Source organism: Paroedura picta, chromosome 4, assembly GCF_049243985.1.
Source record: "Paroedura picta isolate Pp20150507F chromosome 4, Ppicta_v3.0, whole genome shotgun sequence".
Taxonomy (NCBI): domain Eukaryota; kingdom Metazoa; phylum Chordata; class Lepidosauria; order Squamata; family Gekkonidae; genus Paroedura; species Paroedura picta.
This window is the reverse complement of record NC_135372.1, coordinates 60,406,929-60,551,107: the sequence shown is the minus strand read 5'-3', so window position 1 is coordinate 60,551,107 and position 144,179 is coordinate 60,406,929. Positions and strand designations below refer to the sequence as shown.

The following is a 144,179-nucleotide window of genomic DNA, read 5'->3' as shown; positions in this document are numbered from 1 at the left end:
CTAATATGATTTTTAGGAAAAAGAAAGAAAATGTTAAATTAATGATGCCTATGGACTATGTACTAGAATGCAAAACTGCATAAACTATGTCAGTTCGAGTGCAAGTTCGAATTAGGCAGCCTTAATTCAAAGGTAATAAAAAAAGATGGCACTGGAAAAATAACCGGATAGCTGTGGAAACGGAGACAACTTTATAAAATCATCTTGCTGGATTATGGTTCATTGTTCTCTTATTGTTTGGGCTGTTAGCCAAAAACTGTTAGCCGAAAACCACATCTAAGAGCAGTCAACATTGTCCCCATGGAATAAAATTATTTTTTAAAAGAGTCATCTGTGTTGAAATGCTAGATCACAGACTAGTTGCAAACAGCTGCTGAAACATTAATTAACTACTTTGTTTGCAAATAAAGCAAGGATATGTATTCACTGGAATTCTTGATCAACATGAGCTTGGGTATAGATCCTCAGTTGTTTGTGTTTCAGGAGAGAACATTCCCTATGGCAGTTCACCCATCATAAGTGAAGCACTAGAGTAGCTGTTAGTTCCAGAATCCACACACCCCTCCCCTCATTATTATTTTCCTGTAGACAGTCTGATGCACTCAAATGCAAATGCATTTCTAATCAGCAGCAACATCACCAGCACATGTGCATTTTGAATTTTAAGTAGCTCTGAACCTCATTTGAGACAGGAATTAGACAGAAGATTGTGGGTTCAAGTTATCACAGGTTTTGCCAAGTGCAGTAGATAGGGGTTGCTGTTGGAAAGCTCAGGTAGACATTTAAGATATATAAATAAAAAGGAGTCTGCAGGTGGTTGAAATTTAAGACCATCCTGCAAAAGGTTACAAGCCTGTTCAAGTTGTCTCAGTCCACAGCTATGTTAATCCTTCCTGGTATATGGATCACCTGAAAGAAGACAAGAGCCGACATTTGCAAATAAGAACAATTGGCCATTGGTGCATAGATAACCAGCTGTTTACAAATGCGAGCTTTCAAGTTTCACTGAAGAAGGAAAACTGGAAAAACTGTAACTTTGCAGGAAGCTCAACAGACACATGCACAGAGTTCAAAATGTTCACATTTCATAATAGCACGATAATAAGACAGGAAGGCCTGGAGGATCATTGTCCATGGGGTCGTGATAGGTCGGATACGACTTCGCACATAACAACAACAACAATAGCAGGTTTCTTAAGAGCTAGTTTATGCTCTGTCCAAAAAGACCCATGCCTTAACTCATGTCATTTTGCTGCCATATACATGAGTCCTGTTCATTATTTTCTGTCTAAAATATGGAATTTATACTATTGCACATATATATCTCAATTAAGACTTCCTTCTCCCTTGAGGATACTTCCTCTCTTCATTCCTTCCACAACAGTTAGTCAGTTAGACCAGTGGTCCCCAACCCCCGGTCCGGAGACCGGTCTTGGTCCGTGGATCAGTTGGTACTGGGCCACGGGTCCTCCTCGTCCTCCTCCCTGGCTGCTGCCTTGGGGGCTGCCCTGCCACTCTGCCACCGGCTCACCTTTGGTGCTCTGCAACGGCCACCATGGCTGGGGCTCCCCCTTGACATGGCACTGAGCAGCTGCTGCTGGTAGTGCCCCCCAGCAGGTGGCGGGAAGTCAGGGGCACCGATGGGAAAGCAAGTGGAGCAGGGGCTCAGGCAGCGATGTCCCTCGGCAAAAGACTACCTCCCCGGGCCTTGGTAAAATTGTCAAGCGTTGACCGGTCCCCGGTGATAAAAAGGTCGGGGACCACTGAGTTAGACTGTTGGCACTATATCCTCTTACTTATATAGTTGTTTCTTTTTGTAAAAATTCTTTTTTAATTCTTTAAGCAGCCAGCACTTCACCTTTCTTTTAAATATTTAAACTCTTCCAACAGAAAGTAGATATGTTATGAGATAAGGAATTGGCCACACTTAGGTTGTGTTAGACAGGGTAATTGGTACTGTATTTTAGATTACTCCTGTTTCAGAGAACCAATTTTCTGAGCTCCACGAGCATGTTCCAATCTTCTACAAATACATGCAAGTCTCTTTAAATTGCTGTCTTTTTTTAAAAAATGAAAGCTTAATTTCCTAGCAAATTTGATGTCGTTCATGTCAAAGTGTGCTGATCCTGACTGTTCCTCCTTGATAACACAACTCTCCTTTACTTTATAAAGATCTGATTGTGTTACTAGTTTCTCGGATGAATGACAGTAGCAAAAAACAAACCTCCTGGATATGTTGGATAGGTTTATGCTAAAAATATAAATTAATGATGGGGAATGATTCTCAGGGCGAGGGCTCTCGGAGCAAAACTGGTGTGCTGGTTCTTATCCTAGTCTCACTACAACACAAATTCAAGCTTTCTAAGGAGAGTAGAAAGCAGTGTTTGATCTGGTTGTCATTAAAAATGGAAAGCTGAACATTATAGCTGGCAGGAATAAATGGTCTAAAATGCTCTCACTCATACTTTACAATGTGTACACATCATGATAGCCCACATAAAACTATATATGGAACAATCAAAGCAGATTAAAATATAAAAGATGCCTGTCTTGCTCTCTCTTTAGAATTCTTAAATACATTTGCTAAAATGCTCAAAACTGGGAGGATAAATGTCCATCCTCCAAACAACATGTTGAACTGCTGCTGGCGCTTAGGCTGGTGCGACTGACCTATACCGAGTTCTGTAGTCCATACAAGAGTCCAGAGTTTTGAATACCATTGACTAGGCAACCTGTTCAATGTCGCTCTGCAGGTCAGTCTGGTGCAGAGATTTGACTTGTAGGACCAGGCCTCAGTCCATTACAGAGATGCGTGTTAGTGATATTGTCAAGGTTTAAAAATAATGGGCTAAAAAAGGTCTTACCTCTCTCAGTTCTTGCTCATACTGCAAGTTAAGTCCCCTTGATATAAAGTTTGTAGTTACAATCAAGATATACTATGAGTATATAGAGAGCTTTTTGCAGCCCTGCTTACCAGTAAGGAGTACTGGCACCAATGGGATAAACATCTAAAAATAAATAAAAATAAATAAATGTAATCTTAACACCCCCCCTCCAAATATTTGTAGAATAATTTAAAAAACCTTGACCACTGAAATTCACAATATAAGAATATATCTGCCCCCAAATACATAAGCCAGTTTAGAATTCTTGAAAAGCACAATGTTTTTCCCAATCATATATCAATGACCTTGAAGACATCTCTGTCATATATATGATATCTTTTGTTCTATCCTTTAAAGGTAAAGGTAAAGGTATCCCCTGTGCAAGCACCGAGTCATGTCTGACCCTTGGGGTGACGCCCTCCAGCGTTTTCATGGCAGACTCAATACGGGGTGGTTTGCCAGTGCCTTCCCCAGTCATTACTGTTTACCCCCCAGCAAGCTGGGTACTCATTTTACCGACCTCGGAAGGATGGAAGGCTGAGTCAACCTTGAGCCGGCTGCTGGGATCGAACTCCCAGCCTCATGGGCAAAGCTTTCAGACGGCTGCCTTACCACTCTGCGCCACAAGAGGCTCTTACAATGGTGTTTTTAAAGAATTACTCTTTTAAATTCACCTTTGTAATTTAAGTTGATGGAGAGCTGGGCTAAGGATTTTTATTTATATTGTTTTGCTTTTCCTTTTCCTCCATTAAAGAAATAGTCACTTACCAACTGACTGACTGTTTCCACATGAAGAATCTGCCCCTGGACAGCCTCTAGTTGCTGGTGGGTTTTAGAACCCCCTCCACATGACGTTGCCTGAATCCCAAGACTGTCCAGGGGCTGGCTCAAGTTTTGCCCAGATTTGCCTCGGGATGAGGGAAATCACAAAAAGTAGATTTGCCACCTTTTATCTCACATTCTATTGGTGAGCAACTAGGGACAAGCATGTATGGAGGAGGAAAGGCGAGAGTAGTATTGTCCCACCTTCACATCTGCCCTCAACCTCTCCATTTTCTGCTCCAGTTTTTTTTTAAATGGCATGGTCTGCATTGTAGCACGACTGCAAAGCTACATTGTCAAAGGTAAAATAAAAATCTTCTTTAAAGTGTCCATGGTCTTTTGGAGATCAGGCAGGCCAAACATAGTCCCATTTATGTTTTTTTGAAGTGGGGAATAAAAGGGGAAAGGGGGGGGGGTGATCAAGCAGCCTTTCCTCAATCATCCAGACAGGCCATGCTACTTGTTTTAAAGCCTACCATTCATACGCAAGCACTCTTTGAGCTCCAGTTATTTCCAACATCTCACAAATCCACCCAGACATAGAGTCCAAAACACCATGAATCCAAAAAAGTGAGGGGAATGCTGTATTATTCTGGGGTTTCTCCATAACAATGTGGAAGTGTTACTTTTTAATTAAAAATGCATCCATATCATGTCATTACTGCATAGCAATGCGGAAGTGCCTTTTAAAAAATTGGGGGGCTTGGGAGGTGGGAATTAAAGTTTCAGACTGCAAAAGAACAGCTGTGTTGTAATTGGTGGCATGCTGTGACTGACAAGCCAAGGAGCAGGAGGAGAAGTTCATTTTGCTTTCCCTTACAGCCTCGTTGGGAGGCAAAAGGATCTGCCAAGAGGAGGTCTGCAAATGTTAGGTTTACCATCCAGTATTTGCAAGCAGGAGGCCACTTGTGTTTTAGCCCTTTGTGTAGATATTGTTAGTCCTCCCTCTGGTGATCCTTTTAAAACTGCATGTCCAACATGGTGGAGGTCTGTTTAGCACATCACCAGACCGAACAAGAGATTCAAAAGCAATGGGTAAAACTTTCTATAGCAATTCCTCTGTCCCCCCTCCCCTCTATATATGCCCTATGATATGTTAAAATATAGGACAGGCTCCTTAGCTTAGGATGTTATAGATCTCTACAGAGTTGCTATTACCTTGTAGTTTCCTCCAGCTCTTCAGGCCACCACATGGTTAATGGCCACCTCCTCCAAATCTCAGTTAGGACTGTTCTGATGGACTTAGCAGCTTCCTCCTTGCTTCACTGAGTTTTTTTAATCTCTCTTTTTTTCTACCTAGTGACCAGGTCAGGTTGGGTCAAAGTCTTTTCCTGGAGATCTCTAGTTTCTTCCTTCCTGAAGTTTCTCTAGTATTTAATTCCTCCAAATTTCTATCCCCTGCGTGGAAGGGAGAATGCTTGACCATCTTGTGGTCTAGACCAATTAGCATTTATATGAAGGTGGCTGAGGTAAGTCTGGAAAGAAACTGAAGAGAATTCTCCCATCCCTGCCTGTTCTCTGTCCAGAAAAGGAGTGAAAAAACAAAACAAAACTTAGAGTAAAGATTTTGCTGATTTCAAACTTTCCAAGAAAAATAATATATTTCTTGTTCTTACTGAATAATAACAAATCCAATGAAATACTGCATCTTTTGGAAGAGTCTCTAGTACAGCAAGATTACTGTTTATTTTTCCTATTTTAAGGCAAAGGATAGGATAGTAAAGGAGCTGTTTTGGGTAAAAATGTCTCTATTATTACGGCCAAATAGAGAAAAATATCAAAACCTGATACTTGCTGTTGCCATAAGGGGAAAAACCATTAAAATCATACAATTTCAGGGTCTTAGATGAAGAAGAGTTGGTTTTTGTCTCAAAGCGGCCTGCAATCACACCTTCCCTTCCTCTCCCCATAACAGACACCATGTGAGCTTAATAAGGCTGAGAGAGCTCTGAGAGAAATTGCTCTGTGAGAACAGCTCTATCAGGACTATGACTAGCCCAAGGTCACCCAGCTGGCTGCAAGTGAAGGAGTGGGGAATCAAGCCTAGCTTGCTAGATTGGAAGCCACTGTTCTTAACCATGACACCATGCTGGCTCCACTTAGCCAAATAAATCTGGATCCTTTCAGAAGTTTTCTCCTTTCCATCACATTTTTTCTGTATATGCTTTTATTCTCTCCCCATAAAACAAACTTTGACACTGTTACTAAGAAGAATTATAGGTTTTTACAGAGGTTACTTTTTAATAATGCTAGAATTAATTTAGTAGAAAAGGGAACCCAAACTAACTGTGAAATAATCCTACCAAATCCTGTCAGGTGAAATGGCTCTTTCTGTACTTCTCACAATGGTGTTATGAGTCCGATTCCTCCCCTGTAGCAGATTCCTGCCACACATACAGTAGGGTTCTTTCATCACCATCTTGTTCACAGTAGGAATCTTTTTAAAACAGAGCTGAGCTCATCTATGACTAGAATAAGATCTTGGAATTTCTCCCCACCTTTGTGGTCCCAGATTGCTGTCAGCTTCAGTTATTTTAAGTAGAATTCAGTTGAACTGGCAGGAAAATAACCACTGAAAGACATTTGCAATTCAGTATCCACAGGATCAGTAACTTGAGGAACTTATTGTAAAGTCTGCTTTTTCTCTTCACCTTCAAATGGTCTTGATTTTTCAGCAACCTCTTCTAACACAGCCAGTGTTACTTTTGCTTTGCTTTTCCCTCTTGGTGTGCTATTCAATTCTATTTTCACCTTCTGTCTGGTTGAGATGCAGCAATCCACCCATTCTATGCAGAACCACTGTGGGATAGGGAGAATTTGCCCAGCTCTGTTCTCTCCATTTCTATAGAACTTGTCCAAAATCCATTGAGTTAGTATGCCCTTTAAAAGGTTCCCTATTAATCTGGAAATCTTTGGGCCCCTTCTGACATTTCATCAACATCTATTAGACCAGGGCTGCTCCAGGGACATCAAAAGTCTGGAACTACATGAGAAATCCAACATGTCAGATGTTTCCCAACATCCTGGCTATTTGCAGTGCTAGCCTTACCTAGCGATAGACTCTAGAATCTTCCAAAGTGACCTGAAAAATTCTGATCTCAAGTAACAATTGTGGGAATACTGGCATACTGCACAAATAATGCCTCAAAGACAGAGCTTGGGCCTGTGTTTGTCAGGACTGGGCCTTGGGGCCAGGTCATACTTATGAAGTCCTTATGTCTCCCATATGGCTGCCACTGGACCAGCAGCTTTATTCCCAGATGTGTACAGGTCTGATATGGATCAGGACAACAAGGGGAAGATCTTAAGACTTCCCTCATTTTCTGGAATGGTCCCTGGAAGCCATTAGTTTTCTCCTTTGGAAACTTACATATAGCTATCAGCACATGTACATTTTCCCTTGGGGAACCTTTTGCAGAACCTTTTCAGTTTGGGAAAATGGTGCCTTACAGTCCCAATCTGAAACCCGCTTATCATCTGCATGTTCTGAATTGGGCTTGTGTATCTGTGTTTGATTTACAGCACCCACAGTGACCATGTAGAGGGCATGTGAATACCTTACATCAGTGGTCCCCAACCCCCGGTCTGGCGACCGGTACCGGTCCGTGGATCAGTTGGTACCGGGCCGCGGTTCCTCCTCATCCTCCTCCCCAGCTGCTGCTTCGGGGCTGCCCTGCCACTCTGCCGCTGGCTCACCTTTGGTGCTCTCTGGCGGCCGCCATGGCTGGGACTCCTCCTTATCGTGGCACTGCGCAGCTTCTGCTGGCAGCGCCCCCCAGCAGGTGGTGGGAAGTCAGGGGCACTGGTGGGAAAGCAAGTGGAGCAGGGGCTCAGGCGGCAGTGACGTCCCTTGGCAAAAGACTACCCCTCCCCTGGGCCTTAGTAAAATTGTCAAGCGTTGACCTGTCCCCGGTGATAAAAAGGTTGGGGACCACTGCCTTACACGGCAAACATCAGAGAAGGATATTTTTAGGAGCAGGGAAACATACCACATGAAGACAAGGTGACCAGATTGTCCCACTTTTGGAGGGACATCTGGGGGCACCTGGCAAATTGTACTTATGTTGAAATTAAAAAAAAAATATTACAATACTATTTTTGCATTCTATGCATTCTATGAAAATTTTTGTTCCTCCATATAGACCAAATTTTTAATCAAGAACCCTCTTGGTCAATGGTGACCTGCTTTACCAATGTTAAAATCTGGTCACCTTACACGAAGAAAGCCACATGCTTCTCTGTGTTATAGTGGAGCTGGACACAAAGCTGGGATGCACCAACCCCAGAGGTGCTCAAAATCGGTGATTCTGTTCTGAATCTCTTCCGGATGTGGTGAAACCTTTCAAAAACTTGTTCGTTGGTAGGTCAAAGAGTAGGATGCTGTGAATTTTAATATTTAAGGATTTTATGTTTTAGCATGTTGCTACCTACCCAAAGTTGCTGGCATGAGGTAGGTTATAAATCAAATCAAATAATTACATAAAATCAATGCCCGATAAATACATAAATAAATATAGTATCGCTCCTGGGGAATAAAGGGCTGCTTAGAACCTGAACTAGGCTGTCCCTGTGGGCTTGGCAGCAGACAGTTCATTGTAATTGTAAATTTGTCCTTTTCATCTAATTCTGTGTAAAGACCAACTTTGCCCCGAGGGCAGCCTTGTAAAAGAAAAATACTTATCCAAAAAGCTGTTTATTTGGCTTATGATTTTCTCTAAGCCCTTTGTTATTATTTAAAGTATTTGTATAGGGATAAAAACAGCCGTCTCCATCAATTCTGACTCTACCTTCTCTGTATTTGATCATGAGAAGAAGAGAGAATATTCAATTCACTTTCAGTTTGTTCTTGGTGGGCACGGGAATTGGGCTTGTTTTCGGATACATTGAGTTCAGGACAATTACAATAGTTACAGTGCAGTCCTCTGCATGTCTGTAGTCTGACAGTGCAATTTCAAACAGAGTTATACCTATTTAAGTTCTTCAATGTGTTTAGAAGGCTGAAATATAGTTGAAATCAGTGGAACCCATTGGATAATTCACTTTCAATGCACTTTAGAACTTAATAAAAGACTAGTATCTTCCTGAATTGTTCAGATGTTGGTCTCAAAGGTCCTACTGGCCTTGAATCTAGTGGTTTCACTGCAGCCCAGCATGGCTACTCTGAAACAATTAAGTTTGGCGCTTTCTTCACTGACCGACCGTGGCTCTCCAGGGCATCAGGCAAAATAAGGTTTTCCCAGCACTCTAGATTGAGATTGGACATGCAAATCATGATCTCTGCCACCGAACCATGGCCCATCCCTACATTAAGGTGATGACCTGTTTATCTAGGTCGGCCCAACTGTGATGAATACGTGTTAAAGGAAATATAGGGTGAGAGCCAGACAACATTTTCTTCTAGTAAAAGATACAAGGTAATTTCCACCGATCTGCCTTCCTGTTGCAAACTTCTGATTTGTCTCTTATACAGTCCCCGAGAGTCCCCTGTCCTCTGAGAGCAACATTTCAGGATGCAGTGGAAGGGGTGGAAAGCAGGGATATTCTATGCCATGGATGACAGTACTGGGATCATATAGCAGTCATAGAAGCATGATAAATCTCCTAAGAAGTATATTGCAAAAAGCAAAACTTACATATATTCATGTAGATCCAGTTCACATTCAGGGTGAAATCAAAATGAGAGTGAGAAACCTAATTTAAACTTTTCATATCACAAATATCCAGCTAATCTGGCACCAAGCATATAGGAGTATAAAGGCATTGTTTCTACAGGGGAGACCTGCAGAGACATGTGTCTCCATGAAGATCATGTGATGAGTGAGTGACAAATGGAAAGAAAGTGACTGTTTCTGCACTAGCAATATCATTCAGTTTTGCATTTTTAAAGGTTCGACTTTTTTGTCTTTTTTTGTCTGTTTCCACACTGAAATTGGCTGCTTCAGGTGCAATCCCAAATTGCCCCCTCACTTGCCCTGCAGCAAAGGAATCCCCAGAAAACCAGATTACATCTTTTCAAGCGGGGTCTAACAGGGTCTAATTCGGGGCTGCCTAATGTGGAAATGCATGCAATCAGAGTTTTCCCAGCAACTGATTTTGGATCATTTGAAAATGCCCCTTCCCTTGTCACAACCCTCCCTCCCCCTCTCCTCCTCCCCATCCCTCTGTTCTGAAAAATCTGCCTTTTAAAAAAAATAGAAGAGTGATTGCATTACGTGGTTTCAAAGGTTTCTTTTTTTTTTAAAGCAGTCTTGCAGACTTATACAGCTGTGTTATACTGTTATAACTCAGGTTTAAAAAAACATTCAGGACACTTGGAGGAAAGGGGTGGAGGCAATCAAGGGTGCAAAATGGTGAGATTAAAAGACATAATGGAAATAAAGGTGCAACCAGGAACCATGGTGCAAAAAATACATTTTTTGAAAAGGGAAAGGGTGCCAAGCATGATGGGGTGCTGCCTCCATTGGACTCAGTGCAGAAATCGTGTTGCAGATTGCAGCCTGGGAAATAAGGGAAAACCCAAATGCGGAAATGATAGAGTCAACTCACAGCATTCAAAGGAAATCCAGAATGAGGCTAAAATAAAGTATATCTCCTAATGCAGACACAGGCAGAGAGGAGCTCCCAGTGTGAGTGGGAAAATTAGTTGGACCTAATCTAAACTTTACACATACTCCAAGGCACTATCCTTCATTGTGTAAATGAGCTGTAGTATTAACAACGCATTCATGTTCCAAACCCTGGTGCCTTGGTATACTAGAATGCTTTAGGGGAAGGTCAAAATATGGTTATATACTATGTCCTGTAATTTGATAGGATGATTCTCTTATTGACAATTGATATTGACATCTGATAGAAATTCTGGTTTCTGTTTATAAAACAATTCATAGATATTAATTTATCAAGGCCAAATTTGTAGGTTCAGTTATACTAAGTCTAGGGATACACTATTTACAAATGTTGTTTTTTAATGAGTTAGTTAGTTGTGTGTACTGACTCGAGATCTATGTGATAAGAAATGAAGCAAAGTTTTTTTGCCCTAAAACAAAAATATAATCAAATGAATATTCTTGTCATGGAGATAAAGACAGGCAGGAGACTATTTAAGGGCAAAACTAAACAATGTCCATAAATTACAACCTAAATAGCCAACAATATTACTGAAGCAAAACTAATTTTTGTTCCCTTGTAACATTCTAGCCAGCACAGTGGAACAGTGAAGGACACCACAAATCCATTCATTTATTTCAAAATTTGCAAAACAAATCCCTTCTTACATATACTATTTGTACAACATGAAATTATTATTCAATAAGTTGACATTTTAAACCTATTACTGCCTAAACCCATCTATTACGAAGCTATTCAGAGCACTAAGTTAACATTTACCGGAACATACATCCACACATCATGGGGAGATCAAGCGCAAATCCTTTATTTCATATTCAGATCTTGTTGGGTCAGGATTGAAAACTGCTACCTTTCTGATACTTTGCGGAAAAGCCACTGTGAAATCCACAAAAGAATTATTATCAAGTAACTACAGTTATTCAGCTAGATGTTGACTTTGATATGTCAACTCTCTGATCTTTAATAGAAAATTGATGGTCTTGCCCCGAGGGTCAGTCATACGTACGACCAGGCTGGGGCAAGGTTTGCATTAAATTACAGCGAGTTTCACATTCACATTCTCTGGCAAAGTCAAACAAAGCCAAATGGATCCCTTGTTAGTTTTGTTTTCTTCATTCTGTTTGGGCATATGGATTTAATTCCATAATGGGGGACTGCTGGGCACAATCTGATTTATTGATTTTAGGGCGGGGTGGGAGCTTTTTTACATTAGGATGCCCGGAAGAGTAATAAAACAAAAGCAAACTGGTGCAGCATTTTCCACCTTCTGAGTTAGGTTTTAATGACTACAAGATGATTTGCACCAAGAAATCATGCAACTGTACTCAGGTTAGATCTCCAGTTCTTTTGTCCCTTGTAAACTCTGTTAATCATTAGAAAGGGCTGAAATTGTCAAGGATTTTCCTTATATGTTTTACATAGGCTATAATCCTTTGCACATTATCTGGGAACTAAAACACATTAACCTCTGGATAAAACTATGTATTATAAGAAACACAGGTCTGCTGTTGAAAAATGGCAGCCTTGTGCTGAGTTTTCTTTTCCTTTTGGTAATGTCAAGGATAGTTTATGGGTCCTGTGCTTCTAGAGGCCCTGCAGAATGCTTCTTTCCAATGGGCCAGGGCCATAGCCCCCCTCTTCCCCTCCTTTCCCCTCTTTATGGACACTTGGAGTGGCACCCCTTTCCACTGTATAGGGTTCCTCTGCCCCCAGTCTGGCTTCTCCTGCCGCAGTTGTACTTGGCTAGGGCTCCACAAATCCTTAAACTGGCTCTGGTGCTACAGGCCCAGCTAATCCTTAAACCACTCCTGGGTAATGCACAGTACAAGTGAGCTTGCATTCTGGCATCCATTATATATTTCCTGCCTTTAGTAGTTTTTACTGGCACAAATGGGGACAGGGAAATCCTCAGTGTAATGACCTCAAGATTAGGGGTCTGTTGTCCTACATATTACAGAGGCCAGCATGGTGCAGTGCTTAAGTGTCAGATGAGAATCTGGGAGATGCTCAGATATGAACCTCCACTTTGCCATGTATGATCTCGATCCAATCTCTCTCTCTCTCTCTCTCCCCCACCCCTTTCAACCTAACTCTCCAGTGTGTGGTGTGATAAAATGGAGGAGGGGAGAATGATGTAGGCTGCTTTGGTTCCCCATTGGGGTGGGAAATGAGGTATACACTTCTAAATAAATGAGCAATGAAGGGGACTTGACACAGTACGGCTGTTTTAGTGACAGCTTGTGTTTCTTTAAGCAGGTAGCTCTATGCCTGATGGGATTTCTTGTGCATGTTTACACAGAGGCATCAGATTAAATGTCATGCTACTGATGTCTCTCTCTCTCTCTCTCTCTCTCTCTCTTGTTTTGAGCATTGTGTTACTTCCCAAAAAGTTACATTTAACTTTACCGAGGTAGGAGCACAATATGGAAAAACTAGGGCACCCATGTTTTGGGACTGCAATCGGAATCGAGCTTCTAAGTGTCAGCACAAGCCACTGGGGGTTGGGTGAGGGGTACCATTTTATGCATAATTTCTTTGATGGCTATAGATAGATATGTGGTGTGGCAGGAACTAAAGGAAATGGAGGGGAGGGAATACACTTTAAACAAAAAAGAAAAAAAAACTATTCTTCAACTTCTGTTTCCTACAATCACTATTACATAAACATTGCATCAAACATGCCTAGGGAGCCTTGGATGGCATAAAGACTTTTCTGCTCTCCTTCATAGTTTCCCATCAGGTACTTGCATTTACTGGTTTTAATTCTCGCAGTCCCTAATAAAGAAAGAAGAGCAGGTAAAAAAAACTAGCACATATTTCAAGATTCAGTGACATTTTCATAGCAAGTCATCTTAGGAAACCCTGGTCTATTTTGAACGTCTGTTTCTGTGGATCAGTGTCCTATAGTGCTTGGGAAATTCCTTAGTGGGTCCTCTGTCAAATCCTTGTCTGTCTTTGTGATGGAATTATGAAATAAGTGTACTGCAAGAACTGGAAAACATATTTTCAAAGACTAATGACTGCCTCATGGGAGAGTCATATGAGATTTGAGAGTGATGTGCACAATCTAGGGAAGTTGCTGGGCAATTAAAGGGTCCAACAATGTTAATGGATGGTCCATTGTTTGCCTAGTTTTTGATTATGGTCAGATATATCATGAGGTCGCTAATTCCACGATACCACCAATATCACAGCATCGGTCACAGCTTACTTTTAATTTCATTATGATGTCTCTTAGCAAGGCAGATGTGAGGGCAGCTTGACTTCTCACTTCTCAACTGGATGCAAGCCTAGTACTGTAGCAAAGTTTCTCCTCCCGGGCACTTGCTACCATGGTGGTTGATAGTAATATGTCCATTTTGAGAAAGTTAGTTAGTCACTTTCTCCAAATGGACATATCAACTACCATTATTGTTCAATTCTAAGAACACTCTCCTAAGAGGAAGCCTAATGGTAGAAAATAGATCTGACTTTTAAGTAAACTTGCTTAGGATTGCTCTTTAATAAAGACATTAAATAACTACATAATTTGCTTCAGTTTTAATTTCACTTGTTGTTATAGGCTCACCATTCTGCTCCAAAAGACCAGAACTTATTGATGCATGATTCACGTTTGAAGAAATGTTATCTAATATTGATTAAAAATGTTATAATTCATTGCAATTTTTAAAACTTCACTTTATTCATTCACAACAAATGTTGCAATCTCATGGGATTCTGAGGAAGAAGCAGTGTGGAGAGCCTTACCAGGATTAGTGCCAGAACCACAAGCACCACCAGCAGACTCAGAATTGGCCAAGAAGCCAAGAAGTACCTGAACCAGGTACAAGCACCCAGTTTCTGGACTACCCAACTTGAGACAGAAGCACCAGCTGACGCCCCAACCTTATTCTCTGAGTCCAGAGAATAATGGCATAGAAAGCAACACTTTGCTTTACTGGAGAGACACTGGTTCGCTAGATTAGCAGCCCAACACTGGGCTGGTGTCCATGAGTGCTTGCAGAGGCTTGACTAATTAGGCAGTTGTTTGTGTTTAGCTGAACATCAAGTTTAAAACTGGTGTGAAGGTAAAAGTTATCTGTGCTGCTAATGTCATTTAATCCTAAAATTGTACTTCTCAACCCTGCTATCTTGCCTTGGTTGGATTCTGTGTGCTTTACTGAACCTTGGCTAGTGACCAGGATTACAGACCCTCTTCAGCGGTTTGTGTGAGTGACTATTTTGCTTGTGTTATGACTTCACATGTCCTCCTCTCTTGGAACTGTCTTTCTGGGAGCATGCCACTCCCAGGCTGTGTATGGAAATCTGACAAGTTGTTTTTTTAATTCTACCCAATGGATTACAGTATAGATTAAATGCTGCACCTAAATACACACCTAGGCTTGCCAGCTCCTAATTGGGAAATTCCTGGAAATTTGAGTGTGGAGCCTGAGAAGGGCAGGTTGTGGAAGGGAAAGATATCAGCAAGGTTTAATGCCAAAGAGCCCACCCTCCAATGTGGCACCCAGATTCTCTCCCAAGAGTTAATGTGAATTCACTTGCACGTGTCCATTATTGGGCCTTCCTTCCTATACCAGTGTTACCTATTTCAAGGCTAGATTTATTAATTGGCTAATTTAAACCATAGACATGAAAGAAGCCTTGCTAACTTTGGGATTCAACAGGACAGTGGCTCTAACTATGATAGACTCCATTGCAATTGAATGATGTATAGAAAATGCTTCAAGCTGCTGCTTGGACATTGATGTTTAAGCTTGGGTCCTTGACATACATACAACCTTGTTAGTAGATGTCAGTCACAACCAGTACTTCTAAAACCAGAGGTTAGACAAGAATCTCTCCTTTATTTTACAATGTTTACCAAGAAGTAAAAAACCAGAATAGGGAAATAAAAGTCCTGCTCTATGTAGATGACATCTTGCTTTGAATACAAGAATCCTATCCGACTTTTAATATACAATTACCTGTTGGTAATGATTCAAAGGATGCACAGCAAATTTACTTGGGGGATACAATCAGTCTACAGAAAGATATTTTGTAAGTTTTATAAGAGAGCAAATACGCAAATATGTATGTCACAATGGGAACAACCAGGGGAGAAACAAATGTTAAGAGAAAACTGGTATAAAATTTACTGGTATAAAATATATTTTAGATGGTTGTTGTTGTTGTTATGTGCGAAGTCGTGTCCGACCCATCGCGACCCCATGGACAATGATCCTCCAGGCCTTCCTGTCCTCTACCATTCCCCGGAGTCCATTTAAGTTTTCACCTACTGCTTCAGTGACTCCATCCAGCCACCTCATTCTCTGTCGTCCCCTTCTTCTTTTGCCCTCGATCGCTCCCAGCATTAGGCTCTTCTCCAGGGAGTCCTTCCTTCTCATGAGGTGGCCAAAATATTTGAGTTTCATCTTCAGGATCTGGCCTTCTAAGGAGCAGTCAGGGCTGATCTCCTCTAGGACTGACCGGTTTGTTCGCCTTGCAGTCCAAGGGACTCGCAAGAGTCTTCTCCAGCACCAGAGTTCAAAAGCCTCAATTCTTTGACGCTCGGCCTTCCTTATGGTCCAACTTTCGCAGCCATACATTGCAACTGGGAAGACCATAGCCTTGACTAAACGCACTTTTGTTGGCAGGGTGATGTCTCTGCTTTTTAGGATGCTGTCTAGATTTGCCATAGCTTTCCTCCCCAGGAGCAAGCGTCTTTTAATTTCTTTGCTGCAGTCCCCATCTGCAGTGATCTTGGAGCCCAGGAAAATAAAATCTGTCACTATCTCCATTTCTTCCCCTTCTATTTGCCAGGAATTGAGAGGGCCGGATGCCATGATCTTTGTTTTCTTGATGTTGAGTTTCAAGCCAACTTTTGCACTCTCCTCCTTCACCCGCATCAACAGGCTCTTTAGTTCCTCTTCACTTTCTGCCATTAGAGTGGTATCATCTGCATATCTGAGGTTGTTGATATTTCTCCCTGCAATCTTGATCCCAATTTGTGACTCCTCTAATCCCGCATTTCTCATGATGTGCTCTGCATACAAGTTAAATAGGCAAGGCGACAGTATACAGCCTTGCCGAACTCCTTTCTCAATTTTGAACCAGTCAGTGATTCCATGTTCAGTTCTCACTGTTGCTTCTTGACCTGCATATAAATTTCTCAAGAGACAAATAAGATGCTCTGGTATTCCCATCTCTTTAAGCACTTGCCACAATTTGTTGTGCTCCACACAATCAAAGGCTTTAGCATAGTCAATGAAGCAGAAGTAGACGTTCTTCTGGTACTCCCTAGCTTTCTCCATGATCCAGCGTATGTTGGCAATTTGATCTCTAGTTCCTCTGCCTCTTCTAAATCCTGCCTGTACTTCTGGAAGTTCTCGGTCCACATATTGCTGGAGCCTAGCTTGTAGGATTTTGAGCATAACTTTGCTAGCATGAGAAATTAGTGCAATGGTGCGGTAGTTTGAACATTCTTTGGCATTGCCCTTCTTTGGGATTGGAATGTAAACTGACCTTTTCCAATCCTGTGGCCATTGTTGAGTTTTCCAAATTTGCTGGCATATTGAGTGTAGCACTTTTACTGCATCGTCCTTTAAGATTTTGAATAGTTCAACTGGAATGCTGTCACCACCACTAGCTTTATTGTTGCTCAGACTTCCTAAGGCCCATTTGACTTCACATTCCAGGATGTCTGGCTCCAGGTCAGTAACTACCCCATTGTGGTCATCAGGGATGTTAAGCTCGCTCTTGTATAGTTCCTCTGTATAATTGTGCCACCTTTGTTTAATCTCTTCTGCTTCTGTGAGGTCCCTACCATTTTGGTCCCTTATCATACCCATCTTTGCATGAAACGTTCTCTTCATATCTCCAATTTTCTTGAAAAGATCTCTGGTCCTCCCCATTCTATTGTTTTCTTCTATTTGTTTGCACTGTTCATTTAAGAAGGCATTCTTATCTCTTCTAGCTTTTCTCTGGAATATTAAGCCTAATGATATTGAGAAAATTGCAGAAAAGATCACTTGTATGCACAAGCTGCAAAGTCCTGTGTTATTCTTTTCTGAAATCCTTTTTAAAGCTGATTTCTTCTCTGGGTTCAGTTTAGGTAACATTGTTTGGATAAAATGGAGGACAAGAGAATGATAACATCATTGGGTCCCCATTGTGGAAAAGGTGGGGTGCAAATGAAGTAAATAAAAATATAGCTGAGAATGCAAAGATAGCTAAAATGTGGGTGGATTAGTGGGAAAAAGAAGAAAGAAAAGCAAGGTGTTGATGTGGGGCTTACTGGGAGAAAGGAAAGAGAAAATAGTATGGTGAAGGATACAGAGGAGAATAAGATGCCCGTGCAAGTCATTGCAAGATGCTCACAGTTCAACAGTGTTTGGCCACCAACATCATGGAACTAGGCCATAGTTTTCCCAGGTAGAGTCTGCTAGGGGAAGGAAAAGGAGGAAATTGAAGTCAGGGCAGATAAAGGCAGGTTTGCCGGTGGGGGGCTTTCCAGAAAGGGAAAGATGAAATAATGAGGGAGGTGGAAATGAGATGTCCTCTGCAAGTCCTTGTAGGTCCTCCACTTGTACATCTGTTATGCTGCAGTGACACAACTGATAATAAGCCAAGAGCAGTTGGCTGTCAACCTGGTGTACATCGCAGGTGATGGTGTACTTCAGGTATATATGTGGTTTTTTGCTTGGAGCACTTGCCCATGTAGAAAATCTATCGGGTATGAAATCTTACAGAATAAATACATTCCCATACAATGTGCAGAGCATCTGAAAACCGGAGATGGGAATACGACAAAAGCCACTTAATTATAATCCCTCTTCTCTGTATGTTACAAAACCTTTTGATTCTATTCAAAGCAGTAGGGAGAGTCGGTAAGGCTTATTTGCCTTTCAGGGCAAGATCCTTAATTGCCTCCTGGAAAAGGGCCTTTTGCCATGGGAGCAAATATTAAAGATTTCAAATATGAATAATTAATCATATTTCCTGTTTGTACAGGATGCATTCCCTATTAATTGCAAAGCATTTGGTGAGGTTAAAGACATATCTTTTGTCCCTTTCTCCCTTTGTTGTATTTAATTTTAGCAATTGCTTTCTCTTTCATTAACCATATGTTGAACTTAGAAATGTAGTCTATAATTTTAGAAAGGCAAGTAATGGGATGGTGTTGGCATGATCATCCCACATTCTTAGCTTCTGGAAATTGTGAAACAGCAGAGGTTCAAGTGCTTGTTCACACATAAATGTGTATCAATTGCTCTCTCATCTTTAATTACTCAGCATGTAATGACTCACAGCTAGATGTGTGAACTGCCTTAATTGAAAAGCATTGTGTTTGAAGTGCTATGCAACTTTTATCTGTGGTATTTCATCTGTGAATGCCTTTTCACATTGTTGTTTGAGCTGATTACATTATGAAATTACCAAGGGCAGCAGAACCCTAGCCTCCTATAAAACCAGTTCTTAAGTTCGCCATTGATCTGCACATTTTTCATCACTGCTGACTTAACTGCTGTGTCAAGCTTGTTGGCATACAAATATCATGTGACATCAGAATCATGTAATAGGAAGACCACATGCTTAAAGAAGGAAGCACTGTGGTGGAGGTGGAGGATAGTGGAAAGTACATATTGGGGACAAACAACTCAATTTGGGCTCTAGAGGAGTTGCCTTAACCTCTGAGGGCAGGAAAAGGGTATGTGTGGGGAAATAGGAGACAATCTTTATGCTTTTCAATTACCTTCAGCTTCAGAGTGAAGAAAGGGGAAAAACTGAGGCAAAACCAGTCTAAAATCCCACAGAAATACAGCAACCAGAAAGCAAACTGAGTGCTGAAGGGAGGAAAATGAATGTAGAAGAAGAAGAGTTGGTTCTTATATGCAGATTTTCTCTACAGACACCCTGCAAAGTAGGTAAGGTGGAGAGAGCCCTGATATTACTGCTCATTCAGATCAGCTTTATCAGTGGGCAGCGAGCCCATGGTCACCCAGCTGGCTGCATGTGGGGGAGTGCAGAATCGAACCCGGCTTGCCCAATCAGAAGTCCGCACTCCTAACGACTCCTAACGACTACACCAACTGATGTGCGCAGTGAGGTCAAGAGGAAATGAAGACTCCCCCCCCCCCCAAAGGACATGCAGGGCAAAAGTGTGAGCAAACACCAGAACATAAAAGGTCATAGTTAGAATTGCCAGCTTGCACATGGGAAATTCGTGGAGAAGAGAGGTGGTATTGATTTAGAACATGGAGTTTAGCGAGTGGATGGAATGCCATAGATTCCAGTCATAGATTCCAAAGCTTCCATTTCCAAAGTTGTCACTTCCTCAAGAGGAGCTGACACCTGGAGATGAGTTGTAATACCAGGGGTGCTTCAGGTCACCCCTGGAGGTTGGTAACTGTTGGAATGTGAAAGATCTGTATTGTGCATGATTCAGAAGCATATAAAGAATATCCAGGGGACATTGGAGGAGATGTGCATTTAGCATATTGAATTAAGAATTTCCTGATATTTTTCAAATAATCTTCTCCTATGTCCTGATTGGCTCATTTAGAGACTTCCTGCTCCTTTGAACACATTTCCTCCCAGCTTGTTTGCTGAGATGGAAAGAAGACTCCATACAATATAGTTTGGAAAGAAATCCAGCCATAGCTTTATTGTTATCCAAATGAGCATAGGCACAGCATGGGGAGATCCAGCCATCTTGTGGCCAGCTGGCTACAAGGAAGCCCTACATCAGCAGCCGATTCAGAAAGCACCATGCACACACATGCATGACCATGCTTGCATAAAGCTTGCTAGGCACACAGGAGGTGGCAGGCAGAATGGGGAGCCTACGGACATCAGCCTCTACTAGGTCTGTGCCTGCCACCTGGAAATGTGAGCCAGGTGGCCTTCCCCTTGTGATGGAATGAGCTGTCAGCAGAGACCTGGGCCCTTTTGGAGCCGTCAAAGTTCCCAGGGGCCTGTAAAATGGCACTCTTCCACTAGGCGTACAGTTGAGGCCAATGCCATCACTTGGTGAATATCAGTAATGGGCCTCCATCTGAATTTTGGGGAATAATTTAATTTGAACCTACTTAACCCCAGGTTTGTAAGGAGCTTGTAATGGAGTGGTCTTATCTCAGGAATTTTTAGGTAATTTTCTAAATGATTTAAAAATAATTTTAGGAAACTTTGTATATGATTTTAATGATGTTAGACACCCCAAGACTGTTGTTGGACAGGAGCGGCCTAAAAATTGCATAAAATAAATAATTTCCAGGAGGTTTGGAGGTGGAACCTTGGAAGGGCAAAGTTTAGGGATAGAAGAGACCTCAATGAGGTATGATGGCATATAGTCCATCCTCCAAAGCAGCTATTTTCTCCTTGGGAATCAATCTCTGCAGTGTAATTCAGGGTCCACCTACAGAGTGACCACGCTAGAATCTTTTACTATTGTGACAAACAACAGATTTCCATTGGGTTCAGCCATGAGTAATGTTTTCTGCAGGCACAAGGACTTCTAACTATGAAGCATGGTTTTTCTGCCTCCCACTGCAGCCTGAAATCCTGTTTTGTGAGAGAAGTTTTCCGATGGAACAGGATTTGGGGAGCAATTTAGGCGGCTGAAGGATGGGGAGGATAGAATTCCTTGTGTCCATGGAAGCATCAGCCTGGATTTAAGCCATTGTGTCTGAACAACATATGGTCTTTTCTCTGTTACTTTGCCTTCTTTGTTTTTCAAACCATGGTTTAATCCTTGTTTCCAGAGAAAAGAGCAAACTACCAGTTGTGACTCAGAGATAATGGCAAACTAAGCTTTGTTGGAGATCTTGCTGTACATGAGAGGTGGAGAGGAGAGTATGGGTTTTCCTGTGCTTCTTATTTTCATTGCTTGAGTGCCTGTACTGCATTCCTCCCCTCCCCTTTCTGTATGTGTTTTGCTTCCTCTAGTGATGGCTTCAATATTTCATTGCTGTTTCTCTAGTTTATTTCCCTGCCCTTTTAAAGAGCTCAGGAATAAACTAGTGATATAGCGATGAAATATTGAAGCCATCACTAGAGGGAGCAAAAACTTGTAGAAGGGGGGTGGGGGTGGGAGGCCCTACACAATACAGGAATACAAATGACAAAATAACAGGTGTGGAAAACCTCTATGAGAATCCGAAGATCCTAATTTATAGATCAACTGTCATTTGTTGTGATGTCACAATCACCAGGAATGCTTGAAGGCTACCCCAGCAAATATGAATAGGAGGCTATTATTACTGCATAGCCTGGGGCCCTGGCACATTTCATTAAAAATGTTAAAAGTTTATTAAATAGCCACCTGTTTAATAACACTTTCCCCATTGCTGGAAGCAAAGCCTCTTTTTGGGCAAATCCTTGGTCCTTCTTTATTTCAAAAACCCCTTTCCAAAAATGCCGATGGCAAATGGGGGAAAGAAGGGGGTAGTGGATAACCTGGACTCTACTTAGAAGGTTTATATAGTTTGTCTCTTGAGAGATTTTTAATTCGGCCTCAAAAAGGGAGGAGGGGAAAGCTCTCCTTGCTTAATACTTTGCTCACATTTTCTATGTAATTAGGAAATGACATTCATCTGACAATGTAAACTCATTAAATCCTCTCAACGGAAGCCACGGGCATTGTCGGGAAAACCTAGTGTCAACATAAACTGCTTAAAATATTTTTTTTTCTCCTCTCTTCCACCCCTCCTTTTTTGCAGGCTGGCTCTGTCGTAGCCAATCAGTGTGTGTTAATAGAAGGGGAGTGCTAAATGCTTCCCCCCCCCTGCATTTGGAAAGCATTGAACTCTCTCTTACTGCCGGTTCTGCCTCACAGCCAGATCTGGCCCCATCTTCACCCAGGCCCTTTCATCTCCCTTTGTTCCGCCTCTGTGCTGAGGCAGAGACTTTCCCACCTCTCTCTGTCTTACTGTGGCTCTGAAAGATGATTGCCTTCTGGTGGAGCCCTTTCCCCCTTCTTCTGTACCCAAGCTCCATGTTCAATGAACATCAAAAAGCCTTCTCATACCCTGATGGTTTAAATCTTTAAACAGAGAGTAACAGCCTGAGTACATCCAGACCCCCTCACATCCCACATAGTCTTGTCACTATATGTTCCTGCAACAATTACCAGGAGAGGGAGGCTGCCGAGCGAAATCAAGTAGTGTGTGTTGTCTCCCTGGACTCCATGCTGGTGCTCTGATCAGGACTTCAGCAAAATTCTGTTTGAAATGAGAATAGACTAATTTTCATCAGCCTCTTCTCGCAGGAGTCCCATGTGGGCCAGCATGCCAAGGGTCATCATTAGAAAACTGCCTTCAAAAGAATCGAGAAGGGCGTGTGTGCAAAGGTTCCTGTGGCAAAGCTTTTTCTCCCTCCCCCTTTGTTAAATTTATAAACATTTATGTAAAATGTATACCTTAATTGTTACATTTCTCTCTGTTTCTTTAGAAAGCGTGCAAAGTAACGCTCCCCAAAATGCACTGGGAGGCAAAGGATCATAAAAATAGCGGACGGAAGGCTGAGGGAGGGAAGAAGAAGAAGAAGAAGAAGGGGAAAAAAGAATCTGTCTTTGGAGTGAAAAATTCACAAGAATCCCATGATCAAAGGACGATCCAACTCCCAGCTGTTCAAAGGGACTTATATTAAAAAATATCATATGTGACCAAGAATAGGAAAAAAACTCATTAAAATCTTAACTAGGCAATGACAGGTGAAACTATTGGTTGCTTAAATGCTGCAGCATTTTTTTTTTCTTGAGCTCATTTGTTTCCCGGATTGATTATTTGGATCACGTCACGTTTGTCCAGTATGGATAATAAACATGCAGGCAGAGTCCAGAACCACAGTGTTCTTAAGTCGTCATGCTGAAGTCCTCCCTCCCCATCGTATTCCTCTTTTAGATAATTGTCAGATACGTTAGAGGAATTAGCGCACTTTATGTTCCATTTCTCAGTTTCCTCCTGAAGTGGTGTCAGTTCTTAAAAGGCAAACCAAGGGCACTGCAGAGTGCATAGGCAACCAAATGAATCTCCAGAAGTTTAACTCTAAGCCTTGAGACATAAGGAAGAGGTTAGTTTTCTGTGTCTTTTGAGACTCGCTAGGATGATCGCTGGATGGCTATGACTCCCGCTTCATTTTTATAGCTATTGTTTAGCTACTACAGTGTTTGTAAAGCACAGGGGAAAAAATCTTTATAATTCTCTTAAGCACCTTAAATCCCTTTTCGCTTTCCCCAGGCAGGGCCTTGATTCTCTTGTATGTTTGTGGGCTCTGACCTTCACACTGCACATCCCTCCCAACAGTAGTAGCCAGTTTCTTATTCTTTAAGTGCTGGAGGAGTCATGAAAAATTCAGGCACCGGGTTTCCCTGAGACCAATCTGGTGGCTTTGTCTTTGTGCTAACTGCTGCTTTCTATGCATCATTCAGAAGGTACATACTGTTGTCGGCCCCTGAACTGCTACTTGGTGTTAAACATGAATATTTGTAGCTTAGCAAGGGACCAAATTTAAAAAAAATTAATATTTGACAACCTTTGAGAGAAAGGCCTGGCACAAATCTCTGCACATAAAAGATCAGATTTGTGAAAAGTCCGAACTTTTGTGGGGGTGGAGGAAGAGATTAAAAGAAACCCCTCTTCACTGGGGCAATTTGAACTGCCGTGTAAGTCTCACGTTGAAAGTCTTCTGATTACAGATATGTCATCTGATAAACACATTAAAATCGTACCGCTGAAAACAATAGGCAGTGGTGGTGGATTTGGCTGGCATCTTCTCCTTGATCCTGCAGGGGAAATTCATTCTGTGCATGGACCACTAATCCTATCTGACCCAGGCAGTGGGGCACGTTGATTTACAGCTTATTCTGGTTACCCATCAGAGCTATATCCAGTGGCAAGATTGCCTTTTCCCCACATTTCTTAATTAGAATTGGAGTCAGCTTAGAACTAATAGATTCTCTTATTAGTAATAAGGAGAATTGTTAGCTCTGTAGTTCAAGTGGCATATCTGTATAACTTATAGCCTTAAGAGCTTAGCCAGTCACACTCCTGGCAGAATGCCTTTGACTCTCCCATATTAATGAGTTCTTCTAAATATAGTCCACTGTGACAAACTAATATTAATACAGTATTTTATGACCCAAGGCTTTGTTAATGCATACGAATGAAACACTGAATCAAAGAGAAAGGGTGGAAGAAGCCAGCTTCCATTGTGTGTGATTGTCAAGATCGAAGCTAATCCAAGTATGTAGATATTAAGACTTAAAATCTAATGCACTGCTTATGGATTTCTATTATGTGAAACATTTTCTATTATTTTAAATCCATGCTGTCTTAGTTTCCTATTTTCAGGGGTTTATAACTCGACCATAAAGATTCGCTCTGAGCTGTAACTTGGCATACAGGGTCTTAACCTGGGAGCAATTGTTTTTAGAAAGTAAATTTTCAAACAAATTGATGCTGTCAATTTTTTTTTGTTAAAAAAAGCACAGATGCCAATAGAAGAGTACAGTTGCTTATGGATAAATATCTCAATACTGAACAAAAGTTTAAATGTGATGAAGTAGTCTTGGTGGCTAATTAGTGCCTTTTGCATAACGTACTAACAAAATTTCATAAGCTGAAAGCATCTCATGTTCAAAAATTTAGCCTGTGAAATCTAGGCCCTGAAAACAGATTTGGATCCTGTAAACATGAGTTGTGTTGTCTATTCCTCTTCCTGAAGTCAGGGGGCAGATGTCAACAGAGGAGAATATAAAAAATCAACTGACAAGGATTCTCATCCCTTATGTGGAACATCTACATAAAGGGTGAGAATCCTTGTCCCCCACCCACTCCCTCCTCCCCTCCACCCCCACTCTCTTTCATAGAATCATAGAGTTGGAAGGGGCCATACAGGCCATCTAGTCCAACCCCCTGCTCAACACAGGATCAGCCCAAAGCATCTTAAAGCATCCAAGAAAAGGGTGTATCCAACCTTTGCTTGAAAACTGCCAGTGAGGGGGAGCTCACCACCTCCTTAGGCAGCCTATTCCACTGCTGAACTACTCTGACTGTGAAATTTTTTTTCCTGATATCTAGCCTATATCGTTGTACTTGTAGTTTAAACCCATTACTGCGTGTTCTCTCCTCTGCAGCCAATGGAAACAGCATCCTGTCCTCCTCCAAATGACAACCTTTCAAATACTTAAAGAGGGCTATCATGTCCCCTCTCAACCTCCTTTTCTCCAGGCTGAACATTCCCAAGTCCCTCAACCTATCTTCATAGGGCTTGGTCCCTTGGCCCCAGATCATCTTGGTCACTCTCCTCTGTACCCTTTCAATTTTATCTACGTCCTTCTTGAAGTGAGGCCTCCAGAACTGCACACAGTACTCCAGGTGTGGTCTGACCAGTGCCGTATACAAAGGGACTATGACATCTTGTGATTTTGATGTGATGCCCCTGTTGACACAGCCCAAAATGGCATTCACCTTTTTTACCGCTGCATCACACTGCCTGCTCATGTTTAGTTTACAATCCACAAGTATCCCAAGGTCTCGTTCACATATAGTGTTACCTAGAAGCATATCCCCCATCCAGTAGGCATGCTTTACATTTTTCTGACCCAGATGCAGAACTTTACACTTAACTTTATTAAACTGCATTCCCTACCTGTGTGCATGGCTCCTGGGCATGGTGGCTGGCACAGCTTTGGTGGCTGGGGCTCGCGCTGAGGCATGCTTGCCACTGTTGTCCCCACCAGTCTCCTGAGGCTTCTTCCTGTCTCCAGAGAGGTGGGAACAGCCTCAAAAGTCCAGCGGAGGCAATGCCAGTCCGGTCAGCCAGGGTGTTGAGGCGTGCTTGCTGCTGCTGGCCCCACAAATCTTCTGAGGCTGCTCCTGCTCCCTGGATGGGGGGAGCAGCCTTGGAAGACTGGCAGCAGCAGTGGTGTTACCATAGCAACAAGCATACCTCTGTGCTAGGACTCACTGCTCTGGTGCCACTGCTGCTACTGGTGTGCTCCTGAAGGCGGGACCACGGACATCCCGTCTGTCTACATTTCCATTTGAGGGAGTGTGCCAGTAGATGTTCCACATCAAAAACAAAATGCACATTGCCATAAGTGTTCTTAGCTCTTAGTTATGATTCTTACTAAAAAGAAAAGTCTTTCAGTTTAGATATTCCACTTGAAGGTATGGAAAACGTCCAGGAGACAAGAGTTATATAATTATAACTATATAATTATAGTACTGAGCACAGCTGGTGAGAACGTGTTGCAAAGAGATGACAGTAGAGTGGTTTCTCTTTCCACACTGCCAGTGCAATAACTGATGGAAGGGTGCATATGCTTCTGTCCATGGTGATGCCTGCATCCTCGCTTAGGTTACAAATAGTGGATATTTCTGTTCTTTCTCCTACTATACATCATCAATCAATACTCTTTTCTCTGCTCGAAAGGCCCCTGAGATGGCTTCCACACAATGACGTACTGTTGAAGGATTCCTTTTTCATATTCATCTGCAGATAGAGTTGAAATGAAGGTCATAGCCAACACTTAAAAAGTTGTCTGAACCCTATAGCCTACACATCTCCACAGAAATAAGTTTCCTTCGGTGAAGGTCCTACTTCTCCTTGAATTTCCCTTGTATATGTATGTTTCAAATCTGGGCCATTATGACATAGAGATTTGCCCTGACCATTTGGGTTTCTCCCCCCCCCCCCCCCATAGCATTGTGGTGTTTCCTTGGTTCTGTCCAGGATTTCCTTGATTTTTCTAAGGTCTAAAATTGCATTGCTGTGATGTTTTGGGCAAACATAGAAAATCTGGGCCAGATCCCACATGGGTGAAAAAGCATGGATTTCCCCAGTTCTGCAGGCATATCAGCTGCTTGTCCTACCACAATGCCCCAAATGTTTGTTTCCCTCCTCTGCATGAAAGAAGGAAAGGGCTATGCCAAGTCTAACAAAGAAAATAGAAAACAAATTGGTGCTTGTAGGGAAATCTTTAATATTTGTGAAACTTTTAATGTCTACAGAGGGGAAAGTAACATTCTACTGAGAATCTGAAGTGATAGCCCCCTGAAGTGGCTTCACACAAAACATGCTGGGGTTTCACAAATATTAAAGTTTCTTTCCCTACAAGCACCAATTGTTTTTTTTTCTATCCCCCTCCTCTGCATGCCACTAGGGGGCTCTTAAAGGCTTTTAAAAACAACAATTGGTGTATTGATTTACTGCTATAGCAGTACTCTTGTTGACTTGCAGGCAGGCATTTTGTTGGGAAGAAGGACACGGACATTTAAATGGATTCAACATGGCAACAGCTTTATTAGGACATGAATTGTTGGCCCCAAACTAGACACGGGATAGGAGAGGCTGCACCTGGGGAGTTAACAACATCCCGTGACCACAGCAGTACCAGGAAGCCACCAACCTGCACCCCTGAGAACGCAGGTCTCCCCTGCCACTGGGTCACCCTCTCAGGAGGTGTTCCAACCTAGCGTGCCAGGAAGAGGCACAGACCCTCTTATGAACACACATTCCACCTGGATCCGCAAACTTCCAGCCTTCCTGTCTGGGTCGGCCTAGCTTGCTCCAAGCCACCTCTTTAAGGAAGCCCCAATCATGGTGGGTTCAATACCCCTGATCAAACTCCCCACCAGCTCTTTGCCCACGCAATAACTATCATTACCAGTGCCTCATTCCCACCAACATTGTGTCGGTCTCCAACCATGCCTTGAGTGTAAGGTTGACCAGATTTTAACATTGGTAAAGAGGGACACCACTGATCAGGGGGGTTCTTGATTAAAGATTTGGTCTATATGGAGCAACAAAAAGTTTCATAGAACACATAGAACACAAAACTTGTATTGTAATATATATATAGCGCCCGGGCTCTCTCTCTCTCTCTCACTCTCTCTCTCCTGTAAAGGTATCCCCTGTGCAAGCACCGAGTCATGTCTGACCCTTGGGGTGACGCCCTCCAGCGTTTTCATGGCAGACTCAATATGGGGTGGTTTGCCAGTGCCTTCCCCAGTCATGACCGTTTACCCCCCAGCAAGCTGGGTACTCATTTTACCGACCTCGGAAGGATGGAAGGCTGAGTCAAGCTTGAGCCGGCTACTGGGATCAAACTCCCAGCCTCATGGGCAAAGCTTTCAGACGGCTGCATTACCACTCTGCACCACAAGAGGCTCTCTCTCTCTCTCTCTCTCTCTCTCTCTCTCTCTCTCTCTCTATCTATCTATCTATCTATCTATCTATCTATCTATATATATATATATATATATATATATATATATTTAATTTCAACATAAGTACAATTTGCCATGTGTCCCCAAATGTCCCTCCAAAAGTGGGACAATCTGGTCACCTTATGGCCCAGATACCATGAAGCTAAATGTCCAGACCCCAATTAGAGAGGTGCACTCCACCTGTCTTGTATCATGCAGGGAAAAAACCCCACATCCAAACTGCCCTGGATACTGTACAGTCAGGTTAATCCTGTGTGTGGGATTGGGCCCCCATCACACCAGCCTTTCTACTATCCCAGACCACATAATTTGAGCCCAAGGAAGTCATAGCCACACAGCATCCAGGTCCTGAGTAATCATTTTTATCCATTGCACATCATTTGTGTCTGGTAAGTCATTGCCACCCAAATGCATGACTACTGCTGCTGGGGACCCAAAATAATAAACTGCACTGGACACGATCCTCCAGAGTGCAGGACATCGCAGTCCACAGTATCCCAACCAAAGAACAGCAATGCGGTCCCCCAGGCCCAGATGGGTAGTCCAGCCAGAAAGTGAGGTGTAGCAGAATGCCCAGAAAACAAAACTGTGGTCCACGATCAGCACATGATGTACTGGTGACAGCAGCCCTGAAACAAGTCATGTGTTACTCTCCAGCAAAGGACGCACATATCCCTTATAAGCATGTGAACACCATCTGCCCAAACTCGTAATTTGTTGTGGGGATGAACCCAGTTGAAACGCCTGGGATCGGCAGCCCCAGTTCTGAATGAATGGATGCTATAAAACCCTGCTCCCATGCCTAGCTTGCGTAGACATGCCTGCAAAATTGCTGTAAATTGGAAATGAGATAAACATGTCCTGTCTTTGTAAAACAACAAATGGCCAGGCAAGCTGGGTCATAAGGCCAAGTAACTTTGCACTGGGCCTAACATAAGGCCTAACACTTTGCACTGGACACAACAAAAATAACACACATGCCCTGCCCCATCTGGTCTGTCTTGGAGTGGTGTAGCATGATGCATAGCCGCTCCTTGGATTCCTGCACATCCCTAATTGTACAGTGCTGGGCCACTTTTAGCTGACCCGGTAGGTGTGAGAAGTTCACTGCTTCTGAAAGCCCCCCAAAAGGCAAGAGTAAACGCTGCCTTAGTGAGGGCGGCCTCAAATTTATCAAAACACACCCGTGAAAGCTGGTTCACTAATTGTTATAACAACCGATATATAATGGGGCACTTGTCTCCTTTTTGAGGGCCCATTATCCTCTAACCTATCATTGCCCTATGGGCCAGAATGGAAGAATTAGGGTCCCACCTTCCTAGGGCTTCACTATAAAAGGAAAGGCTAGTCAAGTGGACCCACATACTACCAGGGGAGATGCCCTTCCCCTGCAGGTGTGCTAAATATTACAAGAGAACAGGTTCCTTCATTGGCCATGAAGAGCCAAGCTCGCTTGCCCTGTCCCCTTCCAAGGACTGACTTGTGCTGCTGCCTTTGTAAGATTGCAAAGCTGCAGTGAAGGCTTGCTTTCCTTTTTTTCTTTTTTGTTGAACCCCAGCGGAGACATTGGCCCAGCTCCCTCTGTGACCCCCTTTCAAGAAAAACTCCAGCTGGTGGACCCTGCCAAGGCCCTGGCTCCTGGACTCCTCCACAGGGAATGCCCAATCTGCTCTAGCCTGTGCCCGGGCTCCAGCTCCACCCCCCTCACTGAAGGTAGAGCTGATTGTGCTGGAAACCCTCAAAAGCCTTGCCTTGGCTCTCTGGGCCCTCACTCTGCCCCTGCTCCTCTCCTCCTCCCAGGTAAAACCAGGTAAAACCAGCCTCGGAGCAGCTCTTGGGAATGTGAAGGCCCACCTTGCCCATGTCTGTTTGGTGCTGGCTTGGGTGGTCTGCGGCCTCCCACCCCTTTAGGACTGACCTTCACCAATTGCTCCCTCCCCAGTTCCTTCCCGCCCGAGGGGACACTGCGCCACCTCTTGCCTGGAGCCATCATCCCACAAGCTCCTCCATGCAATGCCTCCCCTGCTGTAGTGCTCTGACAGGCCATGAGGCAGGTTGAGCTGCTGTGCCCCAGCTTCCTGTTCACCACATGTGCTCCAGGCATGAGCTGTTCAGCTCATTGGCTCCTGGAAGGGGAAGATCGATGACAGTGCATCCTCTTCCTGCTGGCCCTGCTGCTTTGTCAACAGCAGTTTAGCGGGAGGTAAGTCCCCAGCCTCTCTCTCCTGTATTGTGTGGTGTTGGTGGCTACTATTGGGACTTGGACAGGGAAAGCTGCCATCTGGAAATCCCATTGCTGCTGTGCTGGACTGGCAGCTGCAGTTACCCCAGAAATTCCGCAAGGAAGCATTGCTGTGCGGAAGACGCCTTAGGTTAATTATTTCAAGTTCTGTCCCAGGTGATTGGTTCCCTCGAGGTACTGGTGAAAGAATGGTCAACTATCATCTTAAATTTTATTGGGTTGTCCTGCTTTTACTTGGTTGTGAATCAAAGTCATTGCTCATAATTCTTTTATTATTGCAATAGCATGATTTGCTGTCAGTTAAAATTCATGATCAATGTTTTGGGATGGCTAAAAACCATTTCTTAAATCCATGCATCCCAACTGATTTATGGAAATGCTTCGTAACTGCCTTGCAAGAACCAGCTGAATGGGATATAGAACAGGAAGAAATTAATCAAGCTGGAAGGAGGGAGAGATTAAATTTTTAAAAGACAGCAGTCCTGAGAAACCTCAATAATGTTTTGAGTGTCTACATGAGACAGTCAGGCACAGCAACTGGGTTCTGCGTTTAAACAACTGCCTCAAATGAGATCTGGGAAAAAAGTGCGGGGAAACAGAGGAATGCTTAGAGTCATCTTGTTGATTTCTGAGACCAGGACCCATCCTGCATACATTGGATAATGCACTTTCAGTGAGCTTTTGCAGCTGGCTTGTCCTGTGCAGAACAGGAAAATCTACTTCTGAAGTGTACTGAAAATGCTTCAACTTACATGTGCAGAACAAGCCCTAGGTGAATGGATCAGGGCGATTCCCCGCTAAATAGCTAGGGGGTAGAGGTATTCACACACATGAAAGAATGCACTTTCAATCCCCTTTAGCAATTATTTGCATGTGTATTTTGACATTTCACATAGCAAATGCCGGTTGCAAAGTGTATTGAATGTGTATTGAAAGTGTATTATGCAGTGTGCATGAAAGTATCTTGGTTCCAGAATGGAGCTTTCTTTATGGAATTCCCTGCCTAGAGATATAGAGTAGACTCCTCTTGCCTCCAATGTCTCCTTCTTAAAGGCAGGCTAAGATTGTTTTATTCTAGGTCACCTTTGAGGGAGTGGGCTAGACAATGTTTTGCCATTCCTGTTTCTGCTTTGATAGTTATTTAATACTTTGTGTTGTTGTTGTTGTTATTTCAATGTATTACCTGCACTCCTAGATGACTCATGGCGGGTTACAAGTGTTTGTATAAAATCCCAGTAAAACCTCATTAAACCTCATTCCATCTTGTAGGGGCCAGGACCAAAAAGGCCCTGGACCTGGTCGAGGCCAGGTGGACTTTCCTGGGGCTGGGAATGACCAACAAATTAGTGCCTGCGGAGCGTAAAGCCCTACGGGGGGCATAGGGTGACAGGTGGTCCTTCAGATATGCGGGTCCCAGACTGCGTAGGGCCTTAAAGGTTAAAACCAAAACCTTGAACTGGATCCGGGCAGTGAGTGGCAACCAATGCAGCTGCCTCAGAACTGCCTGGATATGGGCCCTTGAACGTGTTTCCGTGAAGACCTTAGCAGCTGCATTTTGAACCAGCTGCAATTTCCGGATCAAGCCCAAGGGCAGGCCCACGTAAAGCGAGTTACAGAAATCTATTCTGGAGGTGACCATTGCATAGATCACTGTGGCCAGGTGTTCAGAGGACAGGTAGGGTGCTAGTAGCTGAGCCTGGCAAAGATGGAAAAATGCCTGGCTAGCCATCCTCTTGACCTGTTCCTCCAGAGTTAGTGAGGCATCAATGGTCACCGTCAAATTCCTGGCCTGGGGCACGATTGTAAGTTGAATCCCTGCCAGGGTTGGTAAACGTACTTCCTGATCTGCCCCTCCCCCCCAGCCATTGTGGATGTGAGTTATCTTGAGTGCTGTGACATACATAATCAGTCAATAAAATATGCACATCATTTACATTTTGTGGCCACGGCTGGGGGCCGCTTTTTCTATTATTATCCTGCCTTTCCTATTCATTCAAGCTTCACTCAAAAACATTGGTAAAATGTAAGCCTAACAAGCAAAATGCAGACAATCAAACACTCCCCAATGTACAGTCCTGTATTGTGTGTGCCATATTTTTTCTACCTCTTGACTATGGAGTAACCCCTGAAAATTTTTACAGGCCTTGAGGTAACCCTGAAGTGATGTCAGTTGGCCATGCCTCCCTGCTATGCCCCCAGAAGTGACATGTCACCTCCTCTCTCTCCCTCAAAATGAAACAACCCTTCCAACCAACTCCATGAGGACTCATTGTGCTGGACCCCTCCCTCACCAACAGGCTGATCATGACAGAGGAGCCTCCACCAGCAAAGGTTTATATGGCCCCTTCCCTTCCTACCCTCTCGAGGACCATCATTGACCATTTTGGGAAGGGGGGAGTTGACCTGCCCAAATAAGGTTAAAACCACCCCAAGTCCTTTTAAATATATATATTTAAATTCCTTCCCATCAGTTTGAACAAAGTTTGAAGTTTGAACAAAGTAAACACTTTTTTGATTGAAGATGCTCGTTTTCATCAAGCCTCCCTACCATCTACATGGAGAATCTGCTTATCTCTGCAGACTCAGGACTAGATGCTCCCTATGAGAATAATTTCCGACTATAACAGCTCTTTATGAAGCACCTCCATGCACAAGTGTTTTTCTGTTGTGCTCTGTATTGTGGTGATAAAATTTGAATTGACCAACTTGTCAAGGTATTTCTAGGATTCCCAGGAGCATTGGATGAAACAGACCTTTTAAGAAAGTAATGAGATAAACTTTAACATGTCTAGTAACTCTCATGATCCCAAGGACAGTGAGGGCATCTGAGGGCGCATTGTAGTCCTGTGTTCTATTGGGGATCAAATACAATCCGACCTTGAGTAAATTTCTTTGACAAAACAAGACTACATGCTGGAGAAAACAGGGATGCATGCCCAACTCATATGACAATATTTTCAGAGTTTTATAACTTTTGATGATGAGTAGTAATAGCTTTAGAGAATCCCTAAAATTTTGGAAGGAGCTAAGACGTTATTACTTGACTGGTTATCCTGTATGCTTCTGCTGATTTTGAAAAATTCAACCACTTTTTAGCCCACACTTCATTGACTACTTCTTTAGTAAACTATTATATGGATGCATTCTTTTCAGCATTTGGAGCCACCATAGGCTGGCCACAGTGTGCCATCATGTCAAGAACTGCTTAATTTGTTCATTAATGAAAATCCATATGCCACCTGTCCAGAGACCAGCCAAAGTATCTAATAAGGTAAAAAAAGATATAGAAATCATAAATCAGCAGCCATAAAAATAAGCCATAAGCCCACCAGTGGCATGAAAATCACACATGGCAGCGTAAAATGGGTATCCATAAAACACCCCTCAGGCTAGAAGCAGAACATAAAAACTGCTAGAGATGGAACCCTTTAGTTAAAGGCATACACGAAAAGCAATGTTTCGGTTTGGTGCCTAAAGGAAAATTTAGCCAGGAAAGGCTGAAAGGGGTAGCGATTCCAAAGGTGAGGGATCATTGCTGTGATAGCCTCATTTCTACTCACTACACCTCTGCAGGTGGGTGCATAGAGAGCAGGATTTTGGAAGGGAATTATAACTGGTGAGCTGGACAGTACGGGAGGTGGTAGTCCTTTTAGTATCCTAGCCTTAAACATAAGAACCATGACACTGAATTGTGGCCTGAAACAGATGAGCAGCCAGTGTAGGGCTTTCAGCACAGTGGAACAGGCTTCCTTGGGAAGTGGTGAGTTCTCCTTCTTTGGAAGTTTGTAAGCAGAGACTAGATAGCGATTTGACAGAAATGCTGATTCCGTGAACTTAGGCAGATTGTGAGTGGGTGAGCAGGAAGGGATTGTGTCAGTGTTTGGCTCTTGCGGCCCTTTCATGCATACCCAGGGAAATACCAATTTGGAGTTGGGAGGTAAATTTCTTCCACACCAGACTGGCCATAGATTCTGTTGTTGTTGTTGTTGTTGTTGAAAGGGTATCACCTGGGCATGGAATTGGTTCCACTGTGGATGGGCAGGTAGTTGTGAGTTTTCTGCATTAGCCTACATGACCCTGGAGGCCCCTTCCAAATCTATGATTCTGTTATATGAACCAGGACTTTGAATTGCGGGCAGAAACAGATGGTCTTTCAGGTATAATGCAATTCAGGTACCCAGCCCTCAACAATAGCCAGGCTACTGCACTTTAATAAAAGTGAAATAAATAATAAAGACTTAGCCATCTTAGCAACCACATTTTTGAAAGAATTAAACTTGCATTAGCATTTTCTTAAACCAAAAGATTCCTAGTTTTCATGGATAACTTTGTTCTATGGAATTTTCTTCCCTAAATTTCCACTCAGTGAGGTAACTGCCTTCAACACATCTTTTCCCTTCCAAGAGACAGAGAAAGCTTTCCTTACTTGAAAACATTCTCACAACCCAGGGAATCCTGACTTTTCGCTCTTGGCCAATCGTGAGGTATACCTGTTAGCTCACCCAGCTTCTTTTTGAAATTGCCCCTACAGCTCCCGCCCTTCCTCCCTGGATGCTAGGCTAGCCACGTTCCTCTCAGAGGCACCAGAGACAGAGAGACACACAGAGCCTGGCCAGACTGAACACGAGCCCTCATTCCCTCCTATCGCCTCCTATCGCCCCTGCTGCGACGGAGGGAGAGAGAGACATAGAGAGCTGCCCCAAACTGCACACCAGCCCTGCTTCCCTCCTAAGAAGGAGCCCGGCACACTGAGAGACACACAGCTAGAGAGAGAGAGAGAGAGAGAGAGAGAGAGAGAGAGAGAGAGATCTGCACCTCTCAGATGCCCTCTCCACAGAACCCATTTCCATAGTTGTATACATTCTGTTGCTTCAATGCCACATAATACAGCTGGCCTTGAGCTTGACTATTCTTCCAGTTTTTGCCCTCTTGGAAATGCAGCAGATTCTGGATCAGCTAAATTAGGGATCACTCATGGTTGGCATTTGGCTTGTTGGGTCCGAAATGACATGTGCCTTTATTTGTGAAAATGGTCCCATTTTATCTGCCATAAGCCCTCATCCCCATTCCCAGGATGGCATCCATGTTTAGCTACTGGCTTTCAATAGCGATGCAACTGACAACACTGTCCCTTTTCAGAGGAAACTGTAAAATATTCCCCTCAACAATAATCAAATGTGTTGATGCATTCAAGACCATCTTCTCTCCCCCCCCCCCCAACCCTGGCTTTTAAAAACACCTCTGTTTGCTATTGGGATGCTCCTTGTGCATTATCATTTGGGTTAACTTGGTGCAAGTACTTGATATTACTTTTTGCAAGAAGACAATCTAGATACGTAATGGCAATGTGTCCCTAGGAGAATAAAAACGTATCAGCGAAATTATAGCAAAGGCAACCGCACACAACCCGCTTGTAGATTTATAAAAGCAAGCAAGTTGCTAGCGAATGCACGGGCTTCAAATCATCATAATCAATCACCTGCATTTTATTATTTTTGTTAGACTGTATTAGGAAATATAGTAGCAACAAGGGTGATACAAAAAAGCAAATGCAGGAATTATTTTAGCGGGTTTGTTTTTATGGCACAGACTTATACCTTCCTTTGACAGTCTCTCTCTCCCCCCAGCATCTACTTTTATTATTTTTATTAAAATCTTTCATTTAAACCTCAAGGTAGTGCTGTGTTCAATAATTCCAGATTTTTGAAAATACTTTTCTCACTAGAGGGCAGCATTTGATTAAAGGTATGAAATAAAAGCTTTTGGTTACCCCCCCACTCCCCTTCAGATACCAAAGGAAATTGTAGATCATTTTAAAAACAGTTTTTAGCAGCCTTTTCTGACATGGGTCTCTAAATTCTATTTGTTAGGCTGGGACACAATTTGGTTTTGATAAGCCTTTTGGAATGAAATTTAATGCTGCTAATAAATGTACATTTGTTTGTAGGTTTGTGGAAATCGGACTTCAAATTATGGCTTTCACCCAAGCATTTTAGCCTATTAAATGCACACAAATTAATATCTGAAATCCCTTTTTATTAACTGCCCTGTTGATTGTAACTGGTATTTGCCTGGTCCTGTCTGATTCCTTATTCCAGCCTCAGGTTTTCTGCCCTGTTCTTCAAAACACTAGATATTTTTTCTTCTGTGGCTGACCATGTACTGAGTTCATTTGTTCCTATTTCTGTTTCTTGTTATAATGCTCTCATGGTAACTGGATTCTAAACCTCTTTGTAACAAGACTGACCAAGAGTATGGAGATATCACTAGAACAATGTACTGAAGTCTCAGCTGTGTTTTATTGAGAAAAATATTAGGCTGTGAGAAGGTTCATTGATGCTAAGTAGGACAAAGAATAACTGTGGACAAAAGCACTCAAAGTCAGTCACAGCTCTATCACTCTGATTTGGTAAGCAGGTTTTTTTGGATTCTCTCTACAGTGAGGCATTGTTATTTTCTTGTGGTAGCTGATACTCACTTCAATGCTAACAATGTTTTCAAGGGAAAGCCTACGTATCTCATAACATATAAGCCTTTCAAAATAGACAAAATACCTGTATGTGGCTCAATCCATTTAGGGAACATAGGCACATGAAAGTAAGTTCATGACCATGTATCCCTTTCTAGATAAGAAATGGCATGTGCAAATAATGCAGTTCCTTCCCTGAACCAGCTGCCAAGAATGCATGCATGTCATTCAGTCTGAAACATCATTGATTGGGCTGACTAGGTGTTCACAAAAGGCAGGGGGCTGGATTTATCAAATTTTTATCAGACCTTCCTTCTAATAGCTAAGGGCAGCATGAGTTTTTCTCCATTTTGCTTCCACAGCAGTCCTGTGATGGCAGTTAGGGTGAGAGCAAGCGATTAGCCCGTGGTCATCCAATGAGTTCCAGGGCTGAGTGGGAATGTAAACCGAGGTCTTTCAAGGTGCCCTCTGACAATCAGACCATTACAGTTCACAGGCTGCCAAGAGTCCACCTTCCTCACTCCCCGATTAGCACAATACTTTCTTACAAATATATACTGGCGGGACTGTGGCTATGGGCTTATATCCTATGGATAGTCTGATTAAGGAAGAAGGAGGGAGGACAATGTTGCCCAATTCCTCTCCTCACTGTAGTCCCTTAAATGGGAGAGGCGGGGAGGCAAAGGCAATCGGGGAAAATCCAGTTGGGATCCAACCTATTAATATTAAGTTACTAGTATCAAGGCCTGTTGCAACAATGGACTGGAGAAAGCTGAGGCCATGTCCCCTCCTGGGGAGTCTGGCAGGCAGAAGATGAGGCAGTGGGTGGACATGTGGAGCCAGCCAGCCATAGGGGTGCCCTCATACTGGCTGAGATTTGGGTTTTTTTGGGGAGGGGGGAGTCCATAGCTGGGATGGTAAAGAAGATGGTGGGTCCCTGTGCTGTTGGCTGCATTGGAATAGGTTCAGCCATGACATGTCAAGACTCCTGCTAAGGAGCTCTGCTGCCCATGGCCTGTCTCTGGAGTGGCTGGCTGGGGTCCATCTGGGAGGGTGCCACTGCCTCAGCCGGCCTCCTTGATGCGGCGGTAGTGGCTTCAGGGGCAGTCAACTTCCCCCTCAGATCTCAAAAAGGAGGCTTGCTTTGCTGCTGCAATCTCAGGTGGGCCATTGTCTGCTGCTCTTGGGACAGGCCACAGACAGATGGTATCACATCTGTTCTTATGGCTCCTGTACTTCAGGCTCCTTGATACCCCCACTGAGGGCCAATCAGGTTGATTTTACCTAGTGCAGCGTTGCAGACACAAACCAGGAATTATTGGGGGGGGGATATTCTTTCTGGGGAAAGGAAAACCACAAAAAACAAAGTCATGTAACACAGAATTCCAGGTCCTGCTTCTTCCTGTCCCTTCCCAAATTGTTAACTCAAGTGTAAGTCTCAAACCCCTTCACCCTTACATTAGTCTTAGAGTTAAAGAGAATGTAGACTAGTCTGTAACTATTGATCACTTTGCCTCATGCCCTTCCTCCAAGGAGCTCTATGCAGTATAAGAGAAGATTTCTTGTCTTCCAGTTTATCCCCAGATTTCACAGCTTCTAGTCTGACATTTTAATCATTACATCATGCTGGCACTCCAGCCTTGTTCACAGATAGCCTACATGTGCATGTACACTCAGGTTGGTATGAAACAGACAACACTTGTTCATTTTGCTAATGAGAGTAAGGACAAATGTCTGGACAGGTGTGCAGCTTATATCACACATGCAGCTGTGCATGCATTGACTGTAGCATGAAAGTCACTCAAGGCGCGCATACAAAGTAAGTGTATGCTCTACTCAGATTATAATTTTTATTCACTGTAATTTGTGAACAGGACTTCTGTCAAGTTTAAACGAATCTGGTCTCTCGTTGGTTGTGCCAACAGACAGTGCTCACTTTGCAAAAAAAATACACATACACATACACATACACATACACATACACATACACATACACATACACATACACATACACATACACATACACATACACATACACATACATATTGCTCACTTTCTATGGTCCAGACCTGGAGTTGCTTCCAAAGAACCGTGAGCAGAAGACCAATAGCTGCTGGGACAAATGCTTGCACAACATTGCTCATCTATGTAGCTATGTCTTAATCTGTGGATTGGGGCCACACTGAGACTAAACAGTTTTTCATGCAAGCATGGGAGATCCCCCCAAGTCTGCAGGAAAATCTGAAATCTTTAACATGATAAATTGGGGGGAGGGGGGGGCTGATGACGACAACTAAATCCTCCCAAATAAAAAAGCATGCAGATAACACACAGAGTGCGATTCTGCAGCAGTGGGACAAACCTGTGGGAGCTAGAACTGACCACAGCAGCAGCCATTAGCAGCTACTAATTAGCAGCCATTAGCAGCTACTTCAGGATGTTATGAGCTGCTCTGGGCGGCAGAAGTGGAGGAAGTGACTTCTTACTGGGTCATGGCAGTGGAGGGTGCTGGGAGCTCCCTCTAGGCCCAGCAAGGGCTGTGGTAAGTGTTGGGAGCCATTCAGGGCCCAGCCATGACAGCAGACACCAGGAGATCCTCAGCACACGGCCACACTGGTGGTGGACTCCGAGAGCCCCTCTAGGCCCAGGGGTAGTTGCTGAAAGCCTCTCTGCACTTGGAATGTCTCCCAGATACCTCCAGCATTCCAGCTAGCCTCAAAGGTGGGTGATGGGAGCTGCACTGAACAGAGCAATGGGGGGAGGAGGGAGATGGGGTTTTCCTTCTGCTAGTTTCACAGGTGCCCCACATGTAGTGTTACAAGAAGTAAGTTTGATGAGATATATGCTTTTGCCTCTGTATAGGGTACGTATGAGAGGGGTCTGCAGTAGAAAGCAGATATCATCTCATATGACTCTTCGCTGTTCATCCCCAGTAATCCAATCCAGCATCTTTGTAGTTTCCCAGTTTTTTTCTTCTTTTCATGAGCTGCTTGGAGGTCTGTTGCCAGGCAGAACCCCTAAACAAATAGGCAACATATAGAACAGATATAGGCCACTTAAATTAGAGGAAGATCCCTTAGGCGAGAGGAAGGTTTCTAATTTTCTGAAGCAGAGTGGTAGGATACAGGCCAATGGACTAGTCACTTCAAACTTGCTTCTTCATCATGATTTCTCAGTGCTTGATGAGTGTCAGCTCTGTTTGTGAAACTGGCCCAGATGAAAAGTATCGCATTTGGTGGTAAAGTTGGATGATAGGAAAAGGCCATCGGTGGTGTTTGGTCGACTCTGGCTTATTCACACATGACCTGGTCTTGTAATTAGCAAGAGATGAACATGCATTTCTGAACCAGACCCGTGCTTGGAAATGGAATCTGTACAGCTATACCCAGCAGCAAGTCACCTAATATTGAGTAATTGAGGCTCAATGAAGGAAGTGTTGTTTTTGCATGAGCAAGCGGGCTCCTAAAATTGCTGGGGAAATTGCATAAGGGAAAAAAAGAGCAATCAACTACAGCCTGTCTGTAAATATCCAGGCCTGTGGAAGATGTTAAAATATTCCAAAATTCAAACCAAATGATGCTCATAGAGCGATTGTTACTTTACAGAACAAACCCATCATCTAAGAACCCCTTTTCTACATTGCAGTGGGCCCTCCAAATGACTGACCACATAACATAAGGCCCCTGCAGCCCCTAAAGCAGCATCTAGTGGCATATTGAATCTTAGGAAATAACGTAACACTATGTGTTTTAGATGCTTAGACTTTTGGTTGGAAAACATTTTGAATTCATGTAAAAAGCACACGATAGTAAATCTAGTTTCTGATTTTGTATCTGCTCATTTCCAAATATTCAGTCTTGAGTCAGATTAATGAGGCTTGTGGGCAGATGGGTTAATGTGCCAATGTTTGTCAACAGATGTGATCTCTTGTAATGAAGCATGTGTTCTTAATTTGGCGCTGCTTGACACCAGGAGGAAGCTTCTTGCAAATAAAGTGTCATTTCAGGCATTCTGAAAGCTTCCCTTCTCAACCCATCCTTGGTTGGTCTCCATACTCTGCTGGAAACTGGCAGAGTAACTTTGTGAATGGGCACTGGGCCACCTCAACAGATGGTTCCTGTGTGCAGACCTGCTATTGAACTATTGCATTTGGACCGTTTGACAATTATGGGCCAAACATTTATCAGCAAACATTAGGACAAAAATGTTTCTTTGTGAAGGTTAGGGGAAGATGTATCTACCTGAGTTCCTTCAGAGATGAGCAATTAAATTTTGAAAACAACTGTGGTTGTTTCACAGGGGAAGTTTTTGGCTCTAGAGAATTAAGGCTGGTGTTCCAAGAGGAATGCTTATGAGCCAAAACAGAGGAGTACACAGAGCTGTTCCTTTGTTACTATTTAGTGCATTATAGGGGAAATTGTGAAGGCTGTAGTATAACTTGACATTTACTGAGAGCTGTAGTATTGCAATTCACATACTTTAAATACTGTTATGAACTTCCCTGAGTGGCAAGAGGTTCCTGCAGCAGCAGTATATGAGTTGGGTGTCTTTGGAGAAGAAAGCACTAGAATCCTATGGCATTTTTTTTGTGATATTTGATGTATTTACAAATATAGAAGTAAAACACAGATGGAAACAAGAGAGAAGCTGAGACTGCACCACAAAGGTCCAGCCATCACAACTGTACGTACTTTATTAAACCTTTGAGCCACCATTTTATTTCATATATCTCTGAGGACAAATCTATAGTCATAATAGAACATTCTTTTGTCTTAGACCCTGGAAACAGTCTCCTTTGGGTAAACCCACTCACATTGGTCAGAAGCAATAATAATGACCCATTATGCATGGCAGCAGCCATGTCAGGCTGCTGCCAGGCATTGCATAGGGGCAGCATGCCCCAGCACTTCCCACATATGCATGGGGGAGGGAATCCCTCAGCGTACATGGACTGCCCCGGCGTAGAGTGGATGCGCAGAACACTGGAGCTGGAAGGTCCAGTAAGCTGCCTGGAGGTGGCAGCAGCTGGGGGGGAGCAGGGGGCATGGGGACCCCACCACCGCAGAACTGACAGGGGTGTGTGGTGTCCCTGCAGGGAAGCTGTAAGTCAGAGGAAGAGCCTGGCCCAAAGCTCTTCTGATTATACATGGCACTGGCCCAACCTAGTCCCTGCTAGTGCCCGCAGCATCCCAGGGAATGCGGAAGATTCCGCGTTCCCTTACCATGGGCCTTTCGGGGCACTGTGCTGGGCCAGGGCTGGGATGGCAGCAACATCGTGCGCAGTCGGGGCTGCCCTGCTGCTGCCACCCCAGATTACCTGCCCTGTGCATAATCGGTCATCGGTCATAGATTCATATACTTCATATGCAGAATCTCATAATCCTTACAAAACAGAAGCAGAATGAAGAGAAGATGACATAGATGCTCTGGGAAATTTGCTACTGTGAGGAAGTAGAGCAAAATGGAGCAAAATATCCCTGTAGAAACAACCCTTGTTAAGATCTAAAAAACCCACACACCCTGTTCCAAATGCCCTTTGAACATTATTTAATTTCCCATTCTGATTTTTGTAATGTTGGTTTGTTGTTTTCGATGTACCTTCTTCCCCCCACTGCAATAGTGATCAGAACTGGATGTGGCTGTTGAGAAGAATAGAGTTCCATATTGTATCTGGGATCACCCATTAATGCATGTGGCTGGTAGCCTGAGATTATAGCAAATGGATTAGAGGCAAAGTCTACAGCCCTGTAATCTAATTAGGATTCCAGATGTTATGCTGATCAGGAACAAGTGAAGGAGCAAATTGCAGTCAAAATCATTTCACCACAGAATAATTCCCTCTGAAAAAGAATGATTTAGTTCATTATTTTCAGGAAATATAGATTTTGTTGTTGGTTAAAAAAATGAAATGAGAACCGAATGAGGACCCTGACAATATCTTAACAAGCATTTAAATGTGTTGATCTTAGAATTGCAGCCCAAATTAATTTGACCTTTAATTTTTAAAAAAGATTCTGCTAGAAGTGATTCCTGGTGTAATATTTTGCTGACATTTAAGAACCACTGGAGTTCAGCATGGAATTCTATAATTGTAATCCTAATGTACTTTAACAATTGTTTGACTTAGGTTTTTCCATGGTACCCTCTATCAAAGTGCTGATAATAATGGATCAACTGTGAAGACTGTCCTTTGAAATAAATGGCTGAAAAGATTATCTCCTCCTACTCAAGAAGCAACATTTTACAGAAAAGTAGCTAAAGCCTCTGCTGCTCAACGTTATCTTGTTCATGGCTGTAGCCATCATGAAATCCCCAAAGGCTAAGTAGCAAGGGTCGAAGAGATAACACACACGTGCAAAAAGCTTTTGTCACCCAAACAGTGAAGTCCGGACACATTTCTCTACCACCAGAGAATTTGTGTGCCTGTGTATCTGTTTGAGCTATGACTATGGGAACTTGTTGCCAATTTTGTGCAATTAGGCTATACAAAATGGTCTCTTGGCTAGGAATATTGCTTTTGCCATTACACTAATTAGGGGGCTGTCTCCTCCATGTGCATGCCTGACTTCCATTAATATTAATGGCAGTAATGTCCAAGCATCAAGGGGAGGAAAGACCCTTGTAGCTGTGACTTATGCATTTTTATAGAAAAGGAATATTCCCTGTGTAGTAGTTCTGGGAGCATGTTTGCTTGCAAATGAAAGACTTTTGCTACAGCTGAAATGCAATCCACTTTTTTTACGCATATGTCTCATGTTAACTCGAAACCTTTTATTTTTTTTAAAAAAACTACCTTTCAAATGTTCACAGTATAATACAGCAAGCCACGGCAAAACACAGAACCTGGGATCCTAGCAATTGTCTAGACCCTTCTGTTTCTTAGGTGAAAATGTATTTGTTTGTAGTGGTCACTCCTCAGTCAGAAACTGTGTTTGTTCTTATCTCTTTTGTAGTAAATAAGGACCGTCACAGTGAAATTTTACCTCTTCATGTATAGTAGAAGTGAACTTTTCAGAGACTTGTGTCAATAGTAACTCACAAATCTTTTGAAAAGCGTGAATGTTTTCCTACATTATAAAGGTCGTCACTCTGGAAAATGACAATTGTTCTTTTATAAGCATAATCCTGTTTTATAAAATATGCATCTAAACCACAGATAATATACAGGAATAAAAAAATATACTGTGAAAATCCCATGTAGAGCTTTTCAGATACAAAAGTTGATTGTCCTCTGTAAATTTGAAGCATTTTGATGATCTTGTTAAGAAAACATTTGCACATGTAGAGTGGTATCAAAAGAATTACACTAGTAGTTCTGAAGGTCCAAGGAATTTTTTTTTCAAACTACAATCCAATACACCACATGGAAAATAACTTTTGTGTCCAAGTAGAACAAGTAACCTGTGATACAGAAGTCTGCTGCCTAATGAAAAGCAGTCCAAAATCCAGCTGTGCATTGCCAAGTACCTAGACTTCTACACAGTGGGTTGGGACCTACTATTTTGGCCAATCAGTGCTTATCTGTTTCTCGGGTGGAAGGACCTTCTGACAAGAACATCTTGCAATAGCAACAGGATTCATGTGCTAGAAGAATATACGGGTGCTGATGGAACAGGAAGTAAGGTAAGATCTGGTTTATTTCTACAGAGTAATGCAGCAATATGAAATTCAGATGGAAATTTGGGAAGTGACTATTTCTGTGCGAGGTGGACAAATAGTCTGGCTTTGCGTAAGTCAGCTTTCTATGTTTATATATAAAGAGACATTTAATGACTACTTGAATGTGTGAATATACCACCACCACAAACTAAATGCCACAAACAAATCTTTAACACCACCACAAACAGGGTCGTATTTTTCGTAAGTTCACACACATTTAACTGTTATGGAGCAATCCTGTAATATGCATGAATATTTACCAGTGTTATCTTTTGGGCTTTCAAACCACTGACTTTCTTTAAACATTAAAGATCAGCTGAAACTTGTTTCTAATCCGAAAAAGAATAGTTTATCCCAAATTACACATGTCAGTCAACCAAGTTTACATATTACTTGGCCAACTCAGAGCATAATATTCAATGGTAGCTGCAAACCTGTTTCTATAGGATTGCTCATTCAGAGCCTGCTGGCAACATATCATAAGAACATCATTCTGCTTGGGGGAATGTGGCTACAGGTTTTTGAAATGCAGTAGCTTACAACATTCTCTGAGGCATACTTCAGGAAAGGAAGCAGATCAGACTCCAGTAGAGCCAAAAATGGGAGTGAGGCTGTGAGGAATTGTGTGTATGTTGAGAAGAGGTTAAATGATTTAGACATCTTGCACTTACAATGCAATCCTAGATAGAGTTACACCTTCTCAATCCATTGAGTCCATGCACTTAAAAGTAACTGCTATCTACTGCTATAGGATTGCACTGGTATATCCTGAATCTCCGTTTCAGTCCAATTTCTCTGTCTCCCTGTTTTCTTTTTTGCTGTTTAACTGAGTGTTAAGTTAGACCTTTTCTGGAGTTACTCCTGGTTTTCTTTGGAGTTGGTACACAAGCATTAGAATCAGTTTGGGCAGGGTTCTTCTGCATGTCTTCCCACCCTGGGCATTTTTGCAGTTGTGGAGTTAGTTTATTTTCTTCCACATATGGATTAAACAATGAGGATTTTCAAGGGAAGGTGCTGTCATCAGTATCATTATGACCCATTATGCACTGCAGCAGCCATGCCCATTCACATTGGTCAGAAGCAAAAATAAGGACCCATTAGGCATGGCAGCAGCCATGCTGGGCTGCTGTTGAGCATTGTGTTGGGGAAGCATGCCCTGGTGCTTCCCGTGTATGTATGAGGGAGGGAATCCCCTGGCAGACCACTCCAGTGTAGCACGTAGGTGTGCAAAGTACCAGGGCTGGAAAGCTTGGTACATTGCCCAGAGGTGGCAGCAGTGGGGGAGAGTGGGCGACATGTTCCCCCAATATATGATGACAGGGAGTGGAATGCTGCTCTCCCACCAAGGTGCGGGTGGGGGGACTCTCCGGCCAGCTCCATGGCTCAACGAAGCTGACAGGGGAGTGAGGTGTTCCTGCAGGGACACTGTAGGTCGGGGGAGGATTATGCATGGCGCCGGCCCAGCCAAGCCCCCGCTGGTACCTGTGGCATCCCAGAGAACGTGGAACATTCTGTATTCCCTTACTGTGGGCCTTCTGGGGTGCTATGCCAGGCCAGGGCTGGGATGGCAGCAGCGTTGTCTGCAAACGGGGCTGCCCTGCTGCCACCACCCCAGATTAGCATCACAGCACCATCCCTTATTGTTTTAAAATAGATCTGTAAAATATTGATATGTCGCTGTAGTTCTGTAATGCTAGTTTAAGCAGATTCTCGCATTCTCAGCTTTTATCACTCTTCTTCGGAGTGGAGAAAGAGGGAGTGGTTAAATGATGATGACAGTCAATCACTGGAAAGAGGGATGGAGGTGAATGGGACAAAGTAACCCTACAGAAATATATGCATGAGGAAAATTCTGACTCTAAATCAGCTTCCATAAAAACATTAGGGTAAAAGTGATCTCAAAAGAGCCCCCCTCAGAACAAAAGGAAAACAAACAACCCAAAATTTTAAAAAGGCAGAAAACTGCAAGTGGAAATCAGGATATAAGTAAAAGCAGTAAGGGGTCAGAACTGATTTTTAAAAGGTAGAAAAGCTCTCAATTCTCAGTAGTTGTCTGTGTGCCCTTGTTGAATTTACAAAATGACATTTCTCTGGATACTTTGTAAATCCCTAAATATATAGAAATCCCTACTTTGTGGCTTGTCTCTTCCTAATTCCCATTGGACTGAATCTCTGTCATCAAGTTTGCTACCAGAAATCACAATAATTACATTATTGAGCTTTTTCATCCATTAAAAAAATTCCAAATTCAGTTACTATAAAAGATTCAGAACTCATACATTTAAAAAACATTTATTCGTGGTATGTTACAGATTACAAATATCATTAGCACCACATTATACTCCATTAAACCCACCCACCCAACATCCTGAGATAGATCTTATTGTTATGCCTTGGAGGAACTTAGTGATGTTAGCTAATATACACCTGGACTAATTTTTGGTTGCAGTGGTATGCATCTCATGTGAATAAGTAATTAGATGGCAGACAGTGCTGGATTTATAAGAAGCTTCTGGTAAATTCTACAACAGTCTCTAGTTTTTCTTGGGTGATTGGCCACCCTTCTTTGTGGACAAAACAATCTGAGATAAAAATTGATTTAAAGAATTAACTTGGGAGCTAGAGAAAGATAGAGCAAACTCTACAGAAAGCAGCCACCCAAAAAGTACCTTGACCTTAACTTAGGTTGATCAAAAAAACAACAGAAAAATATGATAACGGGCAATGGAGGGAGTACTGTTAGTGAGCTATGAAATCTCACATTAAAATGTATAGACGTTTTCACCCCCCTTTAAATTCATAGAGAATGCTCTTTACTTAGCTATCAAGGTTTAATGTAACTTGGCAGATCTGAGTTACTTCAGGAAAGCTTTAATGCTTGGCAGGTCTCTACATTTTATTTATGATATCAAAGCTGCAACTCAGATTTTTTACTCAGTAGAAGACATAAAAGAGATTCAGGAGTCATCCAAATCATCTAGTAATTAATGTTACCATGCACGCCCAAGACATTAAAATGTTAACAGTGTTACAATCGTGTGCTTTGGAATACAGAGTGAGGGCTTTATTAGAGAGAAATACACTGCAGATGTCATCCACCCTAATTGAGGACATCAGGGCGCCTGCTGCTTGTTCTTATCAGTGGTTGAGATTTTTTTTTAATTTATTCATTTTCCTTACTGCTAGAATCTGCTCTCATTATTAGTCTATCTTGTCACTCATTTGCATTTCAAGTGCTGGGACTGTGGGGTACCAGCTAGCAGCCTTAGAAGAACACTTCAAGGGGTTACTCTATCAAATAGCAGCACACTATCACAGTGAATTTGACATCTGGGTTATCTTATTCCCAGATGCTCCATGGTGTCATTAGCAGGATTAATCTTAGCTTTAATTTCATAATGATTCTTATTCTAATATATGTGAATGAACACAAAGTCTCTTGACTCATTATCACCAATTTACCCAAGATATGTAATCAGGCTCTTACATTCGCCAACATTTATTTTTGCTAATACATCTAAAATTGTAGATTAAGCAAATACAGTTAGTTCCAGCTGAGTGAATGCCTAGTGAAGTAACAATGCAGTATTTATGTTTTAATTAAACTGCAATAATGATGTTGTCTATTAAACACAGATTGTTCCAAATCTGATCCCCATCCCCTGTCAGTGTCCTGTCGTGAGGCCCATCACATCTTTACCTTCGAGCAGAAATATGAATATCTTTTCACCCATATATTAATTCACCCATATAAAGGCATATTTTAACTTTTATCAGTCAACACAATCTGGTGTATTTCTAATTACACCATATTTTAATGGCAATGCTTTTTTGTGAAAAAAACTGCTCTTCTGAAAATGAGACGTTATTGTTTTCATTTTCATGAGGACTGTATAGTACATATAGCTGCCCAACTTATTCTGTTTCCCTGAACAAAGAGATCTATAAGTATTTTACATAATACCAATCATAGAACTTTATAGCATGCATTTTAACATATACAATGCCTGTACCACTGACAGAGCCAATGAGAAGTTTCTCATTTCCCAGCTGTTGTAGAATCACATTGAAGGAGTGGTTCATTATTGATGGATAAAATGTTCAAACATTTAAAGAAATGAAAGTCAGCTTTGCATTTTTAATTAATTAATTAAAAGCACTGTAAATGCCAGCTTGTTAATTGCTTTGCACCTGCAAGCCAACACAGGTTTTGTGCTCTCTTCCTTTGAATATTAATTCCCCCCCCTGCATATCTTTCTAATGCTTGGAAAGTCTCCCCTGCAAACATATTAGTAAAGAGTAAATATTGAATCTAAGACAAAACTCACGGCTTCATCTTTCACTGTACACAGAATAAGATTTAAAGGAGGATTTAGATTTCCGAGCCTTCTAATTAAGTAGTGATAATCAGGCTTTCTGCTGAGGGTCACTTCCTGAGAGTAATTTGAGTTATTAAAATGCATGTTTTTATTTGTTCTGCTTTGCGAGCTAAAACTGATCCCTTTTAATATAGCAGCTAATATGCAAATTGGTGTTTCATTATATTATGCAATTTATGGCAATCTTCTCTAATTTACTAAAAGGGCAGGAGACTGACCTTGTCATTCAACTCCCCCCCCCATAAGCTAATCTAATTATATGGATCTTCTTATGAAACTTGGAAAGTGTGCAGCACAGTAAAGAATGTGACAAATTTGCCTTGTGCTTAGCTCTTTGTTTCATCAAGGTGGCCTTCGGTTTGGGTTGAATCCCAATGGTGGTGGCAGCAACACTTCACTCTCTATAGCCTTGTGAGTTGTAAAGTCACAAGAGGGTATGTTTCCAGAATAGTTATTTAATTTTATTTTTAATACATTTTTATGCCACATTTCCACCCAATTTGGGTCCCCATAGCTGTGGATTTTGATCTCTTTATGGTATCAAACTTGGAAAGAACATCTGTAATGGATTCTTTCAACAGTTAAGTTAATGAACTGCTTGATTTGGTCTTTTAAATATCATTGTTGAAGATCACTGATTCTATGCTACATAGTATTCCTTTTTATGTGAAGATCATTTATTTATTTAATTGCTTTATTTATAGTTCATCTTTCTCACTAAAACCGGGGGAGAATAACTTAGAAGATTTCAGTGGGCTAGCACCATCACTTCCCTATCCATACCCATGTTTCTGTTTGTGTAAGAGTGATTTGAAAATTGTCGTGACATTTCAGCCCCCGCTTTGTGCCCCATGTCTCCCCAGAAATCAATTTCAGCAAGAAGGAGGAACTGGCAAAGACCTGTTCAGTGATCTCAGCTTGGCTCACAGTTCTTGAGACCCAAGCCATTGGGGAGCAGTTCAGATCTCCTTAATCTGTATGTTCTGTGTTTTTCAGAGATATATCCATTGAACCAAGAATATTCATATTTTAAAATATAGGCAGCTCAACAACCAGATGTTGATGAGTTTTGACAACTCCTATCAGATCAGTTTATCTTTCTTATCTAGCACTTCTGCATCTCAATAATATGTCTAGCCGGATGGTGTTAAAATGGTACAATACAATTAATCAGTTCAGGATGAACCCTTTCTGTATTTCTCAAAATATGTTTTTGCCCCATAAAACTACTCTTGTGAAGGAGGATGAGACTGGGACCAGAGAATTCCCCCTCCCCACCCGCCATTCTCTTGTATTCTTGTGAAGTTGCTGTCAGGCTTTAACCTTTAATAATGACCTTTAAATAATAAATAATAACCTTTAACGTTCAATAAACCTTACTTCCTTACTCAAGAAGCTATACTATGTATAATACTAGTCAATATTGCTTGTCATGTCTTTATTATACCTATATGACAATTTCTGCATGAGGAATTTGCCCCTACACAGCCTCTCATTGATTGTGGGTTTTAGTGCTGCTTCCACATGACATTGCCAGCAACCCACGGCTAGGCAGGAGTTCGTGTGAGTTTTCACCTGTTTTGCTCTGCAATGAGGGAAATCACAAACACACACACACAAAACAATTTCCCTTTCTTGTTGCACTGCAAATTGGGGTGCAAAAAGGGGCAAACCCGTCTGGAGAAACGCATGACAGTCTCAGTAGCATTTTGCCCACCATCGCACCTGCCCTCCCGTCTCCATTTCCAGATCAATTTAAAAAATAGCATATTCTGTGTTGCTATGGGACCACAAAGAAGGGTGTATGTGTGATGAAGCAGCTGTCTCCCTATTAGCTTGGCATCCATGTTCTGTGTTTTAAATCTTTATTGTGAACACACAATCATCGGGGTCCAGTTACCATTTCCAGCCTACCACAAATCTACCCAAACATAAAGAGAGACCATTATACAGTGTATTCTGAAAAGAGATCTAAGGAATTGTTTTATTGTTGTGGTGTGATCCTGTAGCAATGTGGAAGGGAAAGTTTAAAAAAAAAATGTTTTACTGTTGTGGTGTTTCCCCATAGCAACATGAAAGTGTATTTCTTTTTAAAAATGAAAATCTAAGTTCCTAGAAGTTATCTTTGGAGTCCCGCAATGTATTCCAAATACCCATCTCCGACTTCAGACCTGGCTGATATCTTTGGCGGAATATATGTGGCTACTTGTATCCACCTACTGGCTAAATCTCATATTTAGTCTGGTGGGTCTAGTACAACGGTCCCCAACCTATGGGCAGATGGGGGCCATTTTGGTGTGCCCAGTGCCAAAAAAGTGCCAAATCTTAAACCAAAATGTAACAAATTATTAACCTACTTATTTAGATGATGAGAAGTAAACATTCAAAGATAAATGAAGAAATGTTAACTTTAATGCAATCCATTTTGGAACAATATTTTACTGGGGAATCCTTTTATTTAGCTACACATGTTTACCTAGACAGTGTGATTTTTGTGGCTGTTTTCTGTTAGCCAAGGCATTGATGTCCAAGTCAAGGCTTGTAACAGGCACTCTTAAGATGTCATGTAATGTTCATCTGTAAGCCTTGACCTACACTTTGATTTCTTAGTTTTCATCCTGGAAAAGGTTTGTTCACAGATGTATGTGGTACCAAAGACTGCAGCAAATTTCTTTTGGTTGATAAATATATCAGGTAGACCAGAATAGAAATCTAACAGCCTATTTACTTTGTAAATTTCTCTGAGATGATTACTGGCTTGCAAATCACTTCCATCTGAAAAAAGTTACTTGCATCTTCTGGTGCTATTTCAAATAGATTCTGAAACATTCTTATTGCCTTTCCAAGCTAATGGCAATCAGTGAATCTGTTCTGAAATTCCACCTGCAATAGATTCATTGTTATTATGAGTCTTTCAACATTGAATTGTAAATTCCCATTGTTCTCAAGTTTTGGTCCACTGTAGCATGAGAAGTTTGAAAAGTTATTTTCACTAAGTTGCTTCACAAAAATGTTTAGTTTTGCTTCAAAAGCTTTTAATTCAGTATACATGTTACATAAAAACTTTCCTTTCCCTTGCAACCTGAGATTCAATGTGTTCACATGCTCTGTGATATCCGTTAAGAAAGCCATTCAGGGCCAGAGTTTCTTGACCTTTTCCTTTCTCCTTAAGAAAGACATCAATTTCATGATGAAGCCTAAAAAAATATTTGGGAACTTGGCCTCTGCTAAGCCACCTGAAATCTGCATGCTGCAATACATCCCCATATTCTGCATCTAGCTCTGAGAGAAAATTTTGAAACTGATGACGAGCAAGGCCATGATGTCTGATGTAATTAATGCTGGATACAACAATACACATCACACTTTCCCACTGAAGAATCTAACTGCACAATGCTTGCTGATGGATGATGCAGTTAAATTGCATGGGAAGTGTACAATTTAATTTAAATATCTCTTCTTGGATTTTTGCAAGTAGACCAGTTTTACTTCCCACCAAATTTATTATACCATCAGTTGTGATGCTTTTCAATTTATCCAAACTCAGACCAAGATTTTCTACTGATGTACACACTTTCAAGAATATATTTTCTGCAATTGTGGTGCCTTTCAATCTCTGCAGTGCACACAACTCTTCTGTAATTCTAAAGTTGGAATCTATCCCCTTGATAAAAATTAGTACTTGAACAGTGTCTATAATGTCATGCAACCAGCACTGATAAAGCTGTTCTGACTGAGCAGTAATATCAGGGCTCTCTCAGCTTCACCTACCTCATAGGGTGTCTGTTGTGGGGAGAGGAAAGGGAAGGCGACTGTAAACCACTTTGAGACTCCTTCAGGTAGAGAAAAGTGGCATGTACCGTGTTTCCCCGAAAATAAGAAATGTTTTATATTAATTTTAGGTAAAAAAATGCACTAGGACTTATTTTCGGGTAGGTCTTATATTTCTTCAATTGTTATCAAGTTTACTTTCTTTTACTTCTTTCCTACCCCGTGTCCCTCTCCTTTCTTCCCTCCTTCCCAGGCCCCATCCTTGTGTTCTTGTTTTTTAGTGTTTTATTTTTCTCTCCCCCCTCCACTTTTCCTCCCCATCAGGACTCCCCCCTGCTCTCCCCCGCCCCGTTCAATCTCGGGCTTAGTCTTGCCCATCTAAGTCCCGGCTTAACCATTTTGAATGTCGATGGTCAGTCTTTACTGATTTCTTTCTTCTGGGTGGCTGAACTGGTTCCTGTGTGGCTGGCTGTTGAGGGTCCCTTGTAGTTCATGTGGCTCTGTATGCTCCGGGCGGTGGGTGGTCTCCTGGCCACTCAGGGTGACTCCGTGCGCTCTGGGGCGATGGCGATCTGTGCAGTGGGCAATATGGGGCGGTTTCGTGCACTCCAGGCAATGGCTGATCCAGGTGGTGGGCAGTTCAAGTGGTTTCATGCACTCCGGCCAGTGGGTGATCCAGGCAGTGGGTGTTTTGCTTAGCGCGGTCCAGTCGTGATGACAGAGTCGGCTCAGTGCTGCGTCTGGGCTGTGGGGGTGGCTCAACTCAACTCTGTTGTGGCAGTGGAAAGTTGGTTTCATTGTGGGCTGGGGTGAGGTTTCTTTGGAAACAGGGTAAGAACCAACTCTTCTTCATCGTCGTCTAAGTCCAAAGGAAAAAACAAAACTTTTTTGCCTTGACACCCAGTGACATATGCAGCTCTTCTCATAGTTCTTCAGCAAGCCTGGTGATTGTAGATACACATAAATTGACATAACTAACACAAGATACCTTCTCAGGACACATTTCCTCCATTACTGTAACCATGCACTTTTTAACAAATTCACTATCAGAGAATGGTCTAGCACTCTCAGCAATACATTTAACAAAATGATAGCTGGCCCTCCCAGAAGACAGGTTTTCTTCAACGTGCAACCACTAGTCAACTTGCTACCACATGGCTGGCATGATTCACCCAGGCCCACCTGCTTGCTTTTGTTCAACAGTAGCCACCCCACAAAATACAGTATGGTGTAGTGGTTAGAGTTTCAGACTACTTTCAGGGTTTTTTTTTCTGCCAAGGAAGCTCACTGAGCCTGTCACACAGATCTTGAACCTGTCACACAGTCTCAGCCTAATCTGCCTTACAAGTTTCTTGACTGGATAAAATGGAGGGGAGGAGAATGAGGTAAGCTACCTTGGGCTTTCATTATGGAGGAAGGCAATGTATAAATGAAAGAAAGAAAGAATGAATACAGGGAAGAGATACAAGTTAGTTTGCTTGGTGAATGGGAAGAGAAGGGAGCAAGGACAGGTGAAGATATGGAAGCTGCCAGAAGGAAGGAAAGAAGAGTGTGGAGGAAGAGGATACAGGGGAAAGTGAGTTAAGCCCTTACAGACCTCCCAATTGTCATATGTTTTAAGTGTATTTCTAGTAAAAACATGCACCTGTAAGAAATGGAATCTCTGTCTGCCCCATCCTTTAGTGTGCACTTATCATGTCAATCTGCAGCATGGGAACTTTTAATGCCTCCAGACACTCACCCTGTTTTTCTCTGGTTGTTGTATGAATCTATGGTAAGCAATTATGAGAAGCTTGCACAAATCTCCTCTGCTCCTCTGAGGCCTTTTCACAAATAGGTGCTCTCAAATGGGGAAGGATCAAGCCTTTAAGAGTTGAATGGTTTTATCCATCTATTCTTTTCTGTACCTTCCCAGTCTCTTATCCTGGTATAGATTTATTAACTTCAGCACCTGCACATGCTTGATATAGAGTAAGCAGAATTTAACAGCGTGAAGGCTTTGAGGAGAAAAAGGCATCCATGCTCTCGCTTTTTCTGTCTCTTGTATATTTTTCCCCCAGCAACGTTTCCTGGCACATTTATCATAATAAAAATCAAAGAGCAATATTCACAAGCTTCATAATACAGAATGTTAAACCTCTATAACTGTCAGTAAGAGGATGTTGGTAGGAGAAGAAAGTGGTATAAATAAACCTAAATAAAATGATGGGAGGAGGTGATAGCAAGACTGAAGAACAGGTTGAAGAGGTTGTAGAAGTACTATCACAATACTGTGATCATGCTGCTGCATGAAAGTATGTCTGAAATCAGTGATATTGTTCAGAAAACACAAATGTGGCTGGTATCCACTGCTCCTAGTACATAGCCAGAGACAAGCAGGTACTTGTACTCCTGAGATTTCAGCCATAGTAAAAGTTAGCAGGTATGCTTAGGGATGCCAGCCTCCAGGTGGAACCTGAAGATCCCCTGAAATTGCAGCTCATCTCCAAACTACAGAGATCAGCTCCAATGGAGGAAACAGATGCTTTGGAGGGGTACAGAGGTACTCACCATGACTCTGTTCTCAGAAGGCTACTGGAGTAATTAGTTCGAGCACTAAATTTTATGAGGGCAACAAAGATGATGAGGGGTTTGGAGATCAAGATGTATGAAGAAAGGTTGGGGAGCTTGGTCTGTTTAGCCTGGAGAGGAGATGACTGAGAGGGGATATGAGAACCATCAAGTATTTAAAAGGCTGCCATGTAGAGCAATGGTCCCCAACCTTTTTATCACCGGGGACCACTCAACACTTGACAATTTTAATGAGGCCCGGTGGGGGGGGGGTAGTTTACTCTCAACCACTGCCCTAATGCTCTCTGATCGCTATGGTAATGTTTAAACCTCCCTTCAAAATAAGATATGGACACGTCACAACAATGTTCTTCTCCAGGACGCCGCGGAGCAGCTTCCCTCCCTCCCACCCTATGTCAATGTTTGAGGTGGATGTTCTCTGTTAATTTTTCATCACAGTTGCGGGTTTGCATGGGATGGAGCCCGCTGGCAGGAAGTCCAGTGTGCAATCAGACTTCCTGGGGTTCGGGACCTCGGTAAGAGGTGGCATGTAAATGAGCGCGGCAAAAAAAAATTTCCCTCAGTGGCCCAGCAGTTCAGGGACTTGGGACAAGGTATATGTCTTCACCTTATGAGTCTACCTTCTGAATTGTTCTAGGTCAGACATCAACACTGCTGATAATGCTGGTGGTGCGGCAGGGAATTCATGTACGGAAGGAGCAGGGTGTGCTGCAGGCTCAGGCTGTGATGTCCACTGATGTCGCGGAGACCACCTTCACATCACCTGGCCGGACATCAGGAGGCTCGCACTCCGGACACCATTATGACGGAGGTTTCCAGTGTCAGTGCCCCATCGATGACCAAAGGCATTTGGCGGCAGATGCTCCTTTTGGCTGCCCTAACTGTTCTGCTGCAGGGCCTCCCGCTTTGGGACTCAGTACAAGGTCCAAGTGGTTGGAAGTTACATGCGGGGGAGTGCCGGATTTTGGATTGGACATTTTTCATGCCGCTGGTGCTCATAATGCTGCAAGATAGTCAAGGGGTAGTCACCTGGGTCTTGACATTCCTAGGTCAGGATATTGCAGCACAAATGGCCCTGCAAGATACCCACTGGGTAGGTGCACCTGATGTTGTGGTAGCTTTTCATGGTGAGACTGACTTGCCAGTGATGCCCAGTTTCCAACTCATTAGGGAAATATCAGTGGAACTGGGAGTTTGGTGGGGAACGTCCATGAAATGACAGGAGCTGTGGGGGGGGGGCAATTCCTTGATTGGCTTAGTGACCTCTGGGTGCCGCCCCTGCAGATGGTTTGGTTTGCCAAGGGAGTCCGGGGTGCGATTGGACTTCCTGGGGTTTGGGACCTTGGTAAGAGGTGGCATGTAAACGAGCGTGGCTTACCCAGCTGGGAGGCCAGGGGCTCATTTTGCCAGGCGGCCTGGGGACAGCCAAATGAGGTGGACGCCCATTGGCTCCCCTGTATAGGTCGCTTCCCGTAGGGTGGACTTCAGTAGGCAAGGGGACCTGCTCTCCCGGCGGGGAATGGTGCGGGTCCTCAGGGCACATGTTGTGGTGCAGTCTGCTGACTGATAGGTCAGGCTCCCTCTCCCATGCTGCGCCAACCCTCCTGTGGGGAGGTAATAAAAGCTGTGGCCTTCTTCATCCCAACATTGGTGCATCGCGTCTTATTCCAGCACAAAATGCTCTCCTGCGAGTCAATGAACATAAGGAACATTTTATTTTCATGGAAATTTTAACTCATGACAATGACAAATCAATGGAAACCCTGAGCTTGTTTCTCTGCAATGAGATAGTCCCATCTGGGAGTGATGGGAGACAATGACACCCGAAGTGTGTTGTAAAGGGCCGGGGGGGATGAAGTAAAGGGCCGGGGGGGGGGAGAAGGCGTCCTTTGCGGCCCACCTCCAATTAGTCGACGGACCACATGTAGGCCACACCCCACAGGTTGGGGATCGCTAATGTAGAGAATGGAGCAGAGTTTTCTCTCTTGCCCCAGAGGGATGGATCAGAACCAATGGGATTAAATTAATTCAAAAGAAATTCTGTCTAAACATCCAGAAGAAATTCCAGATTGAGTGGTTTCTCAGTGGAACAGGCTTCCTCAGGAGGTGGTATGTTCTCCATCTTTGGACATCTTTAAACAAAGGATAGATAGCCATCTGACAGAGAGGCTGATTTTGTGAAGGTTCAATGGGGTGTCAGGTTACAGTGGATGAGTGATAGGGTTGAGAGTGTCCTGCACAGTGCAGGAGGTTGGACTAGATGACCCAGGAGATCCCTTCCAACTCTATTATTCTATGATTCTATGAAGTTTCCAAAGGGATAGCTGTATTATTCTCTTGCAGAAGAAGTGTTGTGGTACCTTAGAAATGAACAAGTTTTTTTATTCCAGCATAAGCTATCATAGACTACACCCTACTATATCAGTTGATGAAAGATTCTGCTGAACATAAAAACTTACTAGTCTTTCAGACCCCTGTATATATGTTCTGGAAGGAAGCTATATTTCAAAAGGCTTAATGTGAGGGATAGTGCTGAAGCATGGGAGGGGCTAGATCCTGATTTGCTGGCTTAAATCCCAGCCTAATGGCAATCCAGGGCTAGAAACATCTTCCATGTTTGATTTTAAACATCTTCTCCAGAACCCAAGGCATATCCAAACTTTCTAACCTTGCAACCTCATCCAAGCAAGCAACTGTTCAAGAACTGCATTTTAAAAAGAGATCTAATTATAAGGCTCTCCTAAAATGCTAACCACACAAGAAAAGGGGCTAGCATAGTGTCTCTGGTGCATAAATGTTGCAAATAAACAAGGAAATCATCCCTTACAGTTTTTCTTTAGAAAAATCAATAGACACAAACGCCAAACAAACCTTCTTAACCCTCTCCCCAAGCAAACGGCTGCTTCATTCTTAATCACATTGGATGTGAGATACAGCAAGAAACTAGAAGAGTGATGGAACATATTCATAGGTTAAAATGCAGGCAAAGAGGGCAGTAACAGCCAAAGCAAATATGGCAACTGAACAGTGAACCATGATCAATCAGTATTAACAGCTCACTGTCTTGCATCTTTTTTACTGTTGGGTACAAACCGCAAACTGGGAGAAAGTTCAGACTCCCCAAATTGATCTTTTTACATTAGACTCACAACTTATAGGGTCTAGCCTAATGAGAAGTATACTGGGTCGGCTTCAGCCCACCAGACCAGGAGTAGATAACCTTTGGGGCCTAACTACAACAAAAAATCACTGTCTAGCCATAAAATGTATGACATCAGGCAAACAAAAGGCGGCGGAGGGGAGGGTAGAGCTTGACCTTGGCCAGACACAATGGGAGAAAGTTGACCCTAGTGGTGGGGCAGAGGGTTGCTAACCTCTGGTGGTATGGAGTTCTAGAATTTCAACTGATCTTCAGATTACAGATAATAGTTCCCCTGGGGGGAAAATAGCAGCTTTGGAAGGGAGACACTATAATAGCATCTCATCCACACTGAGCTCCCTTCTCTCCCCCAAATCCACCTTCCAAGGCTCTACCCTGCAATCTCCAGGAATTTCCTAATAGTTGACAACCCTAGCATTAGGGGCTGCCTCAGACTTAGTCATCAATTTAATGAGCAGGGTTGCCAGGTCTCCTGCTGGCAACCTGCTCTCCCCACAATTGGGAGATGGGACAAAATAAGAAAAATTGCTGGCATCACAAATGGTGTGATGGCACACCTCCCAATCCCTGTTCTCTCATCTCCAATCTATGAGTCTTGAAAGGAGTGCTAGGTATAAGCTATGCCTGTCATGTTTTAACATGCCACCAGCCCAAGTGCACTGGCAACACGCCAGGTACTACATCCAGATTTTTGGATGAACAGGCATGCTGATCTTTGGTTACAAATAACAGGAGTTGCCGACACTGATGGGCAGCTCTAACTATGTTCCTGGGACTGTGGGATCCCTTCGATGTTTACTGTGATTTCCTGAATGAGAAAATTGGAATCAACTTCCTTGGAAGGCAGCTTGACAATCTTTCTCTGAAGTGCAACGCCAGAAAGGCAAAGTGATATATTCTAAACACCATTGACCATAAGGCGTGACTGTGAGTCCCTCAGATGGAAAAAGGAGAATGGAAAAATTTTCCATAACAAATGTTGATGGGGACAGGTCTGCTTAATGGTATAAGATGAATAATTCGTCCCTGGAAGTTTTATTCTCAAATCAAGACAGGACTGGGTCTGACCTCTGAGTGTTGTTCAGAGGCTCTCTGGGAGCACCTGATTGGCCACTATGTGAAACAGGATGCTGGACTAGGTAGATCATTGGTCGGACCGAGCAAAGCTGCTTTTCTGGAAAACTATGAAAAAGAACTAGAGTACTATCTATTCTTTTTCACCAGAAGTCAATGCCTCATCTTTAGGAAACAGTTCTGAAAGTTTAATTGTGATATATAATTTATGCAAGTGTTCCACCCATGAGTGATATTACAACCACTTTCCCCTGTAATTCATTTCCATTTACACTTTTGTATTTTTCTGGTAGTTTTTTTTAAACAACAACAATTCCCCATCTTTAATGATGTTACATTTTCCGAAAATGCATGTTTTCCTTTCTTTATACACACAATATATGTACTATAATCCACACAGCATCTTTGCTAAGGATATAGTTTCCAGACTGCAGAAGATGCTGATGAAATCGTGCTGCCATAGAATGACATTGCTGCTGTTGCCGTTGTTGTAGTTGTCGTTGTCGTCCTCCTCCTGTGGTTCCATTGTATTGACACAAAAAATATTCTTTCCCAGCTCAAAAACAACTGAGATTTTGTTTAAACCTTTCCTTAAAAAAAAAAACAACTTTTTTTTCTCTTTGGTGTAACCAACTTGGCTCCTAAAGTGAATGTTTTGTATACTTAGGCAAATACAAAAGCTTCCTTACAAATGATTTTGCAAAGTTCCTAATCCGAGAGAATTTTTCCTTCAGGGCTCTCCCTGTGCCATCAATTCGAGGAACTGAATGTGTTGGCCATGGGTGGGACACAACCGAGAGCGTGGCCATCTGGCTGGTGTAATGCATGCCCAGTGCATCTCCAGATGACCTGCCAGCCCTGCTAGAGGAAGTAGTAGTCTGGATGCTACAGTTCCCTAGACTCTTAATTCTGGGTGACTTTAACATCCATGCTGAGCAGCCACCCTCTAGGAACAATCCTATCACAATCTGTCCGGAATCGCGGACAGAAGGTAGCGTTAAGAGAGAGCTCATCAAGCCATCAACAACTGGCTTGTAGAGTCCCTCAGGGGGGGGCAGTTCTCTCTCCAATTCTGTTTAACATCTTTATGCTTCCTCTTGCTCATCTGGTACAGAGGTTTGTCCTGGATTGCCATCAGTATGCTGATGACACCCAGCACTTCCTCCTGATGGATGGCCGTCCTGACTCTCCCCCAGAAACATTAGCCAGCTGCCTGGAAACAATGATGAGGTGGCTTAAGCACAGCCTTCTGAAGCTCAACCCTTCAGAGATCCTGTGGCTTGGCAGGAAAGGTCCAAGCGAGGAAGTGTGCCTACCCAACCTAAGGATGGAGAGCAGCTTCTGGATGCCTCTCTTTCAATGGAGGCTCAGATCATGATGGTAGCACAGCTGGCATTTTACCACCATCACCAAACCAAATGACTAGCACCCTACTTGGCTCTAGAACAGTGATCCACATGACGGTCACATCTAGACTGGACTTCTGCAACTCACTTTATGCTGGCCTGCCCTTATCCTTGATCCAGAAACTATAGCTTGTCCAGAACGCAGCCGTCATGTTAGTAGATTGATGTTTTAATGGGAATTTTAATGGGGTTAGTTGTTGTGACCCGCCTCGAGCCTGTCGGGAGAGGCGGGAAATAAATCTAAAAATAATAATAATAATAAAAATAATTATTATTACAAATGGAGTTACCTGTATCATGTAAACTACCCTGAGCCTTCAGGGAGGGTGGTATATAAATACAATAATAAACAAACAAATAAAAGTTAATTGTGGCTGGGCTTGTAGACATGTGCTGGGCTGGGACCAAGATGTGTTCCTTGCAGAACTGTCCTCAGAAGACATGTATGACTATCTCTTTGCAGTTTAATATCCTTTAATGGTTAGATTCACTCTCTACAAATACAAAAAACATAGGAAGAAGAAGACAAGATGGTTTTTATATGCTGTTTTTCTCTACCTGAAGGAGTCTCAAAGTGGCTTACATTTGCCTTCCCTTTCCTCTCCCCACAATAGACACCCTGTGAGGTAAGTGAGTCTGAGACAGCTTTGATATTCCTGCTCGGTCAGAACAGGTTCATCAGTGCTGTGGTGAGCCCAAGGTCACCCAGCTGGCTGCATGTGGGGGAGCGCAGAATCTAGCTTGGCTCAGCCAGGTTAGCTCACAAGCTCTGTTACAGCATGTAGCAAAAGAATAAAAACACACCACAATAAAGTTCTTTTCAATAATAGAAATAGGAATAAAAAGGAACATAGAGTGATATCAAATATTCTCTAAATATAGTTTTCAGGAAGAAACAAGATGTAGTGACATGTTAGTAATTCTCTACCTAAACATTCCCCCCAATATTTTCATCATTTCTATCCAGTTTGGTGCTTGCTTTCCCATGCTATTCATCCTCTTCCTGGCTGCTTTTGCTTCCTCTGTCCAGGATGGTGATCTCAGCTGCAAAGTGCCACAACACTGCTTAGTGGCTCATCAGATCTAGCTCCCTGATTATGTCCTAGAGGCAAGCAATATGGGTAAGTGCCGATAAATAAATGAAGCTCTGCTTTTGGTGAATTATTCTGCATAGTTCAGTATTGTAACTGGCATAGTTCAGTATTGTAACCCGCCACGAGCCGTAAGGGAGTGGCGGGCAATAAATCGAAAGATAATAATAATAATAATAATAATAATAATAATAATAATAATAATAATAATAATAATAGACCTGATCAGCTCACATTGACCCCCAATGCAACCTGCAGTTCTCCTTTGTTTCCATAGCAGGGCCATTTCACACATTATTTGTTGCAGATTTAGGTCTGCTACCAAGTATACATCAGAAGACATCCAATAACTAATTTATGCTTGGTGCAAACATTTGAAGACATATTTCATATTCACATTCTTAATTCTATTCACAAAGTACCTTACATTACACCTAAAAATGGAATTTGTGATGTGGACCTGGCCTTATCTCATATTATCTCTGTACCATCCTACTGCTTCTACTCAGATCGTCAGTTTTGACTGACCAATGTTAAGCAGAGAGGGACATGGCTATAACTCTAGGACACAGTGTGCAGAACATATGTGGACTTGCTACATGGCTAGAAAAATGGATTCTGTTCAGACAGATATAGGATTTATTCATTTAGTCCATTTTTATCCTCCTCCACATATTTTTCTCTTTTCCCTCACAACAACCTTATGAGGTAGAGTATGTTGAGAAAGAATAAGTGGCCCAAGGTTATCCAGTGGTCTTCATGGCAGAATAGATATATGTTCTCCCAGATCCTAGTTCAACAGTAACCACTACACTATGCTGCCTGTTTTATAAGATTTTTATAAGAGCATGTTAAGAAGCGGATAGCCGGTTTTGTCTGCCTATCCGTGTAGGCTTTGTGCTTAATTTTATTTAAATGCCAGTTATTGTGGAGTCAAGCCATATGTGGAGCTCTTTCTTCCAGAAGTGGGGGCTGGTTGCAAGAGCCTCGGATCCTCTCCCTCTGCTCATGATTATGTCTCAGATTGACTTTTCAAGACAGGTCTAGGGGCTAAGCTCTGAAGAGCCGTGTTTCCTATTAGTCTCATTTTATGAATCTGGATATGTAAACACATGTAAACAGGGATCCAACTTCCTTGCCTCTTAGAGCTTTAGCTGAGATAAGCAATGGCTCTCAATGTCTTAAATGGCAAACCTCCTAAATCTATGCTAATTCTTTGCTTGCTGTGTGGAAGCATTCTTGCTCCGTGCCCATTGGTCCTAATTATCCAACATTACTATACATGGTTTGTTGTTGATCATATGCCCCCTGTTTTCTGAAAGTTTCTTTCCGATAACTTTCCAGCTTATTCATCAGTACGTAAGAGCGTTATAGCTCACGGACATCGCTCCCACAGAGCTCTGGGGCTCCCACAGTTTTCTTCACAAAAACGACAAGGCGCAGCCCAATGCATCTCCAACTGTTTGCTCCGGTCAGACGCTATTCCCCTCACAGCTCCTGCAGGAACCACGCTACTAATCTTCCCTTCTCTCCTCCCTCACTCCTTGCCACTTAGCCTTGCCAGATCATCACTTCAGTTAAATCTCCCGCAGCCAGCCATGCCGTTTGTAGGATTTAAACAAAGACTTTTAAAAATTATGCTGAGAATAAAATGCAGATAAACAGCAGACCCGAGGAGACAAATAAGACGGGTGCCTTGAAGAAGAGCCAGTATGCAAAAGAGTGAGTGACAAGCAAGGAGAGATGAGAGGAAGCAGAGCCCTGCAAGGCATCAACCATTTTGTGCCAGCAGCTTCGTGCAGGTCACACTTGACCCCTTCCGTGACCTTCATCTTCGCTTCCGATGGTTATTACTGCAATTTCCTCATCAAATTCTCTTCCCCCGCTGCAGTTCTAGTGATCTCCCCAGCCAGGCACAATATCTGTTTGGTGCATAGGTTGCAATTTCCATCTGTTCTTCAGATTTATTTTTTATTACGCAGGGCCAGTGAGGGTGAATGGGGACTTTCAATCCCTTTCTTCCCAACATGCACAATGGCTGATTGGAGTGAGGGTGGCAGTAGATAGAAAGAGGGATGGAGAGGAATGTTGGGAGAGCTGTGCCAGGTCAGGTGGGATGACAGCATGCAGGGCAGAAAGGAATGGGGTGGAAAGGCGTAGCTGGATCAAATTTAGATGGCCAAGAATTATCCATAATAGCATAAGCTGTAGTGAGATATCATGCACTCAGGTACCCCAACCAGAGGAACACACAACCAAGGGCAATAGAGGAGCCCAGGCATAGCCAGACACTTTCCTGGACTCCCTGTAGGGCAGCACAGGTTGTGCTGGTCCAATACTCATTCCTATTAGGACAGCTAATTCCAGACTGCAGCATTCTGCAGGAGGGAATGAGGCAGTACTGAAGGACTCAGCCAAGGATTTCACTCCTTAAAGGTTGAGCACTCTGTAAGTACCTTGAGCTGAAACTATTGAGATAGCTAGGATAGTATAGCATTTGGAGCGTTTAATGACATCTGGTTGAAACACCAGGGATGATTTTGCACTCACTTCCCCCCTCCCTGCTGTTGATCCTGTTGAATTCAGAACCCGAGTCTTTCTGCTTCGTCCCCCCCCCCCCCCCGAATTGAAACAGAAAGCCTTCTGTATTTGAGCATGAGGCTGCTCATCTTTTTCCTTTCCTGAAGGAGCATGCAGGGGGAGGGGGAGAGGAGCCGAGCCGAGCAGCAGCCTCACAGAATGAGGCAAATCTCTGCTGAGAGAACTGTGGGATTCTGAAGCACAGTCACTTTAAAACAGATTCCAAAAGGAGGGCAAAAATAAATCTTGGGAGGACAGTCTTGCGACTGGGAACTAGGAAGTCTTTGAACTGGTGCTCAGCCAATCAGGGACAGACTGCTTCTCTACCTAAGCGGGGAGGATGTTAATCCAGATCTTAAGCGGGAAGGATGTTAATCCAGATGGTAATACAGATCTACACTTTAATATTAGGAACTGTCAAAGTGGCTTGATCAATTATAACACGGGGGGAAGGTAGTGTCACCGCAGCTCAATAATGCATGTTGCAGAGGGAAAATTTAAAGAACCCAAAATCAAAATGGAAATCGAATTCAGTGTAGACGGCAGGGATTTATTCGGAGTGGAACTGAATAAAAAGCCCCGTGCAGACTCCACCCAGGTTTCCTCCCTTGCCCATCATGAAACTCACCAGGTAACCTTGGACCACTCTTTCTTTGTCAGCTGTCCTTTGTAGGCTACCTCATAGGGTGAAGGTGGTGAGCAATATACCCACCACCTTAAACACTTTGGAGAGAGACATTTCCTACATATTCTCCCTAGTGGTGAAAGCAGGAAAAAATCACTCATACAAAGAGTGGTTTCTAGTACCTCCCAAGGGTATGATGAAAGAGGCCTCAGGAAAGGAAATGGGAGACTGTAGAATTTAACAAGTTCCTGATAAAACAAAGTTACTGATGACTGTGACCCTGGCAAAACGCTAAAAAAAGATAGGAGAAAACTAAATCAGGAATAGCTATGGTCTTATGCCTGGGGAAAGGTGATGGATGGTCTGCTCCATACTTCATCTCTAATGGCCTTGTCCAGACTCCATATAACGTTCCTTACTGAGCATGACATAGAGATCTGGTTGGATTACATTTCCAAGCAGCAAATTACGTATATCTGAGGATCCACTTGCTCATGGGAAGGCATTGGAGTTTGTCAGCTTGAGTCTAGTAGGTCTTCCATGTTGTTGCATCCATGGGGGAAATTTATTATTTATTTATTTATTATTTATTCAATTTGTTAACTGCTGTTTTTGGGCTCGTGGGCTCGTGGTGGTTTACAGACAATATAGCCATAGGTAAAGGTAAAGGTATCCCCTGTGCAAGCACCGAGTCATGTCTGACCCTTGGGGTGACGCCCTCCAGCGTTTTCATGGCAGACTCAATACGGGGTGGTTTGCCAGTGCCTTCCCCAGTCATTACCGTTTACCCCCCAGCAAGCTGGGTACTCATTTTACCGATCTCGGAAGGATGGAAGGCTGAGTCAACCTTGAGCCAGCTGCTGTGATTGAACTCCCAGCCTCATGGGCAGAGCTTTCAGACTGCATTTCTGCTGCCTCACCACTCTGCTCTAATATAACCATACAATACAATAAGTACAATAAAAGGCAGCAAAGTCTCATAACAGTTAACCCCCCCAACAAAATTCTGTACCCAACCCAACAACCCCCCTCCCACCTGACTCCATGCCTTGAGGTAGATGTTAAAGATGGTCAAAAATGTTTATAAGTGTCTGGGGAAGGAGGAACCCAAGGATTTTCCTTGACATAGCCTCAAACAAATGCCTGATGAAAGAGTTCCATCATACAAGCCCTGCAGAACTGTGACAACTCTGACAGGGCCCTTAGCTCTTCTGGGAGCTCATTCTATTAGGCAGGGGCTAGGACCAAAAAGACCATGGCACTGGTCAAGGCCAGGTGCACTTCACGCGGGCCTGGGATCACCAGTTTGTTAGAACCTGCAGAATTCTAACAAGTGCTCGTGGCGGGGGGGGGGGGAGGAGATTTAGGAGATAGACAATCCCTCAGATATGTTGGGCCCAGACTGCAAATGACCTTGAAGGTCAATACCAAAACCTTGAACTTGATCCAGACTACCACCAGCAGCCAATGCAGCAGTGTCAGCACTGGCTGAATGTGGGTCCTCCAAGATGTTCCCATGTGGACCCTGGCAGCCGCATTTTGTACCGATTGTAACTTCTGGGTTAAACCCAAGGGTAGGCTCACATGGAGAGAGTTAAAGAAATCAAGACTGGCGGAGACCGTCACGTGGGTCACTTTGGCTAGTTGCTCTGGGATTAGATAGCCTAACTTGACACAGATGAAAAAATGTTAATTGGGCTACCGTCATGATCTGCTCCTCCATTAACAAGGAGATGTCAGAGATCATCATCAAATTCCTGGCAGAAGGCAAGATCTCTAATTGTACTCTGTCCAGGCAGGGGAGACGCACTTCCTGATTTGACTCTTTCCTACGCAGCCACAGGATCTCCATCATGGAAGGGTTGAATTTCAGGTGATGCTGCTTGAGCCAGGATGTCACCACTTCCAAACATCTGGAAAATGTTTCTGGGAGGCCATCTATCAGGTGGTAGAGCTGGGTATCATCTGCATACTGGTGACAGCTGACCCCAAAACTCTAGATCAGCTGGGCCAGAGGGTACATGTAAATGTTAAACAATGTGGGAAAGAGTAGAAATTATGGCAACAGGGATAAACTATACAAGTTTGATAGAATATATATTCATAATTCAGTAACAAAGGTACATTTTCATATTTAAGTCTATGGCTAAACAATGTGTACACATCAACTTAATGATGTGTTGTGCAATAACTCCCTTATTTGGCAAAGGATGCAGAAAATATACTGCAAGGATTCCATTTTGAATGTCACTTAATCCCCTCCCCCCAATTTTGACTCTTCCGGGGAAACTCATCAGTATGTGTGTGTGTGTGTGTGTATGGGGGGGGGGAGCTGTTTGCAGTGTTCTTTGCTCAGAATATATGTATATTACCTTCACCTACTGTGGCATATCTGCAGCCATGCTTGTTATCTAGCTCCAGCCTCCCATTAACTGAATCCCTGGTGGAAAGCCGTTTCCCTACATTATATTGTAATGCTCTTGTTAATGATAAATTGATGAAGAGCTGCTTTTTTAGATTAGGTGAGTGGTCCTTTGATAATGGGGTTGGAATCAGGCCAGGGGTTTTATACTACTTTGCCTGGAGGGTGAGAACAAACTAAAATATTCCTTTCTTGTGTTCTGTTAGAAAGTGAGACAGTCAAAGAATTTCTGCTCCCCCCCCCCCCCTAATTTTATCAGAGCCATTTCAAACCTGGCTTACGCAGCTGGTATTTTTAGATGCCGTCTTTATCCTGTCCTGCATTTCTAATAAATTATTAACAGAAGGTGTTTCTCATTTAATTAGCGAACTCGGCACCTTTTAAATGAAATAGCTCTTGTAAGATATCTGAACTGCTTGGTTATGTTACAAATGTCAAAAGGTCTTAAGATATATCTATATATCTAGATATATCTTCTACATCTACATCCATCCCTAAATCCAAGTCATGAGCACCTCAGATTCTTTTCCTGTTTACGTCCAATGTCTGCTAAACATATTATAACCCCATTACTCCAAAACATGTCCGAATCTATGCGATTAGGTATATGTGAGTAACTCAGGTTTAGCTTTGTGCAGGGGGATTCTTCATTGCACTTAGCAATGTATGCCCCTTATCCCAAAGATGCAGTCTTTGGAAGTAACGTACTGTATAGTAGTATCTCCATGCTGGGAGAAACAGGGATCATACCATATGTGCAGACTGCATGTAGACATGGCTATTAGCTTTGGTCCTGTTAGAAAATTTTATTCACCTCCCCCCTGCCCACCACATAGTGAAACTACACTTGAAAGACTCATGACAGGTTCAACACTTTGCCTTAACTCCTCCCCCATCCAGCAAGCTGCCCCATATGAAGGAATTTCAGTTTGATTTTCCTAAATAACTGAATATGTAAATGGTGACTCATGAATATTGTTTGTCTCTAAGGTGACATGCCAATGGACTTCTTTATCAGATTTCCAGTGCACCAAAGAATGGCATGATCCAGCTTCTATTTATGTATTCAGATTAATTCTAAACAACACTGGAGTGTGGGCTAGGTTAGAATGTCTCTTCCTGATGTACTTATTTGTTGCACACAGAATTTTTAAACTGTGAGACTAACCCAGGCTGAATCTGCATAGAGCTTTTATTCCAATCCCAGATCGATTGAGTCCCTGCCGTCTACACTGAATGCGATTTCCATTTTGATTTTGTCCAATTTAAATTTTCCATCTGCAACAAGAATGATTGATCTGGAGTGACCATACCTTTCCCCCGGGATATCCTAGAGTGGATATAACCATCAATATTTGAAAAATCAGCATGAGAAAGCATGCAGAGCTCTGCCTGTTCCGAACTTGCTGCTCAGCCTTTGTGGTAGAGAAGCCCTGATTGGCCAGGGTGTCAGTTCCTGGTTCCCAGGTTGCAAGCTTGTTTTAACTTCTCTCAGCAGAAACTCCAAAAGCCCTAACTTCCCTCGGTAGAGATTTGCCTCTTGTTTTTTTCTCCCTCCTCTGCTGTCTCCAATCCTCTTCCATCCCCCCTCAAGAAAAGAAAGAGGCTCCTGCTGCACTTGGCTCCCCCCTCCCGTTTTGAGCTTCCCTAATCATGTGAAGAACACTTTTCTGTTTCAATTGGGGGGGGGGAAGACCAGAGTTCAAATCGATCTGAATTCAGCAGGATCCACAATGGAATAAACAAAGTAAGTGAAGATTCAGCCCCAGTCAAATCTTACAAAATTTCCCAAGGGACATACCTTCTAGATTTTGGTAATGGGGAGACTGCTGGAAAAGAGCAATGTCTAGTGTACAAAGAAGAAGAGAAGAAGACCCTGCGAGGGGCAGCAAGAAGACAACTGGATAGGAAGGTGAGGTCAGCACCCTTCTCTCCTGTTAAGTGGCATTCCCTGTCTGTCGTAGGACAATGTCCCCCTTCTTCTTAGAAGACCAGTCTGTCACTCTCTCAATGGGAAAAAAATTGGGTTTTTTATTCAGTTCTAGTCTATTAGACCTGAAAATATCTCAGTATTTCTGAAAATTGAATACTGGTATGGTATTCAGACCTGGGATTCATTGGAAATCTCATTTGTTCATGTCCAATATACCTGTGATGGAATAATTTTTTTTTTAAAAAACAGCCTCTCCCTGGGCTTGGCTTCTCCTGCAGTGTGGTTCAAGCCACAGCACAAGAGAAGCTGCCCCCAGGATCTGTCCCAGCTGACCTGGCTAGGGATGGGTGGGAGGGCTTTGGAGACGCTCTCTCCAGGATCTGTGTGCAGCAGGGAGGTCTCCCTGCTGCACACAGAGCTGAAAGCTCAACATCACCTTGGCTGGCTCCTATTACAGAACAGCTTAAACTGAGCCCTTACTTCCTGCTACCCCAGCTGATCAGTATAGCTGAATGGCGCCAAATAAAAGTTGAAGGAATTGGCTTTCCCCTCAGCTTGGTTTAGCCAAATGCACACCCCAGTTACGATCCTATCATGGTCACTCTTCTTTTCTATCATGTATGTTAATTCTTTATTTACTCGTCTTTCAGGCTGCACACTGTTACTGTGTCAATTACTCTCCCAACAGAGACAACAGTGGGAGGGGACAAAGAAGTAATAATGTAATCCTAAGAAAAGCTCCACGCTTCTAAGTAGGATTGCCAGATCCCCCTGGCCACCAGTGGGGTTTGTGGGGATAGGGTTACCAGATCCAGATTGGTAAATTCCTAGGGCCATTCTGCACCCGATAAATATAGTGAAAAGCCCACCTTATGAAGATGCCATATTTTTTGACATTTCACATGACATAGCCAACCTCCTGTGTCCATCCAGCAAACCTTAAGCAACATCTGCCATTTTATAAGTGGTAGTTGAGGAATCACATAAAGTGGATTCCCCAACCTAAAAAGCATGAGCTACAGGAGAGCAACCAGCAGGCCACACGCTAAAGAAATATGTGGAGGTGAAGAAGCACTATCTCCACCTCCAGTGTCCCAGTCTCGCACCCACCTCCCTCTCCCTTCTCCCGGGAACGGGGTTGTTGTTGTTGTTGTTTAGAGCAAACTGCCTGGAGCAATAAATAGGTGTTCAATTGTGCATGCAAAGCCAAATAGGATTTCCCTCCAAAGTTGTCACAATAAAGCATGCCTCTCTGAGGAGGACAGGGGCCTTAATGGGATACAGTGTCACAGAAACTACCCTCCAAAGCATCCATTTTCTCCAGGAGAACTCATTGGTGTAGTCTAAAAATCCCCTGTAATTTCAGGGGATCTCCAGGTCCCACCTGGGGGCTGGTATCCCTACCTCTAAATTTGTTGCGTTCAGTAGGTTTAGAAAGGGATAACTCATAAAGAACAGAGATGGGAGGATAGTAAAAGGAAACAATGTGATGATTTAAGCTCTGTATCTACCTTGATGTTGAATCACCTTTTGGTCAAAACGCTGCACAACACTCAAAACTGCCCTCCCTGGAGAGATCTAGCATTGTCCGCAGAAAATGATAGGCACATTCAGGAATCAAATTTAAACTGGACTGGAATGTTTTGCTGCCCCTTAAGAATCTGTTTAGCGTTGTGAGCTTGCCGGTCCTTCATTGCTTATAGAATTGCATATCAGTTTCCTTTTGTTTGTTTGTTCTGGAGTCATAACCTTGATACTGGCTTTCAGTGTAGTTACCAATTGACCAATTTTCCAGTGGTACGACTGTCCCTCCCCTTCTGGCTACTTGCCAGATGCTGTTTTTTTATATAAGAAGAGAGTATTTGCTTTTAACTGTTTAGCATCGTCCAAGGTAAAGGACTGTGCAACATTCAGTTTTTATTTCCATTTTCAACTAAAGCTTCATGTGTGTGACTTTGTGTCTGTGTTGTCGTTCGTCTCTCTCCTGTTAATGTGGAAAAACAGATATTTGAAAAGCTGATATTACTTTAGGAACTAGCCACCCAAATCTTGTCATGTCTGCTTGTTCTCTTGTATTTGTGTGCTTATTTGCGGCAATTCATATATCTTGATTACTGTCTTAATCCAATCTCAGCTATTATCACTCAGTCTAATGAATTTTCACTCTAGCCAGCCCTTCCTGGCTATTAAACAACCCACCCTCTCTCTACCTATATGTAATGGTTGGGGATATTCTGTTTCCCTATATCTGCAGAAGTATTTGTGCTCATGAAAGCTCATGCCTTCAATAAAACTTTGTTGGTTCTAAAGGTTCTCAATGGACTCAAACTTTTTTCTCTTGCTTCAGATCAACAAGTGAACAACTCCAAACTTTGTTAGACTTATAAGACAGCATAGAATTCTTGTGAACTGCTCAGCCCTTTTCTCTTCTGTAATTAATTAGTTTGGGCAGAGATTTCAACCAAGAACTAAAAGAGCCTATAACACACATACAATATAATACAAATAAATGTAGCATCTTTTAATTTTTTTAGCATATTTTGGGAAATAATGCAATATATTGTTTGGTGGGGCTTGTAAGCAAGTTGGATAGATGTGCACCTTAAAATAAGTAGAATATTTTCTGTTGGCTGTACCCATTTACCCCTTAAGCTCTTCCTGTGGACACAGGGATTCTGCACTGTGACTCCTTGACCACATTGGATTGGGCTCTGGATGGCTGGGCTAGACTTCACTCTGCGTTGGACCCATTGTTAATGATGTATCTTCCAAGAGTTGGTAGGCCTATTCCAAAGACACACACTAAGGAAAAAGATGAGCATTTACTGAAAATAAGACATCAACTGGAAATTATGACTTTCCTACGTCAAATGGATGAAAATAACATTTTTAACTGTATGTCTGGCTTTATAAATGTTAACTGCCATGATAATGGGGAGAGTTCAAAAATATAAATATTAGGCTTAGGTCTTGCAAAGAGCTGAAACCCAAAGACCTAAGAGACATGTTCCTTGAGTTGATATTTGTTTCAGCCCACCAAAAAAAAAAAAAACCTGCAGAGGAGGGCTTGTTAATGGTACGTCTCTTTTAAGTTATAGGGAGAGAGATGTCAACTGTTTACCATAAATATATCTCTACATTTGAATATATAAATGATACTGTTACTTTATCTTGAGTAAGTTTCTCACTGACAGGTATGTTCGGGGAACATCTTTCACAAAAACTGAAATGTTGATATAAATATCTGAAGAAAAATACTAATCACAGAATACATTGAACAGACTTACTGATCTTGTATACCTGGAAAAAGATTTTCAAACAGACTTTGTCAGCTCAGCCTTGGCATTCCTTGTCAAACAAAAGCATGCCTAAAGACACATTTCAAAAGCAGACAATGCAGCACTTGCTAACCTCCAGAAAATCGAAAAGGATCAGGGAGCTGGAGAACAAACAGAATAGGTAAGCAATGAGAAATGGAACACAGTTCTAAAGGGCTGTTTCAGGGAGCCAAAGATGTTTAAAGAAGCCTGCATCAATAATTAAACATGAGTAAGTAAAATTCCCGTATACTTTTTGCCGGTATTGTCTTAAGATTTGTAATAGAGAAATGAAATTATTGATTCAGTATCAGAAAGGTAAAAGAAGAGACCCCTCTCATTAATTCTGAAAGGTTGGGAGGAAAAAATAGAGGAGTGTTTTTCACTCCAAAATTTTAGCCTAGAATGTTAAAGTTTTGCCGTGCGGAAGGTCCTCACCTTCCAAATCCAGATGTCTGTCTTGGTTGAAAATTCGGGTCAGGGAGCTGTTAACAGAATTGACAGCAGCAATCTGATTAAAAGTAAAATGCTCTCTTAAGAAAAGGGAGTCCTTTTTTTTCACAGTCATGTCACATTTGTGCCACTCATGCTGCTGACGTCGTGTCACACCCTACTGTGATTTGATGCCAGATAACACAACATGACATAACTTACAGTTCATTGCCACCCACTTTACATTCAGGTAGGGGTATTTCCCCCCCCCCCTTTGTGCTAATTCCCTATTCTGTGTGCTCCACTTAGAAGCAATGGTTAATTGGTATGGCACTCAGCACCACAGTTCTGGATTTAAATGCATTTTTCATAACCCTTTATGATTGAAAATAGGGGTCATCCAGGATACCTTTTACACCTTGCTCATCTAAAGAAAGGTGCCAATAGTAATTGGAGAGCTGAAAGGGAGAAATGAAAGAAGGTCATGAAGAATAGATTTGAAAATCAGAACACCATTTGATTCTTTTCCTCATTCTCAAACTGGAACCAGTCAAAACTCTTATGCCATTCAAATGACTATAACTTATACATAAATAAGAATAATGAGAAAGTCTGTGTAAAATTAGTAGATTTGTATTTGTAGACAAGTCATTTTTACGGAAGAATCATAGAGCCCCACCTATCTCACAGGGGGTCTGTTGTAAGGAGAGGAAGGAAAGGGTAGTGAAAAATGGGTTATAAAACCCGACTTCTCCTCTTCTTTCACAGCAATGCTGGGAACAGCTTGTGGCTGAGTCCTTTAAGGCAGGATATGGGGAAAAGGCTGAGGAGCCCCTGGGCAGTTCTCATGGGAATCCCTGAAAGATATTGGTTGATGGCCTTTAGGCACAGGTGTCATAGAGAACAAATGTACTGCATACAGGTATCATAAATATATCTATTTAAATTTCTTTGTCTGGAGTGCATTATTTATATCCTGCATTTTGCCACTTCTTCACTTATTATGAGCCTGTTTGCCACTTCAGATTGTCCCAGAGCCTCCTCCCAGCTGAGCCTTTATTTCAAGCTGCCTTTTCTGGTAGTAGTGCCAGTGCTATGTAACACTGTGGAGGCTTCCTATATTTCTACTTTCCGCAAGAAATATGAAGTTGCATTATAAGTGGGCATTTTTTCATTTCACGAGGAAGAGATTTTGAGGACTTAGGTCAGAATTTTTCATAAGCCACCTTGAGCTGCTGTGGTTGGTGGAATAGATTAATAAATACATTAATAAATAAATTGAGGGGCAATAGATAATAAGGTTGAGAGGTGGTAGTGGATTACAAGTTAAGTTAACTGCAAGTCACCGCAAGCTGGCCTTGGCTGAGAGTGGCAGGTAACAAATCCAAACATACATCTCTAACAGCAGTCTTGCTGTTAATAATAACGTGCTAAAGTCTAAGTGGGTAGAAAGTGGGCATGGCCAGTCTGAGGCCCTGCTTTGTACAGGCCATGCCCGCTCCCCAGGACACATGTAAGTGCCCTGGGGGTGGGGGACAGCGGGGGGAGGGTGGCCTTTCCCTTTCCGTTGTCTCCCAAAGCCCACTCGCCACCTTGGCAAGAGGGCTTTGCTGCCAAAAGGGAAGCAGTTGCGGCACCGGTGGATCGGGGGGGGGGAGTCCCTTCCCTTTGGGCTGCAAAGCCCTCTCGCTGCCTCACAGAGCTGGCGAGAAGGCTTTGAGGCCCAAAGTGAAGTGGCTGTGTTGCCGGGGGGGGGGGGCAAATTCCCTTCCCTTTGGGCCGCAGAGTCCTTTGCAACCCAAAGGGAAGTCTTTCAAAGCCCATTTTAAAAATGGGCTTTGATACTAGTCAATACATAAAATAAATACTATGGTCCCAGTACAACCTCATGATTGGCAAGACTGCCTGGCGTCTTAATCAGAGATTGTTTCAATCTATCCTATTTTTTTATCTGGACAGTCAACTTAAAGCCTCATACGTGTGTGCTCTCATTTGTGCCCTCCTCTCAACCAAAACACCTTCCTTGACTTCACAGAAATCTTTGATTCAGCTCCCTAGTTTTATATTGATATAATTCTTTAAAAGTTCGCTTCACACTTTCAAAGAAGCTGCTAAATACTCTAGTGTTTTGGTGGACATAACTTTTCTGTTTATTTATAGTGCTAAATTCACCCCTCCAAATGACTAATTAACCATGATTTACAATCCACTGGAGTACCCTGGTCCTGGCTAATATCCTAAATAACACAATTGCACCTAAATGCTCCTACCACAGAGATTGATGCCTATTAACGGGACATCATATGCAGGAGTAATTGAAGCCTCTTCCCTTTTCCTATTCTCTGTAACAAAGCAGTTTCCCTGCTATTGTTGGCACAGGTACAGGCACTGAAGAGTTAAACCTATTTTAATGTGATAAAACCTGAGGAACCACAGCAATCAAACTATCATTCACTTTTCAGCTTCTCCCTTCAGCCTTTCGCATCTTTCTTGTGGTTACTGCCTGAATAGAACAATGTCTTCCCCCTCCTGCATTTAAGGTGCAAACGAGTAAAGGAAAAGAGGCAACAGAATTTATCTGAAAGCTGCTGAGCCTCTGTTTTGGTTTCTCTTTGCCAGCATGCCAAACTGCAGAGCAATTTGAAACACAAGTATTTCCCACCCTAGATATTTATTCTTAAACCCTTTCCTCACAATATACATGTGCAACCTTCTGTGATTTGTTTTTTTTTTTTTTGCACAGGGGAGGAAAAGAGGGAATGATAGACTTTGTATCTATTATAGTTATTTTTTTGTATTGCTAAAAGAGCAATTGATTGTAGCAAGATTGGACCTCACCTTTAATATAACACCAAAGTCAAATCAAGGAAAAATTAGGGAAGCTGACAGCGGCTTTAATTTGCAGTGCTTTACTTGTCATTGTTCACTACTTATATTTCAGAAAGAAAGCCATCATTAGACTGTAAAGGTTTTTTTTTTTTGTGAATGAGAGATCACACATTTCTGAGGTTACCTCTGCAGTAGTCTTGTAGTCTAGAATTGCCATGACTTGCTCTCTCAGATTTAATGGGGAAGCCAGGTGACACTGGCAACTCAGTGTTTTCCTTGTTGTCATCCTGGATTTTCTTTTTCAGTCTCGCATTTAATAATTTCTAAATACAAAATACAGCATTAGGCTACCCAGCATGGACAGTCAAGGCATGATTGTGACTGCACAGGGTGTCTTTCCCTTTAAACGTTCTCATTTTCTTCTGTTGCAGCTTCATTAATTGCTTCCTGCAATCTGCCATAGCATTCCTGAATTGGCAGTTAATTGATAGTTCTTGTTTGAGCTCCAGTTCACTGTGGCCTTTTATTTTATGCACAGAGCTGTGTGATTCATATGGACTCACAGCCAAATGGGTCAGGAGGCTATACTGTGGGTGAAAATGCTTCCTTCTATGAGAAGAGCTCTATTGATGGAACAGGAAGAAGGGAATGACTGCACCTCCGTCTCATTATATGGGGCTTGGAAATTTCCCAGAATTACAACTCCAAGCCACAGAGATTAATTTCCTGGAAATAATGGCTACTTTAGGGTAAGGTGACCAGATTTTAACTTTGGTAAAGTGGGACACCATTGACCGGGGAGGTTCTTGATTAAAAATTTGGTCTATATGGAGCAACAAAAAGTTTCATAGAATGCATAGAACGCAAAAATAGTATTGTAATATATATAATTTAATTTCAACTAAGTACAATTGGCCAGGTACCCCCAGATGTCCCTCTAAAAGTGGGACAATCTGGTCTCCTTACTTTAGGGGGCAGACTCTATGGCAGGGGTAGTCAAACTACGGCCCTCCAGAAGTCCATGGACTGCAATTCCCATGGGAGGGCCACAGTTTGACTGCCCCTTCTCTATGGTATTATACACTGCAGAGGTTCCTCGTATCCCCAAGTTTCATTCTTCCTAATCTCAACCCCCAAATCTCCAGGAATTTTTCAGCCAAGAGTTGGCAACCCTACTCCCCTCTCCCCACTGTGGCCTGGCCCATGTGGCTACCACTCTCATTGGCTAAGGCACAAATTTTGTGACAAAATCATCCTTGTAACTTCTGTGGCAAAATTTGGAAGGGCTTCAAGTAGATATTAAAAAAAAAACCCTTTCATAGTGCCAGGAAATTTTTGCTTTGAAAAATATTTGCAAGCAGGGCTGTTCAATAATTTGTCATGTGCTAATTACCCAATGAATATAACACTTTTTTCTAGCTGTGAATTATTCCCACATGATTTCTAATTTATCCAGATGGGTTTTGTATTCAGAGGCTTTCATCAAATGGTTTGTTCAAATAGTTTTTTCAGGCTGAAGCTTCTTTGCCAACTTCTTCATATTGTGTAATGGCATCATGTGGCAACCTAAATGGAAATATCAGGACTTTTCTCTAGGCTATTCCCCAATTCCATCTCCAAATACACCTGGCCAGAAGGATAATGGCTATTAATTGAGTGTTCTGGTATGGTAAGTTGAAATTTTTCTCTACATAAATGATTGATTCAGAAAAAGTGAAGTTATTGAGTAGGAGTTAAATTGGGCTTTAATTTGCCTCGGGTCTTTTTTTGAGCCACATCTTGGCTTATTACTCAGTGTTGAAATGTTCCTTTTATCTGTATGACTTAAAAAAAAATAAAAAAGGAATAGAAACTGGAGCAAAGTGAGTGATTTTTTGATACGTGAGTGCCAAGCTTTCTTTCTTTCTTTCTTTCTTTCTTTCTTTCTTTCTTTCTTTCTTTCTTTCTTTCTTTCTTTCTTTCTTTCTTTCTTTCTTTCTTTCTTTCTTTCTTTCTTTCTTTCTTCCTTTCTTTCTTCCTTTCTTTCTTCCTTCCTTTCTTCCTTCCTTCCTTCCTTCCTTCCTTCCTTCCTTCCTTCCGCACAAAATATTTTTAGACACATTAATTTGAACAATGAAATGCCATACTGCCAATGACTATACTCTAGAAAATCCAACCACACTATATTTTATGATATTTCTGTAAATAAGAATGTTATCACAAACTGTCTAAAAGTCAAAAGTTACATGGAGGAATTCCACAAAATATTAATTTTCCAAGATTGTTGTCACTGATATAATCAGGCCATTTCCACATGGAGGGCCAAACTGCGTGATGTCTCCTACCCACAACTGCAGGGAGACAGATTCCCACCCCTGCCATTAAAGTTCTCTTTAGTGGTCCTAAGTCTAGCTGCCGAGCCACCACTGCCTCACTGGCCAAGTGCCTCCTTCCCTTCCTCCTCTCATGTGTCATACCCCTGTCCCTTCTGCTTCTCTTCTCACCGCCACCCCACTGGTCCACCTGCCTGCTGCTCAGTTTTTCCCTTCCCCACTTGCCTTAGACTCCTGCCCTCCCTCTCCCTCCCACTTCTTAAGCAGGGCCACCTGAGCCATGCCGCCTGAACTGCAGCACCTGAGCCACCCAAAATCACAAGATGCCTATTGGACAGCCTAGGGATGTTGGCAATGTCATATGGAGGGGGCTGAATATGCTGCCAACATGTGGGGGCTGTCCAGCTACATTTTGCATGTGTGGAAGTGGCCTAAGAGTTTCTTCTGTACTCCAGATTTAATTCTTCACCTGTGTGAATTAATCATGAATATTTAAGATTGTCTAATTAATGAAGAATTCATTCTGTGAGTCAACCATGTGTCTGTGTGGCTCTAACTACACAGGACTCAGATGCCTTAAGCTTCACACTAGAAGTTATGATGTGCTTAAAAGTGTTGCTGCTAATCAAGATGTCTAATCTGCCATTCTTTTTTAGTATCTAGTATAATTTTCTGTGTCCTAACATCATAATGACTTTCTCCAGGCATCTACCACTTCATTGGCTGCTGCTACTGCTGCTTGCAATAAGCTAATATAAAATGTTGCAATGGATAAGTTGCACTAAGTTGTAATGGGGAGAGGAGTGCAGTCTGCTACTTTTGGTGACTGTTATACACTTGATGACTATTATACATAGTTTAAGAGCCTCTTGTGGTGCAGAGTGGTAAGTGGCTGAAATGCTGTCTGAAGCTGTCTGTCCATGAGGTTGGGAGTTCAATCCCAGCAGCCAGCTCAAGGTTGACTCAGCCTTCCATCCTTCCGAGGTCGGTAAAATGAGTACCCAGCTTGCTGGGGGGTAAACGGTAATGACTGGGGAAGACACTGGCAAACCACCCCGTATTGAGTCTGCCATGAAAACGCTAGAGGGCGTCACCCCAAGGGTCAGACATGACTCGGTGCTTGCACAGAGGATATCTTTACCTTTACCTTTACACATAGTTTACCCCTCTTTGTTTTACTGTGGCATGGTAGTCTAAGAACCAGGGGCAACACAACTGGAAGTGAATTGCCAAGCAGGCATAAGACATTTCTGTTTGGTCAAAATTGTAGGGTTATTACAGGATCATTTTGGAGCTGGAGTTTTGGTATATAGCGAATCTAGATTTCATTTAACTTCATGGAAATAAGGGGGCAGTACTGGTCCATTTCAATAATATAAGACAAATGGCAGAAATCATGGTTCATTATTACTAGAATAAACTCTTACAAAATCTGAAACCCACAAATATCCTTGGCATTTGGAAAACAACCACCTTTTTCCTATAAATAGTTTTTTTATAGCAACCTTCCTCCAAGGAGTTCAGGGTACTTGATTCTTCCCATGCATTTTATTAGGATATAATATCCTCTGGAGCAGGTTGGGGGGGGGGAGAGAGAGAGAGAGAGAGAGAGAGAGAGAGAGGCCCAAGTTCACCCACCACGGTTCATAAGTGAGTATAAATTTGACTTGGGCTTTCCTCAGTTCAGGTTCAGAACTCTAACAACCACATGACACTGCCTATCTTTCCCCTTGTCCATGCTTAAAATCTCCTAAGTGATTCACTCTGTGAGGGGAGAGGAAGGATAACATCTGTAATGGTCACACACAAAACATCTGTGGTGTATTGATAAAGGTAAAGGTATCCCCTGTGCAAGCACCGGGTCATGTCTGACCCTTGGGGTGACATAAAAGAAAACACAGAGAGTGTTTTTACACCCTACTTTTCCCTGCCCCAAAGAGTCTCAAAGCAGCTTACAATCCACTTTCCTCCAACCCCATAACAGGCATTTTGTGAAGTAGGCTACTATTAACCACTACACCACATTCTCTTTCATATCACATGCAAAACAGCTTCCTTTACATTTTTATTTCCTTCCTCAGCTTGCTGGATAAGTAAATATCAAAGTGCTACTTGCCTTTTTGTCCTGTAATGGGACTCAGAATATTAAAAAGCACTGATTCTCATTCAGCTGTACTAGTCAACATTTTAAAGGCCTACCTATCATATGTAAATCCCGTAACAGCTCAAGTCATAATAACAGAAGTAACATCTCCCATAAGCATTTCCTCAAAATATCATCTAACTACATGTTTCATTCTGTCAGAAAAATTGTCATTGTGGAGCTCATAGTAGGGACTTCTCAGGAGGTATAATTGAGAAATGTCCTCTACAGAGATGTTTGCCAAGCCCCCTTCCTTCTTCATTTTAGACAGTTTGTGATAACATTCTTATTTACAGAAATATCATAAAATATAGTGTGGTTGGATTTTCTAGAGTATAGTCATAGGCAGTATGGCATTTCATTGTTCAAATTAATGTGTCTAAAAATATTTTGTGCAGAAGGAAGGAAGGAAGGAAGGAAGGAAGGAAGGAAGAAAGAAAGAAAGAAAGAAAGAAAGAAAGAAAGAAAGAAAGAAAGAAAGAAAGAAAGAAAAGGGACAATAGTGTACATCAATAACCCTCTTTATTTTATTTCTTGTCAGTGAAAAGGTTTTATTTAAAGAAAAAGATAAAACTGTAATTCTACCCTTGGTCTTCAGCCCCCTCCCCCCATTACTAATGTCAAAAATGTTATGGACTTCTACAGTATAGATCAAACTATGACATTTGGCAGGGCTAGAGCAGTCCTTTAAAATGGTGGTGTCAGTTCAAAGAGATATCATAACTGTTGATGCAATTCATCCCTTCCTCAAATGTTTCTATTTCCTTTGTACTTCATCTCAGTTTATGGCACAATGGCTACATACTTCACTGTTACCAGATCTCTGCCTTCCTATTCCTAAAATATTGGTTGGTTCCTCTTGGTGCTAGGGAAAATCACCACATCTCTGTCCATTTAGTCAAGGCTATGGTATTCCCAGTTGCAATGTATGGCTGCGAAAGTTGGACCATAAGGAAGGCCGAGCATCAGAGAATTGAGGCTTTTGAACTCTGGTGCTGGAGAAGACTCTTGCGAGTCCCTTGGACTGCAAGGCAAAAAACCGGTCAGTCCTAGAGGAGATCAGCCCTGACTGCTCCTTAGAAGGCCAGATCCTGAAGATGAAATTCAAATACTTTGGCCACCTCATGAGAAGGAAAGACTCCCTGGAGAAGAGCCTAATGCTGGGAGCGATCGAGGGCAAAAGAAGAAGGGGACGACAGAGAATGAGGTGGCTGGATGGAGTCACTGAAGCAGTAGGTGCAAACTTAAATGGACTCCGGGATATGGTAGAGGACAGGAAGGCCTGGAGGATCATTGTCCATGGGGTCACGATGGGTCGGACATGACTTCGCACCTAACAACAACTGTCCTTCCAAATTGTTCTGAGCTGTCAGATCAGGACCCAACCAGTGGTTGATATAAAGTTAGTTCCCATCTATGTGATATCGAATGAAGTGAGTTCTGACTCACAAACATTTAAACTTGAATAAATATTAAAATCAGAGTCCAGTATCATGTTTAACACCGACAAAGATTTATTCAAGGTGAGAGCTTTCGAGTGCAAGCACTTTTCCTCAGACTGACCATCATAACAGTAGGAATATATAAGCAAAAGTTAATCTTGTTACATTAGTAACCTGTGCCACAGCATCCACACACAGCCACGATAACTCCTACACGGCTACTCATTTGAATCTTGAATAAATACTTATTCCTTTCTATTGTGATAGTTTTCCTTTTCCACTCTGTGTTGGCTCCCTGCATTTTCTGCTGCAGTAGCGACTCATACAGTCCTTATGGCCTCCCAGATGTGCCATTATAGAAGCTTCTACCTTGCCTTTGGGAAAATTGTAGGAATCAGTCTCATGTACATGGTAGTGAAGATAAATAAAGTGACCAGATTATAGCAGCCCTATCTTTCTCTGATTCTGGTCCCTGTTCTATTCTCAAACGTTTCACTTCACTTCAACGTTACTTGAGGATGCTTGAATACCCAAACTCAGCATCTTTTAACTTAGAGAAGAATTTCCCATACCCAGATCCAAAAAATCTATCCCCCCTGAAACAAACAATGATAGTATTATCAAAAAGGCTATTTGATAGTATTATCAAAAAGGCTGTGATCTCTTCCTTCACAGAGGTGAAGAGGGAAGGGTCAAGGTATGCTGCAAGTTGTGGAAGGGGAGAGTCATCCAGATTGAAGCAGTAGTCCTTAGCATGCAGCACTGGGGAGGTGTGTAGTAGTAGTAGTAGTAGAGGAAACACATGTAACCCCCCTCTTTTCTCAGTGGCCTGTTGCACATATCCAAGTCTAGAACCCCTCTCCTTCTGGAAAAAGTATGATAATCAGTTATCTTCTATTGTAAGGTTTTCATATCCCTGATTTGTCCTCTGATGTCTTTTGGTGAGATTTTTTTTTAAACTTGGTCACTGCTTTGAACACACAAATGCACACATACATACATGATCACCGATACCTTTGATGTAGTATAAAAAGTGGTGTTTCTCTTTACATGGGATTTAGAAATAATGGAGACCATGGAATGTCAAGGCAAAACATATTCAAAACAACCACACAAATGGAATGTCATGTCTACTGGAGAAGAAAGGTGGAAATGTACATAATGAGAAAAGTTTAAAATAAATAATTCTCCAGTTGATGAAGATGGGGAAGGAGAGTGGCTATACTAAGAAACATTGAGAATGCATGAAAAAATGGAAAGGAATTGTTTTACCTCACTGTTGTTCCAAGGATCCCAGGTGAGTGCACGTTTTATCTTGATAAAAGCCCTGTGTGGTTGACTAGGCTGAGAAAGCACATGAGAGGCCTTCACATTTGAATGGGGATGTGAACCCAAGTTTCTCCAGTCCAGGCTCAATAGACAACAAACTAATCACCTGTTCTAGCTTCCATGGCTCGTGCACACGAAAGCTCGCACCCAGAATAAAACTTGTTTGATCTTAAAGGTGCCCTTAGACTTAAATTTTGTTCTTTTTAGCCAGGAAACTGTGCATAGGATTGTACTGTAAACTAGTTAAAAATTAACTGTCAGACAACTGTATTATTGTCCAAAAAGGATGGAAAAGTTTATTTTGAGGGCTAAATATTTAATAGACAAATTATAATGTTCCCTGTGAACAGTTTGGAGGTTGCCTCTCTTCTCTTTTTCAAAGAAAACAATTTTGATGTTGGCAGAGTGATAAAAATACATATTGTCAAATTTTGTCTGTTTCGATTGTGTGTATGTCCCCCTTCCGCATATTTTAGCTGTTGTTGTTGTCACATAACTCACCTGCCAAATTGTTCTTGTTAATTCAGCCCTTCTCCTCCGCCTCTGCTAGGAGATGAGGTGACTGAGACGGAATAGGAGAGAGAGAGCAGCAGTAGCCCAAGCGAGATGAAAATGAATGCTATTTTCAAACCCTAAGCAGGGCCGCAGAGGCTAATAATTACATTAAAAAGGCCCTCTGTCGGTAGGTGCAAATAGGCTAGTCTAAACAAGTGCCACTCTTTGATGTGGGCTGTTCGAGTGGCTGTCATTACCTGACTAGACGGCCACCTTTCACCTCTCGCCATTGTGCTCTGTTAGATCGCACTAACGGGGAGAGTGAGGAACTTGTTTGCAAGGGATTTGTTGTCTCACGCTCGGAGGCAGCTGAGAGACTTGCCAAATGACAGGAAGACGCTTACATTCGCAAGGTGTGATTGCCTAAGTGTTTGACTGTGTCTAATTAGCTTGCCTTTGCTGGCTGGTAGCTCCTCAGCCAGAAGCAGATTGACTCTGCAGGCTTTAAGCAAAGTGGTTTGATTGGTGTTGTTATCATATGTTTATTTAACTCTCTCTGTAGCCTCAAACCACACTCAGAAAAGTATGTCCTTTTCTTTTGCCTTAAAAAAAAATAGCCATGCCGTTTGGTTAGCATAGAGCATATTGTTATTAACTGCATAATAAGATCCCTCTATTTTGTCCACCAGCTTCCCTTGTCAGACTTACGCAGCTTTTAGTGGTGTTTGTGGTCTTGAAAAATGCTTGTCCTCCTCTTGGGGAGGGCTGCCCATATCATTGCTTGGGAAAAATTGCAAGCTTTGTTAATTGACTCACATAGAAACGAGCGGTGATATGGTTCAGCTGTCATATGAATGGCAGAATCTTTACTCTGATTTGTTACTCACATGCTAAATCACAGGCAGGAATATCTGTACATGCAAGATGAATATTTGTTTTCTTTATTTTATCCCACCCTTATACTGGGGATGACTGGGGAAGGCACTGGCAAACCACCCCATATTGAGTCTGCCAAGAAAACGCTAGAGGGCGTCACCCCAAGGGTCAGACATGACTCAGTGCTTGCACAGGGGATACCTTTACTTTAGGGTTTCCAGATTAGGAAATTCTTGGTGATTGTGGGTTGAGCTTGAGGAAGTTAAGATACAGGGACCTTAATGTCATACAGTTCACCCTCCAAAGTGGCTATTTTCTCCTGGGGAATTAATCTTTGTGGTCTAGAGATCAGTTGTAATTCTGAGAGATATCCAGTCCTGGACTGGGTATTGGCAACCCTATACTTTGTGGCTCAAAGTAGCATAGACACCAAGGGTGTACTATTTATTTTATCTTGACAATAACCCTGGAGAGGAGCTGTGGCTCAGGGGCAAAGCATCTGTTTTGCATGTTGAAGGTCTTAGGTTCTATCTCCATCTTCTTCAGCAACCATGTGATGCAACAGACCTCTGCCTGAGACCCTGGAGAGCAACTGGCAGTCATAGTAGATAGTATTGATCTTGATAAACCAATGGTCTGACTCAATATAAGGCACCTTCCTGTGTTCGTGTAGTTGAAGCTAAAACACAGTGACTGGTTCACAGTCACTTGTTCTTAATGTATCTGGATGTTCTGAAGCACTGACCCACAAAAAACTCATGCCCTGCCACAAATGTGTTAGTCTTTTAGGTTCTACTGGACTCTTGATCTTTTTCACTGCTACAGACATTTTGATGTGGCTACCCATCTTGTTCTCAATGGCTGATCAGGAATTTGAACTCAGGTTTACCCTGTCAATATCAAAAAGTTTGATTCAGATGTATTCATTAAGCATATTTAAGCCTCTTTTTCCCCTTCAAGGATTGATGCCTTGTTGTGGCAAGGGGGCTTGCATAGCTCAGTGAAGCTATGAGCTATGCCGTGCAAGGCCACCCAAGACGGGCAGGTCATAGCAAAGAGCTCTGAAAAAAGGTGATCCACTGGAGAAGGAAATGGCAAACCACTCCAGTATATTTGCCATGAAAACTCTATGGATAGATTCAAAAGGCAAAACAATATGACGCCGGAAGATGAGCCCCTCAGGTCGGAAGGTGTCCAATATGCTACTGGGGATGAGCAGACGGCTAGTATGAGTAGCACCAGAATGAATGACCGACTGGGCCAAAGCCGAAAGGATGCTCAGTTGTGGAGGGAACTGGTGTCGAAAAGACATTCCGATGCTGTAAAGACTTTTATTCCATAGGAACCTGGAACGTCAGATCCATGAATCAGGGCAAGCTGGATGTTGTCAAACAAGAGATGACAAGACTGAACATCGACATTTTAGGAATTAGTGAACTAAAATGGACAGGAATGGGTGAATTTAATTCAGATGACCATCAGGTATACTACTGTGGGCAAGAATCTTTCAGAAGAAATGGAGTAGCCTTCATAATCAATAAAAGAGTAGGAAAAGCATTATTGGGATACAATCCCCAAAATGATCTCAGTTCGAATCCAAGGCAAACCATTCAACATCACAGTAATCCAGGTCTATGCCCCAATCACTGCTGCTGAAGAGGATGAAGTTGACCAGTTCTGTAAAGCCCTACAACACCTTCTAGAAGCAACGCCAAAAAATGATGTGCTTATCATCATGGCGGATTGGAATGCTAAAGTAGGAAGCCAAAAGATTACAGGGATAACAGGCAAATTTGGCCTTGGAGTACAAAATGAAGCAGGGCACAGGCTGGTAGAATTTTGTCAAGAGAATACAATGGTCATAGCAAATACTCTTTTCCAACAACCCGAGAGACGACTCTACACATGGACAACACCAGACGGTCAACACAGAAATCAGATTGACTATTTGCTCTGCAGTCAAAGATGGAGAAGTTCTATACAGTCAGTAAAAACAAGACCAGGAGCTGACTGTGGTTCAGATCATCAGCTTCTTGTGGCAAAATGTAGGCTTAAATTGAAGAAAGTAGATAAGAGTACTAGGCCACTCAGGTATGAATTAAATCATATCCCTAAGGAATATACAGTAGAGGTGACAAATAGATTTAAGGAATTAGATCTGATAGACAGAGTGCCTGAAGAACTATGGATGGAGATTCGCAACATTGTACAAGAGGTAGCAACTAAAACCATCCCAAAGAAAAAGAGATGCAAGAAAGCAAAATGGCTGTCTGAGGAAGCTTTACAAATAGCTGAAGAGAGAAGGGAAGTGAAAGGCAAGGGAAAAAGAGAAAGATACATCCAACTGAATGCTGAATTCCAGAAAATAGCTAGAAGAGGTAAGAATGCCTTCTTAAATGAAGAGTGCAAACAAATAGAAGAAAACAATAGAATAGGGAGGACCAGAGATCTCTTTAAAAAAATTGGAGATATGAAGAGAACATTTCATTCAGAGATGGATATGATAAAGGACCAAAATGACCCACAAAAGCAGAAGAGATTTTTAAAAGGTGGCAAAATTATGCAGAAGAACTATACAAGAGCGAGCTTAACATTTCTGATAACCTTGAGGGGGTAGTCACTGACCTGGAGCCAGACATCCTGGAATGTGAAGTCAAATGGGCCTTAGGAAGTCTGAGCAACAATAAAGCTAGTGGAGGGGACAGCATTCCAGTTGAACTATTCAAAATCTTAAAAGATGATGCAGTAAAAGTGCTACACTCAATATGCCAGCAAATTTGGAAAACTCAGCAATGGCCACAGGATTGGAAAAGGTCAGTTTACATTCCAATCCCAAAGAAGGGCAATGCCAAAGAATGTTCAAACTACCGTACCATTGCACTCATTTCTCATGCTAGCAAAGTTATGCTCAAAACCCTACAAGCTAGGCTCCAGCAATATGTGGACTGAGAACTTTCAGAAGTACAGGCAGGATTTCGAAGAGGCAGAGGAACTAGAGATCAAATTGCCAACATATGCTGGATAATGGAGAAAGCTAGGGAGTTCCAGAAGAACATTTACTTCTGCTTCATTGTCTATGCTAAAGCCTTTGATTGTGTGGAGCACAACAAATTGTGACAAGTTCTTAAAGAGATGGGAATACCAGAGCATCTTGTCTGTCTCTTGAGAAACCTATATGCAAGTCAAGAAGCAACAGTGAGAACCGGGCATGGAATCACTGATTGGTTCAAAATTGAGAAAGGAGTTCGGCAAGGCTGTATACTGTCGCCTTGCCTTTTTAACTTGTATGCGGAGCACATCATGAGAAAAGCGGGGTTAGATGAGTCACAAATTGGGATCAAGATTGCAGGGAGAAATATCAACAACTTCAGATATGCAGATGATACCACTCTAATGGCAGAAAGCGAAGAGGAACTAAAGAGCCTTTTGATGCGGGTGAAGGAGGAGAGTGCAAAAGTTGGCTTGAAACTCAAGAAAACTAAGATCATGGCATCCGGCCCTCTCAATTCCTGGCAAATAGATGGGGAAGAAATGGAGGTAGTGACAGATTTTATCTTCCTGGGCTCCAAGATCACTGCAGATGGGAACTGCAGCAAAGAAATTAAAAGACGCTTGCTCCCGGGGAGAAAAGCTATGGCAAATCTAGACAGCATCCTCAAAAGCAGAGACATCACCCTGCCAACAAAAGTGCATCTAGTCAAGGCTATGGTCTTCCAGTTGCAATGTATGGCTGCGAAAGTTGGACCATAAGGAAGGCCGAGTGTCAAAGAATTGAAGCTTTTGAACTCTGGTGCTGGAGAAGACTCTTACAAGTCCCTTGGACTGCAAGGTGAACAAATCGGTCAGTCCTAGAGGAGATCAACCTGGACTGCTCCTTAGAAGGCCAGATCCTGAAGATGAAACTCAAATACTTTGGCCACCTCATGAGAAGGATGGACTCCCTGGAGAAGAGCCTAATGCTGGGAGCGATTGAAGGCAAAAGAAGAAGGGGACGACAGAGAATGAGGTGGCTGGATGGAGTCACTGAAGTAGTAGGTGCAAACTTAAATGGACTTCGAGTAATGGTGAAGGACAGGAAGGCCTGGAGGATCATTATCCATGGGGTCGCAATGGGTCGGACACGACTTCGCACCTAACAACAACAACAAAGCTGCTTTTCCAATTGAAGTTCCTCAAGGTGGTTTGCAGCAATGTAGGGAAAACGGCTTCATTTATAAAAATATAAATCAACATGAAATCATCTTACTCATTCTACTCAAATGCCCTCTGGAAAAGAAAAGTCTTTTGTTAAGCTTGCAATTCCCAGCTCTAACCTAAGCCAAGAGTGAGTCAATCTCCATCAAGCCCTGAAACTAGATCTGTTGAGCAACAGGGAAGATGGACTCCAGCTATGTCTTGTGATGTCAGCAGCCATCTGAATTTCCAGTGAAGGCCGCATAACCCCTGGGAAGCTCTTACATAACTCCAAGGTTTCCCAGAACCCTGGCTAGGAAACCCTTCTCTAGGATATCAGCCTTGCCAACTAGTATAACCTCTTTGGTCTTGTGTCAGCTTAATTTTTTTTCTGCCTTACCCACCTGACACAGCCTCAAAGCACCTGCTCAGAGCCAAGACAGATTTATCTGGAGGCTTGGATAATGAAATATAGAGTTGGGTGTCATCTGCATATCAATGATACCCAACCCCAGAGTTCTGGACAATATCACAGTGACTTTATATATGAGTGTGTGTATGTGTGTGTAAGGGCATAGGCAAGAGAAGAGAACCTTGTGGGAACCCATAAGTAAACTTACCAGTGATCAGGAATTTAGAAATATAAAAATCAACCCATTTAATTTTGTATTTAAATGATTTGCACTATTTACACCATTAATACACATTTTATTTCTTCTCTGAAGTTCTTTGCGTATAACACAATATTATAAATGAGATACACAAAGACAGACAGAAGAAGTGTTTATGGATCAGTGCAATCAAAGCTCTGGTTTATGGAACCTTTGGGGACATGTCATATGTAAAAGTATTTGTGAGTCAGTTTGCTGGAAGAAATTTAATATCATGTTAGTTGGCTTCTTCTCTATGTTAAGGAGCTCATAAAGTTAATGTCTCAGAAACCTCAAAGCATTTGTGCATGCCCTTCTGACAATCTCAGATAAAACAGCAGCTACATGGTGACCAGTTCAAAAGCCACCATGTTGAGACTGTTTCACATGGAAGGTTTGATATATGGAGCAGCGCTCATGGTGCGGAGCCACCAATTTTCACAAGGCCATGGGAAACTGCTAAGAAAGAATTTGCAGTATCATTGTGAAAACTGGCACATCTGTGCTAGGAATCACACACACAGCTGCCATGCAGTTTAAGGCCTGGTTTACACATGCAGGAGAAAGAGGTGGTAATTAGGCAGCAAAGCCCTGAGGTGGTAGAATGGACTGCAGCGTGTACTTCAGACAACAGGTGGTGGATTCCAGCTTTACAATGTTCCTTTGAACATAATATTCCAAGCAACAGAAAAGTAGCACAGCAGAAGAAAAGTTCTGTCCCCACCAGCTGGCTGGTTTGGAATCCTATTTGCAGTTGCTATGTTTTTTTAACATAGAGGAATATTAAAAAACTAGAAAGATAGCCCGCTGTAAGAGGGATACAGCGGGCGCTAGGAACTTACCCAGCATGGTGTCCCGTGGCGACGGCTGTCTGCGGCAGCTCCGTGTGCCGGGGGCGGCTGTCCGCGGCGGCGGCGGCAGGGAGGCCCTGGCAGCGGCGGCAGGGAGGCCCGCGGCGGTGGCGGTGGCGGAGGCAGGGAGGCGCCGGCAGCCGCGCTCCGCGCGACTGCCGGGAGCTCTGTCTGGTGGCGGCCTGACGCCTCTCGCTGCATCAGGCTGGGAGCAACTGCGAGCCGTGCTGTGCGCGGCTTGCAGTTGCTGGGGCTGGGAATCAGAGGGACCAATTGGCAGGCGCAAAGCGCCTGCCGATTGGTCCCTCTGATTGTCTGTCCAGAGGAAGGGTCCAATCCGGACCCTTCCTCATCACGGACAGATCCCGCCTCATTACCCCTGAGCAAATTATTTAGTCCGCGGCGCCCGCGGCATCGCAGGCAGTGTTTAGATGTGTATTTCCATGATCTGAAGTGGTACAGTTCATTCTGCCTCCTCAACCACATCATTTCTACCTTATGGGTACACCAAACTTAGGGCAACAATCATATGCATGATCTACTATTTAAATTACATTCAACCTTCAACAGCAAAATGTATATTATTGGCCTACTTTTATATTTGAGCAAGCGTGGATAAAAATCTCACTTGCCTTTACCACCCCATAAATGAAGACTAGAGACTCACAACATGAGCTAAACTGGAGCTCATTTATTAACAGGTGATGTATGTTGTTTTTGCTGTGGGTTACCCTATCTACTGAGTTGTCTGAGAGTTGTTAGTTTGATGAGCAATCATATCCTGCTTAAAAATTCCTACTGGCCATACAGTCAAACCAAAGTTATCTCAGCCTGCACACCAAATTATATGCTAAAATCAACTAAGCCCCATTGAGCCCTCCTGTTACTTAACACAATTTAAATTAAACCAGTGGAGGCCCAGGACTGAGAGGATCCCCTCCCTAACCCTCCCCTGGAGTCCGCCATGAGAGGCTGAATTTTGGACCCTTTCATAATTAGCAGCCTCAGAGTGCTCAGCAGATTTTATTTATATCAAGTAAACCATTATCCTGTGTACTCCAGTGATGACCTAATTAATGTAACAAACAAATGTAATTTATCTTCTTACCTTAAGTAATGTAGGGCTAATGAAAACAGTGACCATTTTTGCATGGAGAGGTAAAACACGAGTGGCTTCCTGCTTGCTGATGCTGGATGGTAAATCTTACGTTTGCAGCCCTTCTCATGGAAGACCCCTCCCACATTTCTGCTTCCTGACAAGGCTGCAAGGGAAAGCACAATGAACTTCTCCCTCTGCTCCTTGGCTTGTCAATCACAGCAAGCCACCAACCACAGCACAGCAGTTCTCACATGGACTGAAACTTATAGACTGTTTTATGTATTGTTCTTTGTTCTTATGTAAACCACCCTGAGCTTCTGGGGAGGGCGGTATATAAATATAATAAATATAATAAATAAATATAATAAATAATAACTTTCTTCCCGTCCCCGAGCTTCAAAATTATTTTTTTTTTAAAAGGCACTTCTGTGTTGCTGTGTGGTAATGACACAACACAGATGTATTTTTAATAAAAATCAACACTGCCATGTTGCTATGGAGAGACGGCAGAACAATACAGCATCCCACCCCCCTTTGAGTTTCATGTTCTTTTGGACTTTGTTTCTGTCTGGGTGGATTACTGAGATGCTGAACATGGTCCCTTTACCCCAAAAAGTCATTTTGTGTAAATGGTTGGCTTAAAAAATAGTGCTCATACCCCTGTATGATCGGGAGAAGCATGCTTGATAACCCCCACCTTTCCAACTCATTTCCCACCTACAGAAAACAGAAACGGGGCTATTTTTGCATGCCCAAGTTGTGAGAAGGCTGGTCATGGTCCCTGGAGCCCAAAAAGACATTTTGTGTATATGGTTGCCTTAAAAAGAAAGCACTCAGACCCCTGTATGATCAGGAGAAGGAGGCTTGATCACCCACCCACCTCTCTTTCCCAAATCATTCCCCACCTCCAGAAAACAGAAAAAGGACTGTTTTTGCCTGCCTGATACCAAAAAGACCATGGAAACTTTAAAGAAGATTTTATCTTACCTTTAACAATGTAGGTTAGCAGTCATGCAGCAATGCAGACTGAACCATTAAAAAAAATTTGGAGCAGGAAATGGAGAGGGGAAGGTGGGTGTGAGGGTGGGACAATGCTGCAGAGACTACTGCGCTTTCCCCGTTCCACACGGTCTTGCCCCTGGTTGCTCACTGGTTGCTCACCAATGGGACATGTGATTGAGGGTGGTAAATCCAGCTTTGGTGATTTCCCTCACTGCAAGTTAAAAATAGCCCAAACTCTACCCAGCTCCTTGACAGTCTTGGGATGCAGGCAATGCCATGTGGAGGGGGCTCTAAAAGCCATCAACATTGGAAGGCTGTCCAGGGGCAGATTCTTCATGCAGAAATGGTCAGTACTTCCAGCCAAGGAGCTATGAATGGTCAAACACAAATAAATGCATGCCTGTCTGCCTGGAGTCCTGTTCTCTTCCATTTTTGGAAGTAGGCAAAATTTGTTCCTAAGCCGTGTGAGTGAGTTGGCCAACTTTTCATTCAGATACCCCAAAGATACTGTCACATTCACATATGGAACACTTTGCTGTTCAGGAACCAGTTTCAAAAAATTCTGGGTGCGAATAATGGTAGAAGGTTGGCGCAGATTGTTAGGATTTTAAACCTTGGATGTGTGTATGGGATTTCACTGCTTGTTACCTCAGATGGGGTTTTATACTCAGGTTTTCCTTTATCCATAACTACCTAATACATAATTAAGCTGTTGATACAACCTGAACTAAGATCATACATAGCAACATATTCTCTCATTAGTGCTCATTGTCTTACATTTTAATATGCAATGGAGGCACACCTTGTTGAATTAATGCTGCAGTGGTGTATTCAAATTAGAAGTCTACTTGAAATTGCCCCTGACCTTCTCTGGAGCAGCACAATCTGCAATCACCTAGCTACTACGGCGGACATTTTTTAAATGTGTATAATTGTAGAACAATACAGCTGATCCTCACTCAGCAATGATGGATTTCTCATTTGCCTGCACGCTAAGTTCTCTGAGCCATCAGATCAGTCAGTGGCAGGAGGAAATCTAACCTATCAAGTTGCCAGATTAACAATAAAACAAACTGCTATTTTCTAGAGCTTTTGTTAATTGTCACTTCTCAACAATGTTACACAAGTCCCCCGAGCAGGTGGACTTTCTGGCAAGTTTCTGTGTACATACTGGAACCCTGGCTCTGCTCAAAAGGCCCTTCTCTTAGCTACACTAATTTGCCATGTCAAATTAGTGTGATGAAACAAATTCTAATTACACTGCAAGATCACTTAGAGCATTAGTGCTGCTGCTGTGGCCTGTTCTGCTGCCTCTTTATTTGCATACTAATCCAGGGGACCTAGGCAGATGACAACACAAATTGTCTTCTTCTGTGTTTACTAATATTTGCAAAGGGAGGTGCTGGGAGGCAGCTGCTCCCAGAGGCTGGCAGGAAGTACAAGATGGGAGGTTGGGTAATTTGCCAAAGTGGGGCAGAATCTTCCCCTTTGCATTTCCAGCTGAGATCTGCAAGAAGCAGCATTTAGAATAAAATAAATTGGCAGGTGGGCTACACCTGTTCCCCTTACATGTCATATTCATTGTGAGTTGACATCTTTTCATCTGTGGTTGTGCCATTAACAGCAATATGATTTTCAGACATTAACAGAGTTACTTAGAACCCCCTTTTTTTGGGGGGGGTATATAATTTAATACTGAGGTAGGGTGGCCAACTATGGCTTGGGAAAGTACTGTAGATTTGCGGATTGTGACTGGGGAGGGCAGAGTTTGAGGAATGGGTGGAGTGCAATGGGGATGAGGGTTGCAAGACCCCCTCCCAGTGGAGGTGGGAGTCCCTACCCCCAACCACCAATCAACTGACCAGTGCAGAGACTTATCAGGAAAAAGAAGGCCTAGGCTTCATTGCCAGCATTGCACAGGTATTGACACCATCATGTCAGCAAAGTCTGAACAACATTCTGGAATTTGAGCGAAAACTCTAGAGATTCAGAGTCAGAGTACCTTTATTGGCATAAAATTGCCAAGCATAAAACGGAAATTTCAAACAGTTCCAGATGCAAAATCCATCGTAACTCTAGAGTAGAAGCCAGTTTTACTATAGGGTTGTTGCCCAAATACTAGAGCTCCAGCCAGACATTGCTGGCATGATGATGTCTCTTCCTGTGTGACATGAGTGACAAAGCCTGGTCCTTTCTCATTCTTATCTCCACAGGGCCTGCAAAAGGGAGCTCTTCCACCAGGCATTCGACTGAGGCTAAACTGACCCAACAATATCCACAGGTCCCCCCACTCAAGACACACCCTCCAACCTCCCTAGGAGTTCTGTTAAAATTGTTCCTCCTGATATTGTTAAATTGGACCAGTTGCAGTAATTGTTAACTTACATCCTTTGTTGAAACTATTCATGTTGTGTTTTGTAATAACTGCTGTTTATATCTTTGATGTTTAATATACCTCATAATGTTCCATGTAAACTGCACAGAGCCATATGGGAGGGTGGTATAAATATATGAGAAAATGAATGAATTAATAAATGAATAAATCCCTCATCCTTGGGTGAGTGCCAGGATGGATCTGGCACCCCTAATGGGAACCTCATGTCACTTTAAGATTTCTGCTTTCTGAAGCTTCCAGTTTCCCTAGGAGTCCCCAACCTTTTGGCACACGGGGGCTGCATTAACATTCCCAGTGGACCACATCTTAAACCAAAATGTAACAAAATTATTAACCTACTTATTTAGATCAAAAGTAAACATTCAAAGGTAAATGAAGAAATGTAACTTTAATGCAATCCATTTTGGAACAATATTTTACCGTGGAATCCTTTTATTTAGCTACATGTGCTTACCTAGTCACTGTGATTGTTGTGGCTGTTATCTGTTAGCCAAGGCATTGATGTCCAAGTCAAGGTTTGCAACAGATACTCTTAAAATGTAATGTAATGTCATCAGTAAGCCTTGACCTGCACTTTTTTGCAAGAAAAGGACAGGATGAACAGCAGTATGGGTCTGAGGGAGAATGCCCTGAGGGTGATAGCAGCAGACAAGCTGGTTAGAGGGCCACACAGAAAGAGGTTGGGGACCCCTGCCTCAAGGAAATAGATCTTTATAGGCTTTATAGGAAATGGATCTTTATAGGCAGTTGTAATCCTGGGAGAACTCCAGGCTCCACCTTTAGGTTGTCAACACTATGTTGAGGGCACAATCTAGTCAAAATGAAGGAGTTCTGCATTTTTGTCTCCTTGTGATTATTTTCACAGAAAAAAATTAAACTATTAACAAAGGTCACTTTAGCTGATTTGTACCTGAAATGTTGTTATAATTGTCATTACAAATAGTAGCCTTCTATAATAATGAATCTCATCCTCTTGATGATGATGATATTAGCTATTTAGTTGAGTCCAACTCTTGGCAATCCTATGGCATAACTACTGCCACAATATCCGATCTAACTCCACTTCTTTTAGTTGTGTAATTTTCTGGCCAGTATCCATTATGATTGTATCTAATGACCATGTTCTTTGTTGGGCTGGTTTCTTTTTTCCACTGACCAGTCCTAGCATAATTGCTTACTCCATTGAGTTGGATCACATGAAAGGGCAAAGGTAAGTAAAGGGGAGTTTGATGATTTTGCCCCCCAGTGATATATCAGGCTTGATGTGCTGTAGTATTTCCTTGTTTGTGACATTAGCCATCCATGGAACCTGCAGAAGCCTTCTCCAACACCAGAGTTCAAATCTTATCTGATTTTTCACCCTCTTGATAAATGCTGTTAAATCCCTAAATGGCAAGGGTTGGGGGGAGATTTTTGAAAGACTGCCTCTCCCTGTACTGTTCAGACTGCCAGTTAAGAGCCTCTTCACAAGCCCTCTGTCTGTGCCCCCACCTTCAGAGGTGAGATGGATGGAGAATATAGGCAGGACTTTTTTCAAAATGCCCCCTTGCTTGTGGAATGCTCTTCCCCTTGAGGCTGTCATCTACCCCAGTGGTCCCCAACCTTTATTAGGCTGGGGACCGGCAGGGCATCGGGCCGCACCCGCGGGCCGCACCCGCGGGCCGCGCCCGCGGATCGGGCCACACCCGCGGGCCGCGCGGGCGCGGCCTGCACGGGCACGGCGCGGCCCTGATTCCCTCTCCCCGCCCTCTCCGCAGTAAGAAGCTTCCCGGGCTGCAAGCTTGCGGCCTGGGAAGTTTTTTACTGCGGTGGGGGGGGGCGTGGAGAGGGATCCGCGGCCCGGCGCCATGGCCTTTGCGGCCCGGCGCCGGGCCGCGGCCCGCAGGTTGGGGACCACTGATCTACCCTATTCATTTTTGTGTGTTAGGCCAAAAGATTTCCTTTTACGAAGGCTTTTAATTAAGGGTTTATTTTTGAAGTTTCATTTTGTAGTGTACTGCAATGTGGGAATGTTCTAGATTCTAGGGTGGTAAATATTTTATGCTGTTTTTATTCTCTGACTGGGTTTTAAATGGTAAATTTAACTGGAATTTTATTTCTACAAAATGAACAAATAAACCAAAACCAGTTCTGTTGCTTCTACCTTTCTTTCCAAATCACCAGCTGATTAGTTAAAGAGCATGTGTTATGTTTGTGGCCACAGTGCTTTACGAGTTCAGTAGAATTACATTTATATATATGATTACCTATTCTTATGTTTGCTTTCCCCCCTCACTCATGAATGTGAAGAGTGGTGTGAAAGTTGTTAAAATATTTCAAGTTATGATAAAGAAGTAACTTTTTGGCACAAAAATATTGTAGGAATTCAGATGGTTTATGTAAAAATATTAATATTACATATTGTAAGACTGGAGATGGTTTTGTGTAAAAAAAAGGACTGCGGGAATGCAGATGGTACATATGGATGATCTGGGTAATGCTTTGACTACTTAAGGGCATATTTTAAAGAGCTATAAGTGAAGGTCATATGTGACTTGTGAAAATGGCTGCGATTGCCCAACTTACTTCAGAATTTTAAAAGGAAGTTAGGGCTTCAGTTCAAGCACCAAATGTAAAAGTCAGTCAATATGTGATTAGGATATAACATGATAAAGTGATTTGCTCTTATTTTGCAACCCATGAGCCCATTTATCTTTGGTCTATCAATTAAATTCTCTTCCAGAGGATAAACTGAATCAGCAGTTAATATCTAGTGGTACCCTCCTTGACTGCAAATGAATGATAAGTTCCTAGCTCTTTTAAGAAAGAAGTGGTTGAAGTTCGTTGATCTTTCTTTGAAAAACTGTTGCAGAAACTAGTTAGTACCAAACAACACATCTGTCTTGATGTGTTCCTTAACACTTGATTTAAGCTTTTTTTTTTTTTAGTTTGAATAAATATGACTGTCTAGGTTGGATTATAAACCCAGCTAGTTTATTGTGCTGATTTTGTATTGGTTTATTCATTGTGAGAAAAATCAGATATTGCAGTAAGAGACCCCATTAGTGCCCCTGCAGTGAAAGTGTCTATATTTGAAGAATGGCTAAGATACAAAGCAAAGTAATTAAAAAAAACAGGACTTTAGGAATTGGTGTTCTGGTGGACATTAGAAAGGGTTGGATAATTTACTTTTGGGGAATATTCAGTCTCACTGAATAGGATAAGATGGCCTTCCAGATCACTGGGAGGACTGTTAATTGAGAGTCTAAGAACCAAGACTGAAATGTATGTTCATCTTATTTATGTACAAGTTTTTGCACTGATAGCACTGCATGCTAACATGGCTGTAAACCCATTATCAGAATGGTCTGTTTCTTCCCTGATGCATAAAGTATTTCGCTTCTACGATTCCCATTAGTGTTAATGGCACTTATGTGTGTGCATGTGCAGGTGTGTGATACATGCGCATATTTATTTTCATTCCACCTTTCCATCTAATCAAAGTTCACAAGGTGGCAAACATAAAAAACATTGAAACAATTCAAATACAGTTCAAATATAAAATTCAATTAAAACACATTTTAAAAAAAATTAGGAGGAGAGAAAAATGTTATCAGAGGTATGCCGAATGAAACACAAAGCTCTTGACCTGCTGGTGAAAAACACTGATAGAGGTAGACGGACAAATCTCTCTGGGGAGGGAGTTCTAGCCTTTTGGTGCCCTGATGCCGAACACCCTTTCCTGGGTTGCTATCAATCTAGTCTCAAATGGTGGGGTCAACTGAAACAGGTTCTCTGAGGATATCCAGGGTGAATGGGTAAGTTTGTATGTGAGAAGATGGTCCTTAAGATATAGTGGTTCCAGCCTGTACTAGGCTTTATAGCTCAGTGTACAATACTTTAAATAACAGTGCCTTGAATTGAGCCCAGGAGTAAACCGGAAGACAATATAGGTGAAACAGGAGTGAAGTGATATTGTCCCCACAATGTGCTTCAGACAGGACTCTGGCTGCAGCATTCTATGTCAACTCAAGGGCAGCTCCAGAGCACATTGCAGTAACCTAATCTAGATGTTACAGGGCATGCAGCACAGTAACAAGATTTTTTCTGTCCAGAAAGGGCCAAAGCTGGTGAAAGGGATTCCTGCTGCCACCTGTTTCTCCAACTGCAGCCCATAGTCCAGGACTACCCAGATTATAGAACCTGTTCTTTTAAGGAGAGTGCATTATAATATATAACAAAATATAACCCATTTCCCAAGTCAGATTTCCCCCCATCAGTAGCACCTATGTTTTGTTGGGATTAGGTTTCAGCTTGTTAGCCCTCATCCATTCCAAAATTACCTTCAGGCACCTGTTCGTAGTTTCCACAGCCTCACTGAGATCTGCTGGTAGCATGAGATAAAGCTGAATGTCATCTGCATGTTGGAGGCTGCTCAGCCTAAATCTCTGTATGATCTCTCCTAGTTGCTTTATTCAGATGTTGGAAACATGGGGAAGAAGATGAAATTTTGGAGAACCTCATAAGTCAAAAGCCAAGAGACAGCAGTACCCCCCACACACACACTGAAACCTACTTTGATGGTCGGACCAGAAACACTGCAGAACAGTGTTTCCTAGTCTCAGTCCCAAAAGGTAATCCAGAAGTTTGCCATAATCACTGGTACTGAAAGCCACCGAGAGGTCCAGGAGAATTAACGGGGTTACACTCCCACTATCCATCTCTTGGTACATGTCATTCAGTAGGGTAACCAAGTCTGTCTCGGTCTCAGAACCAGTCCTGAAACCAGAATGGAACAGATCTAAACCATCTGCTTCATTCAGGAATTTATAAAGTTGGCTAGCCACTATTCGTTCAGTCACCTTGCTCAAGAATAATACATTTGAGAGTGGACTGTAGTCATTCAGCTCTTACCACTAGATACAGATTCTGAAACCCAGCAGACAGGACATCAAGTCTGGAGGATAGAATTCCAGTAGGCTATCATGACACCACCTCCCTGCCTGCCAGGCCTATGCTGATATATCAGTGAGTACCCTGGGGGACACAGTTAACACCTCCCTCCTCCCCCAACCAAAGCTCAGTGATATATGCCAGGTCAGCTCCATCATCCAGAATCAAATTTTGGATGTCTGCTACTTTATCTGTAACTGACCTGCCATTCAAGAGCAAGACGATAAAGCCTGGTGGGATGTGGATATAATCACCAGCATAGCCTTTCTAGAAGAGGAACCAGAAGAAGCAACAGCATGCAAATGTCTGATGCTCCTTCCCCTTTCCCCGCCTATTCACTGATGACTTTATCTTCTCCCTACCCCACACAAGACAGACTATTATCTTTCAAACAGTAAAATAAGAGCCAGTCCCTCCCAACCCAAGCACTCATCAGAATGTTTTCAAGACATACATGTAAATACCACACACCTACCAATTTGTTCTCAACCCATGTGGTCTATTTCCCAGACTTTTGTACAAGAAAAACATAGTAAAATGGTTGACTCTGGTGGCCCACCTGTTGTTCTATCATCCTTACTACTGAAGAAGAGCTCCACAGGTTTCAATAGCTTGGAATAACCTAAACTGCTGAAACTGATTTAAAATTCCCCCACTCTAGTCTGTCCTCTTTATTTGACAGCTGCTCACCTGAATAGTAAATAGGTTTTGGCCTGCATGGAAAGGTTCCTATGGCAAGGTTCTCCCAAGTCTTATCATTACTACTTTCCACAAATTTTCCATTCTTTCAGTATGGTAAATACTGGGCACACAAGGAAAAAGCCTCTCAAGACATATTTTAGGGAGTGTCTGTTCCCATAATAAAATCCTTCCTTCTTAAAGATTTGCCTCAAAGCCTTGCACAGGTTTTCTGCATCTAAAAGCATACATTATCATGAATATGGCCAGGAACATAGGGGAATAGTTACTAGTCATGACCAAAAAGATTATGGATGGGTCTGCTAGCAATGCAGCTGGCTTAATCTCTCAACCTAAACATGCTAAAAAGGGAGTCAAGAGAGCTAGACTTGCATAGACTTGGAGAGGGGCAAGAAAAAATAATAGTATTTTGTAGAATAGTAACCATTTAACCCTATATCAAGGAAGGCCCAGCTGCAGAAGAAAATGGCAAGAAAATCCACCTTCATAAAAGTGAAGATATACTGTATTTGCCGGCGTATAAGATGACTGAGCGTATAAGACGATCCTCCAACATTTCCATTCAAAATATAGAGTTTGTTACATTACATTACAGTACTATGGGCCACTATGGGCAGCTATGTCTTTCCCAACTGAAGTGCACCCGGCATATAGGATGACCCCCCCCCCCCCCCACTTGGAGGCATGTTTTTCAGTGAAAAAAAGTAGTCTTATACGCCAGCAAATACTGTAATTCAAATTCTGGTTGAGGATCAACAGCTATTCTTAAGTATAAGAAACTTGTAATCACTATTTTAAAATGGAATTATGATAAAAAGTAACAATAATGACATAACAGGTTTTTATATATTTTAAGATATTCAAGAATAGTTAACTTTGGATACTGTTTGAAGTTATAAGATAATTACTTAGCTAGGAATGTGACCCTTATCAAGTGGGACAGCTAGCTAGTTTTAGAAGATGATTTAAAAAAAACGTATAAATATGGGAAGCTGAATTGTTTAGGTGCTTCTTCTTAGAAGTTGGGGGGGGGGCTCATACATTTTGTATAATTGAGTTTTCATTTTGTTTTACTGATCACGGAATGGTGTTTATTAGTGAGGTTTTACAGTTTTATGAGTTGTTTATGACTTGTTCATTTAATGATGCCGACTTTATCATCTGTAACATAATATAAAATGCAACTGAGGTTGTGGGAGGAGTACAGATAGACTCAACACCTACTAGATTGGCTGTCCATCCAACAAATGGCCAATCAGGTAGGCTGTCCCACCCCTGACCTCCTCCTCCTCCAACATCTTTCACCAGGAAGAAGTGCCAGGCTGCTTAACTGGCCACAGTCCAGAAAGTGAGTCAGCCAGTGAACTGGAGCTGGGATGGAGGAAGGCCCCAACTCCAAGATTAATCACCTCCATGTGGCTTCCGCGCCAGCACTCCACCCCACCCCACCCCAAGCAACCCCGCCATGGCCTTGCCAGCCCTCGGTGGGGCCTGCCCGGGTTAGGGAGAAGGAAAGGATACCTTGCTAGTGCTCCACTCAAACCCAAGCTGCCCTGCCATGGCCTTGACAGCCCTCGATGGCAGGAAGGCCCCACAAGCACTCCCCACCCCCAGTAGTTCCACTGCAGCCTTGCCAGGCCTTGGTGCTGCCTGTCCGGGTTGAAGAGGAAAGAAGGCCCTGTCAGTGTTTCCCCCAGCAGCACTGCTGCTCCCTCACCAGGCCTCGACACGGCCTACCCAGGTTGAGGGGAAGGAATGCCCCACCAATGCTCTTCCCTGCCTCCAGGAGCTCTGCTGCAGCCTTGCCAGGCCTTGATGGGCCCTGTCCCAGTCGGGGGGGGGGAGGCCTTGACAGCACTCCTCTGCCCCCAGCAGGCCTGCTGTAGCCTCGCCAGGTGGGGCCTGCTGTAGCCTCACCAGGTGGGGCCTGCTGAAGCCTCATCAGGTGGGGCCTGCTGAAGTTGGGGAGGAAGGAAGGTCCCACCAGCACTCCACCCCCAGCAGCCCTGCTGTGGCCTCACTGGGCTTTGACAGGTCAGGGGGGGAGGAAGGCCTTGCTAGCATCCCCCCCACAGCAGTCCCTCTGTACCCTCACCAGGCATCGGTGTGGCCTGCCCAGGTCGGTGGGGAGGAGGAAGGCCCTGCCATTGCTCTCCCTACCCACAGCTGTCCTGCCTCTGCCTCTCAAGGCCTTGGCAAGGCCTGCCTGGGTCAGGGTAGAGAAAGAAATGCCCCTCTAACACTCCCCTTGCCCCACACAGCCCTGCCATGATCTTGCCAGGCCTTGCCAGGGCCTGCCTGGGATGGGGGGGGGGGCAGGAAGGACTGGCCAGCACTTTCCCCCACCCCAAACAGCCTTATCATAGCCTTGCCAGGTTTTGGCAATGCCTGCCCTGCTGGGGGGGGGGGGGGGGAGGAAGAGAGGTTCCCCAGCGGTTGGATAGGGAGTGGCTACTTTCCTCCCTTCTCCTCTCTTTCTCTCTTTTTCCCTTCCTTTTTCTTTCTTTCTGTTTTGTCCTATGTGTCATTTTGCCTTTCTTTTTTATCTGCCTTCCTTCCTTATCCCATTCCTTCCCACCTCCTGCTTTCCCCTTTCCTTTCCTTTCCTTTCCTTTCCTTCCCTCACTTCCTAGTGCCTGTTGTATTCTTGGGTACAATGGACTTTGCCCCTAGTTTCAGTATAAAAAGCAATGTGCACATTTTATGAATGTGCAAAACATTGTCTAGTGTTTATACAGTTCTGTTTTGTCAAGTATAGCACTTTTAAAGTTGATTTCATTATGAAACAGCCTGATTAAAAGGCACAATTCAGTAATAAGTCTTCATTTGTGGCTTCTTTATGAAAATTAATGCAGACTGTCATATTTCTTAGTTTGTTGAAGATCTGGACTCAAACTAGAGTGAGATGGTCAATATACACAGGAGATTCTTGAAACAGCAGAAGGGCTGAAGAAACAGAAATAGAAACAGATGGGAATGACATCGGAAGGCATTTTCTACTTTATAATTGAGCCAAAACAGACTCCTTCCAATGGGATTTTTCCTTACTGACTGGGATGACATCTGGGTCAGGCCCTATGCCCCCCTCCCTCCTAAAGGAATGGCTAAAACATCTGTTGTATTCAATTAACATTACTGTATTCAGTATTGGCTTTCTGGCCTATCCTATATTACTGCCTGTCAGGAATGCTATTTCTTGTGAAACACCAACCAGTACCTCAAAAGCTTATTATATTTCTTAATTTGTATTATTTTTCCATAAAAGTTTCATCTAAAGGCTAGCCAAGAGCTCCTTTCTGTTTCTTCTGATTTTTATTTCTATAAGAAAAAATTAAATATAAAAAAGCATTTAGGAGTTTCATGACAATTCGTGAAGAATTTCCTATTCCCAAATAATGATTTTCACTAATCTAATTCTTAAGGTGCGTCTGGAATCTGGATTCTCTCTCTGGCCATGTTGTTTGTGAATGTGCACATGGATTCCTTTTTACCTTATTATTAAGAAGACAGGAGGAGAATAGATGCTTTCAAATTATGGTGTTGGAGATGAATGCTGCGAATACCATGGACAGCCAAAGTTACCAACAAGATAGTTTTAGAGAGGAGCAAACCAACTATGTCATTAGAAAGGAAGATATTACTGCTGAAGCTCACTTACTTTGGACACATCATGCGATCAAACTTGTTAGAAAAATCATTAATGCTTGGCATGGTCAGCAGCAAAAGGAAACATGATTGCCACAGGATCCACTGGCTCGGCACGATCAAAGCCGATACAGGGATGACGATGAACCAACTGAAAGAGGTGGTCATTGACAGAGACATGTGACAAAGACTTTCCTATAGAATTGCTGAGGGTCAGACACGACTGAACGGATAACATCACATCAATATGGTTAATCATATATATTTAGACACTGGTATATATGTTATAGGAGCCTCTTGTGGCGCAGAGTGGTAAGGCAGCCGCCTGAAAGCTTTGCTCATGAGGTTGGGAGTTCAATCCCAGCAGCCGGCTCAAGGTCAACTCAGCCTTCCATCCTTCCGAGGTCGGTAAAATGAGTACCCAGCTTGCTGGGGGGTAAACGGTAATGACTGGGGAAGGCACTGGCAAACCACCCCGTATTGAGTCTGCCATGAAAACGCTAGAGGGCGTCACCCCAAGGGTCAGACATGACTCGGTGCTTGCACAGGGGATACCTTTACCTTTACCTTTTTATATATGTTATATAAATCATAATACAAATACACCTACACACCTACACACATACAGTTTTACTAACTCTTCTTTCATTTTCTATATTATTCTCAATGTATTTTCAGGGTCATATTTTTTTTGTAATCTCTCTTCTTTTATGACTTTTTAATTTACATACCCTGCCTTTCTCCCTAATCAGTGTCCCAAAGCAATTACATTGTCATCCTATCCTCCATTTTATACACACAACAACCCAGTGAGGTAGGCTAGGCTGAGAGCATGCGACTGGCCCAGGGTCACCCATCAAGCTTCCATGACAGACTGGGTATTTGAATCTAAGTCTCCAAGGCTCAAGTCTATTCACTACACCACATGGGCTCTCTAATGTCTGTGCTTGTATAATTTATCTGTCATATATGTGATATGCATCATTTGTTGTACAATATTCCACGTTAATTTTTAAATCTTAAAAAACAAAGCATAAGAATGAGAAGAAAACTGAAAAAAGGTTGTTTTTGCTGGACATTCAGAAAGAACAGAATAAACGGATGCAACCTGGATGAATGATTTCATCCCATGCCAGAAGCTCTTTTCTTTAGCCATCTCGATTAAATTTATGAGGGAACGGTTATGCTGTAATTGGTGCCGTGCTGCCACATAATGTAAAGTGCTATGTACATTTAAAACTTGCAAATAGTCCTTGAATTCTATATTCACACTAATAAGAGTTCATCTTCATGGTGGCGAAAATGAGTTTCAGAATGACAGCCAAAGGCCATGTATGGTTGACATGGTGTTTTCTGTACTGGTCAGATCCTGCAGTCATTAGATGAGTGAAACCTGTAGTGAAGTTCCGAATAACTAAATTGCAGTGGACTGTAGAAAAGATTGTGACATTTCATCTATTGTACATATGCTCTGTTTTAAACCCTATCTTTCACATTTTAATCAGACTTCCACACTAGAAAAATGCTCAGGTTGGTATTCTCAATAATTGAAAGAAGCAGCAACAAGAATTTGTAGCTCAGAGAGATGACATTTTTTATTAGAAATAAGCTTCTTAGATTCAAGTATCGAAACAAAAATACTAAAGAAATAATATAGGAAGAAACAATGCCTTTTCTATATTGCAAGACTACTAAATACATTGTAAAACCTCTTGCTGGCAGAACTTGTCAGTTCATAAACAAGAGATAGCACTGTTAATTGGAAATGTTCAGAAAACAAGCTTTGGGGTAACCCCCCCCTCCCCAATTGTCTATTTTCAAATGAACTACTGCATAGCAGGCACTCCATTAACATTATTTAGTAAGTAATATGAATTTTCTCTGTTAGAATTCTGAGACTTTTTACATAAACACAATTGCCTGATCAATTTACCTTGATTGATCTCTTCACTTACCTACAAGTTGAGTGCCTTATCAAATTGCTCCAATGCCTTCTGTCAAAATTCATCTTGAGTGCCATACTGAGCAGCTTTGCATCTGTGCAGTAGAGAAGAAGAGATGTTTTTTTGTATTCTGCTATTTTACTACTTCAAGGCATCTGAGAGCAGCCTACAATCACCTTCCCTTGCTCTCCCCACAACTGGCACTCCAGGTTAGAGGCTACCACTCTTAACTGCTACACCTCACTGGAAGAAAATGGCAAACCATCTTTGCTTCTCATTTGCTTTGAAAGCCCTTTGATGGAGTTGCCATATGTCAGTTCCAATTTGAGAGCACTTAACACACACATTCACGAGTGGGACAACTACAGTTTCCATGAGATCATGAATGATGTAGTGGTTAGAGTATTGAACTATGATCTGGAAGACATGAGTTCCAATCCCCATTCTGCCATGGAAGCTTGATGAGTGATCTTGGACTAATCATTTATTCTGTAGTTGGTCTAACTCACAGGGTTGCATGTACTGGGCCAAGGATATGATATTATCATGCAACTCAAAGAATTTGGAGTTGGGTAGAGTTGGGACAGAGGTAGGCATAAAAATACAGAGACTTCCAGACCAAGAACGAATTCATACAGGTGGAAGGAGTATATGGTACAGGCCTTCCTGGTAAGGTAGGATTATTCTGCTTGAGCATTTCACTGCAGAGATGGAGGGGAAGGGGAACCATTCCAGGTTGCAGGAAGAGGTTGGTTAAGCATTCCAAATGCTCAAAGCATTAGAGCTGCAAGACAGGGGACATGTTTGGTGTTTTTAAGTATTTAATAGGAGGAAGGCAGGGAATGGTTCCTGTTAGCAGCAGAGGATAGAACCTGCCATAATGGGTTTAAACTATGCGTAGAACAGTACTGGCTAGACACCAGGAAAAATGTTTCACAGTCAGAGTAGTTCAGTAGTGGAATTGGCTGCCTAAGAGGATGGTGATCTCCCCCTCACTGATGGTCTTTATTCAGCAGCTGGACAGATATGTATCATGGATGCTTTAGGCTGATCCTGCCTTGAGCAGGGGGTTGAACTAGATGGCCTATATCAGGGGTAGTCAACCTGTGGTCCTCCAGATGTTCATGGACTACAATTCCCATGAGCCCCTGCCAGAAAATGCTGGCAGGGGCTCATGGGAATTATAGTCCATGGACATCTGGAGGACCACAGGTTGACTACCTCTGGCTTATATAACCCCTTCCAACTCAAGGATTCATGGTGCTTTCACATTGTATTCATGGATTCACTTACTGTACTAGAGGATGAGAAGCAGCATTTCTGGAAAACAGAAGAAGTGATAGGCATTCCACAAGAAGACTTCAGTAAGATCACATTGGGAACACAGAGGTTTTATTTTGGTTACCCAAGTGCAAGAACAATACATTTCATCCACCTGATGAGACAAGATGATCAAATATGATATATAATCTGGGAAATATGAGCAGGGAATGAGGCATCCTTTGAAAAGGATCTTTGGTCCCTTTCTATCTATCTATATTAGGATCCATTATCATTAAAATATAGGTCATATTGGCTGGATTTTATATTTTGTTGCATCATTATCTTTTACCCGATTACAAAAGTGCTCAGTGTTCTTACATTCAAAAGTCATCCATATTAGCACCTTATAAACTCTATCCTTAATTTTCTTAATGAGTTCCTTTGCTACAGTGTGTCTGTGGTAGACTAACTAGCTAAGTCAGCAAAGCAAAGCATGTCTACTGTATATGTTTCCTAATACTTGCACTTCCAGTACCATAGGGATTGCACTAGCAAAGCAATATAAATGGCCTTACTTGAAACTAGATAATATCTGATACTGATTTCCTTTAAATATAATTACATTCTTTTGACCATTGCTCCTTGAACAATTGTAAATAACAAATGATGAATGCAGTATTTGATACTTGAGCATCTGCTATAAGTAGATAAAAACAGGTGAACACACACACATACACAGACACACACAATCTTGCAAGCAATTTGTTTGGTGTCTTTCCATTCTGGGTTGGTTTCTCTCTGGTGGCAGTGTTTCCTGATCATGTCCTACTGAGCAACTGCATGCTGTATTCATATTAAAATGGCCTTAATCTTATCAAAGTGATCACACTATGGCCTTGAATTACTGTGCAGGGAATCCATTCATTCGTGTAGTGTCAGAGAAGGTAAGACTGGTACATAGTTACTATGCTTGATGGGCTAATTCTGATGAGACATGATTCATTCGCTTGCCAGCTGCCATGCTTGGTGACTCTCATGGGATGGGGGATAGGAGAGGAAATGGTGGTGGTGGGGCCCTCAGTCTTTAGTTTTTCTCCCTAAAATCACCTGCCTCAATACACGTTCGAAAGTGCCTTCCAAAATAATGCCATTTGTTTATATAGAGGATGATTTCTTAGAATATTTTGCCCAATTTCTGCAGTGAAGACAAAAACATATGCAACTGTTAAGTGATGACCTATTCTCTTAAAAGGCTCTTTTCTGGGAGAAATAAATCACAGACCGATAAACAAGATTCTGCAACGGGTTGTGATGCAACCACCTGCCACTGTGTTGGTGGAACAAACATAAATGGATCTTCGGAAAGGTCGCTGCCTAAGAGAGCTCTAAAATCTGTGTGATGATGGTCTTTGATACAAGGCAACACTGTAACACCTCCTTTGTTGTGACTCTCCAGTCTTCGCTTTGAAAAGCTACCTTAGGAAAAAGAATTTAACTCATCATCATAACTCCTATTGTACTGCAGACATAAAAATAGGAACTAAGGATTTAATGGTGAGAAAAGGCAGATATCTGTCCACCATGCAGCTGAAAGGAGGGGGGTGGGTGGGACTAAGGAGGTGGGAAAACATGATTTTTACATATTGATAAGCAATAACCAGCTGCTGGTACTTAATTGCCCATGATATACCGTTTTATTACAGCATATGATGCACAAATGTCTAATATTGGCTAACATCTTTTTATTCAGCTGAGCTGTCCATCATAAATGGAGCACACTTGTTAAAATCCATTAGTGATTATTCTTTTGAGCTGTTAAAAATGGCCCTGGGTGTGAACTTAGGATGAATACCTAAACATGTATAGCTGGGGAATGATGATGGGATGGGACTCGTTTTCAGCACTAATGATGAGTGCCATCATGGAACATAATGAGATGTCAAGAAACTTGGAAGGACTTAAGCAACTGACCTGAGTTATTTATTTCTCTAAGAATGGTACACACATAATGGTAAGTCTATGGCCTGGTCCTGCTACAGCAGGAAAGTGAGGTGGGAATGAAGTGGTAGAGACCTCAACTGCACAGAATGAACTGCTGTAAGTGTCAGGGATTCCATTTTTAAATGTTCATCTGAAGGAAAATCTCTCTGTAAGGAGCAAATAGCAAGGAGTAGACTGGGTTAGAAATTTTTGATATAATTTTTACTTGCAAGCAGTTTTAATGTGGGGAAATATTTATTTAAATATGAAAAGCTGACTGCTAGTACATGGAGTCTATTGGAAATGAACCAATACATTCTGATGTCTTTTGATGATCGTCCTACAAGTGTGTTGACCTGGCTTTGATGCAGTAGATGCAACAACTCTGATCCACTGAGCACAGTTTCCCCCTTCCTATCTCACAGAGCCTGAAAAACCTCCAGTCCTTTTCCTGGGAGTCACCCCAGAAACAGGATTAGGCGGTAAAGTTCGAGCTACCTTGGGAGGGTGTCGTTTGAGCTACCTTGGGAGCAGAAAGGCAGGAAAGCCATGTTCTATCCATGGGCCCATGGAAATGCTAGTCTGGATCCAAGCGAGTTCAGATCCAAAATAGTCCATAGTCTGCTGGAAAGAAATTCCCTTTACAGACAAGAGTGATATTTTTTTTACACTTCTATTTTCTTTTCTGTTAATGTTGAAGTGTTAAAAGGCTTTTAAAATTGCCAATCTAAAAAAAAGCTAAGTTACGTGCCTACAGATATTAAATCAGATATCACCTTGAAGCTTCTTCATGTAATCTTCTGTATTTGCATAGTGTATTCCAACACCCCACACCACACTAGCATATGTTAGAAAAAGAAAGTGATTGAGAGTTGCTTGATCCAGAGAGGGTCACAGCTGCAATTCTAATAGGATTTAGCCTTTCCAATGACAAACTTCTTTCAATCCGCCTTACATGAGCTGAGAACCTCTCATTCAGACATGTGCATGCAGATATAGCAGCTGCTGTTGTGGGTGATGTTGGTAGTTGCACAGACAATGCCAGGAGCCCGTGGATACATGCCAAATCATGATTTTATCCTGATCCTGGGAGATTGTTCTGTAACCAATGCATGGAGCCAGAGGTCATGGCTCAAATGTAATCAGCTGTAATGACTTAGGTAAGATTAATGAGTATGGACATAAATTAGTCAAGTCCCAACTGGAAAAAGCATCTTGTTCTCACTAGTTGAATTTCAGCACAATGCTAGGAAAATATACTACCCCATCTCTTTTAATGGATTTGAGTAGCCAAATGAAGAAGCAGGTTGGGTCTTGTGTATTATCTCATTTTGTCAGTCTAGCTCTGACTGCTACACAAAGATCAGCACTACCATGGCAAAAATCCCACACAATTATTAATTAAAGCCTGACCTTGTCACTGCTTTATGGAGGATAAATGTAACACCAGCAAGAAAAAAATTGGACTATGATAATGTTTCCGCATCATTTTACTGAAAGAGATAATGCTAATTCTACCTCAATGGCTTACCAATACATTAGAAAGCAAATTATTCTTATACAATGCTCTTTAAGAAAGTAGAACTCCAATGTACTTCCATGAAATCATAGCCATCCCCAGGCATTAGTTAATTTACGCCTGTGAATTACCAAATGAAATTGCTATCACCTCATGTTTTTCCATGATCACCAATCCATGTTCCACTTACTGTATCATTTTTAAGGAACTGAGTTCATCCCCTCGCCCCATTTCTTCTTTCCATATAGAACATGAACAAAACATCTGGATCCAACTCAGTTTCACGTGGATATTAGACTTCTTAACCTTTCTACATATCTCATTTTACTTTGCAGTAGTTTCCCCATGGAATCATTACATTTTAGTGGTCATTCATATATACTTGTATGTCACTCATCAGAATATGGCATTCTTTGATAATTCTGGTTTCACTTGGAGGATTTCTAAAATGAAAGGATCATATTTTGCGGCATCTTCTTCTATTCATTAGTATCTGATGGATCAGCTTTTCCACATACTAACATCCTCTTGCTGCTCGGGGCCTTTCTGACTCTTTTGGTGGCCAAATGTTTCTGCTACCTGCTGGATCAATTGTGGGGACCTCATCTAGCTCAGTCTCTGCTTGAGTGGACTGGGACCCAGTACCCAATGTGTGGCTGGGAACTGTCTGGATGATTGCAGATTGGCCCACCCCCAAGTCAGCCCTGAAGCAGCCTGTCCAATGACTTTCCCCGGGTTAGGGACTGCTGGTGTAGCATGCCTTTGTTGAGGCTGGCAGTCCCCCAGAGGCAGATGTAGGGTTGGAAGTGCCAACTTCAGACAAAAGCTTTTGTCCAGTGTTCCAGGGCTAGAGGGAGCAAAAGTGGATGGGCACAAAGGAACCACCTTATATGGGCATAGGTGCCTCATCTCCGCCCAGCCCAGCCCCCCACTGACACTGGCCAGTGTGCACAATCAAGGCCCCATGTTGGCCTGTGTCATCCTTTTCTGTGGCCTCGCTCCTCCGTTGCCGCAATCACATGGCCAACAATGAGGTGAGGCTACGTTTCTTGTCTTGAGAACTGGTATGGTGAAGAGAAATTAATCAGAAATGACGAAGAGAGAGGATTCTTAATGTATCAGTTGCACTTTGGAGACACCAGGTAATCTTGAACTCCAAAATTTGGGATGGAAATATCACTTCTCATCATTCAAAAGCTCACAGTCAAATATGACAACTGACTTTTCTGAATACATAGGCCTTGGGCCATAAAATTTAGTTGTACAGTGTTTATCGAAATGTTTTCTCCTAGGTATGCTTCCCCAAAAAAGAGGAGGGGGTTGCCTTACGCATACAACTTACAGATATGTCTAATGATTGTTTTGTATAACATTTTTAATGGCATCATCTTACATTTAGGCTTGTCTTCCTTTCAAATAAATATGATATGTAATTCCCATGCTAACTGGTTCCTCTGGTTTCATCAAGATTTAAGTAAGACATTTTCTTTGGGCCAGGACTGTGCATTTACAATATAAGAACTTCATGTGTATTGTTTGTGCACAAAACCAACAGGCTTGCACATCCTAACTCTGGTGTTTAGAGATATATTATCTCTGAACATGAAGTTCAATTTAGCTATTGTGGCAGGAATTATTGATAAATATCCTCTGTGAATGGGCCCACTTAAAAAAAAAAAGCCACCTATGCTCACGCTAATCAGCCGATCTTGGCAGGAGTTAGTGTCACACGCTAATTATTCAGTAATTTTGCATTAGGTCCAGACTAAATTTTCTGTCAGGGGAATGGAACTTTCCTGCCTCCCCCCCCCCCCCAATCACCTACTGCAACCCGCTGATGTCCAGGAAGTGCTTCTTCTGAGTGACTGGGATTCCTAAGATATCTGAGTGGAGGGGGAGGGCAGTCTGTAGATAGAAGAAAGAATCATTGGGAATTGCTGATCTCGTCCAACCCTGTATAATGTGTGGAGAACTAATCTTTGGTATTATTTCTATAGTGGCTAAGGTAGCTCAGAGACTGCTTGCCATTTGCCAGCAGCACTTTGAGCTAGATTTTCAATCCATTTGTACTCTTTTGAAAACTCATGTCCTTTTTGAGCAAGTATGCTTGAAGAACCGGAGCAAATCCTTATTTTGAGCCACACATACATCATCAGCATTTCCACTGGTGCTTGTTAGAGCACATTTTGGACAATGTTAACATGATTTCAAATATTCAGGACAAGCAAGGTTCCTGCTTTAAGTCCTTAGGAGAAGCTAAAAAGACGATTAACAAGCTGAGTCCATAAAAAACATCTGTTCCAGTCATGCTGCTGGTTTTTTATTAGTCCTTCAAATCCATTGCAAAGATCTCTAGAGCAAGAAAAATGCTCTAGTGTGGAGTGCAATTTCCAATTTCTAACCTGATTTTGTTGATTCATACATATGCATAACCAGAGTGCTCTTCCTGAATACAAAGACCAGTCCCCCTCCTCCCCTTTTGGGGCTGTACTTTGTTTATTTTCCTTGAAATGCCCTTGAAATTTCATTTGCTCAGTGAAACCAAACAAATAATTGCATACTAAAAGGGAAATGAACACTAGCAAGCAAAATAATTTTCAACATCAAATATTCCTCTTCAGTGGTTAACATTCACAGCGAGGAAGAAATAGCAATAAACAGCCGGCTGTGTCTTAAATGCAGTAACTAATGCCAATGTCAAAGGCATGAAGTGAAAATATCTTAGTATACGCCTTCACAGCTCAGCTCTAGCACGGTTAAATGGAATACTCCATACAACTCTAATAGGAGTCCGACTTGTCATATTTTTTCCTGATCTCTAAAGAAGAATGCCAATGTAACCATAATGTTGCTCACATCTTTTTCTAGTCACTTCATTTCACGGGACTCTGGATGGATCATTTTAAAAGGTTATGCTTTGAAAAGAAAACTGTCAGAATTTATAATTTGCTGAGCCAAAACTTTGCACAATTAGAGAGACTGTTGTCTCTTCGCTGCACACACCCTCGTTACCTCAGAGGGCAGTACAAATTAGTTATGACTAGAGCTTCTGTAATGTCCTCTGGTGTGAAAAGAAGGAGCTAAGGCGGTGCGAAGAACATTTTCTAACCTGCTGCAGCAAAGCACAGTGGGCCAAAGGCATGACTCATGTGACAACCACAGAAGTCTATGGAGTTATGGAAAGGATGAACTTGGCCCATTTTAACTTCAATGGCACTTGTTTCCCTCAGCACAACAGGCTGAGACTTCATATGGTGAGGGACAGTTTTCACCAAGTACCAAGTGTGAAATACTGTTGAAAAAAAATCCAAAAGTTTATAATTAAAATTGGCATTTCCGAATCAACTGCAGGCAGTGATTGTCTTTCTGGGAAATCGCACTTTTTACTCCTTAGCAGAAGTAATCGACAAAGGAAACGGTTATGAAGAGTGTAATCTGCTTAGCATACAAAGGAGAATTCATGTGTTAACAGTGACATTAACAGCGTTGGTACATGAAAAACATTGGGAGAGTGAAGTCTATTCCCACAACCTGAGGCCTAATGCCTCCCACCCAGTTGATGGACTGGAATGGCTGCTGCTTTCTGGAAGATATAAAAAGTATAACTCTCAATGGCCATTGCCAGGATTTCCGGACATGTGGGCTTTTGACATTGTGTTACAAGGATTATCAGTAAACATTTGACTGGTGGCAACTGAAGCTAATTCTTGTGAAAAAGGTCAACAGGAAGAGCACATGCACAGAGTGATCATCGTGAAGGTGGGGCCTTAAGTCCTCCTGGAATTACAACTGATATCCAGACTACAGAGATCAGTTTGCCTGGAAGAAATGGGAGTTTCGGGCGGACTCCATGGTATCAAATACCTTCATTATTTTTTGTCCCCAAACTCTTCCCAAGCACCGCCTTGCGATGTTGGTTGCATCATCCACTTTGAATCCCAACAAGAAAGGTTGGCTATAAAGGTTGGCTGGTGTGCTTTTGACCTGAGTATTTTCCATGAATGTCTGAGGAGTGGAGAGAGACTGAATTCTTTGGCAAATCTGATAATGTTTGGCTGATGCATCAGTGGTGAACCAGCTTGGTTGTTCAGCCACAACCGCATGATTTCTTCTCTTTCCTAAAACAACCATATAAAGAATCTTTACACTACAGCAATTGGTAGTTCTAGTTCTTAAACCATTACTACAGAGGATAAATTCTGACTCCAGTTCCTTTTGACTACATTCCATTCTACCAGCATGACAAGCTGTGGCACTCCCATGTAGATTCGCATGGCTCAGCAGGTGCACTCAAAATGCCAGTTTTAATTAGGAAGGTATATTTTTCCACATATTGTTCACAAGCCTCCTTCTTCTCATCAAATACAATCATTTTCCTTAGCACTTTGTGGAGAAAATATCTCATGTATATTCTAATTTTGACTCTACATTAGAAGCAACAGGATCAAATGATCACAGGATGCTGAATTGTCTACTTGTGTGATTGAAAGAGTGGTGACTTGAATGAAGGGATTCAAGGGATTCTTGAATGAAGTGGATTGTTTAGGGCTATCCTAATGGGGTTTGAAGCCTGATTAATGTACTGAAATGCCTTGGCTATCCTGGGGAGATAGGGAGAGTGCAATCCTATTAATCCTCCTGGATTTCTTGGTGGCTTTTCATATTATCAATCATGGATTCCTTAGACCATCTTTTGTGGTTTGGACTAGGCACCATTTTGCAATAGTTTCAGTCCTACTTCAGAGTATGGTATTAGGAAGAATGGTGCTTGACCTCTGCTTTCTGGGGTTCCACAAGATTCCATCTTGTTCCACCATGTTCTTAATGTCTAAATTAAGCCACTGGAAGAGATCATCTGGAGGTTTGTGCTGAGTTGCCACTAGTATGCAGATAATATTCAGCGGTATCTCATACTTCCAGTGGATACCAGAGACACTTTGAGACTCTGAACCAGTATCCAGAGGCAATTTTGGGACAACAGTGAAAAAACATAAGTGCTACTGGTAGTGGGAGGACCCAGGAACTGTGATTCTTCCTGTTTTGGATAGCACTCCACTTAAAAGAGCAGTTTTCATAGCCTGGTGGCCTCTGGTTGAGTCACAACCCCCCCCCCACTGCAAAGTTGCAGTTTGCTTAAAATATTGAGGCCAGGATATTGAGTTGCTAATAAGAACCATATCAGACCAGTCATTTTTCATCTACACTGACTTCCAATTTGCTTCCAGGCCCAATTCAAGGTAATAATGGGAGGACTGGCAAATACTCCGGAAGATAGAGACAGTGTTCAACGAGATCTGAACACAATGGGAAAATGGGCAAATGAGAACAAGATGCAATTTAATAAAGATAAGTGTAAAGTTCTGCATCTGGGTCACAAAAATGAAAAGCATGCCTACTGGATGGGGGATACGTTTCTAGGTAACACTGTGTGTGAACGAGACCTTGGAGTACTTGTGGATTGTAAACTAAACATGAGCAGGCAGTGTGATGCAGCGGTAAAAAAGGCGAATGCCATTTTGGGCTGTATCAACAGGGGCATCACATCAAAATCACAAGATGTCATAGTCCCATTGTATACGGCACTGGTCAGATCACACCTGGAGTACTGTGTGCAGTTCTGGAGGCCTCACTTCAAGAAGGACATAGATAAAATTGAAAGGGTACAGAGGAGAGCAACGAAGATGATCTGGGGCCAAGGGACCAAGCCCTATGAAGATAGGTTGAGGGACTTGGGAATGTTCAGCCTGGAGAAAAGGAGGTTGAGAGGGGACATGATAGCTCTCTTTAAGTATTTGAAAGGTTGTCACTTGGAGGAGGGCAGGATGCTGTTTCTGCTGGCTGCAGAGGAGAGGACACGCAGTAATGGGTTTAAACTTCAAGTACAACGATATAGGCTAGATATCCAGAAAAAAATGTTCACCTTCAGAGTAGTTCAGCAGTGGAATAGGTTGCCTAAGGAGGTGGTGAGCTCCCCCTCACTGGCAGTCTTTAAGCAAAGGTTGGATACACACTTTTCTTGGATGTTTTGGATGCTTAGGGCTGATCCTGCGTTGAGCAGGGGGTTGGACTAGATGACCTGTATGGCCCCTTCCAACTCTATGATTCTATGATTCTATGAATCTATGAATAATATTAAACTTCTAGCTTGGGGTCAGCATTTGTGAAGAACCTCCTACTCCCATATAACCGACCTGCCCACCAGTCATCTTTGGTGGCCATGCTTCAAATGCCCCCATAATCTGAGAAAAGGCCTCCTCAGTCATGGTGTCAAAACTTTGGAACTGTTTCCCCATGGAGATTCATCTGCCTCCCTCTATCACTTTCTTCAAACCATTGATAGTTTTATTTGGCCTTCCTTTGTTGACTTTTATTAGCCTTCCTCCTTGTTTTTGTGTGTTTATATTTTGTTTTGTTTTAAATATTTTATGTTTGTTTTTAAAATCCTTTTCAAAGTCTGAAATGTTTTAATGTTGGAAATGTTTTACTGTTTTCTGCCCCAGGGACACTCAACTGGCTTCTCCACTAAACATTTACTCCTTCCTATCTTTTGTATACTCTTTGCTACACTATTCTCCATAGGCAAGGGGACATGGTTACACCTTTGAACTTTTAATTTTGGGTACAGTTATATGAGTCTATCCTCTATTTCTTGATCATGTATTATTAATTAGGCCTTTAATATGGTTCTTTATTAATAGAGCAGAGTTAGTTCAGAACACGTTAGTTTACTGTAATTTATTTATTTTATTTATTAGACTAGATTGAAAGCCCATTTTAAAGATCAATAAAATGGGCGCTAGAAGGGGTGGAGGAATGGCGCGGCGATCACGAAAGGTTCTGGCGGCATGGGGCGTGCGGGTGGGGCAGCGGGCCTCAGGGAGTCAATGGCGGCAGTACTGACCTGGGCTAGGGCAGCGGGGTCCATGTGTGAGGTCGCAGGGTGGCTGTGCCGGTGTTGTGGAAGGCCGGAGGGCGTCGTCCGTGGTGTGTGTTGTGGTTGGCGTGCGGCTGACATCAGAGCAGGAGTTCAGGATGGCGGTGAATGGCGGCGGCAGCAGGCGAGCTCCGGGAGTCTCCGGGAGGCAGCGTCGACATGCGGCAAATGGCGGTGGCGGCAGGTGAGCTGCGGGAGTCTCCTGGAGGCTGCATCGACAAGAGGCTAATGGCGGCAGCGGCAGGCGAGCTCCGGGAGGCTCTGGGAGGTAGCAGCCATGTGGGGGGAAGGGCGGCGATGGTCGAGGAGTAGCGGCCAGCAGCGGCGATGGGTGGGAAGTGGCGGTGGTGAGGGAAAGCTGCAGTTGGCAGCGGCGAGCGGCCGTTTCTGGGAGGGTCGTTGGGAGTTTGGGGGGAAAGGAACAGGGACGGCGCGGTAGCGCATGTCCTTTCCAGGGCAGTTGGGAGGTAGTGCGGCTGGAAAAGAGCAGGGCCGCTGCGTCTTTGACGCTCCTTTCCCCGCATTGAGGTGTTGTGTGTGGCGGCCAAGGAGGCAATGGGGAGGCGCACTTTGCGTGCCTCCCCATTGCCTCCTTGGTCCAGGATTGACACTTGGAGGGGCGAATCAGGAGCCGCTTCGCGGCTCCTGATTCGCCCCTCCAAGTTTTTATCCCGGACAGAGCCCTCCCTAACTCCTCCCAACTTGCCCTTACTCTTTTATTTAATAACCGCGGAGTGGTTTACAGATTTTTATACTGTCCTCCCATGTGGCTCAGGGTGGTTTAAATATTTAAAATATTAAAGAAATATATTTAAAATAATTTTTAAAAATAGAAAAACAAAACAAAATTGAGCCACATGAAAGTTTTGTTGGATGTATTTGTCTACTGCTCCCTGCATATGTAGTGTATTGTAAATTCCAATGGATATCTTTGATTGGATTTCACTTCTTTGGAATGTCTAATTCTACCACACATTTAGCATGTCAGTTTATTTTACTTCTGACCGGGTGCCTTTTTTCTTGGCTGGTATCTGACAGCCTGAATACATTTCCTGTCAGTGTCTTTAAGGCTGCTTTGTAAAAGTTTTTTAAATGCTAAGTAAGCCTCTATGTCTGTATGTCATTGCTATGACTTCTATCACAAAACTTCAAATTTCAGTTATTTCATTGTTAACGACTATGGGAATGTTTAGCAATTTTAAATCAAGTGCTACAATATTCATTTTTTCCTTTTAAAGTGCAACCTCTTCCTCAACTCCTACTGTTATGCAAAATCTTCCTTCCCTGCAAAGTGTGAAATTCTGATTCTAAAGAACTGGGAACTTGAAAATAAATAACACATTGGATTTTGTCTCAGTGTTAGATAATGAATTATCCAAGCTTAATTTTAAACTACGTTTGGTCCTCAAACTTCTATTTGGTGCTAAAACTTGTCTCTAGTATATGTACAAATTAGTAACTATGAAGATCAACCCTTTTGGCACATATGTCTTATGGAATGAACTCTCACAAGATTTAGAGATAGCTTAGATGGCTCTTTAAAATATTTGACAAATTCATCAAGGATAGGTCTATCAATGGTTGTTAACCATGAGAACTAAGTAGAATCTATAGGACAAACAAAGGGTGAAGAACTTTATGCCCTGTTTCTAGGATTCTTCTAGGTGTCTGGTTGACTTCTATTGGAAACAGGATACTTGTCTAGATTGACCTTTGTTCAGAAAGATCCAATCCCAGACCGTTTCCACACAAGGATGCCCGGCCTCTCATTGTTCGTGGGTTTTAATGCTGCTTTGTATGAAACATAAACAAAGAGAACAAAGGGGCAAACCTAAACAGATGGATAAAAATCCCAATGTTTAGAAAGGCCAATTATAAATATATATATTATATATCCATGATCAAGCTTTATTGTCCACAAATGCAACCTTATTCATTCTATACCTACAATACAATTCTAGAAATCCAAGTAAATGGATGGCTATTGAATTGTCAGCTACTTAATTGTCTTTGGTGCCGAACCTGTTGAATTATTGGCCATTGGACTGTTTTGTTGAGAGTGTGTAGGGTTAGTTTTCTTTTGGACTAGTTGAATGTATTTTTTGGAAAGGTTTTTTTGCAGTGATTGTAGGTAGCTGTTTTTAAAGAAATTACATGGATGGCCAATTGAATCTTAATTAATAACACCTTGGTGCAGGATATTTTAGGGTGGGAGGAGGATGTTTTCCAGGAAAGTTTTCCTGGAAATTAGTGAATATAAAGGAAATGGTTAATTTTTTCTTTTACTTTTACTCCTTATGATTTCATTAATAGTTTGCGTAAGGGGTTTTCTTTATTTCAGCTTACATGGAGTAAACAGAGCATTGCCTTTTTCAATAAGGACAACTTGGATAAGAGACATCAGAATTAAGTAAAGTTTAAAAGGATTTTTGGCTTCATATTCTCCTTGCCTTAGTTTCAGTAAAATTATAAGCATTATAAAATTTATAATCATTTGAGTTTAATTAATCCTATTAACTTGTGTTTTCTGTAATGAATTTTTTTTTTGCATGGTGATTAACAATTGATTTTGTATATGTCTCTGGGTCACGTTTGTAATGTAATTGTTATTTATATAGAGATGTTTTGGTCCTTAATGGCAGGACCTTTTCATCAGTGACATTCCAGTTGCAATGTCTTATGTTCCTGTTTGCACCAGAGGATAGGACCTGTTGTGTTGGGTTTAAACTGCGTGTAGAATGATGTTGGCTAGATATCATGAAGATTTTTTTTCACAGTATGAGTATTGCAGCAGTGGACTTAACTTCCTAAGGAGGTGGTGTCCCCTCACTGCCCCCCTCACTGACAGTCTTCAAGCAGTAGCTGGACAGATACTTATCCTGGATTCTTTAGGCTGATTCTGCATTGAGCAGGGGGTTGGACTAGATGGTCTGTATGGCCCCTTCCAAGTCTATGATTCTATGATCCTATGATCTCAGGTGAGCCTATTGGAATTCTACAGAGGTTTCTGTCAAGTGGGGTGAAAGATAGGCTATTTCAGCCATGAGATTCATATGATTTTCTGATTTTTAGCATGTTATTGTTTTGTTGTTATGCTTTTGATAATTGGCCATACGTTTTAAGTAGATTGATATTTGTGTAAGCCACTTTGCGAGTCCTGCAACTCCAATTTGTGAAACACGTATTTTAAATAAATAATTATCCTTGCCTAATAATCATCCTTGCCTAAGTCCTGCACTAGCTGGGAGATCTTTGGGTTGATGCCTGTGGAAGGTGAAGTTTATGGGGATGTGATGCTACATCCTATGTGATTCTGCAGGAATTTCTCCACTCTCTATGGTCTTTACCACAGAGACTATGGAAGTTCCTGTACCATCACCATTGTGCTACTGTGATATGCTATTTATATAAAACTAATACAAATCTTTGTTGAAAAAATGCATTAATTGTAATGGGAAGGGATCCATTCAGCATGAAGAATGAGAAGCTGATGTGAAAATAAGACTCACAGAAGCTATATCAAAATGGAATTTTTTTGAAATGTTCTCTCATATTTTACTCTGTTGGATTGAGATCAGAAACAGAAGGGACAGTTTCATAAACTAAAGGTTTGGCAACTAGTGTTGAGGATCAGGATGCATGCCATTTGGATTGGGCCCTCATAGGAATAAAATAGTCACTCAAGATCACCTTACAATAAGTGATGTTCAGTGTCAGAACGGAAATATCAATTCTGAATTTAAATTCTGGGGTGTTTTTTTAAAAGACTTTACAAAATAAATATTTTGCCACGTGGCAGCAGTTGTGAAGTAAATATGTCCTGTTGCTCTGATCTTACATCCTGTCACATTAATGTTTCAGAGCACTCAATATAAATATTAAAACTAATAGCTTCTCTCTGCAGCGATTACTCCATCATTCCCTGAAATCATCATAAAACATTCAAAGCCTTTTAGAACATTTACACACTTGAATCTTATGGTAGAGAAAGGAGACTAAGAGAGCACAGCTTGCAAACTTAAATAATAGTGAAAAGCTGTTTATGGAATATGCTTTATTTATTCATCATTTTGAGTAAAGTTTCAGTTGGGGGGGGGCATGTGTCAAAGTATAGCCATTGAGGGAGAAGGCTGAAGTATTGCTTTTCTATATTCTGAGAATGACGGAGCGAATGAGAGAGAGAGAGACAGAGAGAGAGGTCCATGAGACTTTCAGCCTAAGGTCAATCAATCTTAGGACTGCAGGTACGTAAACAGCTAATGGATTGTAAAGACACATACTGGTGTTATGAATTTTTAACAAGTGACTCTTCACGACAGACCCCTCTATAAATCAATGATGACTTATTGACTGGATCAATTATGCAAACTTTAACACATTTAATGACAAGTAATGAACAAGTCTCTAGGGCCCGCCAGTCATCAAGGTTCTGCAGTTGTAGTTAAAACTCCTAAAGTGAAAAGGAGAGGAGCAGTTCTTCTGACATTAAAAACCCCTGAAGATATCCTGAAGTGAAAACAATTGATAGCATTTCCTTCTGTGCATATGTAAGTGTGGAATAAGACTTCTCCAAACAATTGGATACTTCATGAGCATATGCTTTTTGGCATGTATGGTGTAGGAGTAAGAGTGCTGATCTAGGACTGCAGAAAACTCTCACATACTCTGTGTTATAAAAAACAGAAACCAGAAAAGAATGTGTTTTCACACTTATTCTTCATAGCTGTACCCCACAATGAAACACATGAAATCAGATGTCAAAAAGACCCTTGTATACAGACGCTAACTAGATTTTCCAGCAAACCTGGGGGACTCCCAAGTTTGCAGAAAAATCTTAAAAAATCATAAAGTTTAAAGTCCCCCCAAAGTAGCACTTACCCCTGGCCATTGGTGGCAGCACCAGGGCTCCACACTGGGTCCCACAGTGGTGGCTGCACAGTACAGGGTTCTGTGCTAGAACCACACTGGGCCTGCTGGGGGCACAGTCCAGGGTTCTGCACTGGCCCAATGGTCGCTTTGCTCCCTGGCAGACTCACTGGATATCCAGTCATCAGTGTAGCCTATGGGGGGAAACCTGCCTATAAGTATTGTGGGCCTATATTCATTCTGTCTATATTGAATCCTTCTCTTGTGTCCTTCCTTTATTTTATGTGCCCACCCTTCTTGTAAGAAGTTCTTGTGTCCTGAAAGTCTCTCTGCTACTGGAAGGACTACAATTAGTTGGTGCTGCTTTAAAAATCCTGTTGTAGTAAACCAGACTTTCTCAACCATGGTTTCATGAAACCCTGGGGTTTCTTGACAGCCCTGGAAGGGTTTCTCAAATGGGTGGGATTTAATTTTTATACATTTTTAAAAAAATGTTAAATCTTTATCAAGTGATAAAGAGGATGCCATATAGAGGATGGAGCAGAGTTGTTCTCTCTTGCCCCAGAGGGACGGACTAGAACTAATGGGGTGAAATTAATTCAAAAGAAGTTCCGTCTAAACATCAGGAAGAAGTTCCTGACAGTTAGAGCAGTTTCTCAGTGGAACAGGCTTCCTCGGGAGGTGGTGTGTTCTCCATCTTTGGAGATTTTTAAACAGAAGCTGGATAGCCATCTGACAGAGAGGCTGATTCTGTGAAGGTTCAAGGGGTTGGCAGGTTACAGTGGATGAGTGATAGGGTTGTGAGTGTCCTGCATAGTGCAGGGGGTTGGACTAGATGACCCATGAGGTCTCTTCCAACTCTATGATTCTATGATTATATAATCTGACCATATATTGTAATGTTAACTTGCCCCTGATCAATGATGGGCCTGGAGGCGGTGGGAAGGAGAGGGGCTCCAGGTTGAGCAGGTACATAGCTAGGCTTCCCAAACATATTCTGCAAAATTGCATCACTTCTGGAGTTTCTCAAAGCTTGAAGAATGTTTCAGCAGTTTCTCAACAGTAAAAATGTCAAGAAAGGTTGTAGCAACCTTAAGGAAAGCAACTCAGTTGCTTCCTATTGATCTGTTTACCATCTTACCTTGGATGAAAACAAGTATCACCATGTTCCCTGTTTTTATTTGGTCTTTTAAATATGTAGGATAGAATGACTTCTTCACTTTGATTTCCTAATTGACCTTTGACATTGACTTTGATGGTGTTCACAAGGACAAAGTTTAAAAAGCCCTGTTTATTGAGCTGACAGAATGCTCTTTATGATTGCATAAATACAGATTTAATGCTATTGCTATTGAAACATGAGGACAAAGCTAGTAGTATTACCATTCTTAAATTTCTTATTAGAATTATTATCCGATGAAAAGATAAAGGCACTTTTGTGGATTCTTGGGCTTAATTCGTACATCATTTAAACATTAACCTTCCTTACTGATGAAATTTGTGAATAATTCTCTAGATTATGGGCAGGCATAAGTTAAACATGTTACTTAGGAGCAAGAAGTGGTCCCTAAGCCAGTAAGAGAGCTGCCATATTGCTAGGCTACCCTTCTTCTACACTGGATCAGGCCTCCTGGATGAATTGGTAATTTGAAGATCTTATATCTAAGAGCACCCACTATTTGCTCGTTACAAAGAGTAGACAGCAAAGAGGATTTGGTTTGAAAGAGGATTTGGTTTGAAGAATCAAAGTTTAAGTGTTTCCATAATGGAACAGAATGACTTACAAATAGGAGATTACTATCCCGTAGTTATATTGCTCCCGAAGAAATAGACTTCAAAAATCTTGAAATATCCTAAAATGTTAGTTGTGAATCTTGGCTGAGTGTGGGTTATGTATGAAGAATAAAACCTTTTTACAAGCTCCCTTTGGAAAGCCAAATTATTTTAAAGTTTACTTAGGGCCCAATTGTATTAACAAACTACTCATGTTGAGTAGCCCTTTGCTCGGCAAGTCATCCATTGATTGCGGGCTGATGCTTCTTACCATGTGCAAAGAGAGTGGAATCAAGCTGCTAAGAAGGAGGCTTTTGCTTTTGAAGTACAGCCCTCAAAATTTTACAAAGACATCCAAGGGGAAACCACCAGAGAATTTTACGAAAGTAGGCAAAGAGTCAAGAGATCTGTACTGATTAAAAACAACAGCAACTTTTTATTTATTGATCTGTTGGCAGATTAGTTTTCCTTGGTCAGTGTTTATTAGCGTTTCATCTTACTTGATACAACCACTCCAGGAGCTCTGATCCATACATTCAAAGTTTATCTAGTTCCACGATGCTTTGTAAATATTCACTCTTTGAATACTGCTTGCTGTAGTTGTCTACAGCAGGACACGAGAAACAGGGCAAGCTCCTAACAGGGAAAGAGCATAATCGTGCAGTGTAAATGGTTCTGGCTGGCCTTTTGCCCCACAGCATTTTCCAGTTAGCCAGATTGGGCTTTCGACCCATTCCAGTTTCTTTCAATGAGGCTTGGGCAGAAGCAGGGACTAAAGCAGATGCTTCCTAATTTACAGTAACAATATTACTAAATCTTCTGTTGACTCAGAAATGGAGACTGCAGTCCGTACTCAACAGAACTCAGTTGAACCTCCCTAGAAAAAACTAAATATCAACCAAAAAAATCAGAGTCCAGTGGCACCTTTAAGACCAACAAAGATTTATTTAAGGTGTGAGCTTTTGAGTGCATGCACTCTTCCTCAGGCTCTGAGGAAGAGTGCTTGCACTCAGAAGCTCACGCCTTGAATAAACCTTTGTTGGTCTTAAAGGTGCTACTGGACTCTGATTTTATTGTGCTACTTCAGACCAACATGGCTACTCATTTGAATCTAAATGTCAACCAGTCTGTCACAACTTGAAAATGGTAGGATGGAGGAGGAAAGGCCAACTTTCCAGCCACCATGCTGGACTATTCATCCCACAGTTTCATGCAGGTCATGGAGGACTTCATTAGGGGTAGAACTTCAGATCCTCAGAAGAAGTTCAAACAAGGAGAAAAAATATCTCAACAGCCAAAAATATTGCCATTCTTTTGTCAAGAAGAAGACACTTTTGGGAAATGTTCTGATAAACTGAACTGGGTTCTATCACATCTGGGTTAGTTTTTTCCCTTAGCTCCTTTGGTTTATAGCTGCCATTCTCCTAAGACAGTACTATTTCTTTGTCCCACTTTTCAACACTCTGCACCAACTCCAGAGGAATAGCTGTGCTATTCTGCTACAGCACACCAAAACAAAACAAAGAAAAGAAGGAAGGGAAAGGGGAAAGGGAAAGGGAAGAAAAAGAACTAGAATATTGCAGCAATTTAAAGATTAATATATTTTAATTCCAATTTATGCTTTTGTGGTCTAGAGTCCAATTGGTTGGATGTATGCAGCAGGTTCTCACTAAGTAGAACAACTGATGTCCGGACTATAAGGACCTGTTCCCCTGAAGAAAATGGCAGTGATTGGGCTTGATGCTATCATATCCCTGTGGAGTTCTCTCCACTCCCCTGCCTGTGCTGTCCACAGTTCCATCCCCAAATCTCCAAGCAGTTCCCAGCTCAGAGGTGACATTCTTATGAGATTATAAAGAAAAAGGTAAACACAGTTAGGTAAATTTTAAATGTAATGAAGGAAAGCACAGAGAACATTCACAATAGCACTAATTGGTAATGTTATAGTTTCCTAATTTTGTTAAGCTAGTTAATGCCTGTGATGCCTGAGGAATCTGACTTCCTCAAGAGACAGTATATTTCTGAATGAATTTTAATTCAACAGTTTCATGATGGAGACATCCTTCAAAATTCTGTTATTAGAAAATGGTGATTTTTAATCCAGAGATTGAAATGTCCTGCCACAAGTTTCTGAATATTTTACATATTAGCAGTAGAGCCCATTGCACAAAAAAATACAATGGGCTCTAGGCCGGCTGCACTCCCATTCAATACCCCCCCCCCAGCCTGTGAAGGTGCGGGGGAGTACTGAAAGGGAGTGCAGGCCACATAACAGCTGATCACGACAACTCCATAGTGCTGTCATGATCAGCTGCATTGTGGGGCCCAGTGCCTTTAAATGCTTCCCGACAGCTTACCAAGCCAGAGAGGTAGCATTTAAATGGAGTGGAGCACCCACATTACAGCTGCTTATGACAGCCTTGTGGCAGTTTTGATCAGCTGTAACATGGCAGCACAGTTCCCTTTAAATACCCCCCACTTTATCAGGCAGAGCTTTGCCTGTGAAGGTAAAGGGGGGGGGGCTGCATCTTGAACATTCCAAAGCCTCCTGGTGTGGTCAGGGCTCTGCCTGGAGGCTTTGAAATATTCAACACATCATTAGAAGTACACACACTGAATTATATTGCATATTAGAGTATGAGTAAGTGGACATGGTATAACTGATGTTATTAGGGCTTGTCTGAGTATTATCTGAGTGGACAGGACTGAGTATTTCTATGCATCTGACAAAGTAGAATCTAATATGCTAAAACTAATCCTAGAATAAAACTTATTTAGTCTTTAGGGTTCACCAAGACACTTGTTTATTTTATTCTGTAACCCCTTACTCTCCATCAGTGCACACAGTACTTCCCAACCTCACATGATATACTTTCACTCCCTCCCCACAATATTCTTTGCCTTTCTTGAGCCACTCTAGGTTTTAAGGGTTCCCAACTAGAGGGAAGTTTCTTCTAATACAGATTCTAACTTCCTATCAGATAGGTCTATCACATAAACAATCTGTAGACCAAAGTATAGAGGGAGGAAAGAGGAAAATGTAAAGATGTTGCATAACTCAGGCTATACTAATTCATGATCACTGTGCCACTGATTAAAATACAAATTAAGAAGGCTGATCTCTAAATTCAGATATGGATTCAGATATGATTAAAATAGAAAGGAGTAAGAATCCAGTAGCACTTTAAAGACTTTCATGGGTCACTGCTCACTTCTTCAGATACCGGTGACTCATGCAAATTCATACCCTACCACAAATTTTGTTAGTCTTTAAGGTGACATTGGACTTTTATTCTAGTTTTTTCTTCTACTACAGACAAACATCACTACTCATCTTGGACTATTTCCACACAAATGCAAACCTTCACATTTTTTTTGGTCTTCCTCTAGACATAGAACTGGCATCACTGGGGGAGTGAGTGCAAGCAGTTGTGAATTTCTTGCTTTGTGCAGGGGCTGTACTAGATGACCCTTGAGGTCTCTTCCAATTCTGTTTCTATGTTTCAAAGAGAGGGAACCATTAGCTTAAGGAACCACCTTAAAATTCCATAAATAATGGCAATTCTTTCATCTGGCATTAGGACACACAAAGCAGAACGCTGTTCCAACTGTGCTCAGGTGCTCAGGTGCTCAGGTGTGCCATAGAGATTCATTTTCAGATTCCTTTAAAATTTTTGCCCTCTTACATAGATTGACATTACATGGTTCTCATAACTGCCTGTGTCAGAAGTTATCTATAGCTATCTTCTGGATGAAAGTTCCCCATCCTGTTTTAGTTATGTCTTCACAGCATTTGTAGCTACAATAAAAATATTGTTTGAATGGTTGCTAGGAGGAAAACATTAAAAATTCATCCACAGTTACAATCAAGAAAATTCATACTACATTTCAGGGTACTCTTTTTGCTTCAGTTTGAAACAAAAACTATAAGACAATAGCCCAATATACAGTGGTTTCTTTTTTTACTATGCTGGCTTCTTCCCTCATCCCATGTTAAAAATTAGTTTTCAGTGTCTATTGCTTTCCCAATTTGCACTATTCCAGCACTCAGCTTTCTGCCTAAGTCCTCAGCCTGCAGAATCAGCATGTGTTGGACAACAGTTTGAAAGTCAGGTTCTAAGTGCTGAAGTAACAGCAACAGCGAATGAAGGGTTACAAATCTTCACTAGGCAGAGAGAGCTTGAAAGACAGGCTGCTCAAATCACTCTGACTGACCAGCAATAGCTGAGTGGGAATTGTTATAGTAGCTGTGTGCTAAAAGGAATTGAGTCTGATTCTGAAGTTGGTTCAGAGAGTAGTCTGACCGACCCTGACTGTGCCTTAGTCAACTATTTGCTCTGAGGAGAAATTTTGGCTAGAGAACTCTTTACTGAAAGCTAATCTACATAGTGTCGGGAGAACTGTGGCAGATATAGACCACCCTTCCCAGAGGCTCAGGTTATACTCCCAACCTTAAATTCAGACATGGAATATAAATGGCCACAAGATCAAGCAAGTATAAGTACTTCAGTGCTATATTTTCCACTTCAGGATCTAGGAAAGCTCATCATGAATATGAGGCAGCCATAGTACAAAACTCTGTCCACCGCATCATCAAGTTTTTACAAACAAAGGATGGCCATTATATTTCAGCAGCACTTAAGCTCTTTTGAGCCAAAACCTTGGTTGGGGCCCCCATCCTCCTGTTTTGCCCCTCTGGAAATAATGTAATCTACATTTTTAGAGCTGTCCTCCAACTACCCCATTGTTTAACAAATTCAGCACTAAGTTTGAAGAACAGCATGATTAAAATTGAAGCCAGAGTCTACCTTTCTTCCATCAATCAATTGCTTAGGCTAAATTTCTTATCACAAGGTCCAGCCACTTTGAGCCTCAGAGATGGCTTCAAATCTTCATAGCTTTGGGCAATTGAAAGCAAATTGGGAAACCCGGGACTCTCCCAACAAGCAATTTTGGATTTGGGACATGAGCAGGCCAAATTGGTCCTGAAGCAAAGGGTGATGGATATCAAATGACACAAGAGAACATGAACCTTCTTTTCATTGGATAAAAGCAGATTCTGTACATCCCACTTCTTCCAGCTCAAGACTCCCAATCATAGGAAAGCTTTTACCTTGGCCAGATTCCAGGGATTACACTCTGCTACACTGGATGGCAGATGAACAAAGATATCAATAGTGGAAAGGTGATGTACCTGTAGATCATAGGAAATTGAGTCCACAGTGCAGGTTTCTGTCAAGTCAGGTTTTCTCAACCAGGGTCTTGTGAAACCCTGGGGTTTCTTGATGGCTCTGTCAGGGTTTCCTGAATGGGTGGGAGTTAATTAAATTTGTATATATTTTTGCAATTTGTTTAAGATGTATCAGGTGATATGACCATATATGGTAATGTCAACCCATTCCCTCCTCTCAAAATGGCCAATGGTGGGCCTTAGTGGGCATGTACATAGCTATGCTTCCCAACCATATTCTGCATGATCATGAAACTTCTGGGGTTTCTCGAAGCCTGAAGGAAGTTTCAGTGGTTTCTCAATGGTAAAAAAGTTGAGAAAGGCTGTATCAAGTGGTTCATCCCAGGACTATTTTGTTTATTATTAACAATTTCCCAAGACATCCAGATTTGGAATATGTCAGACTGCTACTCTCTGATGAAGTTTGTCAGCATACATTTTTAATTGTGTGATTCTGTACTGACACTTATATCAGCAATGGGCAACCTAACATTTTATTTTAATAATTCTTGCTATTATAATTTATAACATTACTTTTATAATTGCTGGTTGCCCATGTATATATTTGTTTTGTATATTTTCACTTTGCAGGTCTAAGACTGTATTAATAAATACTGAGGATACTTCCAATTCAGGTCAAATTAGAAGGAGAATTCTTCTAAGGAGAGAAGGATCCCTGCCCAGTTAGAAGGGGGGAAATCAGGTGTGAAAGGCTTGTATGAAAGTGCTTCAGAGTCCTCAGTAATCACAGGGATACTGGTTCTTCTAGGAAGGAAGCATAGTGGTACTAGCAAAGAGTGCCCACCTTCTAGAAGCCTGGGGAGTTCGGCGGAACTCACACAGACAAAAGAAAAATAGACCTAGGATACTAGTCTTGGTTGTGTTTGATGGTAACTATTAAAGATAATGAAGACAAGATATTTTCTTCTTGCTCAGCTTAATGTTGACCTCCAGTTGAAATATAAGACTATATCAATGCAATTGGCTTCACTAGATTTCTTTCTCTTGCCTAAAAAAGCCAGGACAGATTTCCATTTGGTCTGAACTGGACTATAACCTTATCTTCTGCTTCCTGCTTGCTCAACTGACTGAGCTAAATGTACACATTATGGAATTCAACCCTCCCAGCTAAAGACCATTAGACTATCAACAGGAAAGGTATTTCCCTTCAGTTACTAACTGCAACTTTTGTCTCTTTTGACCAGTACAGCAACATCTCCTGAACCTAAATGTCTCCTACTGTATTACCCCCAGAGACCTTCCTGATTAAACAGGACAGGGCCATTGGCGACACATAACACATAGCCAATGTATTGTTCCACTTGATGAGCTTACTCCATACCTTCCACTCTAGTGACCTCATATGCCAACCACCCTATCAGATTCATCCATAACTCACAACCAATCATCAATCATATAGCTCTCTATTGGGCAGTCACTGGGCTGGCCTGGGAATTTCAAACATCATATCAACTCCTGCACACACCCAACTGCGTGTGTGTGTGTGTATTGTGTTGATCCCTCCACACCTGGCATCCTTTCTAACCCTGATGTCATCAACACTGTGTCTTAACTGCTTGAACCCAAGACAGGTGCAGTATTTCCCTAACCTTTCCCTCTGTAAACTTAGTGTTTGTATTTTTTTGCTTGCATGTGTTTTGAATATACCCCAATATTTTCCCCAAATAAATCCCCTTGAGTGTCAGCTTAATTGTCATCTTCATTTAAGAAGGGCTTCTTCCAGGGAACAGACCCCATAAAAATTGGTAGAAAAGATCTTGTGTTACCCAGCCTCCTGCTATATTCATGATTCCCCACAATTCCTTTTGAGGGATCCGATTTGAGTAACAAAGCTTACACAGGTTCTGTTCTATACACTCATGAACCTTGGTTATTTTGACAGGTACAAGTTCAGGAGATTCAGAACAGCTTTTGTACAAGCTGGGGTCACCAACCTCACAGTGGACCTCCTCTAGATGTTCCTCTATATGGCCTCCAGGTTTGGTGTCTCTAGCTTGCACAGGATCTATTTTATACACACCTGAACCTCCTGAACCCGAGTATCAAATAACTGCTGGTCAGGATCGAAGTTAGTCCCGTCCCCCCCCAAAAAGGTGCCCTCAGAAAAGAGCTTTCTAGAACAGGCAGATGACAGGCAGTCATGTTCCCAGAAAATATTTTATTGGGACACCTTCTTTGTGGAGCTGTAACTCAGATCCTGTCTATCCAGTCTTTACCAAACTTGGAAGGCAGGTAGAGAGAGGCATCTGGATATCCCCTGTGATTTTGGTTCTCTAGCATTCCAGGGGTGCTCTTCTATCACCTCATAAGCTTAACCAGGTCATGAGGTGGCTAAAAATTTGTGACAGTTCATGCTGTATGAATGGGCATACCACAAACCAAACTGCACTTTCCCAGTTCATGCCTATCCCTAGAATCCATGTGGCTCTTCCGTTTAATGATAACTGCAAATGTGGCTCTCTATGAGCCATGGAGGCCCACTGTCTTAAATGTGGATACGACTCCTGTTACAAGTTTGAAAGAAGCCTGCTTGTTCTTCTATCATTTCATGACTCTGTTAGCTGACCTTGATTTTAATATAATATTCGATGTATGCAAATATATACCTGCTGCAAATTAAATGGCATTTATTTTAATGAATCTTAAACAGCAATAACTTTGTTACATTGCTGTCTTTTTCTGGTTAAACAGCCTAATTGCTGTAAGACATAGATGGAATCCTGTTACTTTCATTTTTCAGTTGTTCCCTGTATCTTGCTAGAGGGGTGTATTGGTGCAACTGCACCAGTTTTTGTTATGTGTTTGTGATTTTATTATATGGGAGAACTGTAACAACTTTTTTAAAATTAAAGAAGTGTTTTTTGATTTACATATTCAGCAATTAGTCTAAAACGATCCTTGTAAAACAGACTAGAAGCAGACTAAGCAAACAGCTTATTGGGCCCTTTCGTTAAAACCTTATGTAACCCTGAGTCCACGAGAGGGAGTTAGAGTTGGGGTATTCCTCATAAGGAAGAAAAGGTGCAATTTCCCCAGAGGGATTGGAGTCCTGAAGCTGCAGGGAGAAGCCCTCATATCTCAAAAACACTCCTTTGTATAACAAAACTATTTTAGGTAGGAAAAGTTCTTATACTAATTACTGGAAGGGGGGATTGTGTTTGTATCAATTGTCTATTATTCTGGATTTTGATTGTTGTTAGGATTATTTGAAATTAATGTGATGCAATTTCCCCAGAGGGACTGGAGGCTTGAAGCTGCAGAAAGAAGCGCTCCCACCGCAGAAGCACTAGCATAACAAAACTATACACATTAACATTTTACGTGAAGAATCATATTATTATCTGAATCCTGATGCCTTTCATCTAGAGAATGCAAAGATACCTGTGAAGAACAGAAGATCTCTCAACGCAGAGGGCAAGTTGGTGCATCTTCAGGGGACTGCCTAGACTGAAGTCAGAAAGACTAAGGCCCTGGCCTGTGCAAACACAACAGGCCTGAATTATTATTTCTTGATTATTGTTGGATGTGTTTAATTATTGTTCCAAATATGATATTTTTTGAAGTTGATTTATAACTGTTTTCATAAATGCAAGTGTCACAAGGTGGGATCACACTGTCATAGAAGTGCACTCTCTTCCTTCTTCAGTAAAAAAAAATAATTATTTTTGGTATTGTTGTTTGAACTGAATAGGTTACACTTAGGTAATTTTTTTTTTGTTGCTTGGCACCTAAGAGAGAATAGGGTAGGCACCAGACAAGCCTCAAGATGAAGGGCATTTCACAGGTGAGGTGCCACCACTGCAAAAGTGCTGTATCTGGTCATGGCTCACCTCAGATCTGGAGGCTTGGGCCCAGAGAACAGGGGTTGTGAAGAGAATTTGACTGATGGATTAACAGTATGGGAGGAGGTGACCCTTGGATGATTGTGTGAAAGATTTCTTATGTTAATTCTGTGAATCAAACTCTAGGAACATTCTCCTCCCGGGTAGAGATTAACAATCAGATTTATTATACAAAACTTGTCCCTCTCCCACTATTTCACTGTAGAACCAGCATCATCTTTTCAACATCTTCTTTTCAGAATATTTTCTCCAAAGATGGATGGACAAAGTAATTTGACTGACATGAGCCTATATTCCGTGATGTGTAAAACTTGACAGTATAGATCTCATCTGGTTCTGTCTTGCTATGAATGTGTTTCTTCTGGCATCCTGAATCTGAACAGTTTGTGAGTGTATGGGAAGGAATTTTATCAGATTGGCATTAGCTGCGTACTTCTACTCACCCCTCTGAAAACTCAGAATAAGATTCAGCAGTGCATAATATGGCTATCCCATGCAATGACCTCGCTGTGAAGCAATAAGGAACTAAAAGTAGACAAAGTCTATGTGCTCTGGCTATACCTTTTGAAATGGGAAGGACCCAATGAGCAGAACTTCCAAGTTTACTAGGATCTCGGGACAAACATCCGGGTCCTCAATTTTTGGAAGCTAACAGAGAACAAATTACCCAGCCAGAAGGAGCCATTGTAAATCCTGAAAAGGAAGTGGGGGAGGGGGGAATCACAAGTCATTTTTATTAACAAAACCAAGCCCCAAATTAAAAACTAGACAAAACCAAGGAATAACTAGTAAGGCTGGTATTGTTAAACTGGCTAGACCAGGGCGGGGATCATATAACAGAAATGTATGGCTCCATCATTGTGCAAAACTTTGCATGTAATGGAAGGAATTTCTGAAAAAAAGCTCCTTTATGTATCCCCCTGGACCGCCACAGCTGCAAACAAAGACCAAGGCTATGGTTTCTCCTACACAAAGATGTAACTGGATTGAGGCCTGCATGTACATGTACTAAAATGTCACACAACAACTTTTGTGAGTAGGGGTGAGGGGGGAAAATATGCAATGTAGAAATAAAGTATTTTGATTTATCCTGACAGGGCTATTTTGAGATATGCTATTTCTCTTCCCCACAACATTTCATCTCATACATTTTAGAATATTTGGCCATTGTCTGAATAGCATCAAGGATAAATCCATTGTATTTGGATATTAAACTGTAGTGAAAGAAATTGTCTGATAAATAATTGGATAATTCCTTGGTTATGAATGACTAATATATTTGGTTTGGTCAGAAACCTGTACATGAGAAGTAAAGCAATAACTGAATACAACAGGTATAATCTACAAGGACCTGCACTTATTCTTCCATAGAGAAAGCATGGAATAACGTTGGAGCCAGCTATATTTCTAATTACCTAATTAATGATTGTGATTGGCTTCTGACATGACATAAAACTGTATTTTGATAACATGGCTGAGGATGTGGCTGTCTAAGGGCCATCCTTCTTTTCCAGGGGTCCACCTTTATTTTAATTTATTTTATACCATCTCTAGTCTGGGTAGTTGGCAGAGGATGTTTAAGAGGGTGGGGGGAAAGACTGTTTTTTAACTGTGCTTTTATTATAGCAAACCACCCCGAGATCACTTGCAGGGAGGGGCTCTCTAGATAACAACAACAATAACAACAACATCTATATACTCTGCATGCATGCCTAGGAACTGGGGGGGATGGGAGAAATCAGTATCATAGCAAACCTACTGGCACCATTTCCAATTATGGCATGCTCACCCAAAGGCCTGACTAGATCCTATACATGTACACACTTTATACCCATTGCATCTCGATCACTGCTTGAGGGTCTTGCCTTTGGCAGAGTTCAGACTTTTGTGGGAGGGGCCATGGTGGAGAAATAGAGCTTGCCCCTTGCATGCAGAAGGCCCCAAATTCAAAAGGAGGGGCAAGCCACTGCCAGTTAGAGTAGACAGCACTGAACTTGAGGGACAAGTAGTCTACTGTCTCAGTAGAAGACCGCTTTATGTGTCCAGGAGAAAATGCATGTGATGCCCTTCCTTTTCTTTCTTTAATTTGCTGAATGTGCAAACATGGTTGTTTGGGGAAATACCTCAGGTGGTTTCCCATGCCTTTGCAGCACCGTTTCATGTGAAAGGCAATTTGGTAATCCCCACCCACAGAAGCTGGGATGACTGGAGATGGAAAAGCTTCTGGAAAGATGGTACTTGTTCCCTGTATGGGTTCACAGATAAGGAACCAGGGAATTGCTTGCTCTTGGCTGTTGGGCTCATGCAGCCTACAATAATCAGTTTGGAATCCTTGGAGTTTAACTCATTAAACATCTCAGAGAAACATTTTAGCAATATGCTGCTCCGTTTTCCTGCATGGCCTCTCACAAGCGAAGGACACAACCTGAATCCTGGATGAGGTGCTGTGTCTTTACTACAGAAGGTTCAAGGGGGGATTGCTATAGCTGTCATCCCAGTGAACGGCATAACAAGCCTGGCTGGCCCTCTGGCTTCTGATGGCAGCCTATCTCTTAGGACTGAGCAACTTGTTTCTCATGTATTGCATATGGATGTTCCCTGTTGACTCCAGGCTGATATTAAACTGTGCAAGCTGACTGGTTCCCGTTTCATCTTATATCCTGTTTTGTGCTGGTGTGAGGTAAAGGACAGAATGCAAAAAGAGCGGTGATCAAGCAAATGAGGTAGAAAGGGGCAGGCAGCAGATTGGTGGGCCTCTTTCGCTCGTCTTATTGAATCTCAGCAAGGGATGGAAGTTTAGCTCCAGGAATACAAGGTGGGTTCAGGAACACACAGACACTGGAATAGTTGCAGCTCTTAATTGGTGCCAACAATAGAATGATAGGAGTAGTACCAAGACTGCACTACCCCCCCCCCCAAAAAAAATCCCTCAGTTATACACACAGTAGACAATGGGATCACCAGTGGCTGTGCACCATTGGCTAGATCCCTCATTATTGGTTTAAACTGATTGGATCCCACCGTGGGGATCTTTGCAGTGCATTGTTTACAACCATGATTGTTTTTTCTTACCTTGGACCTCAAGCTTGGTCCTCTGTAGGATCGTTAATATGGCCACATATATCAGGCACTCGGTCCAAGTTCTTGAGTGCAGGGGATCTGTGCACACAAACTGCAAACAGAGCAGTAAAAATGAACAATGCTATCTCTTCTTAAGTTTAATCAGCTCAACTTAGCATTTGTTGGTTAATGATTCGTCATTATGATTGTCTGATCAATGTTCAATGGTCAAAACAAAACAAAACAACATATCTTTGGCAAGGCTAATCAGGCCTTGTGCTCTGTGCATGTGTGTGTGTGGGGGGGGGGTGTCACTGAGAAAAAGCATCCTCTACCTGCAGGGATATGGATCCTGATCTTCCTCATCTGAGATGTTGTTGAATTCTATGATCTATTTATGACTCTTGAGTAATACATTTCCTTGTGTGTGCATCCCATTTTTTATTTGATTATACATCTGTTTCCTTTTCCATGCCAGGAACAATCACTGCATGGTGGAACATTCAGCTAGCTGTATGGATCAGCACTGTGCCTTTACTTGGGGCACCCAGCTGGATTATTCTCTCCTCATGGAGAACAAACAGGATTTAAAAGATTTTTGAAATTACAGTTGAGCAACGTTCTACCAGCAAAGGTTTTTGAAATACTCCACCCAACCCCCTTTCAGTTTCTGTTTACAACAGCCTGAAAGTATCCACATGGTATAGGAGACAAGAATTTCAGTTAATTAAAGTTCTCTAAAATTAAACTTGGCTATGCTTTTCTACATCTCCCTGAACCCCTGCCCTTTACTCCAGGTCTATTTAAATAAATACTTGTGCTAGAAAACATTCCCAAGGATTTCTATTTTTCAAAAGGTTCATTTTCAAAGCAGTATATGGGGATTTAGCTTTGTGACTCTGATTAACATCAGTTGGAATCAAACCACTAATTCTTCACTCAGAACTGCTTCCTTTTCTGTTCTGGACATTCCTTTTAGAAACAAAAGTAGTAAAGACTACCAAACATTTGATTCTTTTGACTTGCTAGTATTTCCAACATGATTTACAGTAGTCTGCTTTATATTGTGGCAAGTGACACAGTATGCAAAGTAGAAGAAGAGTTGGTTCTTATATGATACTTTTCTCTACCAGGACCCATTATGCATGGCGTATGCAGATATCCTGGCTTAGCAAGCTTTGCACCAGGACGGGAAGTCCGGGGTGCTGCCCAGTGGTGGCAGCAGCCAAGGGGAGTGGGGAGGGGCCATGCCCCACCACATGCTGGCAGAAAGTGGCATGCCTCCCTCCCACCATGGCAGGGGCAGGGGGATGCTCTGGCCGGCTCACAGGGGCATACGGTGTCCCAGCAGGGCCACCGTAGGTTGGGGCCGGGCCGAAAGGCTGTCAGTTATGCAAAGCGCCGGCTTGCCCCAGCCTCCACCAGCACACACGGTATCTCTGGAACCATAGAAGATCCCATGTTCCCATAACACGGGCCTTCCATGGGCCTGGGTTGGGCCACGCCTGTGCTGGTGTCATCATCATGCATAATTGGGGATTTTCCCTGATGCCCTGACACCGCCAGTGCGGGCGTTTCAGCATAATGAGTCCAGGAGTCTCAAAGTGGCTTACAATTGCCTTCCCTTTCCTCTCCCCACAACAGACACCGTGTGAGGTGGGTGAGGCTGAGAGAGCCCTGATATCACTGCTTGGTCAGAACAGCTTTATCAGGGCTGTGGTGAGCCCAAGTTCACCCAGCTGGTTGCATGTGGAGAAGCAAGGAGAAGTCGGCATTTCTAGTCACTACACCAAGCTAGCTACACCAAGTAGAAAAGGTTGAAGTCAAAAACTATACACAAACAGTTTTGCTGAAGATAAGGGCGGCATATAAATACAATAAATAAATAAAAATATAAGAAAAAATTGGGAGTGGAAGGAATTTCTTAACCTTTTCCTGCTTTGCCATTCTCTACTAAGAAAAATAATCTCTCAAAGTTTTTTGCTTTATCACATATTTACTGAAAACTGCAGTAAATATGTAATAAACCAAAACCTATTCTCTGAGTAAGTATAAATTCATCAAGTTTGGAAAACTACCAGTGCATCATCTTTGGAAAACTATTGTGGATGGCATTTGCATACATGTGTAGTTGATGCACTGGTAGATCAATGTTATATTTCAAGATGCTGCTGGGAAAGGTAGGAGAGTATCATCAAATGCATTCTTCACTTGTTTGCACTTCCACTTGCCGGTGAACTGAATATGCCTTGGTTCAGCCTGTTCCATCTTTCTGGAAGACTAGATTTTGTGTAACACCAGAATGGTGATTAATAAAACTGCCTGAATTGCTGGAGGAGGACCTGGCTTGCACCATGAATACCAATTTAAAAGAAAATTATGGTGTGTCTTTAGAGAGCCAGCTTGGTGTAGTGCTTAGGAGTGCCAACTTCTAATCCAGCGAGTCAGGTTTGATTCCCTGCTCCTCCTCCACATACAGCCAGCTGGGTGACCTCGGGCTTGCCACAACACTGAGAAAGCTGTTCTGACTGGGCAGTGATACCAGGGTTCTCACAGGATGTCTGTTGTGTGGAGAGGAAAGGGAAGGCAATTATAAGCTGCTTTGAGACTCCTGATAGAGAAAAGTGGCATATAAGAATCAACTCTCCTTTTCCTTCTGGTTCTCCTTTTCTCCACTCGGTTATGCCCCACTATGTCACCAGTCTCAATACCCTACTGGAGACTGAGTAGGGGGGTGACTATCAATCCCCATGAGTCTTTCTTCTTTCACAGATTTTTGATGCAAACTATTGCAGTCACTGATGGATTTATGTTACATCCCAGGGATACACTGGTCATTGCACTTATTTACCAGCAACCAAATATCCCATTGGGCTTCTGAGGACCTCCTCCTCCAGCTGAGACCCTCTTGGATAGTAGGACCACCCCTCATTTTGGCCTTTTTAAAATAGGCTAAGTACCCAATTGCCAAGGGGATCTGAAACTTGGGGAGTTTCATAAAGGCACGAGGGTACAGCCATGACACTGGAATATCCCAGGGAAGAAAGGTGGCTGAAATCGAGATCAATGAAGTGCAATCTCCCCCAGCTCAGTGCATATTGTTCTCAATAACAAAGGACTGGAGACTTCACCAATATCCTGATATACCCCCAAGGTGTCTGCCCAGCCCAAATAAGTTGCTATTTCATTAACCAACACCTGGTTCTTCTTTTTTTCCTTCCTTGACTCAATCAAGAAGTGATTAATTTATGCTCCATCCTGATTCAACAGCTAGCTTGACTCATCCAAACTTTTGCGTCCCTGTAGATCTGACACTGTTCAACCAAATTTTTCCTGCCAAAGTATGACAGTAGTTAGCTTCAAATCAGCCAGTGACATTCAAACTTTTTAGCTTGAACCCATTCAAAGCTAGGATGGCCAAACCCTACCTTCCCTAGAGATGTTCTGTGCATAAAAGAAGGACCCCAAGAGGTAGTAAATTGTTTCTCAGATGCCTGGTACAGATCTCTGCTGGTCAAAATTTTGGTTCCTTTCTGACAAACTCTGCAGTCTTTTTTTCCTTGATGTTCTGCTCTTTGGACCTCAGCTGTCCCTTGCCACTAGGCCTCTCCAGACCTCAAGCTCCAGATTTAAGGCTATCCTTTCCCTAAAACTTCCCAAGTTCTTCCCTTCTACCTTTTATAAGTAAGCCCTCTTGATGTCTGTGCTTACATGTGTGATTACTTAGAGAAATAGTTCTTAGGTGCCTAGTGTAGGTTCTCTTTTTAAATTTTATTTTATATAAAATAAAGCTATTTGTGTTTACAATCACCCTTTCCATATTTTATTTGGGAGTATGCCTACCAAGATTCAGTCTGGTACAGATTTACAAGGTCTTCTTTTATTCCTTTCTGGAACCTCTTTAATTTCCCCTTCTTCGGGTTCAGTTTGCATAGCAGGCACCCTGTCTGACATGACCTGTTTCATTTTGCAAAACAGAAATGTGCAGGAGGGCATTTTTATAAATGTATTAAAACTGCAGTATATTGTAATAGCACAGAAGGATGTTTTTCTAAGGAAACAGGATTGTAGTGTATTTGCAATGTTTATGTATCACATTGCTTGTACTCAACTATCTTTGTAATCAACTTTCTGCATTATGGTGTGTGATGCCTTAGGAAGGTTTTTTTTTTAAATCTTTTAAGCATCCAGGAAATGTACTCCTAAGAAAGTGTTTTTAGGATTGAATGGTTTGAGTGACTGTGACCTGACAGCACTTTCCACCACTGCCATGGTTTATAGGCTGATGTGGCACAATCTCTCTGTCTCTCCCCCCCCCTCCCCGCCTCTCTCTCTCTAAAGAATATATCCATTTCCAGGAGGTAGCAAGTGAATTATTGGGGTATGTACTTCAGAGGTCCAAAAGGGTTGTGGCCTGTCTGGAACACAAATGTGAAACCACAGAAACATAGGCATCTATAGAACAGGTCCGTTACAGTGGTGTCAATGGCCACATTCCCTTAAATCATATCAAATCCCATGTTTCTTACAGGCTAACTTGAATGATACGATTAATGTTCAGCTGCTGTATGACAGACTGGACTATTTCCCTTGTACTCCAACATCATGCCTTCTTGATAGTAAGGAATTTACTAGCATTTCATGGTGACTTGATTTTTGTAGCGGACAATAACTGTTAAAAACTTATCAGCAGAACACCTGTCAGGTGTGGAATCAATGCTGATAGAAGAATTTTTTGCCTGTTTACCTTTATGAAGGATCACTGATAAAACCTTTGATCCTATTAAGGATATAAACTTTTCCACACGCAGGCAGTGACAAGTATGATGGGCGAGCTGAGCCTCCCCCAGACTGGCTGTGCTTAGGGAATGTTCAGCTAAAAAGGGATCAAAACTGACTCAAGAATTTCAGGATTTGAAGAAAATTACCATTGCAAGGTGACCCAGTTTTTTTTATTATTATTAGTGTCACAGGAAGACAGGTCTCCCTGAGAAAAACGAGCGAATGTCAACCAGACGCTTAAGTTCCTCTTGCCATTAGATGCGTTCGCTTTCAAATTGGTTTGTCATTTTAGCATAAACTGTATCGCTTGCTTTCATCTGCGAAACACAAGCTTTGCAGAGTCCTGTTCAAAAATCAAAGACGAACAGAGAAGAAGTCCCCCTCGTTGCCTACTGAATCATTGATCATACAAGCATAAAGGGTATTTGCATGGAGCCTTCGTAAGAAGTTTCTTAGTCACTTCCTGAGATATTTAGAAAAACATCATATTTAGTTATTCATCCAACGAAGCCACCCTAACTCCCCATGTGTTTCAATAATCGCAAACAGTTGGCATTCTGGTTCCTGCCATGTCGTTTCCAGTCAGCTGAGACCTGCATCTTGATAGTGACCTGTTGTTGTGCCCGAGGTAAAGAGATATTCTCAGGGGCTGTTTTGTGTAATATCAAACATTTGCTTTGGGAGTTATACCTCTAAATTTAGTGGGTGTTTTTAATATGTCAGAATCTGGAGCTATCAACAGGCCAGATTTTAGCAATTACTCAGGTCAAAACTACACATTGTGACAGGAAGCAACAACTCTCATGTAGTCATGAGAAATCCTTTAGTAATGAGAAATCCTGCATCGTACATATGCTTTTCATACAAGTTCACAGCCCTACAGTGTTTAGATTTACACAAGTATAATCTTCATCATAGGTTATTAATACTAGGACATTAATACTAGACAGAGGTTAACATAGTAGCATGTGTGAAATGGATCTAGGAGTCTTAGTAGACCACACATTGAACATGAGTCAACATGGCTAAAAAGGCAAATGAGATTTTGACAGGATTGGTGGGCCAATCAGCAAAGCCTTACCCCTGCTTCCTATTTTAAACAGCTGATAGGGACAGTTTTTAAGAGGGGTTACATACTAACTGGTGGACCAGGCAGGGGCACCGTGCACACAGTAAGCATTTTAATGCACAATTCACAGTGCACCTCAGAATACAAGCAATAGCACTAGACTTACCTGGGGCAGTTTTTGTGGTCACAGGGGCAGGAAGGAAGTGAAGGGGAGGGGTTTCCCATTTGGCTTCTCAGCAGTACTGGGGGCTGAGGAAGTTGGCTTCAGCTGCAGCTCAGGTGGCCAATTTGGTACCCAGACCGGCTGAGGGGGATGGGGCTTCCAAGAGGAATAGAAGATGGAGGGCCTCTGTTTTTGTATATGTCTAGAACCAATCTGTACCGGGATATTCTACCCTTTAGTTAATATGCCTTCTCATTATGGTGTGAAAATGGAGCAACATGTTGTTTTCTTGAAGAATTTGAAAGGAACAGAAAAGAAATAAACATATTTATTCAGCAGTACAAATGAGAAGAAGAGCGGGCTATTTTGTTTTCCCTCCCTGTCCTTATCCTGGTCTTTCTTTTTGTCATTTCATTTGCCATTCTTTATGCTTTAGTATTATTATTAACATATCTCATTTTATCCTGACTTTCTCATGTTCTATAAGAGGCTAGAGATGGAAAGTGGGACAAAAATAGAGAAATGCTAACCGTGGCTGAACTGTTCTGTATTAGAAAAAAGTCAATCTATTTCTGCATTAAAAAAACCCTCTTTAGTAATGTATAGACAGCTAATGGGCAAAGAATGAAAGAAAACAAATTACCAATAAGCACAGAGTAGAGTAGAGTAATGGTCTGGCAGCCATTTCTACCCCAAAATGTATGGGCTTTAAAACCAGCAGTGAACCTTAAACCCTCTGCTCAGCTTCAGAAACTGATTGCATCAGAGAGGTGATGCCTTCAATCTGCAGGGATGAAAGTTGTGCATTATATGCTGAAGTACTAGTGTCTGGGGACTGAGGTTCCTTCCATTCACCCATCCCATTTTTTTATGTGTCTACTATCTTGACATTCAAAAATAGCCTTCAATCCTTTGAGCTCTCCAGCATCTTTGACCCATATTAGCAGCCACCTGGTGAGTGCCTGCAGTAGCAAATGCAGAGAGGGGAAAGAATACACAGACAGATAAGAAAACATAAATAGAAATGTATATTCTCTCCATTCTAAGGAGCACAACACACAGGCTGGTAGAGGGGCTGTTCCTATGATGCACATATACAGAAATACATGTTTTCACCAAAAAAAAAACATACTCCCCAAAATAAAATAGGACCATTGATGCATATTTATGAAACACTGGCAAGTGTTT

At 42.2% G+C, this 144,179-nt stretch overlaps 1 long non-coding RNA gene across 8 annotated transcripts; it reads right to left on the bottom strand.

The window, feature by feature from the left end:
• Positions 1–50,825: 50,825 nt before the first annotated feature.
• LOC143835445 (uncharacterized) lies at positions 50,826–137,094 on the bottom strand. 8 transcript variants are annotated; one of them, XR_013230149.1, is made up of 7 exons: positions 136,990–137,094; positions 107,783–107,924; positions 106,502–106,583; positions 91,883–92,036; positions 73,213–76,826; positions 72,527–72,727; positions 50,826–54,004 (listed from the first exon to the last, which is right to left on the bottom strand). It is a non-coding gene; the product is annotated as an uncharacterized LOC143835445 (long non-coding RNA). The 8 variants fall into 8 exon arrangements; XR_013230148.1 differs by having other exon boundaries at positions 73,226–76,826; XR_013230143.1 differs by having other exon boundaries at positions 72,527–76,826.
• Between the last annotated feature and the right edge of the window lie 7,085 nt (positions 137,095–144,179).